General features: G+C 37.6%; 4 protein-coding genes across 14 annotated transcripts in view; 2 read left to right on the top strand and 2 right to left on the bottom strand.

Annotated features, from left to right (window-relative positions):
• asap2a (ArfGAP with SH3 domain, ankyrin repeat and PH domain 2a) overlaps window positions 1-21810 on the bottom strand; it is a 50757-nt gene extending 28947 nt beyond the window's left edge. The window contains exons 1-2 of one of the 4 annotated variants that reach the window (XM_043262911.1): window positions 21155-21810; window positions 4750-4822 (exon numbers count right to left, since the gene is read on the bottom strand). In XM_043262911.1, the coding sequence (XP_043118846.1) occupies window positions 4750-4822; window positions 21155-21280 (199 nt within the window). In that variant the 5' untranslated portion in view covers window positions 21281-21810. The remainder of the gene's footprint in view (window positions 1-4749; window positions 4823-21154) is intronic. The other 3 variants (XM_043262912.1, XM_043262913.1, XM_043262914.1) reach the window with 3 other exon arrangements.
• Window positions 21811-29880: 8070 nt separating this feature from the next.
• Window positions 29881-73469, top strand: mboat2a (membrane bound O-acyltransferase domain containing 2a). 3 transcript variants are annotated; one of them, XM_043262939.1, is made up of 14 exons: window positions 29882-30178; window positions 32737-32844; window positions 47826-47971; window positions 51119-51196; window positions 56413-56508; window positions 57500-57555; window positions 61335-61389; window positions 62509-62692; window positions 65841-66033; window positions 66459-66562; window positions 66636-66700; window positions 66860-66992; window positions 68133-68284; window positions 69974-73469. In XM_043262939.1, the coding sequence occupies exons 4-14, from the start codon at window positions 51165-51167 to the stop codon at window positions 70140-70142; spliced, it is 1239 nt and encodes a 412-aa protein (XP_043118874.1). In that variant the 5' UTR covers window positions 29882-30178; window positions 32737-32844; window positions 47826-47971; window positions 51119-51164; the 3' UTR covers window positions 70143-73469. The 3 variants fall into 3 exon arrangements, with proteins under 3 accessions (XP_043118873.1, XP_043118874.1, XP_043118875.1); XM_043262938.1 differs by lacking the exon at window positions 32737-32844 and having other exon boundaries at window positions 29881-30178; XM_043262940.1 differs by lacking the exons at window positions 32737-32844; window positions 47826-47971.
• A 141-nt stretch (window positions 73470-73610) lies between these two features.
• kidins220a (kinase D-interacting substrate 220a) lies at window positions 73611-128108 on the top strand. Of its 6 annotated transcripts, none has more exons than XM_043262906.1 (31): window positions 73611-73937; window positions 78012-78162; window positions 79573-79671; window positions 80379-80477; window positions 81492-81590; window positions 81734-81832; window positions 83513-83611; window positions 83760-83957; window positions 84054-84152; window positions 84357-84455; window positions 84531-84629; window positions 84837-85014; window positions 85087-85251; window positions 85332-85511; window positions 86659-86824; window positions 87103-87254; window positions 88232-88518; window positions 90845-90985; window positions 92436-92673; window positions 93552-93640; window positions 96329-96473; window positions 96584-96746; window positions 111243-111421; window positions 112295-112527; window positions 114333-114443; window positions 115140-115196; window positions 117082-117111; window positions 118965-119102; window positions 120448-120546; window positions 122035-122253; window positions 124358-128108. In XM_043262906.1, the coding sequence occupies exons 2-31, from the start codon at window positions 78031-78033 to the stop codon at window positions 125423-125425; spliced, it is 5160 nt and encodes a 1719-aa protein (XP_043118841.1). In that variant the 5' UTR covers window positions 73611-73937; window positions 78012-78030; the 3' UTR covers window positions 125426-128108. The 6 variants fall into 6 exon arrangements, with proteins under 6 accessions (XP_043118841.1, XP_043118838.1, XP_043118839.1 ...); XM_043262903.1 differs by having other exon boundaries at window positions 77914-78162; XM_043262908.1 differs by lacking the exon at window positions 73611-73937 and adding an exon at window positions 75499-75859.
• id2a (inhibitor of DNA binding 2a) lies at window positions 127576-129896 on the bottom strand. The gene is made up of 3 exons (XM_043262973.1): window positions 128831-129896; window positions 128603-128663; window positions 127576-128255 (listed from the first exon to the last, which is right to left on the bottom strand). The coding sequence occupies exons 1-2, from the start codon at window positions 129179-129181 to the stop codon at window positions 128607-128609; spliced, it is 408 nt and encodes a 135-aa protein (XP_043118908.1). The 5' UTR covers window positions 129182-129896; the 3' UTR covers window positions 127576-128255; window positions 128603-128606.
• Between the last annotated feature and the right edge of the window lie 14283 nt (window positions 129897-144179).

Here is a 144179-nt window from a genome sequence, read left to right as displayed (position 1 = left end):
CATCCATAACCTGAATGTACTGAGCATGTCATCCATAATCACTGAATACCAAACTCCACCTGAGTCTTTTTCGCAAAAAAAAATAAATAATACATGCAAGGTTTCAAATGTTTTAGCAGAGCTTGTGATCTTCACGCGGTCTGACATTCACGGTAGGGCTCTTCACATGCAGGCTGGTTTCCAGCTGATGCCGCCGCTGATGTTTTGACAGTAAATCTCCAGGCCGGCCGGTGTGTGTGTGTGTGTGTGTGTGTGTGTACAGCCTCAACACAGCCTGTGTTTGGCCTTCAAACACGCCGTCTTGTTTTCTGCTGCAGCGTTCCACTGTGCATTTCAGTCTGCCTATTGTTTTTAAAGCGGCACATGAGCTCTGCACATCTTCCGCTCAACTGCGGCGAAAAAAATCTGGTTCCTAGCTGCGTCCTTCCTCGCGGTAACTCAACCCTCGCTGGCTTTCTGTGCTGTGGCCGTCTGAACGACAGTCCGTTGGGGAACGGTCACCTTCAAAATCATTCGCACAAAAAAAAACCCGCACCAGTCAGGGTAAAGACCTAAGTTTCAAGCATGTTGCTTTTCATGATTTTAGCTTTTTTGGGGGGGGTTTCTTTGGCTACCTACTTGCTGAGCTTAATAAGTGGTTTCAGACGATTTGGTCCATGTGAGTAATGCTTGAGTCATTTAAACACCTGTGTACGTTGCATCTGGTTTATAGGGTTAGAAAAATCCCCCCTCGTATGTCACAGTCTACCTCTGGAATTTATACAGAACCAGGTCGACATGTTTTAGTGCTAAATGAATAGAATACAATACAAACACAACAATAAAGATAGCTTCAATACTCATATTTGACTAGACGTTTGCCATATTTATTTATTTTACACAGGGATTTTTTGCCGTCTCGCTCAGCTTATCTGTGTTTGTGTGCTCCAGACAGACTGGTAGGAGATTTGCTGATCATACTGCTGTGATAAGTAGACTTTCTTTATGAATCAGTGATCTGAATCACTCTAGCGATTCGTTCGAAAACTCTGATTCATTCTGGACTATTCTCTACTATGTAGTCGAGATAAAACAATGTGTGACATTACAGTGCCTTTCGCACCACGGGAACCTTTTCGTAGCACCCAAGCTAACTGTGGAACTAGCCACTTTTTGGTGTGTTCACACCGCAGGAGCTCGGAGCGCTTTTATTTCCAGGTACTCCGTTTGGAGAAACTAAATTCAGATTAGGATCTAAACCATCGGTGACGGAAGTGTATAATTACTGGCCGAACACGAAAAACGAAAACACCAGCTACCACCAAGCCATGTAAACATATTTAGTCCACGAACACAGAAAACAGCGATAACAGTCTTTACCTGTTGTCTGAAATTAAAAGTTAACAGACAACCTTAAAAAAAACAAAAAAAGCACCATAAGCACGCAGAATAACATAAGTGGACTTTGAATGATGAACAATTATATAATTGTTACGGCCAACAGGGTTGCGCTATTAATCGATTTTCTAATCCCAATTACGATTTATTCATTTTGATTTATTTAGAACAGTGTAAATACACTCAGAATGATTCAGAAACCTGGTTTTTATTTCATTCAGCACACCTGATGCCAGCTCAAGATTTCATTATTGGCAAAAGCCTCCAACAGCCTCAGGCTCCAAACAAGACGCAGGAAAGATGCTCCGGTTCTGTCAGCATTTCGTCCTCCTTCACCTCTAGACAGCTGGCAGATCGATGCCTGATCATCATGCATTAATAACCCAGGAGTGAGAGCTGATCTTCTTCGCCTTACTGAAGATACACTGGCAGCTTATTTCAAAAATTAGATGGCACGTGAATTTTTTTTTTCTTGCCACAACCGGCACATTAACGCTTCTGTCATCCTGCGCACATCGCAGCGTCTGCATGAGATAACGAGGATAGATGTTAAATTCAAGAAGGTTCAAAGTCCCAGCAGTGATTTTAACACACCGTCTCTGTTCTCTCCAGGTGTGAATTACAGCTCCGCATGTGACCCAGCAGTTCAGGAGATTTGTCTCTCGCACGTCAACTCAGAGATTTACGCACATCCTGGGCTGTCCAGTCTTTCTAAAGCCAGCTAAGAGCAGATGTCCTGTTCCTCACTGATAACACAATGCGTTAAGAGCAGAGAAATTAATCAATCTCTCTCTCTCTCTCTCTCTCAGAGTCACCAGCCTGTAAGCAGAGCCTCTCTGATTTATTACTGCAGAGCAGCATGACATTCTTATAAAGTAAACTTATGTTACATGGCTTCCCTAATGTGAATAATCACTTTTGACCAACCAGCTTTATTAGACATTTTTTAATTCATCATTATCTAATGGTGTTGGTGTTGATTTTATAATGCATGTACATTTCCCCTATGTTTTTACAGATTTCATTATCTAAGGTTCACTTCAAATTAACAATTTTAAACACTTAATATTTAAAGACACTCTGGAAAAAATGTTAGCACAAATTTTTTCATAGATGTTTTGAAGCCTAACCTAATTGCTCTTGTAGCAATAAAAACACTGTTTTATTCATTTTTTTTATTACACAAATTTTTGCATTTTGTTTATTCTTAAATTAAAATAATTTTTAAGTATGAATTTAAACCAAGTTTTTTTTTATTATTATTAAGACAAAACAGCATACATTTCCAAAATAGTATAACATACTATTTATTACATTGATTAAATTAAATTTAAATTTAATTTAATTAAAATTTAGAATATGCATAAATACTCTGTAGCATTTATTTAGAAGTTGCATTGTTATACCTGAATACATTTGTTGCATTTAAATGTAACAACAATTTTTTGTTTTCAGAGGTTGAATTTTGTTTATTTAGTCAAAGTAGTGCAAAATATTAATATCTGCCATTTTATTTATAATAGAATGCTTTGATGCTTAGCAACTGCCATATTTATTGTAACAACTAATTTTAGTTTTCAGGTTTTATTTTATATATTTATTTATTGATCCAAAGTAGTACAAAATTTGTATTTTTTTATATTAGAATGTTGTGAGCAACTGCAGCATTTAAAACAACATTTTTTAGTTTTTAGTGTATTATTTAGACAAAACAATCTTTTTATTGATGCCTTACAGCATTTAAAATAAACCACAGCCTTCATTTAGTCTGATATGCAAATACAGTACAGATATATAATACAAGTCAGGCGTGTCTTTAAAATGCAAATAAGGATTAGGTTTGCAAATCAACAATACTTAATGAAATCTGAATTGGGGTAAATCAAATGAGTGTAACGGATCCTGCCGGAGTGAAACGACACAAAAGCAGCGCTTCCCGCAAACAGGAAACAGTACCGGAGCCGCGGCTCTGGGAATCCCATCAGCAAGTACGGGTGACGGATAGACATGAAGGGTGCGTCCTGGCACAGCTGTCCCCTGGGGTGTGGGAGACAGCTGTCCCGCCTGAACAGAGCCAGCAGTGTTCCTGGAAAAGTGTCGATCAGCAGAGCTCGCTCGTCTGGGCCTCCTCGTGCAGTCGAAACAAGCTCGGCGTGTGAATGAGCCGTGTTGTCACAGGCAGAGACAGGCGGGACAAAGGAGAGCTGCTCAACCTCAGTACCAGAGCCGGTACAAAAACAGCCCTTCAGTACGCGCTGATAACTGGAGCCATTCAATCCAGCGTCCCTCCAAAACACTCTAAAACACTGATTGCATTCCCGGGAAAAGAAGCAGCTTTCTCCGGTAGGTCAGTTTGAAGATAACAGCCCGCCAGCGAACGTGACGTTAACGCCCCGTCATAAACGGACGCTACTCAGCAAAGCGGCAAATCAGCCATTTTTGGTTCTGAGTTTAATCTAAGCAGTTAGGTTTCGTTTCGCACGATGTAGTGAAATCTCATTGGTCTTGAATCCAAAAGTCAATAGCTTGTGATTTTGTAAATGCACTTTTTTCTATAAAGTGTTTTTATAGGAGAGGTAGAGTGTGTGGTGTGGGCGGAGCTACTGTTGCATCTTCTCCTTTAAAGCGCTACAGCCTTGAAAACACTGCCTAACAAATAAAAAAATAAAATAAAATAAAAAATAAAAAATTTAAATTACACGGCCTTCTTTTATAAGTAAAAAAAATGGCAAATGTCAAGTATTTCTAATAATATTTATGTTTAAAAATAGATGTGTAATATTAATTAATGTTTTTTTTTTTGTTTAACAGCAAAGCAGTCACTATAGAAATGTGTTTGTGCAAAGAAATTTAATGCCATCAAAAATAAACATTCAAAATTCAAATGTCAAATAATTTGTTTTTTTATTTCAATGTGTAGTATTTATAATATTTAAATGTGAAACACTAAGAGCAAATAGTTTAAATATCTTTAATATCTATTTTTTGTATGATTTTATTTTTAGTAGCAAAGCACTGTTGCTACAGTCATGGAAGGAGTGCTTCTGCAAACAAATTCACTTCCTTAATATTGAATATTGAATATTTATTTAAACTACTATTATGTGTAAGATAACTAAATGCGTCTAAAAATGGCCATCTCCGTTCCATTCTAAAGGACGAACACTGTTTTTCGGCACGCTCGACAACATATCACGTATCAAAGTGTCACCTATAGATAAATCCGAGTACATTCCTCGTATCAGATGGATGCGCAGATGTGCTCCAGAGATTTCCTGACTGTAATCCAATCAGACTGCGGCCACATCACGAGACGGGATGAGATGATAAATGACAGAGAGCCGAGGCAGCGAAGAGGCTGAGATCACTTACCCAGACCGGAGGCGTAAATGGCCTTAACTGACTTCTTCATCTTGTAAAGGACACTGCGGTCCACATCGAGGGCCTAAACACAGACACAGAAAGAAACAGAGACACGATGAGTGCGTCCCAAAGCCTTTAGGACAGTAACACGTGCGCTACTGTACCGCACACGTTTATCAGAGACCCTTAATTACCTTTAGGTCACGCTCGAATATGACAATCTCAGGTGTGTGTGTGTGTGTGTGTGTGTGTGCGTGCGTGTTCATGGGGGGCAGACCCTGCTGTCTTCAGTCTGCAGGTGATTCATTATTCAAAAGCAAGCTCCTAAAAATACTCTGAAACAATCCCCGCACTGCAGGACCAGCGGAAGTCAGCAGACAGGACTGCACAGCTGAATCTGTACATATTCACGAAACCAACCTGCCCAGGAGCACCTGCAGGACGCAGCGCACGCACACACACACACACGCACGCGCGCGCATGCGCGCACGCGCGCACGCACGCACGCACACACACACACACGCGCACACGCACACACGCACACGCACACACACACACACACACACACACACACACACACACACACACACGCACACACACGCACACACACACACACACACACACACACACACACACACACACACACACACACACACACACACAGCAATATGGCATTCAGGAAGAGTGCTGAGCATAAGCAATAAAAAAAACACACTGTAAAGTCCAATAGTTGTTATTGTACACAGTTTCATGGGCCTATTTCAGATATTATGTAATTGTTGATTACATATGAAAGAGATTCTTGCTTCACTAACACTTAACTCTTTATTAGACTTTTTCAAGATACAACATTTTTCTCTATTTTTAATAAACCAGCTCTCAATGCTCAATGCTCTCAAATGGCTTGAAAGGGTGAAAGAGATCAAAACTTACTTCAAAAATGCTTTTTTTTAAATTATACATTATTATATTATGTTATGTTATATTATATTATATTAAGTAAATGACTTGCCGGCATGTTACCTAAAAAAAATAAATAAATAAATAAAATATAAACTTCTTTTTTTTTCAACTGAAACCGATTCATGGAAATTAATTGCATTTATTAACTTTTAAAGCTACCATTAATTTTGGCTGCCTTTTTTTAAATAGTCATATAAAATCCCCAAAAAGTAGGACAAACTGCAGCCCTACAGCAAACCTGGTGGTTTATTAAAACACGCATACTTTTGCTATATAAAAATGCAAAAACAAATAATAATGTAATTTGTTCCCCCCTCAAGTCCTGCAGCTCTAACGGCATACCATTCAGTGCCACTGCTGGGTGAAACAAATATATGATGCAGAATCAGAAATTTGCATCAGGAATTGAAAAGGGAAATAACATCTCAACCACAGTTTCTTTACTGAAGCAGCCCAACTCAGATGCGGTGGAGCGATCGGACATCCTCTCAGTGCCTCGACGCTGCTCATAAAGCCTCAAACCTCCAGATATATCTACTGAAACGCCGGCCTCAGCATCCTCTGCCGTTCACAGGAGCCTCCGCTGCTCCCAAAAATGGAAGAATGTAAATCCAGCTTTTATTAAAATCGCTGTGTAATATTTATTTTCCCAAACATGTCGTAGGGAAGCTTTCTGGATGCTCGTCTGGCGGCTGGCCGTGTTTTATTCAGCCGAGCGTTCGGTTTCAGAGCGGTAGGTAGACTCGCAAAGCTTTTACGCGTGATAGGAAGTAAGGGACCCTGAACCACCAAAACCAAGATCTGACAAAGAAAAATTAGAGCTTACTTAGAAAACAAGTTATTATTAAACGGTTATTAACAAGCCAGAAAGAAGTTCACATTAACTAACCATAGTTTTGTTATCTTTAAGAGGTATTACAGCCCAGCACACAAAAATAATGACATCTTTTTAATTAAATACCGCTTACAGAGTTATTGAGGGAGTGAGTGATATGCGACCTGAACTTGACTTGAGTCAAATAGGGAAGCAGTTTCACATCAGACTATGAAAAAAAAAACCTTCATTCAAGTTTGACTTCACAGTATGTCTTTGTTTTCGCACACAGAGATCTACTATACAACTGTCCTTCACTGAAGCCACATGAGAACTGTAGGAGAAACTGGACTTTATTAGGGCACTCATAAGTGCATCACTTATACTGGGTACTAATCCCAGTGACCACCTGTCTTTACTTGAATGCGCTGCTCCGAAACTCGCAAATCACATGCAATACTGTAGTTCAAGATGTAAGTAAGACACTATAATGCCCAATAATTGCTCTTTTTTAAATGTTCTATTCAAAAAAAAAATCTACGTTTCCAGAAATATATTAAAGTGCACAACTTTGTAAATGATTAAAACAGTTAATAATATCGCGCAATGTTACAGTTTTACTGTATTTTTGATCAAATAAATGCAGCCTTGGTCAACATAAGAACGATCTATATTTTCAAATGAACCAATATCGTCTTTTGCTCTTAAAAAAAGGAACTTTGGTGGTAAAATAATGGCAATAACGAGGTAATATAGTAGTTATGCTATTAAATAAAGGCCTGCTTCAAATGAAATGCTGAATTCCTTATAATCTTTTCTAATAAATCCTCCATTATTATGGCACAATTCGATATAAAACTGTCAATTTCCCATCCATAACAGAACAGGGCTCTTCAAAACCATGCGTTTCCCTTTTATCTGCAGAAAGAGCAGCATTAGAGTGATGTGCAGTAAAATCTGACAGACCGATCAAGTAGCTCTCTGTCATCCGACACCGCCATCGGCCTCCATTTATCTTCATCTCTACAGGCCATGTAGTCCTTCAATTACTCTCATTTTACTGGCCTTTATCTTTATCTAGAAGTGAGGCACTCAGCCCTGGACAATCTGAGGCCGCGTTTTAATGAACGCACACCTCGGAAGGAGATTTAACCCTACATTTCCTAATCTGCACCTTCTAGAGAATCCTAAAAAGAAAACAGAAGGCATGAATCTCATGAAGAGCATCCAACGGGTTAAAGGGCGTCTACTCCCACCGAAGTGCTGTTATGACAACACGGCGGCATTTTTTCATCGTCCTCTTTCGACATTAATCTTCACAGGCTTTCATTTAAATCGGTGAGGCACTAAACGGGGTCCTTGAAAGAATGCAGAGGGCAGAACTGAATAGGCTAAGTGCCCATCAAACTTCATTAGTCGACGTTAGAGAAACGAGGAGGGACAGCCCCAAAAGAGACGCGTATACCCCAGTCAGCATTCGTGCGATATTTTCATTACGTTGAAACGCATTCTGACAGTCTCCTCTGTGAGAGCGTTTGAGTGTTAAATAAGCATGCAGGGAGCGACAAGATGTTGTGTCCGTAATTCTGACAGTGTGAAATGAATTACACACCTGCAACACGCTCACTCGGATCCGTGGAAATACCTCACTTCATCGGAAACTAAAAAGCGTCCTCTGAAATGCCTGGCACACTGGTTTTGAACCGCCTCAGACGAAAGATTTCAACATTTTCTACGTTGTTTTGATCGGAGTGAAGATGAGCGGAGGTCTTACCAGGGTGGGGGGTGATTAATGACATATTTTTTGATAAACTATCCCATTAACTAGCGAAATAAAAATGTGTTTATACAGCAGCTTGCTAGCTAGCAGTAAATGAGATGTTAAAAGTAAGCTAGCTAACATCATTTCTTTGCCAGTTTAAGACGGCTGCCATTTCTTCAGCTAGCAAGTTTTCTGTTATCGCACAAGAAAGTAGGTTATTTTGACATTAATTCCCACAAATTCCAACTTTGAATATTTCCGAAATATATTATTTCTGAAATTTACAGGAAATTTTCTGACCCTTTGCAACCCTATGACAGAAATTAAATGTATCCCCTTGTAATGCATGTGGCCTTTGTTTCATTGCGTTCTTTGTTCTTATGTCTCAAAAGCGCAACAGTGTCACGACGTCATCTTTGTTTGCGCTCAGGTGATAACGGCCGACACAGCATCTGCCAGAGAAACGAGAGATTCCTTGTACTAGTGGCGTCCTGGCATCATTATCTCACACCGGAGCACAAAGAATCGGGAGGCTCTCGCCCAGCTTTCATTCGCTTTATTTCCGTTAACTAATGTATAACAGACACCCTGAGCACTGCCAAAGCATTACAAAACCGAAGGTTTGATGACTATCCCAGCGCAGTAAAATAGGGACCTTCAAGTCAATATGACGTCAGGCACCATCTGTCCCGCTCCAGTCTGGAGAGCAGCATCTCTGAAGGTGCCAGGCCATCGCTGGGGTGACTGTGTCACTCTATATTCCCCACGCTGGCGGGAGAGCGCCGGGTTTCAGAGCTCGTCGCCCTCTCGGGCAGCAGTGACCCTGATTTATGGGACACCAGGGAAGAGTCACACCAAGGGCCAAATGGGAGGCACTTTCTCCTGACAGATGCTGCCATGTGTCAAAACGACAGGACCAAACCACGAGCCCAGTGGAGTATTGCTTCAAATAAGAAAAATAATGAGCGTAATTGAAGCCAACATCCAATATTCAATAGATACTCATCATTGAAGATGCATCTTTAAGTCATCGTATGTTTTTTTGGTGTTTTTTCCTGTAGTAAAAATTGGTTATAGCCTTTATACCATAATAAAGAAAAAAAATATTTCTTAATATAAATCAATATACTTTTTTTTTTTTTTTTTTTTTTCAAATCTGAGAAGTAAATGCAAAATATACCTCTTTATTTTAAAAAAAATAGCTTTTTCAGTGCTTCTTAATATTTTAAAAACCTTTGTCTAGCAAATTGATATCATAGGTGTAACCAACATGAATAAACCTAAAGAACACACACAAAACAGGAAATGACGGCCCCCATAGACCCTTGTGACTGTTTCAAGGTCAATAAGTCTTTTAAAAAGTCACGAGGAGCACCTCCCAAATACGTACTGACATACATGCGCAAGTTAATAAATAAAATACATACTTCAAAAGTTTCGTTGTTCAGTGAAGTTTAATCTACAACAAAGGAATGAAAATGTATAAAAACTGATTTTATTTTATTCTTAGAAATCATAACGCCTTCCTGCTCGTATGGAAACCATTCTTTAACAACCTCAGTCATATTTACCAAAATCACATACGTAAGCCCTGCTTATACCACGACTCGAGAAACAGCCCAACCACAGCCGGCCATCAGCCCAAAACGGCTGACCGAAGCAAGGCCCTAATCGGCCGTCTGGCCCTGCTTAAGCCACATTTGGCCTTAGGCAAAGGTTTAACACCCTTACACTTTAATCACACAAGATTTTTGAAACCCTAATGCCTTTGCTGATTTTAAATAGCATTTAAAACAACAATACTTTGAAAAGTCTTATCTTTTCTATATGGATAAACTCAATGTCTTCAGTCTTCAGGGTCGGGGTATTATTATTATTATTATTATTATTATTATTATTATTATTATTATTATTATTATTATCAGTGCCGAAAACAGTTGTGCCGCTTAATATTTTTGTGGAAACCCTATCGTTTTTTAAGATGGAGGGATGTCACCCTCGGTTCAATCACACACTTTACTGAACATAATGATTCGGGATGGCTGCACACGGTGGGATTAACCGTGACCCGGTCTGCATTGTTCTCAGATTTGCAACTATTTGATGACGGCATGTCTAGCGTAGGTCCAAGCTCACCCCCTCCATTCCCACCGTCCCCAAACTGACAAAAACAAAAACAATTGTGGCAGCCAGCATATTTCTGATGCATCACAATCTATTTTTCGCTTCCTCTCGCCACATGCCTTCTAGTCTCAACCCGGATGCCAGTGCCGCCCACTTTGAAGAACAAAGCGGGAATCATGGGAGCGTCATCTGCGGGACACGTGCTTGGCTCCTGTCTGGTGTCACTTTATTACATGTCGCACTTTCATCCCCCCGAACCAGACAAAAAACAGCCTAAACACAGTTGAACTTGGGCCAAAAGAGGCCGTCTGGATCGCAATTATCCAATTCAGCGAGGAAAGGGAGCCGATTAACATCCAGGTTTCACCGGAGCGCCAGATGTTTTCCCTCGGCAAACAAATATTGGGAAGGGCGGTGCAGCCGCGGGTCGCGTTTTCTTCACGTGTGATACCTGACACCGCTGTAGCGTTTGTGAATGGGAGCCATGAGAGTGGCGTGTTATTATGGAGCAGACAGACAGGCAGTAAACTCCACCCTGTGTGGTCCACTCGTGTGACGGAAGCAAGGGCGTGCTCCAACTCTCAAGTGTCTAATTTGCCTCGGTTCAAACGTAAAAGAGAGTTCAGTTTATCTTCGTGCAAACAATGTGGTATATAGGTCAACTTTGGTGATCTGCTTATTAAAATTTTACAGGCAAAAAGTATTTGATTTATCATCGCAATATAAATTTCTAATTAAAAATATCATTTTGAAAAAGTCAACGATAGTCCTGATATCATAATGAAGAGAAACACAAACACCTTGGTTACTTAAAAAAAAAAAAAAAAAAAGTTATACGACTGTTATTAAATCTCTTTTAAAATTAAAATGTAATTTTTTCCCTTCAGGATGTAAAATGTGTTGTGACCCAAAAACGTGATTTTTTTATTTAAATATGTCTGTAAAACAAAAATAGCCTTATAAAAACAAAAACACGAAATACATTTTTGAAAAAAATTATTGAATGCAAAAATAGAATAAAAGATATGGTTTGAAATACTAAAGTTTTGTTGAAAATACAAGTACACGAAATGTTTAAAAAAAAATTAAAGAAAGTACATTTTATAAAAAGAGTTTAACAACTTTTGAACATGTTTTGGTTTCTGGATGTGCAGACTAAGTAGATGTATAAAGGTTTTTTTGGTTTTTTTAAGAAAACTAACATTAATCACCTGAAATCAAGCACCGAACTTTTGTTGTAGTATATCTACGTTGTCAGCCTCACCAAAACCCGATTTTGTCACAGAGGTTTTCATTTCACAAGCTAATCTGTTTCTGATTTCCTCAAGCCTCTCAAATTTTGACTCAAACAGATGTTTTTGAGCAGCGGAAAGGGATCGGATCTGGAGGGTTGCCCAGTATTTTAATGCACTCTCTGACTCAAGGTCAAACAAAGACGTCGTCTTAGTCTGTCAAGCATGTAAACAGTAAACCAGCTTGCTTTGTCAATAATGGTATGAACAGAAGAAAAATTCTATTGGTTTCTCTGTTTCTGTTTCTGAAACGGTCATCTGATTTCTTCGCTAGATGTGCGCAGAGCTATTCCAGGGCACTATAATTGAGTTGTCACTGCCATTCAGAAACAAGAATAGCCTTTTCCCAGTCATGGGCTGTTGCAGAAAGAGGAATTTAAAGGAATTCAAAACACAGCTCAACCGTCATTTACTCTACCACTAAACTCAGGAAACTAGTATCTCACTTGGTACCTGGCTTGACCCCAATGTTTGTGTGGACTGAACAACGTCTGTAATGGAAAATGACATCCATCAGCTCTCCTGAAATGTTAAATGTGGTCTGCAGACAGTTATGCAGCATCAAAACAATGTAGCGTGCATTTCAAAGAACTGCACACAAATAAATGAAGGACTTTTATTATTGTAAGTGTGTGCGCGTGTGGATTGTAGACAGACTTCATTATTGTGAGTGTTATGGTGTATCCTCTCAATATTGCTCCCAGAACACCTTCTCCGCTGCACCAGCCCGACTGGGATCACGGCGAGGGTTTATTAGCTCAGCCCCGCGACGCAAAAGCAGTCACCGCCACCGTTCTTGAAACAACAGTAGTGTTTTTAATATCTCAGTGTACACCGCAGTGGTCTGAACTCGTCCTTATCCGCCATCTCACACGTTCTCCATCAGAAAAATTGCTACTAAACTGCACTTTAATACTGGAGCGCGCAAAATGCAGTCGATTTAGCGTAAATTGGCTAAAAACGATGCATGGCGCAAGCTGCTGTGGCAACGTGGCACATCTAGACAGCCCACTCAGCAAACCACCTTCAGACATGAGAGGAGAGAAAACAGAAAGAAAAGCTGCAACTCATTTAGAAACACATGACTGGAGTATAGCGTACATTCTTCCTTCTGGAGCCATGCAGCCGAAGAGCGTTAGGGTTAGACCGGGTTTTACTAGATTACAGAACAATATTGGTTTTACTAGACTGTACTGGGTCTGGGTCAGGGTTGTCTCGTGTGGGTTAGCATCAGCAACCGAAACCAGCATTTGGTTTTCTTTACAGCAGATTAGCAAAAACCGTTGATGCTTATTCTTCATCAACGTTGTAATAAAAATTAAGGCGGTCAATAAGTTATCGGTATTTAGTGTTAAATTGTTGGTCTATAAAATAAATCGACTTTTCACATTGACTGATTTTTAGACTGGTAACTTCCCTGCAGAAGCGGCACGTGCGATCTTCATAGCAATGTATGACTGCTGTATCCGAATATATGTACTCGCGGTTTTGAATATTTTTATTATTTAACACGTCAGTTTTTTAATATGTTTCAAAGTATATTATTTTGGTTATTGGTGCCTCCAGACACTCTCACACATACAGTTTAATATCACCAAATAGTTATGATGATAATATCTTGTAACGGCGGTCTCACAGGCTGGCAATGTGACAATATGACGATATGAAAAATTACCATAATCGCCTCAACCCTAGACTGGGTTTTATAACACTTCACATTGTTACTGACTAAAGATTAGATTGCTCTTTTCGAGACTCCAGACTGGTTTAAGCTTTACTAGACTACACAACCGAATGGGCTTTGGTAGTTTACAGAAAAATATTGGTTTTACTAGACTACATAGCATGAGATTGGATTTTGCATAGCTGCAGATTGTTACAGACATGTTACAGACTTTTCTTAAATAATAATTATACAGGTTTTTTCTAGAACTACCAGTCTAAAGAATAGACTGGGCTTTACTAGTTACAACAATGCAGATAGTTACTGACTTTTACTGAGGTCAGGTTTTACAGTACTGCATTTTTTTTTCTTATTACATTTGACTAGAAATTAGGTTGTCTTTTGCTTAACTACAAATAAGACTGAGCTTCATTAAACTAGTAAATATGCCGGGGTTTTCTATATCACAGTTTTACCAGACTAAATACCGAACTGGGTTTTATCACAGCAAAGTAAAATAAATAATCAAATAATCAAACAAGATGGGACTTGTTATACTTGACTGCGGATTAGGCCGGGCTTGGCTAAACTACAGATTAGGGCTGGGTGATAAAATGATAAATGATCATTATCGCAATATATTTCAGCAAACAACAGAAATGACTCTCTGATTTTAACACCAGATAAAAGAGCTGACAAAAAGCAGAAACGCTGTGTGAAACAATACAGCAAGAAGACTTTTCAAGATACATATCACCATGAATTACAGTGGAATTACTGTATTAAAACTAAACGAACCATGGTATTTTGGCGGAAATGTGAGATATTCAGTCAAATTTTATTACATTAAGAAATGTACATGTAGAAATGTATTAGAAAGAGTTATTGAAAATAATTACAGTATTTTTGTGAAAATAGCTGGACGCCGATGAGACCGGAAGCTACACCCACAGAATTTACAAATGGTGGCGCCCATTTCTACTTCAGGAAAACTTCAGTTCTACTTCAGTTTTTTTCAACAAATACCTAAAATCCATACGGTTATATCTTTACCATGAGGTGATGCGTGTGGTTTTAAGTGTGATTATCATAATTTAAATGTATGCTGCTATGGAAGACCGATGATTTCAATGCCGATTTCGCCATATAAAAAAAACTAGTTACTGCACAACACTTTTGTCACAATCAGAGCTGGACTTTTCAGACATGACTACAGATTATGCTGACTTTTATCATTCTACAGAATATTCCTGTCTTGTCTAGGTTAGTCTGGGATTTACCAGACTTTACAGGCACACGTTTACTGGATTACAAGTTCGGGTACAAAGGTTTAATTGTCTATAAAACTCAGATCGGCTTCTTTATACCACAGACTACACCTCTCTGGATTACAGTAGGCCGCCCTCACTAGAGGAGGGTTGGCTTCAGTCAAGTATGGAGTAGGCTTGGCTTAGCTGGACGAGGCAGGGACTCTACAGAAGCAAAATAAATAAATCTCACCGCAAAATGACCTTATCGCACGTTTTAGAGAAATAAATGTTTTTTTTCAGAATTTGAAACAAACCGAAACCGTCAGCCTTTAAGAAAATGACGCATGCTGACAGCAAAAAAACAGCAAAAAAAGTCTTTCATTGTTCCATAAATAGAAACTGTTACTATAAAAGCACAATGTCCTTTGCTTGATTGATTTGAGCGAAGCCTGAATAATGCGCTCCATTAACTCAAACAGGTTTTACTGAGACTTGTCTCTTGTAGTGTTGTAGTGTCACGGGACTGCCCTAAGCAACCAGTGTCAAACAAACACGATCTCCCTCAGGACTGCTGTTAAGTGCTCCATAAAAACGAAGGTAACTCTAGAGCACTAGGGTTAAATGCTCACCTACTAACACTTGTGCATACACCATCTCTACCTTAATACACATTACTAACGGACTAATTTGCCAGGCAAAAACAGCACATACTAAAGCTGCGTGGACCACTCTTGATTGCCGTTTAACTCAACAAAACCTCCATTGTTTAAGCTGAGTGAGTGAGTATGTGTGTGTGTGTGTGTGTCTCTAAGTGAAAGAGAGAGAGAGAGAGAGAGAGAGAGAGACAAAAGAAGGGAAAGTGCAACACGCTGCTGTGGTCACAGACAACTACCTACTTGACTAGGTCAAAGTCCTATAGAGAAACTCTACAAAACAGAACTAGGCTTATATATAGCACACCAACTGCAATTTTAGAAAACATTTAAGCAAATTAAACATGTTTGTAATGAGTAGTGAAGGTTCATTCTTTGTCTTTTGTCATTGGTTTATAGGTTCTTTTGCCTTTAGTGGAAGTACTTCAAAGGAACACCCTGTTTTACGTCCTACTGGCCACATAGCACATCAAGTGTTACGAGACGTATTGGACTGACCACATCTCATCCACAAAACTAGCACCTGAGTTCAGCTGTTCAACATGAACTCAGCCCATTGGATTAATGGTTAACCCAAGATCTAAGGCGCCATCTTAAAGGGATGGTGCACCTAAAATAAATCACACTATTCCAATCCTGACTTTTTCTTTATAAACGTTGATATAAATATATAATACAATGAATGGATCCCTTTCTTTTCACACATAACAAATGTCTAAATATTTATTTAGCCAACTGAAGAGGGAGGACAACTGTCAAATAGGTAAAGCCAAAAAACGAACTCCTCCTGAACGCTCACAATTTCTACAAGGCCCTATTCCAACACTAAAAGGAGAAAAAAAAAGGTGTCTAGTGATTAGTTTGACTCAGAAAACCTAAAATACAAAAAAGCGACATGGATTGACAGACACTGGCTCCTGTTTTAATGACTGCTTTATAATTTAAAGCGACTGCAAGGGAGTGTGTAAACTCCAGGAGACCGATGAAGGCGCAATCTGACAAAATGAAGACCAAATGTGTGCCGGAGAAGCATTCAATGCGTAAGAAACAGTTCCCACACTCCCACATTGAAGAGCCACTCTATACAAACCATATGGCAGAAAAAGTAATACTGCTGCTTTTATGGTGGCTTTGACTTTAGGATTTTTACAGATGCGGTCACTATGAACAACTTGTGTGGAAAGTAGGTGTACCAACATTCTTTGAAAATTGAACCGGGTCTGGAAAAATGTGAGAATGTGTAAATAAAAATATCATTTTGAATGAGCTATTCCTTTAAGAAATGCGAAAATTAACGTCCTTGCTTTTGAGAAACGTGGCAGGCCTTTCAAATTCTGCAGGATTTGTATTTGTTTTCTGAGATGAACACTACTCCTAAGTCTATAAGATTTCAGCAGCAGCAGCAACATTAAAAATTCAGCAGCTGTAAAAATAGCAGCGCTCAAGAGAGCCTGTCGAAATGTGGACATGCAGGTGGTGTTCACACACTTTAGAAAAAATCCCCAGATGAACACCAGATGAAAACTCTGGGATCATGACTTGGACTTATTCAAGGAAATCACTTCTAGCAACAAAGTATACAAGCATAATCATAACAATACTTCTATAAATTATGACCAAAACAAATGCGGTTGCCAATATATATTATGCATCCATGAGCAAATTACACAATTAAAAAAAAAAAAAAAAAAAGAAAAGTCAAAAAGCCCCCACATTTGTCACTGGGCTTGCTAAAAGTGAAAGCGACAGGCACCTCTGGGAAATGGATGGCTGTCTTGAAAGGACACGGCAACAAATCAATGGCGGGAACTTCATTAATGAAGAAGTAGAGCTTGACAGTTCACAATGGCCCTGAAAAGGGAGTTGTCCCTAGTAATCTGTGACAAACCCCCTGGACGGGACCGAGGGCCTCCCTGCCCCCATTAACACTCACTAAACAAAGGCCAGTGCACTTGTGAACCCTAGCGGATCAATGCACCCTGCTCCACCCAATTAATGGGATTTCCTCAACCGCAGTTTTCCAAGATGTCATCAGGGACTCAGGGTCTTTCAGGATCTATCATGTGAGAAACAGGATTCCAGAATCTGTTGAGAAAGGGCCATGACTTTGGCCAAAATCAAAGGGGAAATCCTGACATCGGCTGATGTCACCAAGCTTGATGTCATGTCGCTTATTTCCCAATCACATCCTGTTGGAGAAAATCCATGTTCCCAGTTGAATATCTTGGAACATGCATCCTGTACGTAAACGGGATGCAAATGCCATTTCATATTCACAGGGAGTGAAATATGCTCTAAAATGACAGCAAAAAAAGAGAGAGAACAGGTGCTGGTGTTGTTTTAGCTTTTGTTCATTGTAACCTCAAATAATGGTTGCTTTAAACCCCCGAACCTCACCTGTTCCGCGGAGCAGCTGTTGGTTCCAACAGCATTGTTGACACTAGTGATCAAGAACCAATCCAAGTAAACCTGGTCCTAACTAGATTGGTTTAGCTCGTGAGCCTCCCAAGTGACCACAGCTGGTTATCAGCATAAGGCCTGTTTTGAACACTATACTGCAACAACAACCAGCTTTTTCCACATTAGTGTAAACCCAACATTAATATCTGACACGAAAACTGGATGTTCACATGCAAAACATCCGTTTAGACAAATGCAGAAAAGAATATTCTTCAGGCATGTGCATTTCATTTTGTTTTGATACTTTTCTTTGCCGTCTGATGGAAGAGAGATTAGAACACCTTTGTTTAAAAAAAAAAAATAAAAATCTGTTGCATTGATGGCATGCAAATATTTGTGACAGTTGAACAGACACGTTAACAGCCGTTCATTCAAATTAAAATTTTTTTTTTTACACAGAGTGGGTTCCAAAAAACATACATCTAATGAAAACCAGTTAAAGGAATAGTTCACCCAAAAATTTCAATCCTGACATCATTTGGTCGTCCTTGAGTAGTTCCAAATCTGTATGGATTTCTTTGTTTTGTCAAACACAAAGGAACATATTTTGAAGAAAGTTTGAAACCAGGCTGTTTTGGGTCACCATTGACTTCCACAGTAGGAAAAAAAAAATACTATGGAAGTCAATGGTGACCGAAAACAGCCTGGAACTACTACAGAAGTGTCTCTTGTGGGTAAACCATTTCTTTAACCCTATTTTTTTTTTTTGTTCTGAATAATCAATCACGTTAACACCTTTAAAACAGGGTCTAATTTGTTAGCTATGTACATGTTTGTCAATGTACAGAGCATTACATAAACGTTAAAAAAGCCATTTCTAAATCACCAGAATATTACATTGCTATCCCTGAGGAAAAACTTTAATATGAGGAGAAAGCGTTTTCCAAACTGAAAAAAATATATAGTCCAAAGAGTGTTTAGCCGATTATTCTGAATAAAAACGCACCACTGGCTTCAAAATCCATAGGCTTTTAGCAGACAACAAGATCGATGCCAACATTTCTCAGGAATGCCAGGAATACCATAGTGATTTCCCAACTTTCCCTCTGTAATCCCCAAGCGGAGTCATTCAGCGGGATCACACACTTCACTGACACACTGTGAACTCTGTGTGGAAGGCACAAAGATGCACTCAAACCACACAAGGGTGGGCAGCACTGGCCTCAAATGTGTTTGAAACGCTTTCTAAAGATAAAGTGCATAAAATTCCTGCCAACATCCGAACTAGAGTCAGCTTATGCTCAGTTTGAACTAGGCTACGCAGCTCTCTTTGGCCTACAAAAGCAGGCCAAATTTATAAAAGTGGGTTAAACTTACTTAAAAGAAAGTCTGGCAGTATATATCCACGTTCTAAGGCATCCAGGAAGTCAGCATTGAGGTAAATGCTAGAGATGATACAGGTATCATATGAAGCGCTGATGCTTATTGATTCTGAACCCGTTGCCCTCAGCTAACCTCGCAATAAGACAAGGACACATCCGTCCATAAATCAACCCCACTCTCCCATGGCATGAAAGACAAACAAGGCTATTAAACCAAAAACACTAATATGTTTCAAAGTCCATCATCTGATTTGTGGTCTAAAAAGCTCATTTTACTCATAAGGTGATTCGAGAGTAACAAGACGCAATCAATAAATGTTGAAAGAGCCTTTGCATAGATGAAATACTTCATATGTTTGTCAGCCTAGAAACGTGGCCAAAGATTAAGTGAACATTTGGTTAAAAACCTCCTATAAACTGAAGATTTCACAGTTTCAATAATTTACTTTCACACACTTCTTAAGCAGATATTGTCATCTCACTCTGTGTATAGCAATGCTTTACGGCCTTTATTTCCCCTGCGGCCGAAGCTTTTACAACTGCAGGCCTCAAATTAACTTGTTTTCCTGTTTAATTGCTTTAAAAAGAAATGATAATTCCTTCTACTTGTCCTGTTTATTATCTGGCAAAAGCTGCAAGTTAAATGAGGCCCTTACGTTTAAGTGGCTGAAGCAATGAGACCCAAGAGGGAAGCCGCTTCAGAGCGATGAGACAATACGGAGAAGAATCGTGAACATTTCCTGAGAACGCAGCCACGGGCCAATCACGACGGAGAAAAGGGAAAAACTCTGGCAAATACAGATTCGGACTATGTTTGTCGGTCAGTGTTAAGCGAATCACAAAAACCTACTTACGGCCATTCCATAAAACTGCAAATATGTGGACAGCGCTATTTATGTACTTAAAGCAAATTACCACAAAGCCAAAGAGCGAACGAACAGCATTGCGAGCGGAGGAAGACCGAAAACAATGATTTAGCTCCAGACTTCCTGAGTTCCTCATAAGAACACACAGCCACAGGACAGAACGCAGTTACCCATTTGTAGAAATACCTTGAAAGCACAGGAATAGTTTAACCCAATGGCATCACCAAATGTGGTTTCGTGCTATAACTAGTCAAACATCCTGCCAAACAACAAACCTTGCTATTAATATCAGCGAAAGCTTCACAGCAACTGTTTCGACCTTATCTAAGACAGCATAACATATCAACACATTACATTACTGCTATCTCTGTACCTAATATCAAGTTCATACAGCATCCATCACGGTTATAATCTGGAGCTGTGATGATGCAGATCCCACAGGAAGCTGTCTCCATTCAACAACACAAAAGCAGCAGAGCCCATCAGAGCCGAGAAAGTCTATTTATATCTAGCCAGGGCGAGGCTTCAGTCACTTATGAGATGTTTTATATAATCTGGACGCTGTGAACTTTACACGCACCTAAAAGCTGCGTTTATGAACCCTGGTCTGACATGGTCTTCTTTAACCCATGGCTTTAGAGGCTTTCTGGACACTTTTCGGGCTCGCCGAACAAACTGTGCTAGACGAGCACCTGCTTGGCCAGTTTAGGAGCATCTTAGCCAAGCTGCGGGAGAATACGGTTAACCATAGTCTGCTTTTGTGATCTTTTTTGCAGCTGCTCATTGTGATGGACCGCCTTTAGGATGTCAGGATGGTTTGGGAATCTCTGTAAGTTGGCCGACGAACTAGTCACCAGCTAAAAGGATACACTTCTGAAGGTAAGTAATACAAGATGTGTTAATTGTAACAGGTGTTGATATATATATATATATATATATATATATATATATATATATATATATATATATATATATATATATATATATAGTAACCTATTCAATGTATATGTGCAATTACTAATAATACACCACAAGCAGTTTGATATCTCAGCAGGATGAGACAATGCAATACAGCAGTTGTCTAATGGGTGAGGCATCAACAAAGAGGGCGCGAGGATTTGCCTCCTCAGTAACTCACTTAGTAACTCAAAGGGGGGCAATAGCTGACTCCAGTGGTCTTGCAAGTAAGCAAAACAGTCAGCAAGGTTCGAACAATCGCAGAATGGATAAAGTTAGGGGTCTCACCTCCTCCAGTGCGGCTACGGTATTCCTGCAGTGAGTCATTCTAGTGGTGAAGTTTGAGGCGGTGGGCGATTTATAATCTTCATTCGTCTCCGCCACAAACTCCGCGACTGTGATCTGGTCCGGCATTGTACCTCCTTTCGTTAAAACCACAAATATCGGTTTTTAATCCTCGCAGTGAGCGGTTGCGGCGCGCCTGGTGTCGAAATTCACAGATAAAACGACGAAATTAAACTCTCATGAGCGTCCTGAAGTCTTAACATCGCTGGGTTTTGCCCTCGGTGGATTAAGACAAGTTGGGAATTGATAAAAAAATCATTAGCCAACTACAGAGAAGTGACGCTTCTGCGACGGGAAACCTCTCTCCCGCGGCGCCGGTTCTCACTTCTTCCAGCGTAAGCGCGTATTCGGTCCAAACGTTTGGTAATAAGCCGGCCCGCTGATGTAGTCCTCATCCGTTAAGGGACGGGAGCGTACGTTGTCGTGCCGGGATTGCTGCGGGCTTTAGGTCGATGCCGCTTTTGCAGCGCAATTCAATGAAAGCGCAGAAATTGACAAAGTAAAGGTGGAGGAGATTCAATGGGAAAGGGGTGACCAATGAGGAACCGGAGCCGCCGGCTTTGAGCCAATCGGAACGGACGCGGGGCGTGGCCTGCTCGTAGATCGCCTTCAGGATCGTGAGCGCCTCTCTTAAGGTGGAGAAGGAAATTTATCGTGCGTGAAAATACAGAAACCGACGTTTAATTTCTGCGGAATTAAGTACACGCTATCACGATTTAATACAGATATTTTATTCTTTAAAAAGACACCTGATGGTTTCTATTAGCAGCAGTAATAGGAATTATTATTTTATTTTATTTTTGCAAATATTAATAAATAAATAAATAGTCTGGGAAGCGTGCTGCTTTCTCATAAAATGAAAGTGGAGGGTGAAATAATGTCACAACAAAGACAAAATAATTCAGAAATGTCATCATGAGACCATTTTTAAACTTATTAAGTCATTGTGTAACAGACTGAAGTCTTTATTTAGCCTACTGACAATCTTCTCTTTTGCTCTTGCCAACAAATCTTTTTTGTTTGTTTGTTTTGTTTTGGGTTTTTTTTACGCATCCTCACGTGAGAGGCATTCCGTTTTTTCCTAAATATTCATTATTTATATCTCATTCATTAATTATATGTCCTTATGCTGATGATATATGTAAATAAATAAATAATGAAATAAAATAAATATTTTTTTTAAAAGGCTCAAAAAAAGAAATCCTTCCTGGATAAAAATAAATAAATAAACGTTTTCTGTTGAATAAGAGTGCTTCATTTTTAATGCCACGTGTTTTCCAATATAAGCTCCACAACAAAAGGCCGATTAAGATGATAATTAATTGCTGAGGCCTGTAATCGCTGGTGCAAAGGGAGCCAGCCTTTATTATGTGCAACTAAATCAGCTTTGATAATCAAAAAAGCGCAAAATGTAAAAGTGTGCATTAAATCACTGGAGGAAAAAAAGAGATATTTCGATTTTCACTCCAGAGTAGGCAGCGTCCATTTGTGATATAATATTAACAGAGGTTGAGACAGTGAGCTGAGGACAACAATTAATATTATTAAGTTCTTTCAACACAAATAATTCACTGGATTCACTTTTAATAGGCTCCAATGGAGAACCTGAGGAGATTTTTAACTGACCACAGCATTAAATATTAAACCCATCGGCAGAACAGTGCTTTGTATTGGGTTTCTGCCAGAAAATGTTCTATATTAATGCATTTTTGTCTGAAATGAATTATTCAAGCCTACTTTTACAGTATACTGATTATGAGCTCTTTAAAAATCTATGCGAGCGTAATCTAATACAACCTTTCTTTTTGACAGACAGACCTTTTTCCATAAAGTACTATAATATATGATTCATAAAAAAAGCAATGTTTTGCTTGTAAAAGCAGCAGTTCTTGTTTGTAACAGAGTGTATTTACATCCTCACAAAAGATCACAGTAAAAAAGAGGAAACTTCATTCAAAGCTAACATAATTCAGGCCACACGCTGCATTGTTCTGTTTATGTAGAAATACGGGCTACTGTGAAAACGCGATGTTAAAGACAATGGCAGGTTTTGGTTTATCGGGGCATGTTTGCACACCTTGACCGTTATTGGGTCAAACGATGACCCCAGTGACCTTAAAGCCAGTCGAAGTATCTGCTGCCACTATACAAATACTGGAAAATAATGAATAAGTCTAGCAAGGTTTTAACTCTTTTTTTAACTCTAAGTTTTGCACGGTTTAACTGTCTTCTGAATGTAAATATTACACTCTAAAGTGAAAGCATATCCATGACCTCTGCTGGTGTCTCTTTGAATAACCTTGATCCTTATTGAGACGTTTTACTTGGAGAAATTATATCATCTGCTGAGGCTGCAATTTGTCACAGTTTAATAGGCTTACTGATAGATAGATAGATAGATAGATAGATAGATAGATAGATAGATAGATAGATAGATAGATAGATAGATAGATAGATAGATAGATAGATAGATAGATAGATAGATAGATAGATAGATAGATAATTACTGAAATTGACATCAAAATGAGAGAAAAAGTCATAATTATGACATCAAGTAAATTTTTTGGGGCCATAATTATGTATTTTTATTACATAATTGTAACATTTTATAACTTATTTAGTAATTTTTTTGTATTTACTGTCATAAGTACTTTTTAAAATTTCATAATTTTGACTTTTAATGTCATAGAAGTGTTTTCATGTATTCTTATAATGCTGAAAATATAAACCTTTATGACTTTTTTTTTGTCATATTTATGACCTTTGGTCTAATAATGTAACTTTTAATTAACTTTAATAATTTAACCTCAATTGTAACCACTTCTCAAACTGTACATGTTAATATATTCATTAACTCATAACCACAGTTTGTAAAGGTCATATATCCGGTCTTTGTTTGTTTTGTAGACTTAAATCTAAATCTATAACTCTTTATCAATTACAAATGTTATACTAATCATTAGTACCTTAATAAGCATTTTGATAGCAAAACAAAAATCATTTATTAATCATTTATTAATCATTTATTGTTCATGTTTTTGCAGTAGGAAAAACAGGAGGTGGGAAAAACAAACTGTCAGGAAAATACTTAATTTATCAAAACAATGCAGGAGATCAATTTTATTTACTGCACACTTGTTGATCTGACCAACCCTTCACCACGAAACCTGTAAACATTAACAAACACATTTTTTATGTGTAGATATGTGAATATATATAAGCTGACGATCCGTTAAGCATTACATAAGGTTTACTAATGAATTATTCATCAAAATTATTATAAAGTATTGCTAATCATTCAAAAGTACGTTAACAAACAAGCTTGTAAATATTGAACAATTTCACATTTGAAGGTGCATTTTTTAAACGCATGATCAATTGAAAGTTTGATGATATTTTTAAGTATTTCAATTTACATTAAATAACAATATAATAATCATTTGGTAATGTTTAATAAGTTCTATAAAATTAACAAACACCTATTTCTGTATATGTTAATATCCTATATATTAAGTAATGATAAACATTATATAATGTGTGTTAATGATTTCTTAATGAAAGTTATTACAATGTAATAATAATATTATTATTATAACGTATGCCAATTGCTATTACAACGTTTATATGGTAATTTATTATTGTTCGCCTGCTTGTTTGATTGGTTTGATATTTCATAGCCACTGTGGAGATTTGTAGTTTTTTGCTTATTGTATAGCTTACGGGTTGGACTTGCTGCCGGACTCTTCAGGTCAGAAACCCATGTAATAAATGGGTTTGCGGATCAGCGTTTCAGAGATGTTTGAGCACGCTGGAGAGCGATCATTTAAGCTCTTTCGCATTGTCTTTGGAGAATGGATCCTAAAAAGGAAAAGATTGAGGAGGAGAATGGTGTTTTGGAAGAGCCTGGTAAGGTAAATGAAAGGGAATCGTGCAACGACGATCAATCAGTGTCGAAGGAGGAAGACCTTTTAAACACGTTCTGTATCTGTGTCTGCTCCATGCATTTTGTTTAGGTTATGTGTTATTGTAAATATATATATTTTTGCAACTCTTATTGCATTCGTCTTTGCAGATCTCGTACGAGCATACGGGAATTGCTTTTGTGTAACTGTATTAGGCATACTGTGAATTACATGTGCGCACAATCTTTTAAAATACTATCTATACGACACCAGGCAATAGGGGCCATTAACCGATATCAGCAAGGTCATTCCATATCAGTTTCAGAAACATCACTGGCTAATTTTGTTTTCTGAAGAAAGATATACACGTATAATGAAGAAAGCCAAAAAATAAAAATGTCATGGGTGAATATTTACTGAGTAGTCCGCTACGTTGTGGGACTTTCACCTGATATTTAGAGTCTAAGTGCAATAGAGAAAAATAACTTAGGAGAAAACTAATCCAGCGTTCTTCAAAATGTCTTCTTTTATGAAAATTTCTTCTCTTAACAAAAAACCTCGTACAGGTTTGGAGCAACATGAGGGTGAGTAAATGATTTAATGGGGCTTTTAATCATTGTGAACCATCGATCAAAATCGTATGAAGATTTCTTTTTTAAACGCACGATCAATTAGAAGTTTAATGACATTTGTAAGCGTTTCAATTTACATGAAATAATGATCTGATAATTTGGTAATGTTTAATAAATTATATATAACATTAAAAAGCGCATCTCATATTTCTAGATATGCTAATATATATAAAGTAATGATAGACATAATGTTGTTAACTGAAGTTATTACAATGTAATACTAATTAATAAGCTTATGCCAAAGTGCTATTACAAAATGTATATGTTTATTTATTTACTTATGGCTTGTTTGCTTGTTTGTTTGCACATGGGGTCTCTGGAATTGGGTCTATTCTAGTACCCCCAGACCCTCTGTTGTTGGTCTCTTGAGGTCCACACCCAGAGTTACAAACAGTTACGCAAAAACGAGGAGTCAAGAAATTCTGGTGGGTGCCATTGAAGGTGAAGGAACTGTATTCATGTATCGCGGTGGTTGTTTACACGGGTCTCCAAGGCACAAAAACCATCAAGAACTTGACAAATCGCAGTTCCCAAACACAGTGATGTCCAGGAGCAGATTCCACGCCGTCTCTTTGAACCCCTCTCACCCGGTAGGGCTTTCGAGAGGAGCCATCCACGTCGTGTGACCGGGTCAGACGCCACGAGTGGGACGAGAGTCTGTGTAACGGGCACAATTTCAGGTAAGAAAGCAAAAACACCTGTTTACGGTATAAAATGCAAGTCGCTTCGTGCATTCGAGGAACTGCTTGAAAGAACGGCGCGCTGTGAAACCTTCTGAAAGCGACGAGGAACAAGTGCGTCGTTTCGGAGATCTGACTAAAAGCTGTGCGCTTACACCACTGAAGTTTCAACGGTTTTATAGTAACTTCTCACGTTGTAGATGAGTAGCTTGTTGAATATAAATCCCATTTTTATGTACGTTTCTGTTTAGTACTTTCTTTCTTTGTTTGGACCAACTATTTGTTTTAGGATTTTGTCCAATAAAAAGCAAGAACTTGGCTGCTTGTTCTCGTTCTGCTTGTTTGTCACACAGCCATGATTTTTGATTTTTTTGCATAGACTTTTGCCTCAGTTTGCTTCAGTCAAATTAATACTATTGACTTAAAACCAGTTTATTATTACCACAGAGCGCATTTTCTGTTGCTTGATTTGTATACTTTTCCTACCGTTAACCCAAACACGTCAGAAGACAGTGAAAGTGTATTGAAAGAGTGTTTGTTGTGAATATTTAATTTTAAATGCTCACAGGAAGCATTTAAAACTGAGTGGCCGCCTGTAGTAGGGAAATAAAGTTGATTTACTTCACGTGTTTACACACGCCGCAAAATTAGCTTATTAGCATTAGCTTATTAGGTTTTGTTTTTTTGGTCAGTCTGTCTCTCAGTGTTTGTATCGGGGCATGGCGTCTGTTTAAGGGTGTTAATCAAGACATAAAAACATAGACTGTAATTTAGTGGCTTGCGGTTTAGAGAATAAATATTTTTGTAATCTCGAAAAAAAAAGCACATATAGTTGGAAAGGTCTGACAGTCAAGGTTCGTATTATGAAAGGCCCAGAATTGATATTGTGACACGGAAGAAATGCTTGTTTGTGAGAACCGCATCCAAAAAGGTTTGGGTGTAACCCAGTGGTTATTTCTGGTACAGTGCCCAAAGAAAAATCTCTCAGGAACCACAATTATTTGTGATAATTTGGAAAATAACATATGGATTTAATTTCGGAGCAGTTTAAAGGTTCGATAAGATATTTATTTTATTTAATGTGTACACCACGACATTATCGGCACCGTAAACTTTTTTTTACACTTTATTTTTTTGCATTGACTTCAGCACATAATCTTTGTTCTTTCATTGATAAACAGTGTTCTGGTTTCTGAATTATGTTCTGTATCGTGTCCAAATAAATGAATATTGTGGTGTATCTTTATGGGTTTGCTGTTCGTGTGTGTGGTCAGAGTATCACGTGCTTCCTTCCAGACGTGCCGTGGACTGACCGGAAGACCCGCTCCTGTCGTGACTCTCCACGTGCTCACGTGCCCAGCAGAGACCCCTAGCAACGAAGTCTTGCACCGACCCGCTGACCTACCGATGCTAGGCGCTTAACCGTGTTTCTTAGCGAGACGTCCACTGGGCTAAAGCTAAAAACCGAGAGGTTTAGAGCTGATCTGTGGACGTCCTGCTGAAAGCACGTGCACGCGCGCCGTAAGACGTTGATATTTGCGTATCGTTTTACTGGTTGACGTTACAGCCTGTCGTTGCCATTTGCGCACGGCTCAGCTGCGTGAAATCAAACCGTCTAAACGGCGGTATATGTAAACGCTGCTTTGACAGCGACCCGCTTTTGTTTCGTTGTGCGTATCGCTTTCATTGCGCATAACCGCTGTGCCTCGGAAACTACTACAACGGAAAATAACTGTTAACTGTTATTACTGACACATTTTGCAACGATTAGATTGATTATTGTAGTAATCAACTTATGAGTTAACCCATTAAGTTAATGGTTTTATAAAGTTAATCACAGTAGAAACTCATAAAATAGACCCAGGGATTTTATTTATATTCTATTATGACCAGAAGGTGGCGCTCTCTGACTGCTTCACTATTGATTAGTTCCCTTCTACAATATGAAAGCTAATACATGAAAAGTACTTAAATATATATATATATATATATATATATATATATATATATATATATATATATATATATATATATATATATATATATATATATATATATATATATACCTCAAAAAAAAAAAATATAATAATATATATATATATATATATATATATATATATATATATATATATATATATATATATATGTAAAAAAGATAATATAATCAAATAACCTCTAAAAAAAGAATAATATAATGAATAAAATAAAACACACAATACATATCTAAACAACTTTAAAATAATTTAGAAACTAACTAAAATTTAATATCTGTAAGTTAAGGTACCATAACTGTAATTAAATAGATTACACTGAAAATGAAATAATATACTTTACAATATAGCCCACTCTACCTAAAGTGAGTTCTGTGACATTATGTCATCTTTGCCATTTCTTATTCATTCACTGATTTGTAATCAGCGAGGCCATATATATATCTGTTCACATTCAGGGTAATAATCTGCTAATTTTATGTGTTTGGCAGATATGCCTGCATGCCAGAGTGATCTTTTAAGCAATGCAGGCCAGGCCGTTGCGCGCCTCTATGCCAGAAATAGTGTAATTACAGGCCTGTAGAGACTACAGTTTATGTGTGATTTATTTGGGGGAATTATTAATAATTATGAATGCACATAAGGCTCAGTCTTGTTGATCATATGACCTTATTGCGTCCTTTTGCATATTAATAATTAGATTTCATGTGGGTCAGATCTCAGGTCTGGGTCTAATTAAGGTCACAAAGGTCAGGCATGTGTAGAAGATATAATAACCCTGGGTGTCTTTTTCTATTTCTTTTCTAATGCACTTGGAATTTATTATGTAATGCAATTTAATTATATGGTCCACGTCCACGGGGTCTGTAAAGGTGCTTCGGGGGTCAGTGTCCACATATATAAACCCATAACCCACAGCTTAAATTAATATTTAACTTACTATTCATTTAAGTAATCAATAGCTTGGTCATAATGCTTGATAATGAAGCATCTGTATGTAGTTTAGTTTATTTTGTCTTTCATTTAAAGCCTGTACAGTAAAGTGAGGAGAATCCACTGTAATAAATAGACTTATATAAATAACATATCCATGCACGTGCTTTTATTGCCTGCTGTCAGTGTTTTACTAAATGCACATATTCCCAATATTGTTAATAATACCTCTGGATATTAGGGAGCGTGGAGTGTATAAGGCTTATTAAAAGACAGTGTTACAAAGTTTAAATTGAAACGATGTGCATGCACATAGTCTTATATTTAAATATTGTATTTATTAAATGCAATAAAAAAAATCCTTTATTAAATCATGCAAAAATATTTATGTGTATCCATGTAGAAATGCAACATACGCTTGCATTGCTGTAGTAAATGAGGGGAGTGAATGAGAGGGAGTGGCATTAAAGTTTTTTCTGCGTTGAGTGCGTGCGTGTGTGTGTGTGTGTGTGTGTGTGTGTGTGTGTGTGTAATTGAGCAGCAGTAGTTTGATGTAATGGAGGGGCTGGGCGAGTCAGTCCGCCTACACGGGCTTTGTGTTGATGTTCAGGCGGCGCAACAGCGCTGACAGTCCGCGACCAGAGCAACACCAGAGAACAGCGTTCCCAACACCCATCCACCATCGAGGGAGGAAGAGAGGGAGAGAAAGAGGACAGGATCCGAGCGCGAGGGAGCGGAGCCGGACTGAATCATGGCCACTTCAACGTCTTGCACGGGCTCCACACTGCTGCAGCCAATTAGTAAGATGATCGATCTGCCGCTGGACCAGGTAAACTGTCACTTTAACAGGGATTTATCTTTGCCTTTTCGCCTGGCGGAGATCGCTAGCCGTAAACCCCGCGCGTTTGACGCGCACCGACAGCCGCACGATATAGGAGCGTTCCGTGTGATATTCTCGTGCGTGACATAACACGCCCGAAATTCATCTTCGCGCAATTTCGTAACGCCCGTTTCCTGCCTGTATTTTTTTTTTCTCAAAACGTCGGCCGACGAGCGAGCGAGACGCAGGCTTTGCTGCTAAACCAGGTATGTCATCTGTTTAGACAGCATTTTGGGCGCGTGCAGAGAAGTCCAAACATCTCGCGAGCGAGCGCCCGTGATGTTGTCTATGTAGGCGGCTAAATAGGGTTTGACACGCCGCCACAGTCACGATCTCGCCTCGGCCCGGAGAGGCAAAAAGGGAGATTTATATTTAGAGATGTCATGAATGCAACGCGTTGTACCAGGAATTATTAAAGCAAAAAGAGCACTTCGGTTAAGGCAGCGAGACGAGAGTTGTTTCGGTTCCCCATTTTTTTCACGTTGTTATTCTGTTGAGATGTCGTCGGATGTTCGTCTTCTCGGGAGGCTTTAGTTCGCTTAAAAACCGTTGTGTTTTTTTTACGCGATTTACTTTAAGATTCGTACAGATTTATTAGAAGAGCATAGGTTTTTCTTCTTCGTATACTCTGGTAAATAGTGGTGGGGACTTTGATTCATCCAAAGCAAGTGACTCGATTCTTATGAATCAGTTCACTAAAAGGATTCATTCTCAAGTTTTTTTTTTCTCGTACACGTATGTGTGTGTGTGTATGAATAGTTTCTTTGCTGAAATAGATACCTTATTGTGCATACTAATTATTCTCAAACTGCAGTTGGATTTTATCAAGTAAAAAAACCCCAAAACAAACCCACAATAATAAACCATGATTTAAAAAAAGCCATAAGGCAATTATGTGTGTGTGTGTGTGTGTGTGTGTGTGTGTGTGTGTGTGTATAATAATATATATATATATATATATATATATATATATATATATATATATATATATATATATATATATATATATATATATATATACACACACACACACTCGCATCACATTTACAAGCACCTTTTAGAAAAAAATGTAGTTGTATAAAACTGTAGTTGCTGGAATAATTTGCCTTTTGTGTGTGTGTGTGTTTTTTTTTTTTTAATTAATTATTAATAATGCCTGTGGATAAGTCCTACGCCTCAGGTTAAATCATATCTTTCTTTCATAACCCTTCCACAAAACAAGAGTCATACGGCATTGTTCCCAATGTTACTGTATTAAACTAGTGTGGATGTGTGATGAAATATTGAAACGTAGCAGCTAAAATCCTGGCTACCATGCATGAACGTAATAAAAATTTCACTTTTGCACAGTGAGATGTTCTGCCATGCATCTATTTGATTTTAAGAGGGAGGTTAAACTTGAACCATTGTTCACACTTGCTGATCATGCAAGAGATTTTCCTGATGGACCCAGCTTATCATTTAGTGTCTATGCTGACACATGGAGATAGTAGTAATGTAGGCCTTTATCAAGCTCAACTTCGCTAGTCACTTGTGTGTTCAGACATGAGGCTACGTCGTTAGTCTTGGTCTATCCAGACTCCAGAGCATTTGGCGATGCACAGATATCGTATTGTTCAGCTTCTTTAGCTGGTGCTGCCCATCTCGTAATGCAAGTCTGGGCAGGAATGAGTCAAGAAATGCAGTCGTTCTGCAGTGTAGACATTCTTGCTTTTCTTTTGAAACACCTACCTGTTCATCCTTTTTATTTTTTGCATAAGTTAAAATTTATCTTTTATTGGTCTGGGAATATTTAGCATTAAATCACTCGCTCACCAATGGATCCTCTGCAGTGAATGGGTGCCGTCAGAATGAGTGCATAAAATCACGACTCCAGTCCACCAATGAATGTCTTGTGAAGCGAAAAGCTTGATATTTGTAAGAAACAAATCCATTGTTGTTGGTTTAACTTTAAACTAGTGCTGTCAAATGATTAATCGTGACTAATCTGATTCAAAATGTTTTTTTGCATAATATATGTGAGTTAACTGTATAAACTAAATATTTATACATCAATATATTAATACAAATTTACGTTATGAATAAATATATGTAATATATAAGCTAATGTATTATTTAATATATACATGCATGTGTGTGTACTTTTAAAACAATTGCTTCTGTCCAAATGATTAGACCATTTGCCATAAAGCTTTCTTTAGTGAAAAAGTCCATCCCCTTGTTTTCGTTTACATCGAAATCCACTGATATATAATGGTTTCTAACTGTTTTGGCATGTGAAAAAGGCTTGATCTGTGCATATTTCTCTCCTGATTCAGACGAGACGACATTTTTTACTGGAGAAAGCAATATATTGATGGATTAAAAGGATATAATCTTAGTGATGGATTTTTTTATTATTATTTTGTTGTGTTTTTTTTTTAAACAAACACTCAGCGTTTCACTTTACAAGACATCAATTGATGGAGTCATGTGGATTACTTGTGGAATATTGATGTTTTTATCAGCGTTTTGGACGTCATTCTGACGGCACCCATTCACTGCAGAGGACCTATTAGTGAGCAAGTGACGTAAAGCCAGATTTCTCCAAAACTTCTCTGAGTTTCTGCCTGAGGGTGAGTACGTTTACAGCATTTTTATTACAATTTTTTTGAGGAACAATTTAACCTGCAGCCATCAAGATAAATCAAGGATGGAAATCCAAGCAAACCGGGTGGTTTTTGACCTGTGAGTCCATTTGGTTATGTCCGCCGCTGGCATGCTTCTTCACCAGCTTTTTTGAATGAGATTTTGGCAGGCGTCAAGCCTACAAACCCTCTGCCGATGCGAGTCCACTCTAGAAGTCCTGTTAATGTGACAGGAATCGATAACTCAACCCGAGCGCATCATGAAACGAGCTGTCAGGATTACTACGTCCTGAGCTTCAGCCAAAACAGGAGTGAAACCGTATAGATCTGTTTCTGATTATGCAAGATATCGCTTGCTAGGCCGGGCTCGAAAGTTTGCCGTAACATGACGGCGTATAATTTGAAACCGTTGCTGTTAAAATAGCCTCGTCAGTGAGGGCACTTCACAGCCAGCTGCGAGAATTTCAGCTCTTGGGTCCTAAAGCCCTTGGTTCCCTGGTTTGCTTTTTACGACGGTATATTCACCCAAAAATGAAAACGCTGTTAGTACTCACACTCTCGTGTTGTTTAAAACCGGTGTTATTTTCTATCCTCTGGGGATCACGAAATAAGATGCTTTGAATTAAATAACATTGGAGTGTAATTTGTGGGCGAGCTGTTCCTTTAAGGCGGGAAGTGCGTTATATTTTACAATACAAATCCCAGAGTAATATAGAGGGCTACCTATCTGGAAAAGTAACTGTTTTTTTAAACTCTGCTCCCTGTTTGTTTAAGCTGCTCAACCAGCCTGGCAACAGCAATATATTATTAACCAATGGCGTGTGTTTAGGGCGTGGCTGCCCGTTTTGGCTAACCAGTGGCAGATGGAGGAAAACCTTACTGAAAACGTTTGATGATGGTGCAGAAATGCAACTTTTTGATTTTTAGAAACACTTTATGATGTTATCGGAGGTAGGAACCGGCCACGGACCACTTCTAAGGTTTTGATAGCCGCAGCTGATGACTAACGCCGTGTTCGGTTCCTCTCGAGAGGCGGCGCGTGGATATTCTGGTTGATCTTCAAAGGTTGACGACCGCCAGTTGGAGGACTCGCATAGTGTGTGTGTGTGTGGCCGAAGATTTCAAACGGGCTATGTTCCATTCATTTGTTAGTATTTCACTAGTCCGCACTTTAAAAGGACGCTTCTTAGAGCAACCCTCATATCTCATATAAAAGCCGTTCAAAAGTTGAACAGCGAGGAGTTTTGTGAATAAGATGACTACCTAATTCTAATTTACATAGAAAGATGTGTATTTGCATTAGAAGAAATAGCGGCGCTACTTCAAAGCATTGAGCTCCCGGTTAAAGACTCTAGAGTCTTAAGTCTCACTGGTTTTTCCCCTCGCTACCTGCTGAAAGGCAGGTGCATATGTTTTTGTAGCGGTTTATAATAAGGAAGCTCGCAGGTCTCTTGTCGCTCACCCCAGTGATCTCAGCGGGAGCTTGAGGCAGCCCTGATTTCTCAGAGGAGGTAAATGCCCACCCTCCATCTCTCTAAATGGGCACTCTCTTGAGACCAGTTGCCTCTGCTTGAGTTCTGCTTATGGGGGTATTGTACTAAAGTGTTTTTTTTTTTTCTCATTTTTGTTTTACCTGTGCTAAAGTTCAGCTTGGTCATAATGCAGTTAGATTTTTTTAATTAACTAAAAGTAAAATAAAAATAACCTTAACAGAAATATAAGAAAGCTCATAACGACGGTAAGATATAAAAATAAGAACACCAATAATGGAAATAATATAATAGCACATCATTGATACTAAAATAACAGTGAATTTGTGGATTCTGACTTTGAAAATCTTCGTGTGCGTTTAGTTCTTAATAACTTTTAGCGATCGGTTCTTAATAACTTTAGCAATTAGCAAACAAATTCATCTCATTACGTGACAGGAATCTACATGCATCTGATGTAATTAAATTTCTCAGATGTGGTGAAGAGGTAGAACTTAGCTTTATATACATGTCTTCCAGGACTGTTACCAAAACCATCCATTTAAAAAAAAAAACTTTACTGTCAGTCCTGATTTCATCAACCAGATATAATGGGTTAGAGGAACGTATTTATGGATCTTGCACTTTACCATAGCATGCCAGCTCTGGATTTTTCGTTTGTTTGTTTATTGTTCAGCACTTTTTTTTTTTTTTTTTTTTTTTTAACCCAAAATCCCGTACTCTTCCCCGTGTTACTCCAAACTTGTACGACTGACTTTTTTCTGTGCAATGCGTAATAACATAATTATAATTTTTGATTGGACACAAGCATGCATGTGACGTTCTAGAGTATGTTAAAGTAACACTTGAGCTGTGCTTACAGAAATGGCTGTCCTAAATAACTTCACAGTGGCCTTCAGGGACATCATCCAGAGCGGCCAAAGACAGTGATCCTGCTGATCAACACGAACGGGAATGATTTAATGATGCTGAGTTCTCAAGTTCCTAGCTGTATGAGTAGTGACGGCATCTTTTTCCTCACAGACCCTCAGCACAGGCCAAAACAAAGCTTTGAAGACAGTTACTTTTACGCAGTTTGCATTAAGTGGTAATGTAGTACAATGCAGATATTAAATCTTATTGATGACTTATATTTCGTACAGGCAAGCAGATGAATCCAAAATACAAACATAATGTTAATAAAGTTTCACATTAAATAATTGCCTGTGGAAAAAACACTGAACATTAATTGGATTGCTTTCATATTTTGGATATTGTAAAGCATGCGTCATTAATATAGAGAATATTGCCGTATCAAATATGTGTTTTCACAATATTTGCCACTTTTTAATGATTGAAATATTGCTGCAGGTGCTTAATATGGATTTTAATATGCATTTCATTCCCATACCTTTTGTTTTCTTTCTTTTGAGAGGTGATCTAAATGATGAAAAATGGACACTTGAGCTCTTGAGCTGCATTTCTGTGGATGTTTTGCCCCTCAGGTGTTTGAGCCTTAATTTCTTTCCGACTAATGAAAGAAATGCATAAGCATCTTGGATGACATGGGGTTGAGCAAATTATTGGGAAATTTTAATTTGAAAGTGAACTAATCTTTTAAACTTGAAGGCCAAAGATTACACGCTCGGACGATATTATATTTCCTTATAACATAGCACTGCATTTTTTAAAGTTTTTTTAAAATCTTAAAACTGCCTGCCCGAGGAGCTAAAGTAAAAAGCCCACCGTGGGAGTCAATGGCTACTGTTATCTGTTTGGTACCAACATTCTTCAAAATATCTTCTTTTGTTTTCAGCATCATTTTTGGGTGAACTGTCCCTTTAAGAACACACGTTGCAGCCAAATTGATTACATATTTAGTTACAAACTAGCTAGTAGTTACTAAGCCTCTAGGGTGGACTTTGTGTTCCAATTTAAGGATGAATTTATGAACAGCTGGTGCAACCCCGGTCTAAACCCCCAGTCAAAAGCAATGCTAACAGATCATCTTGCAGCAATTTTCTGTCTCTTTAAGACCACACAGCATCCCTTGGCTTCTTCCAGATGGCATCTGTTGCTAACAATGCTCAGGTGTGATGTTATTTTGGACTGGCGCGTGTCATGACTCACGGCTGATATGAAAAGGAAATTTGTCTCATTTCAGCCGCTTTTCTTTCTCTGTGACTTGCTGTCGGTCTCATTTTCAGACTCTGTGGCAGCGACGTATCCTAGCAACCAGAACTTTTTAGAAACTGATTGTAAGTCATTACAGCTTGTAAGGTGGGATTGTCAGCGTGCCCCTTTTTGAACACATGCTCTGATTTAGCGGTATAACATTTTATGTTTAGCCCTTTTCCTTTTGCAGGGTCATTATAAGGTGGTAAAGCTTGGTTGAAGTCCAGCTGCTGAATGTACACGCTCGGACGATTGTGTCTGAATCAGCGCCTTACTCTTCTCCAGCAGATGCTCTTCGTCCCAGGTGGATCATAGAATTGCAGACAGCGTTGAAGAAAACTGGTAAATGGAGGCATTAACGGTCATTTAAATTGGTGGAGCTGAGATCCAAGCTGAGTAAGTCAGGAAAAATAAAATCGAGACAATGGAGTGCGGAAGGCCAAAGGGATGCGTCCTAAAAGCTGGAAATGAGCAAGCATTTTTGAAACTCTGGTTCTGTCGTTCCAAAGTCAATGGTCAAAAGATTTAGGATTTCTTGGTGACATATTAAGACTAATATTATACGAAGCTAGCAGCTTTACTAGTTAGGGCCCCTCCTCTGCTTATACTTACACAGAAGAACTGAACAAATGTGGTCTTGTTCTTCTTGGTCCCTTTTATTTGCTCAGAAAACACAACAGTAAGTTGGCATGATGTTTAAAACCTTTACTCATTTTGATAAGCTTCGCTTTTTGATTGGTTTCCAAAATTAGGTACTTAAATTTACAGGAAATGTCACTGGCATTTGTTGAAGGGGGGCGCTGAGGGTCCAAATTGCAGTTTCAATGCAACTTCAAAGTGCTCTATATGATCTCAGCCTAGGAATAACGGTCTTATCTAGCCAAAAGATTTTGCAAAAAAAAAAATTATTATTTACTTACGCGTGACATAGCTGGTAATACTGACCCAGTGTTTACAAAGCAAACGTGCAAAGACTAAATCAATTGCTTTTTTTTCCGGAAATGATTATTCATTAATCCTCCGCTAGGATCTTGTTGGAGCTCTTTGAAGTTGCACTGAAACCTTCAATTTGGACATCCAACCGGTTTAACCTTATTAAAGTCCACTATGTGGAGAAACATCCTGGAGTTGGCCTCAAACACCTTAATTTCTTTTAGACTAAAGTAAGAAGGACATGAACATATTGGATAGACTTTACATGATCATTACATTCTGGCAGGGAACTCATCCTTTTAATAGATCGCTTTTTATTCTAGCGGCCTCCACAAGTGAGGGTGAAATTTTTGCAGTGGTTTTGTATTGGCTAGCTGTTTGATTAGTTACGTATTCTGTTTGAGGTGGGATGAATGGCAGTCATTTGTCATGCAGGCCAGGCTTGAATGGTGGTTTATTTATAGCTGACCAAGGAAGCTGTGATCGTTGGATGAACATAAAGGGATGTAGCCGAAGCCTGCTGCTGGTGACAGCAGTCTTTTGTTTGCGGTGAAGTGTTTGAAAGCAGGAGATGTTGCTTTGTGCTCCATTTTGCAGCTACAGGTTTGTACACAGGAGGACAAAAGGCAGTAAAGCGTGTGCATTCGGGATGCTTTTTGTTTAACCGAAATACAGTAAAAACTGTAACATTATATTACTTTAATATTTTCAAAAATAAAATGTAATCCTGTGATGGCAAAATCACATTTTCAACAACTATTACCCCAGTCTTCAGCGTCACATGATCCTTCCATGCGCATCCCTTAAGCTATTTCATGTTTTCTCTTGTTATCGCAAGTTGGGTTTGATTGGGCTGCTTTTTGGAGATTTGAAATTAGTTTGTTTGATAAAGTTTGTGATTAAAAGATCCTCACGTGATGATAGACTTGCTGCAAGTATGTTGGCTAGCCGTGTAAGATTCACATATCCTGAGGGAAAATTTGGTTGTTGTCAAAACGTGGCGTAACCGTTTTTAAGAAATTTCCATTGCACGTCACTTTTATTTGTTTAGCTTTTTGAACCTGCTCCTCAGCTCCCATGGCCTTATATGAAATCAAAGTGTCCACCGGTTAATGATTCAGTATGCTATCCGGGTATTGTTTAGACTCTCTCTTTCTCTTCTCAGCGGATGTTCAGGCGAAGTATGGCTGGAAAAGTCGCGTTTGATGTTCAACTAGAGCAGACAGGCCGTTCCCGCCTCTGCTGCTCTCTCTGAGACAGTCTCTCTCTCTCTCTCTCTCTCTCTCTGTATGTTCCTTCGCTTGGTTGGTTGAATTTTAAAAGGCAACCTGCTTCTGTCTTCTTTATTTGTGACCTGAACCACTGAACAAAGTAACATTATTTTGGATGATTGTAATTTGGAGTTGATTAACATTTGCTTCAACGGTGGTGCAAATTGAAAAAATGGTTGAACTGCTCTAAGTTTGGTAGGGTGAGATGAAAACATCTCTTTATAAATTGAAATGTGGATAAGTGTTCCCAAGCAGTTTCAGACTTGCTTAGTAAATGTAAATTCTGTTGAAACAATCCCTTAGTAGCTACCTGAGCCATATGATTAAAAAATATGTTGGGGTATGTTATATTGACAACAAATATATCAATTTTCTCGATAATATCTCAATATTTAGACAATATTTTGTTAGTTTGTTATTATTGACAACTGCCGTGGACAGCTGACTTCTATAGTTTTTGGATATTCATCCTATTCTGTGTTCAAACTGATAAAACTTATTTGAAAAGATGTACATTTTATTGGCATTTTACCTTTTTATAAAGCCATTTCTTTTAAAGCGTCCCTTGTCTTTTGAATACTGATATTTTAAATTATTTAAATAATGTACTCTGAATATAAAATTAAAAATGCCAGTAGGAGGCAGTAAATTATGGTAAATATGCGAGTCATTCCAGTTTAACCAAATCATTTAAACGAATGATTCATTCAGGAACGAAACTGTAATGTTGCTCAGAGCCGCAAAATAATGCTGTGATTCTGCTTCTAATAATTTTTTGCTGTCAAAATAGCACAAAAACAGGAAATATGATATCTAAACCCCAAGTCTCTAAATTTACCTTTTGCTTCATCAAACTGTTCTCACCAGGCATATTGGACATCAATTTAACATTAACATTAGCTTTGAATTTACGTCAAATTTAGTTCACCTGATGTCACAACCAATAAATATCAATGTTTTGTGACATTGTGTGCCTGCTGGGTTGTATTTGTAGACAAAACAGCACTCTTTGTGTGAAATTAAGTTATAAGAAGGGTATACAAATTAGCATTTTCTGCCCCATGTCTTTAGTTTGCGATTAATTTAAAGGCAATTATTAGACTGAATCATGGAGTGAAAAAGTTTGTTTTGAATGTTATTTGGACGATAGATAAATCGCACAACCCTAGTAGCAAGTTGCTATTTCTTTATGGCTGGTAAACCACTATCTAGCACAAAAACATACCGAAAACCACCCTAAAAAGAACAAAAACTTTTAGCATTGTTTTTTTTGCAGCGGTCTATTGATGTGATAATTTCCCCCCCTTGTCCTCATTGTACAGAACAGCCTAGAGAAAGGAAAAAAAACACACGAATGTGGATTTTCATGTTCAATTCATGAGCCATATGTCATTAAATTAGCATGAGCTCCTTGTTTTGTTTTAGCAAAGCAAACACGAGCGAATCGTAAAATTAAGGACTAAATAGAAACGAACAAGGAAACTACCATGAATGATACTGAACTTGTCTCTTGGAGGTTATGTTGAGCAAAGCTCTGGAGGAAATGTGACTTATCTTGGGAACACTTCTGGCACACTGGCCTCTTATCTTTGCCTGCAAGTGTAGTTGGATTTGCTGCCTTGCTGGGACCTGTTTTAGAGGTGGATTGCCAAGTGAATCGGTAAATACAGAAGAAATGCATTCAGCCCAGGAGGAGGCATCTGCTGGAAGGCTGTTATATGTGCACTGAAGGTGTTGGAGAGTCACACAGGTAGATTCCCATGGGAAACGACAGGTGCCACACACAGGTTTGGCAGGCCTGTCTTGACAGGCTTGTTCCTTGAATCAGATTTCTGCACAATTCTTACCTTTGACTTCTAATTCTAAGTTCTTTAACTAGTGGCGCGCAGTATATTGGCGATGTGCTGTCGGCTGATAATAACTAGAAGTTTCCATCATTACTTTTTATGGCTTTGTGTGAGCTTTTTCAATAGAAACTAACAGTATTTAATTTTCCGTATTCTTTGTTTCACAAAAAATAAAACGCATTGATATATGAAAGGCTGTTGATGTGGCGATTCTCACATTCCAGCTGCTCATTTTAATTGTTTACGTGGGAGATTATTGGGTCATTTATTGCTGTTGTTTCTTCTGTGCGTCAAGTGTTGTGTGGAAAGAAATCTAACTAACAATTAGTTATATATATATACATATATATATATATATATATATATATATATATATATATATATAAAACTGTGTTTTATTTAAAGTTATTGGTATTAACAAGCTGTTTGGTAATCCATTATCATAAGTTCTATTTTGATAAAGCCATATCTTTTATCCTGTAATAATGGGTGTATGATTATGCTTTACTGAATGTCTGTGCTTGCTGATACAGATTATCATTGATGCACTTTGGATAAACTCTGACTCCAAATGTGTCTGGAACAGTACTGTTCCTCATTACCTATCTTCCTATTTATGATGTCTACTAAAACATGGCGCAACTGTGCTGGAACCTGCATGTTAGTCTATATGAGACAGAGATAAAGTGCCCATATTCTAGTGGGCATCATCACAGACATGAGGTTTGGGAATCCAAGGGCTCACTATGATTAGACTGTTTGGATTCAAATTAGTCCATTTTTTTTTTTGTGTAGTAGTTCATGCAACCAGCCGCAGGACTGGTTACTTGCTCCATAACTAGGCTCTGAGGTTCCTGTGTGAGAGTGATGGGAGATTGAGATCTGTGTAAAGTCCTGCCTGTGCAGAAATATGTGACAGACCTGTTACTGGCAGTCCTAAAAGAACAGCATTCCACAGTGCCATAGGAGCTGTCAGAGGAGTTTAATGTCCCTCCTCAAAGCCGATCTGCCTCCCTTTGGCAAAGTTGCGCTCTGTTGAGCAGTCGGTTGCTTGGATACCAAATTGTGAGGCCCAAGCGGAGCAGTGACATGTAGTCAAATGGAGCTTGTTTACCCCCCTGCTTTGTTCGGGAGCAGCTGCTCTATCATAAAACATAAGCGCATTTGAGACAGTTTTGCTGTAAGGTGTAGCATTTAATCAGTGTAGCTCAGTAAATAAAAGACGTTTGTTCTAAAGTGTGGACGTGCTGGGCTACTTGTCCTAGGGACTTTCTTTCTGTTTTTGAGTGTATATCGCGAAAGGCCTCAAAAGAAAAAGAGACCAAGACTCAATTGAATTTGTTTGGTCATGCTGCACTTTTGAATTTAGAATGGAAAAATATATATATTATAATATTATAATATTTATAATATTATATATATTATAAAATATATATATATATATATATATATATATATATATATATATATATATATGGTCATGTTTGTTAATTCTGTTTAAAAGTAGCAAGTGTGTTTGTTAAAAAAAGTGTTTAATTTTTTCCAGCGCTACCTAAAATTGTCTGAATAGGGCATTCTTCCTATTCCATGTATTTTGTTGTGATTCTGTGCAGTCTTCTGTTTGAAGTACAGAGGAAGGATCAGTGTCTTGCATTTCTGTCGTCTTTGCCAGGAATCTCTGCCAAGGCTTTTTGTCATCGTTAAACCTGACTGGCAGTGCCACGGATAGCTTAATTGCACTTGGTTTAGTATCGCTTATTGCTATGATATTGATTACCATTTTAGTGCTTTGAAGTGATTGTGTGCGTCTTCCTTTTTAACTGAAGAGCTCAAACGAGTGCCTAACCTCTGGTTTTATGCTACCAGTAATACATTACTTTCCCATGAATTATGGAAGCGAATATTCATTTAATTTGGGGAAACCCAACATACCAGGTCCTGTACCTAAGCTTGAATTTACTGGTCGAATCGCAAACATGTTCTATTGGTTGTGACGCTTTTTCTGAACCGATGCCCATGCAACAAACTCGCATATATAGATTATTTACACACATTCCATGTAGTCTATATTTCAAATGAACCTGTTATATGGCTTGTTAACTAACTTCTCACATTTGACGCTCTGAGGGATCCTGTTTTAATTCCATCGGAATTAGCTATTTTAAGCCTTCAGTTTTAGGGCCATAAACATAAATGGTGAATAGACTTTAGTCAGCCTACGCCTTATTTAATACCTCACAAACCAAAATGAAGTCTGAAGCAGCTACGACTGGATAATGCAACAACCATTAAAACTTCCATAAATGTCTGTTTGAAAGTTTGACAAGCTTCTTTAGCCTACCACTGAAGGCTAATAAAATTGAACGCTATCCAAAATATCGGTGCTAATGTTCATGTTAAATCTGCATGTCTCCTTTTCAAACATTAGTTGGTGTTTAGATTTGTCAGAATGAAAATGGAAAATCCAATATAACTAACTACTGCTGGTTTAAAGCGGTTAATCAGTTGTTAGGAACAAAGTCAATGCATCTTGTACCTAGAGCTGGTAGACCACCATGCCTATTTTGGGTATCTGGTTGAGTTGGTTAGCCCTGTTTCAATTCAAAACATATTTTGACCTAGTTGACTGCCTGGACCACTCAAAACTGGCATGACTTCTTTTTTCCACTGAATTGTTTTCCTTTTTGAAGGTGTTTTTTTTTTTCTTTTCTTTTCTCAGTGATACCACAGTACCTACACGCACCGGATGCTATTTTTAGCTTCAGAGTCTATGCTACGTGATTATTCATAACCACCTCGGCTTAGCCAAGGATACTGACTGTAAACATGGCTTGCTGGTCAATTTTCCGTCTCATTGACCAGAGACGCTTTAGAAAACCTCTACTCCTGTCACGCCTCCTCGTCACTCTATTGTCATCTTTCTGTTTTGTAAATGATTGTTGGTGTTAGCTACAAGGCTACTGGGAGGATTACAGTGAAACTAATGCTGTTCAAAGAATGTAGATATGCTTTTAAAAAATACAGATAGAGAAAATGAATGCTATATAAAGTTGCTTAAATACGTTTATTCACTTAACATGACTGTTTCAGGAGATTTTAGTATGTGGTCTGTGGTATTTTGATAAGAATGAAGATTCATACTAAATTGGTTAATTTTGTACTTATTTGTACTATGGTAGTTTTTTCATTTGGGTATATGACTTCAGTTAACCATGTAAATGCCATGTAACCAACCTATCAGAATCAGAATGAGCTTTATTGCCAGGTATGTTTACATACAAGGAATTTATTTTAGCAACAGAAGCTCTATAGTGCACCGGAATGAAAGCCACAAGACAACACAAGAACTGATAATAAAAAAATATATATATACAAATATACAAAACAGACAATGTACAAAATAGCAAAAGCACAATATATAATATAGGCTTTCAAGACTAGGAGGATGTTGCCAGTGGTTCTCTAGCTTTTTGGGAAGAAAAAGCTTTTTTTCCAAGAAAATGTTCAATAAAAGGTGATATTATGTACATACCTGTTGGGGGAAAAAAACAGAATATGGTGGTTAGCTATGTTCGATGCTGGTTCGAGCTCAAACCAACACCCCAGCTTCAAAACATACCTAACCAGCATATGCAGTTTTTTTTTTTAACAGGGTTGTAATAAAAATAATAAACTCAAAAATAGTGTTTTTTTTAATCATAATTTACCTCATCCTCCTGATTGAGGAGCATTGGTTTTTGACTGTAATGTGAGGGTTTTGTACATCAACATGGAGGTATATTTTGCATGCGTGTTGACATTTCCTGTTTGAATACCCAGATTCTTATGTTGTCACTTTTAGAAACCCATGTTTGAACTTTAGTTCAGCGTGATCTTACTCCTCGTCCTTCATGTTAGTACACATTTCTTCTCAAATATAAAAGCTGGTTTACATTTTACTGAGATATTTACACGGCACACAGTGCTCTATAATATTGACCCTTAATACGTCATTCCCTGTTCCTCTTTCTTTCCAAAAGTCCCTTTCCTCATATATTTTTCTCTCAGCTGAATGGCTGGAGGTGTCTGTAAAAACTAAGCCAGATGGCTGGCTGCAAAGAGAGATGGTTTAGAGCCACAGGGGGACAAAATCTGTCATCGCTGTCTCTGTGTCCTTACCGCTGAGACCCGTACTGCTATTCAGACTGAAGTGCGCTCCAAACAAGAGTATTTGTGTAGTCTAAATGTTTCTAGTAACATTTTAGTAAAGGGACCAATTCCCACTATTAACCAGTTGCTTGTTAGCGTGCCTATTATTAACATGTTGGCTGTTTATTAGTGCTTATTAAGCATATATTCTGCATGGCTGTGTGTATATTTGGTCACTACCTGGTTGGTAAAACTTTTTAAAAAAAGATTGTCTTCTAAGCGTTGCTCTGTTTTCTGTGTGAAGCAAGGATTGGTTATGTTTAATTAGGGTTTAATGTCCCAGATTAATTGAGTGTAATTCTGTGGTTCTTTTTAATGGCTCTGAAGCGAGCAGAAGTGCCGGTCGATGTCAGGTCACTCGTGAAAGAGCTCTTAGAGATATAACAATAGAGAAACGGCACAGGGACATCATCTCCATAAATCTGCCTGACCACAATCACTTACAGTTGTGCGTGTGTGCGCGACAGATTTATCCTGCCAATAACAATGCTTCCTGTGATACAGAAAGCGTGGGGGGTACAAAGAACAGGCCAATGAGCTATTGTTTATGGCCCACTGACGACCTGCTTATGCGGAATGGGAAACAATGGCTGCCTCTGTACAGTATAGCCGCCTGTAACATTAAGGAGACGCTCAGGGTTTCTTGTCTTGGTGTTTCCAGAAGCTAAAACATCTCAGTCCTGAAGATCCAAAACGAAAGTGACAAGCACCTGAAGGGGACAGAGGAGATGAGAGGTGTCTCCAGGGAGTGACGGAAATAGACGGGCGAAAACAAAACAAAAGCCTTCTGATTTGAAATTTCAATAAAGCTGGGTTCTTTGCAAAGCGGGGAGCTATTGTCATCTCTCCAGCATATTTTCTGACATTTTGTAGTAGAGATGGGCATTTTCTCTGTATTAGGAATATAGGACGCGACACGATGGAATGACTTTAGTTGCTGTCCATGTCCCCTATCTTCAATGCCTGAAAAATCATCATGTCTTGTCTAACTGATGAAAAGAGCTTTTCTTTACTGCTGTCCTAGGCTGGACCTCTAAACTGCAGCTAGTTCACTTAAAAAAACCCCACAAAGAATATAGCTTTCTTGTTAACAGACGTTGAGATTGTGTTTAATTGATTGTATTTTTTTCGTACATAAAGAAAAATTTGTTTTAACCGTTTTTAGCTTCCGTCATAGATGCCATTTCGAAGGTTAAGCTAGGCTAAGCTAGGCTAAGCTGTTACCTCGTTAACTGTAAAATATTTCCCTTATGCATTTTCAGTTATTAGCTTAGGTGGTATGTAATGTCATTTTAAATGTTTAAATAGTTTGAAAGGGGAACATACATTAGTGGTGTCAAACTGTGTATTTATTTATATATGAAATGTAGTTATAATATAAAAAATAAGAATATAAACATATACACATGTATTAAGCTGCAGTCATGCTAAACTGCGCTGAGTTTCAGAGCTGCACTGATCCGAATATGACGTCACACTGCAGTGTCTTCTTTTATTAAAAATTTAACATAGAATGAGGTAATTACTGAAGTATAGCTTTCTTCAGGAAGTATAGACGTACCTGAATCTTACTGCAAGGTATTTCCAGCAAAGCAAGCAGCATAATCAAATGATGTAAAGGAAATTCAATTAAATGACATTATTTTTCAAGATGCTTGTCTGTTCTATCCGTATTACAGATAGAGTTGAGACAAGATGGGCTACGCTTAATGTAATGGACATGCTTTGCCCCTGTCGTGTGAAATCTAATGAGTGAACAAAACTAGAGTGGAATGAATGGAGAGAGATAAATAAAGCAGCACAGAGTCAGGAAGGCGGAGTTATTTTAAGCTGATGACTGATTATTTCTTTGTTGAGCTGGAGCTCATTTGCATGGCAGCAGGGACATGAAGATGACCTCACTCTCTCTCTCTCTCTCTCTCTCTCTGTCTCTCTCTCTCTCTCTCTCTCTCTCTCTCTTTCTCTCTCTCTCTCTCTCTCTCTCTCTCTCTCTTTCTCTCTCTCTCTCTCTCTCTCTCTCTCTCTCTGTCTCTCTCTCTCTCTCTCTCTCTCTCTCTCTCTCTCTCTCTCTCTCTCTCTCTCTCTCTCTCTCTCTCTCTCTCTCTCTCTCACGAGAGTCGGACAGAAGGCCACTGAGCAGCAGGGATAAATGTAATGTGTCTATGTTTTTCCCCTGCTGAGGGTAGATTTCCAAATAACATAATACCACGCTACTCACATGACGATGAATGAAATAAAATACGCTGTGTTTTTCACCGACTGGCAACCTTGGGTGCCGAAACACAATTGGTGTTTATTTATTTATTTTAGAGCATTCCATTTATTCTTTTCTTGAGAATTTTCTTGTCTTGCATTTTTTTTTCAGAAAGTGTTAATATGCCATTAGTTTTATCACCATATCTTTTTTTTACACTTTAAGCATTTTAAATGGGCATCCTGTATACAGTATAACAACAGTTGTTTCGCTCTTACGGTGGCATGTAAAATAAAGAAGCCAGCTGGGCATCCTTTATCAGGTTAGCCTAAAAAAGCGAAGTAGTCTGAAACGTTCAGGTCCAGGCATGACTCTGCGCAGTAAACATTGATGTCAGGTAAAATAAAACCCTTTTCATGGATCCTTCAGCACAAGCCTCTGCTTTTGAATCGGTTTCGCAAGATGGTTGCACAACCTGCTTAGTTCATGAGTTTCGTGTCCAACCCAAGTACAGTTTCTGTAGCATCAGAGAATTCTTCGAAACAACATTGATTTCACTGAAAACCTTCCCTCGCAAAGGCTGAATTGAAATACGCAAGGGACTGCAGAAGGGCTTTTATGTTATATAGTGTATAAAATGAATTTAATCACACAGCAACTTTTGAATGGCAGTCAGTTTTCTCTATCCTCAGTTATCTTGGGTGAATGTCAGCAGTTTACTTTCAGCGTTACAGCCTTTAATCCTGATGTGGAAGACTTACATTTGAAGATTACGTGGAGATTAGTTTGATTTTGAACCTTTCTAATTCATGTGCTTCTTAAGTTGAGTTTAACTAATTGTTGACCTTTCCTCTTGATCGGTGTAAAATTAACCTCCTGTCTCTCTTATTAGGTGAACTTTGTGGTGTGCCAGCTCTTCGCCCTGGTCACGGCTTTCTGGTTCAGACTCTACTTGCACCCTAGCAAGACAAGTCCCTTCATCCGGCATGTAGTCGCCACTCTGCTGGGCTTTTATTTGGCCCTCTTCTGCTTTGGCTGGTGAGTGCTTGTCTGCTTCGTCCCCTCACATATCTCAGGTCTTCCATATTGATCCGTAGCAGGGTCATTGATAGCCAGTTTGAGAGCCATTCAATTTATAATGAGGTTGTGGAGTGTTGGCAGAAGACCAGAGTCTCCTCAGCAGCTGTGGAAACTGATAGACGCAGTTTGTAAGCGATTTATCGATACTTACCTGCTGCTTGATAGTTGATCTCGAATTGGAGCATATTATTACAAAAAAAGCTGCACTGCGATGCTTGGAAGTCATAAGTTAATGGATAAACTCTTACTAGATTTATACTCTTTGGAGGTTTGATGTGATCTTTAATAGTTGAACGTTTTCCAAAACCTTTCAAATGGTTGATTCTGCCTGCAATATAAAGAACACAAAGTTGGTTTAAAGCATTTAAAGTAGTTTTTTTTTTCCTGATTTGTTGACAGTATTTTCTGAGTAATTGAAAACTGTAAATACATTTAACTGTCTGTGTCAGTAAAGATTTGTTTTACTCGGTGTTTAGATGTTTGCTCTGGAAATGTATGCAAATTAGAACACATTTGTTAGATAATGTATTATTTGCATATTTAGACATGATGTTTTAGAAAACTGTAATGCAAAACGGTTGTGTGTTTGTAATGTGATTAATCAGATGGAGAAGTATGATGATGTCTGTTAGTTAAAAATGTTCACCTGTGGTGTCTTTCTTAAAGGAAAGAAATACCGCATGATTTGCTCACCCTCAGACCATTCTGTGCGCGCTTTCTTCTTTTCAGGTGAATTCAATTGGTGTTATTAGATTAGTTATAAGATTTTCTGGCTCTTCCAACATTTTTATGGGAGTAAAGAATGGTCATGTTTTTGAAGCCCTAAAATGCATCCATCCAGCATCAAAATGTTCCGCATGGCTTGGGGAAGTGAATAAATAAGCTTTTTGAAGTGAATTTAAGAATTTGTATAAGACAAATACCTGTATTTAAAAATGACATATCTAGCTCCTGCTGCCTGTCATGTAAATGTTTACAAGAGAGTAGTGTTCCAGCAGATGTAAGACGTAGACCTAAAAAGAGAAACCAAATACATTTTGAGAATCGTTTTCCAATTGCTTTATAATAAAATTTTATATATATATATATATATATATATATATATATATATATATATATATATATATATATATATATATATATATATATAAAATATATAAAATAAAAAAAACGTAAGTAAAAGCCATTTCACTGGTAGTGTCAGATTTTTGACTTCTTGAAATGTTTCATTTTTTTTTTTAAGCTAAAATAAAGTTGCAAATTGCATAACTACCGCATCACACTTTGTTTTGTTTTTTTGTCACAAGATTGTCAAAATGTGATAAATTGCATCAGTGGGAGTCATGTTTCAGCGAAACCTCTTACCATATGGAGCGGTTTATTACAGCTCTCTGAACAGGGGTCAGTCACAGGAAGTCATTATGCAATACACATGACGGCAAGAAGAAAGACCTCTAAACAGTGTCATTGCCCAAGAAGGCATAGCGGACGCTGATGTGTTGTTCATGCCTTCTTGAATGCATTTACTGTAACCCTACCAGATTGCGACTGAAGTATCATCTATTACCATCGAATGAATTTAAGGATGTTGGTGCATCTCAGAAATGTGTGCTGTGTTTGCGTGGCAGCCTGTGAGGGGGGCTTCCCCTCAGCTGTTCTAATGTGATGTCCAGCAGAGACTCACAGAGACGTTTGTTTGCTCTCGGTCAACATCAAATCCAAACATTGCAAATTTAATTTCCAAATGTGTGATCCTGGTTTTACTGATTGGGATTCATCGGCGCATGTTTTTAAGCTTCATAATCTCTCGTTGCTCCACCCCGCAAACAACTTTGCTTTTTGGCGTCACATAGGCAGCGCGGACAAATGGTTAAGATAGCTCTTTAAAGTTCAAACTATTCCAGATGGATGAAATCCAGTCCCCCACATCTTTCTCCTATTGGATGGGGTGGATTGCAGTCTTTTGTGTATAAGGTCTACTCCTCTCGTGTCAATTATCTATTTGCAGCATGTTTTTTTTTTTTACAGTGGTTCAATAAGTTATTTTTTGTTGTTGTTGTTGTTGTTGTTGTTGTTGTATTATTTAGCTATCGTAGACACACAAAAAATTGCAAATAAACAATTTAGTTGCTATCTTTTTGGGGTATTTATTAAGCAGCGACTTGAATGTGTAGTCTGCATGAAGATACAGCATATGTATTGTCCGTCTATCCATTTGGCAAATGGCTTGTCCATCACAGCATGTGTATTTATGTTTTTAAAGTAAATTAAGTTTAATTAAGGAAATGTGATTGTATATTTGAATGTAGAGGGAATATTTTTCAAATTACTATATTTTTTAACAAGATTAGAATTTATAAAAAGTGACCCTAATTAAGGAATCATCCTTAAATCCTTTAAAAGTCAGACATTTTTGTTTTATTATAAACCAATGAAAGGTTACATTTGTCACTTTATAATATATTTGTATAATATAATATATCACTGAAAACATATATAATAATTACCAGTATAATATCTCAAGTTACTAGTTTTTATTAATATTTTGTACTAGTTTTTATTTATTTTTTTTTTAATTAAATTTTTGGTGAACTTTTTAGTAATTCTCATCCAGGTTTTTGTGCTGCCAGATTAATTATTATTATTACACAATTAATGGCATCCAAAATAAGTTTTTTTAAATCATACATGTATGTGCGCTTTATATATTTATGTATATATAAATACACGTGTGTGTGTGTGTGTGTGTGTGTATATAGTTCAAAATAGGTTATGTTTATATATTAAGTATATTCATTTATAGCAGAAATTTAATAAAATAAATATTTAAAAATATATACATATATACTGTATGTGTGAGTGTGTTTTTATATTTCCATATATATATATATATATATATATATATATATATATATATATATATATATATATATAATAAATATATAAATAAAAATAAATAAAACGGCATGATTGCAACATTAACTGAGGATTATAATTTTTTTATCATTTACAGTATTATATCTTATTTAGCAACATATTTCTCTCCTGTTGGAAAAGTCAGTTTAATAAAGTGGTTTTCTCTTCTCCCCCCTTGCTTCATTTCAGGTACGCCTTGCACTTTCTGGTACAGAGCGGTCTTGCTTACGGCGTCATGATCTTCACGAGCGTGGAACACATGCACAAGTGAGTACCGACCTCCCAATGCTTCCAGTAACAGAAACAACCTTATGTCAAATCAATAATGCGTTACGACACAGGAGCATGTTCCAGAATTCTCAACAAGCAACTGCCATCTAGTTCACCATATATTATTCATCGAGCCCTACAATTGGCTTGTTGAATATTAATCCATACCGCTCTCACCCATCCATTTCATTCTTATCAGTAAACAGCTTCAGGGAAAGAGGGAGCGTCCGTTTTCATCATTGCTTCTGTAAGTTTCATGCAGAGTGACGGCTCCCTCTGATCAGGGGTCAGATGAATGGGTACGCTGGACCATGTGGTGTTCGCTGCTGCTCGGGGCGGCACCAAAAATAACCAGTGCTCGATAGTGATCGCTGTTCAAACCAACAACCTACACCAGTGCATACTAACACAAAATGACCCTAGAAAATTCCAGAGATTTAGATAAGCGTAGGTCATCAGTACTGGGTCACCTGACCTTGGTACATCTATCAGACGACCTGCCAGCATGGTTTGTGAACTTCGACTAGTTGAAAAAGTCACGATGACAAGTTGACCGTCGGCCGTCTGCGCAGATGTTTGCATAACTTTATACAAGGTGTTTTAACTCCATGCGTGCTACACCCACAGAGCGGGTGTAGTATAGGGAGGAGTATTGTACGTTTGCCAACTACAGAAAAAAAAACCCCACACTGTCTAATGCTTATGTATCTAGAATTAATTTGTAAAAACACTAGTATTCTAATAACATGGTTAAATGTTAAACCATTTTTTTTTAAATCTCATACTGTTCATTATGATGTGGTGCTTAAAATCACTTTAAATTCAGTATGTTTTTGTTTAAAAAAATTTATTTAGACAAAATATATACAATTTCAATATCTGTCATGGTGTGACTTATTGGATTTTGGCTGTAAATAAGAATAATCACCGACTTATGAATGCATAAACATTGAAAATGATATTTACCATACTTGTCTTAACATATATAGTTGGAAACTGTATTAATATAACTGTAGAAATATGGCATTAGGATATTTTACTGTAAAATAATCATATTTATGGATTTTTTAGGTAAAACAGTAAATTACCTGTTATTAAATAAAATTAATTTATTGAGAAAAAAAAAAAAAAGTCCCTTGCGTTGCACATCACATATTGTTTTGATTTTGTACAACTAATTTAGTTTCTTCTGATTATTTTTGTTCTCATGTACTTTTAAGTTTTGCATTACATTTCTATTTTAGTTTGTTTATTGCATATTAGTTTGACGTGTGCTACCTTAATGGTGTTTTTTTCGGTTCTTTTAGAAAGATGGTTCAGACAGATGGACATATTACCATTATATAATTTAATGAAATATAAATTATAAGTTGTACAGGCAGCAATAAAGACACTCCTGAATGGTTTCTGATATGTTTTAGATGGATTGGACCCAGAATATTCCTTTAACCTACTTGACTGATTATTTAACTACTGATTACTAAACAAACTAGACTTTGAAACAGCACTTTTTGTATTATGAAAGCTTCATATTAAGTGTGATAGACAGATAATAAGACAGTGATCTAATGTACTGATTATTAAGAAACAAGTCTTCCTTTTTAATTAGTTCTTCTATAAGAAACTAAAGAGCAGCAGCTTGTGTAGTATTGAAGATGGACGACGAGAACCTGTGCAGGAGTGCTGTGGGTTGATGGAGATATAGACGACCCGGTTCCCTGCAATGAACACAGATAGCGCATTAGGGATGCAGTGCTACAAAACAGACCTTTTGAAACTCCAGCAGACGATCAGTCAGTAATAGAGTGATGCCATGCTCTGCTGCTCAGGGGAGATGGGAGGGCAATGCAAAGGATGAAGGGAAATTGAAAAACAGCGGCGGAAAACCGATAGAGAATGCAAGATATGTGTGTGCGTGTTTGCAGATCTCTTTTGAGAGGCTCACATTACTTAACTGGTTTATTACCTGGAGACCGTCAATAAAACTGGCGTAGATTAGCCGCTGAGCTAAAGCGATAATGCAATCACTTCATTATACAAAAAAAAAAATGAATACCTTGTCCCTTTTCTGGCCTTATAGCCAGCGTTTGGTTTCGTAATAACCTCTTGGCTATACTTCGGCATCAGTGACTTTTATTATCAGTTTATGGAAATTCATGTCAAATGAATTTTTTTGTGCTAAAAACTGTAAGTGTTTCTGGAATTTCTTTGGGCATCTTCTCAAAAGCTGATTCAAGAATGCTTGCATAGATGTGTGGTTTGTTACGACGGGGCAATATTTGGCCGGGATACAACCGTTTGAAAATCTGTAATCTGAGACAATACTAAGAAAGTCACCTTTAAAGTTGTCCAAATGAAGTTCTTAGCAATGCGTATTGCTAATCAAAAAGTAGGTTTTAATATATTTATGGTAGGAAATTTACAAAATATGTTCTTTACTTAATATACTAATAATTTTTAGCATACTATACTGGGAAGGAGTATATTTGATTGTATTCCAGTAGTACAATTAATATATATAATATCAACACATTCATTTAGTGTTATATTGGTATAATAAAAAAAACCTACCTACAACTGCAGCATAAAAACAACAATACCTAAATGATTATTTAGCACAAATCAATAACCTATATGACAATAATTACAGATAAAGAGGACAGACATTCTTTAATGAGATGATGGATTAAAACGAATCGGGTCTTTTAAGTTTTGAAATCATTGAAATTGTGTTTAGGTGACATGTTGTTGACGTTACAGCAAACTTCAGAGTTTGATGGATAGTTACACAGATATATAGCAGACAGTGACATTAACATGATCTGCCTCCTGATATAAACTCATACAGCTACTTGATTAAATAACTGTAGGTGCGAGCGTCCCTCTAGAGCTCTCACGGGTGCATATTTCTTGACGGATTGTTTCTGTGAGCATCACCGTGACGTTCAGAAAACCTCAAGTCTCTCCACAGATTAAACGGGGTATTTTAAGCGTTCACGCAGAGGTCTTGCTTTCAGAATTCAGCCCCATGTGAAATTCCTAAAATCATACACAACACAGCGTGCCGTTGACGTCTGCTCTGAGAGTTAAAGAGGTTTGCTGGAAGGTTGCTCTCTCAGGTCTTGTTCCGTCTCACAGTGGCGCGATTGTCCCCCTTTTCATTAGAAATGACAGTTTTGTGATGTGATTTACTGCTTTAATATGTTTCAGCTCAGGCATGTGAGAGAAGGGCTATGTGGTGTAGACGAGACCCCATCTAACAGCTGCTGATAACGCCTCACCTCTGTTTCTCACCTTTACAAATGATCGTTTTGAGACTGCGTGCGGTGGTTATTGCCAATGAAAGTAGAACTAGGATGTATGTGTGTGTGTGTGTGTGTGTGTGTGTGTGTGTGAGAGAGAGAGAGAGAGCGAGCTGCCCTCATCACAGGTCACCGGAGCTCTTGTCTGCCTTATTAGAGATGAATAGTGTAAATGTATATTTATAGAAGGGCTACTGTAGTGTGCGAGTCCTTGAAAAGCACAATATCAGGTTATGCACTCTAGCGAAGGCAGTGTAGGAAAAGAAAAGGATTTCTTGTAGATTTTCGTACTGTGCTTTGATTTTTAACAAAAATATGGCATCCTTATTATTTTGGCTAACACGGCATGCAGTGTGTTCAGTGGATATTTTCCAAAATTGCACGTAATAGTTTCCATTTATCTTGAAATTCATTCATTCCGGAACAAGTTGAAAGAGAACACAATGACGCAGATCGATGCACGGTTTGAAAATCCACTTTTTTTAATCATTATTAGATTTGGGATGCATAAGTTCCCTTTAAGTGAACTCACTGACCCGTTTTTCATCACAGTCCATCTCCTAACTGTACAGTGTTCCTTGCTCAACCAGAAAACAGCCTCCACACGATCATCCTACATAGGGCTGGAACAGAAGAAGGTCTTCATAGTTTACACAGTGCCGCTCACAGGCCCGATGAAGGGATTAGTGTTGGGATGGAGCAAGCGCCGCCTCTGAATCCTACGAGTGGGACTGTAGACATGTTAAACCAGCTTTGTCAGGGGCAGACACAGAAACGGATGCCAAGAATTTGCCCACTGTTGCCTAGTGGGTAATCGGGGGACTTGGCTATTTGAGTCAGAAAACGTTGACGTACCGAAACGTTGGGAGAAGATTTAAAGGCTTTTGCCTCGATCCGAGGCCCTGCTGAATTTCAGTGGGTCTTTGATAGCTTTTAGTGGCTGTTATCTTCCTTTTGATGGTTAATATGCTGAATCAAAGAGAGATTCTTAACGGATTGTGGAAGAAAGTTAATGAGGAGAGTTGAAAGTATGGCTTGCGTCTGATAGTGTTGTTCTAACATGCCGCTTCAGGCAGTGATGGTAAAGAGCAACCTTGTTCGTTCTCTCTCTCCACTCACAAATTTGTTGTAGCATGCAAATAGCTTGCATGAATTATCATGTATAATATCAGATATCGAATGTGAGGGATTTCCTGCAAAGTGGGGGGATTTTATGATAGGTGGTGCCTCTTGATAAATATTTGTGGGGATGCTTAACTTGCATTTAAATGAACCCTCCCCCCAAAAAAGATGATAAACTAATAAATGTTTTCATTTAAATATTTGTTTTATAAATATATAAATAATTGAATGAGAAGAAATGTTTATTTTGATATGTGTTGAATTGCTGCATATTGTGTGCATGCATGTACATACTGTACACTTGTTATATTCTTTATTTACTTATTAATGCTATTTAAAAAAAATAATAGAAATAATACGTTCACATTTATGAATAACAATTATTGTTTTCACACGACCCTATTATTAATTCATCTCATGAGTAACATAAACACTCATTTAGCTTATATTTAATCTATAACATTGACTTATTTGTTAGGAGTGCAAGAGTTAAGAGAGTTAAGAAAGTTAAGAAAGAGTTAAAATGACTTTGGGTTTATTTGTCATGCTGGAGATGGAAAGTCAGGTTCTGTGCAGTGCATTGTGGGATACAGTATCTCACACAGTGTGGTTTGTTGTATGTATACTTTATATTTTGCATACATAGCATTTGCATAGTGACCACAGTGTACATACTGCTGAAATGGAGTAATATGTGGTATTTTGTACCAAACGAAAAAGGTCTTTTTTTTTTGTTGTTTTCCATTCAGTGTTTTTAAGCTTTTTCCTCTTTTGCATTCTTCTCCATAGGTACTGCTTTGTGGTTACACTGGGATATCTCAGTTTCTGCCAGGTCACAAGAGTCTATGTGTTTGACTACGGAATGTACTCGGCAGACTTCACTGGGTAAGTTATTTTACACTGGAATAAAAATCCTCTCCAAGGAATGAAAAGGATTTTGCCATTTCAGAAAAAAAAACTGACTGTGAAAAGCGGGCATCTAAAAATAATAATAATAATAATAATAATAATAATAATAATAATAAACTTTTTGGTTTAATATATCAAAATTTTTTTACCCATTTCAAAATGTGTAACTTTCTTTTATATTTTTGAAGTCAAATATCCAAAAATTAAATAAAAACAAAATATATATGAAAGTTTCACTTTTTGAAATAAAATTACAAAAATGTATATTTAAAAAAGAAAGGTTCATGATTAAATTTTTTTATGTACCTGTATACATGAAAACTGTCACTATATAGCAATAACACTAGGCTGAGAAATTAAAATATTTAATGTTGCTAGCTTAGTTTAGTTTACACTCTTGTTCAAACTTTTTTTTAAAATGACAGTAAATACTTTTATATTTTTATTTCAATGAAATTAATGCACCCTGACAAAAACAAGAACTAACTAATATATATATATATATATATATATATATATATGTATGTATGTCCATATGAAACAATCAGTGTTTAGTGTTTATATTCTGCTTTGCAGTAATGTCAGAACTAAAATATGAATTGTGCATGCATTCAGCTTTATTCTGCACTGCCTTGAGATTCCAGGTCTTCTTCAATGAAATATACATGTTAACCACATCCAAGGGCAAGTATATGAGAGCTAGTTTTACCACAGGATCAAAGCGGATCAGTATCATAGCTCAACCTTCAAGCTGGTTTGACATAAGAGCTACACCAAGGTGAACTTGACCCCTTAGAAACTGTGGAGATTTGGTCAGGTCAACTGCATAAATAATAAATGATGAAGATCTTGGTTTGATAGAAGTAGAAGCTCTTACGCACATGTGGATCCAACAGACTCGATATCAGGTTTAAACAGGATTCCTCTCACATACCCACACTTTGTTTTTTTTCTTTTCTCCCTCCAGGCCCATGATGGTCATCACACAGAAGATCACAAGTTTGGCCTTTGAGATTCATGACGGTATGCAACAGTGTTATTAATCCAATTCTCATCTTCTTCTCTGTGTTAAGCTTTCACGGTGAAACGGCTTCAGTAATGAATGATATTATAAAACTGGCATGGTTTCTACCTGAGATCTTTCTAGAGCTCCATTGTTTCTGTCTGTGCCCATGTTAGAGGCTCTAGGAATTACATAAGGGCTGTTAAACCCTGCTGCTACACCACATCCTTGTATGCCATTGATTTATACCACTGCTGGCGCTGCACTCCAGTGAGTGGGCCAGAGTAGTTTGGGCTGCCAGCTGGATGTTGCACTTCACAGACCACGCTAACCTCATCCAACACACTATACTGCTTATTATGCAACTTGGCGAAATCTGTTTAATAAGACGCTAATTGTGCTATATCCCTACATTAATTTCTGGATGATCTGGATCATTGATAAAGGATTTCGTGATTAATGGACCTCCCTTCAAGTGAGTGTGTTAAAGGGACATTTTGGTCATACTTTATATTATGTACTTGCATCCAAAAAATAAGCACAGTGCACTTCTTATGTTCGTATTGTATTGCAAAACGCTGCTGCTAGATGGGATATGGGTAAGGTTAGGTATGGGTGGGTTAAAGTGTAAGGGATAAGTCGGCAGTGTAAATGAATGTAATTACAGAAATTAATAAACAACGTAATTACATATATTTGTAAAAATATAAGTGCACTGTATTGGTTACATGCACATGCATTGTATTAGCTGTATTTCTTAGCTATGTATTTTTTAATCAGAATAACCCAGCAGTTTGATTGAGATTAATTGGTGTGCACAATGGAAAAAAACACGATTGTTGAGTTATCCGTTTTTGCAAATGACATATGATGTATATGTAGAATATGGGACACTGAAGACTAGAGTAATGATGCTGAAAATTCAGCTTTGCATCATAGGAATAAATAACATTTTAAAACGTATAATTATAATAGTTCACAATATTACAGTTTTTACTGTATTTTCATTTTAATTATTATTATGGTTTTTTTTCGTCTTCACAAAGATACTTAGTCCTTTTGACCTTGACAGCCCCAGACAATTTTGAAGAAGAAAGACATTCAAAGTGACAGATTATGTTGGCAGATTTTTCATTTTTGAGGGTAACTATCCCTTTAAGCGCGAAGGAATGAGCATCAGAGGAAATGCGATGGCAGGAACCCAATAGAAACCACTCTAGTTTTATCAGCGACTGGCGGGTCTCCCATGTAAACAAGGCAACTGATAAGCAAACTAGATTGCACAGCATAATTTTTTTTAGATACTCGGTCAACCGAAGAACTAATGATATGCGATATGCGACAAGTCACTATTAGAGTCAAACAGAAGTGGCATCATGGTCACCGCATTTCCTTTTAACAGGGTTTATGGGAAGATTAAGAGAGCACATCCCGTTTCTCTGAAGCAGTAGCTCACCGAACAGCTGGCCCAAACTGCAGCCCGGCACTTTTGAGCTGCCTCCGCATGACTTGCCGTTAGCTCTGCATGCCCCGCTCTGTTGCAGACGCACACATGACATATTAATCCATGTGTTTTAATGAAGTTATGTAACGGTCTCCTCCCTCCACCACTTTATGGAGATCTAAACTAAACTCCGATACTTAAGCCTAAAGCTTACTTTGGTTTTTAGGCGTACGCAGTGGTCCGCGCGTGATGGAAATTTCAGTACTGTATGTACTGTATTAAGCAAAACTAGAAAGATGATAGAACAATAGCAACAACAAAAAATACTGAAGAGAGACTTGGAGAGATAAGAGGTAAATGCAGCTTGTTTGATCAAATCTTTGAACTCTTTTAGTCATAACTTCTGGAGAAAAAAATACGCAATCACTGGACATAGATGCATGCATATGCTGGTATATGTGTACAAAAAGAAGGTATATTTTGGGGTTATTCTTCATTAAATTTAATGTGTAACTAATTATTTACCAATTCTAGTATTATCATCATCACTATTATTATTATTATTATTATTTTTAGTGTTATTATTTAGTGCTGTCAAATGATTAATCGTGATTAATCACATTCAAAACATACAAAAATTATATATATTAACACATGTGTGTATATATATTAAGGAAAATGTCATGTTGACTATATGTCTATATGAAGTATGCTTATATAATTTTAAAATATAAGAATATAAATGTAAATATTTTGAAAATGCACGCATACATGTGTTTGTATTTGAATATACATAATATCCCGAATGTAAAAGCTATTACTGATGTATATTTTGTCACAGAATGAAAATGATCTGCAGTTGTTTTACCACAGACCTTATTTCAGGCCAAATAAAACTAACAAACAAAAAAAAAACCAACACTGATTTCTGCTCGTTGTAGGTGGAAGTGTTAAATGCGAACGCATTTCCTTATCGTGGCCTACAAAAATAGGCTCTGTGCAAATGGGGTTATGACCCAGGTTTCATTCAAATCCGAGTGTCCCATATTAGCACCACGCCGCTATGGTTCTTTTGGTTACTAATGCTGTGTTTCAGTGGGTTTACGTAGGACCCCGAGAGCGCTGCCCAGTGAACAAACATCATAAGTGTTGTTGTTCATGTTGTCCCATTCGCTGAAGACCGTGTCTGTGTGTACACGCTGCTGTGGGTTACGCAGTTCCCAGCAGTCATTAAGGCCTGCGGAAGCCGATAGGGTGACTAATCTAGTTGTCAGTGGACTGACAGAGATGAATGAAGAACGGCTTGATCCGTTTTCTTCACTAACCCCAAAGCAGCACGACAGCACTGTCCACACAGACTCTTAATGGATGTCTACAGTCAACACGTCTGTCTGTCTGTCTCTATCTGTCTCTTTATATTTATACTTTATACTTATACTTTATATTGTCTGTTTATCTGTCTGTCAGTTATTGGTAGATTATTATTATTATTGAATTCATTTTCAAAAAATCTCATGCTACCTTGGCTGCATTTATTTGATAATTAAAATGTAAATTGTAAAATATTATTGAAATTTAAAAGAACTGTTTTTCATTTGAATATATTTTAAAATAGAATTAATTCCCGTGAAGCATAGCTGAATTTTCAGCATCATTACTCCAGTCTTCAGTGTCACGTGGTCCTTCAGAAATCACTTCGGTAGACCGATTTCAAGAAACATTTGTTAATATTATCAATGTTAAAAAACGTTTATGTGTTTATTTTAAAAAAGGAATCTTTTTGTCACTTTTCATCAAATCAGTTTAAAGTGTCCTTGCTAAACATCATCATTTTTTTTTTATCTAAATAAATATAACACCAAACCTTGAAATATTAGTTGGTAGAGAGTATCGTTTACTACATATATTTAGTTATTAATTTCTCATTACGTGCATTTATCACGGGCGCTAATAATTGAAATGCGCGTTTTATTATGCAGATTTTTCACTAAGCCAGCACAGTTAAACCATCGTGTTTGACCTTTAACTCTGAAAATGTTAAATGCTTGGGCGCAGACGTGTGATACCGTTTCTGTTTGCGCTCGGTGAGTGTGTGTGATTCTGCATCGTCACATGGGCTCCATTCACACGCATTTGCCGTATCGCAGTGCAGCTGCTGTTTCCACGGGTTGGTGTGAATCGCAGGAGACCCGCTGGCCTCAAACTTCTCTACTGCGGCTGCTTCACAATCAAACAGAACTGCATGCGTTTTCTTTCTCGACTTCTGGTAGCGTTCCTACATAACGATGCTTTGCGGGAGTCTTATCTGATGAGTCCGGGCCTGTGTTTGTGTGTGTTTTTGTTTCTTTCCCACAGGCTTGGTGAAGAGGGAGGAGCACCTAAAGCCCAGTCAGAAGTATCTTGCAGTCAGGTATGTGTGAAAGGTATGTCTGTGGTTGGGATGAGATCGCTCGTTCACTTTCTGTGTCTTTTGAAAGAAAATCAACTTCTAAGCCGACGCAAGATGCAAAGCTCCCCCTCGCTGATCGAATGGCGAGCGCACAGCTGCGTTCTTTAGTAGCAGTCGTTTTCAGCATAATATTGCTCCGCAGTGCTCAAAAAGCGGCGTACCCCTCGCAGACTCCAATCATTCACAATCAGGCCCCGAAGGCTGTTGCCAAGCAACTGAACATTCCCGCCGTATCACGTGAACCGGCGTCCGCAGGAAGTCGTCAGGATTCCGAGGTTTCGGAAGTCACACCCTGCAGTTAGTCAGAGCAGTTTTGAATAACGATAGTACCGCGGCCCTGTGGTCGCAGAGCGTTGAGCAATAGGTAAACATTTACATAATGGATGAGTTGTGTTCTTGTTCAGACATGACGCAGTGAAAGGTTTGATCAAAATTAAAGTGCTGGTTACATATGCTGCGAAGTCTTTCACTGTCGAAATAAACGCAGTCGGATCAAATTCAGTGTAAGTCTTGCACTGTATATAGGATTATATAGAACCAGTGTACTAACTGCTGTAATGGCGATCAGTGGTTAATAAGAAAAAAAAGTGAGACAGAAAGTCTTGAGAAGTGAGACTGATTCATTTCAACAAAGTTTGTTCAGACGGTTTGATTCCATTGAACTGGTTCAAAACAAGTTCTCATAGTGACATTTACACAGCTGTTTTACGGTGTCAAAATATTCTGAAATATTGCGATGACTGGTTTTCAGCTCAGATTATATAAACTTGGGAATTTTTCTATTTCAAGTAGTTACATTTTTTTTATAAATGCTGATCTTTGATTCATTTTGCGTCAGATAAACTAATTTATCTATCTGTCTGTATATGAATTATTTTTTATTACTGCTTTCTTACTGAAAAACATTGCAACATTAATAATATTATGTGTTAATGTGTAAATTTTTCATCATTATTTCTTTTACAGAACAAAATATGTTTTGGTACTTGAAATTAGGTGTGCCTTGTTAGTTAAATTCTTTTACATTTAATGATTTATTTGGTGACTGATTTTTCTTCTGCCCTTGTGTTTGCTGTATAGGAAGATGCCCAGTCTCTTGGAGTATTTAAGTTATAACTGTAACTTCATGGGGATCTTGGCCGGCCCAACCTGCTCCTATAATGATTACATAGCCTTTATAGAAGGACGATGCTATGAGCCCAAACACCTGGAGTCAAATGGCAAAGAGAACGGGAAATTCAAGCAGAGTGATCCTTCACCTAAGGTAGTGTGACTAGACTGCTCTCTTGCTCTCTCTGGTGGCCGTATCACAGAGATCAGACACATTACAGAGTCAGACAAGAAGATACACACACACACACACACACACACACACAAAGCATGAAATGAGTAAGAAAAAAACCTTTTAGATGTTACAGGTTCCTGTTTCAACATCAAAGCATGAAATAAATAATAATGTAAGAAAGGGAAAACTTATTTACTATTAACTATAGATGTTAATAAGGCTTACTGTAATATTCTAAATATTCATGTCCTCTTAAACTTTGTATTCATCAAAAAATAGCAATTCATAATAATAGTAATTGAGCACAAATCAGTATATTAGAATGATTGCTGAAGAACTATATTATGTATATATATATATATATATATATATATATATATATATATATATGTATATATATATATATATATATATATATATATATATATATATATATAATATATATATATATATATATATATGTATATATATAAGGCTATAATATTGTATATATATAAATGGCTATATATATTATACTAATATTCATATATAATATCCAACTATGTAAGACACCCTAAAATATATATATATGTATATATATATATGTTACCCAACAGTAATAAAATATAGCATATATCATATATTAAATATATGAATAATATTTGATAGTAATTGAGCACCAAATCAGTATATTAGATATGTATTGCTGAAGATATTATAAGATGTATATTATATATATATATATATATATATATATATATATATATATATATATATATATATATATATATATATATATATATATGTATATATATATATATATATATATATATATATATATATATATATATATATATATATATATATATATATATATATATATATATATATATATATATATATATATGTATATATATATATATATATATATATATATATATATATATATATATATATATATATATATATATATATATATATATATATATATATATATATATATATATATATATATATGTATATATATATATTTTTTTAATATAAGTAGTATTGCCTTTATTTATTTATAACATCATAAAAAAAAAAAAAAAATGTACATTTTAAAAAATTAATTCAATGAATAGTGAAATTAAACAAAGAACATGTGAATGTGAATAAACAGGAATGTAATGACCACCTTAGGACCGGTTTGGCCAAGTACAAAAACTGATGCCAGAACCAGTTTTGCAGTCCTTAAAAAGGAAATGTTTTTCGAGTGAGCTAAACAGCGCTACTTTCGATGGAAGACAACGAGAAGCACTCAGGAGACCTTAGGTTTAAACTCGTCTGAACTTCGTTGTATGCTACAAACTTCCTTATTGCGTTATCAGTTTTTTGTCATCTGAATGACTGAAAACCTCTGTGACTTGCTGAGTGGAGAGTTTGTTTGGAGTGTAGCTCTGGTAATGAACATGCTTTTATATGCATTTCCTCCCCAGGAGTTTCACAGCGGTCTCTCTTTAATGGAATCCAGCAACATTTTTAACCCAAGCAAACCAGCAAAAGCTGCAGAGCTCATTAAATATTGTCAGCGATGTATGCATTTCATCCTCAATAGGCAAACATAAACACAAGCGTTTGTTGAATCGGCTCGCTCGCATGTTTCACGAGAGCCTGAGGAGGCTGCCTTCACAAATTAATTTTCTGTCAGACAGAATCAGTGCTGTATTTACCATCCAGCTCTTTCTGCTGCTCGGTGATCTGATGAAGGCAAAGTATAATGAGCTTTTAGATGCGTAATGAAACTTCACGGACTTCATGTTCATAGACATTAAAAAAAAAAAAAAAGATACACTACTGTTCATTCAATATATGCACTGCCGTTAAAAAGTTTAGGATCGGGAAGGTTTTCAGTGTTTTTTGAGGCTGTATTTGATTAAAAAATACAGAAAAAAAGCTGTAATATTGAATTTTCAGCAGCCATTCCCGAAGTCTTTAGTGATCCTACAGAAATTATGATAATGTGCTGATTTATTATTAGTGTTGCTTCTTGAAATAAAAGTTTTTAAAAGAATATTTATGCAAAATATAAATGTTTTAGGTGCTGTCAAACGATTAATCGTGATTATTCACATCCAAATTAGACGTTTTTGTTTATATAATATATATGTCTGTATTTATGTGTATATGAATAAATGCACACACCTACAGTATATAATTAAATTATTAACTTATTTTATCATTTCATTAATATTTTATTATTTTTATAAGTTTGTGCATATTTATATTCCTATAATTTTGTATATAAAATATACATTAATATATAAAATGTATATAATATTGAGATGTATAGATGGGTGCATATACATTAAAAAATCCAAATACACACATACGTTTATATAAACAAAAACTTTCATTTTAAATGTAATTAATTGTCATTAATCGGCTGAAAGCGCTAGTCTTTACTATCATTGAATAAAAGTCTACATTTCTTATATTTCCTATATTTACTGAACCCAAACTTAGTGTATATTGTAACACAAAATGTATGTTTTCATTAGCGCCGTCAAATGATTAATCGTGATTAATCGCATACAAAATAAAAGTTTTTGTGTATTGTGTTTATTGTGTACACTATTACATGTATATACTTAAGAAAAAAGTGTATGTTAAATATTTAGATTAATATAAATATAATGTATATGCGTGTGTGTATATATACAAACAGATATATTATTATAACTTTTATTTTTGATGTGATTAATTGTTTGACAGCACTAATTGTTTCCAACAATGATTATAAATCAGCATATTAGCATGATTGGAAGGATCATGTGACACAGAAGACTGATAAGTAATGATACTATACATTAAGTTTTGCTTCACAGAAAAACATTTGAGCATATTTAAAAAATATATATTTATGTTTAATATATAATTGAAATAATATTTCACAAAGTTACAGCTTTTCTGTATTTTTTTTTATCAAATAAATTAAGCCTTGATGAGCATAAGAAACTTCTTTTTAAAAAGCTTTTTAATTTTTTATTTTTGTTTACTTTTGAACGGCACTATATATTAAGCTTTTTTTTTTTTTTTTTTGTAGCACATTTTTTTTCATGAGCCGCATTGCCCTAACTCTCTGAAATGGTCTGTGTTGTTCTTCTAGAGGGATGTGATCCAGAAACTGTGCACGTGCGCTCTGTCACTAATGGTTTATTTGGTGATCTACACCGCCTGCCCTACAGAGCGTGTCATCGACGAAACCTTCATGGCCTCTAACCCTTTCTACATCCAGGTCTTGTACCTCTACATCTCCATGTTGGCTTTACGTCCCAAATACTACTTCGTATGGACGTTAGGTGAGTCAAACAGATGGGTGGTGTGCTCCTTTCATATTAATTTACACATATATAGATATTAAAAAAAAAAAGCACACCGAAGGAAATGTTTGTTGAACTAATGGAAAATAATTTTATTCCCGACACATTACATAATCAAACTACCATGACGTATTTACATAAAATTGAATAAAGATGCATAATAACCATTTTATTACCACTTAGCCTGCTTAAATGAGGTCTTGTTAAAACAATACTTTCAATGCATATATTTTTTGCACGTAATAGTAAGCATAGACCGTTTTGAAAACATAACGCTGCCCTCTTGTGTTCATAAAAGGCATTTTCTCTTGCCTAGTTACCTGTTTTTAGTCGGTTATCATGTTTTTCAGATCACATCAGTCCCTTTATCACAGTGTTCTCACTAGTTTCTTTTACTTTCACAGCCGATGCCATCAACAACGCAGCTGGTTTCGGGTTTAATGGCTACAGCACAGATGGCACCCCAAAATGGGACAGAATATCAAACTTAAGAATACTCAATATTGAGGTGAGACACGGACAGAAACGCAGTTCGTCTTCCCGCTCGACCCGAACCCTAACGTATCACCTCTTCTCCACAGTTTGCCACCAGCTTCAAGATGTTCTTGGACAACTGGAACATTCAGACAGCACTTTGGTTGAAGAGGTGAATAATTCTCGACCGAGCGTGTGTGTGTGTGTGTGTGTGTGTGTGTGTGTGTGTGTGTGTGTGTGTGTGTGTGTGTGTGTGCGTGTGTGCGTGTGTGCGTGTGTGTACTTCCTGAAATCTCAGAAACAATGCAAGCTTTGTTGCTGTTCTCTGCAGAGTGTGTTACGAGCGCTGCCCGTACAATCCGACCGCGGCCACATTCCTCCTCTCGGCCATCTGGCACGGAGTTTACCCGGGGTATTACCTGACCTTCGTCACGGGCATCGTCGTAACAATGGCGGCGCGGGCAGTGAGTATTCTTTACACAAGACGGGCTGTCGAAAGTAGATTTCGTATCACAAAGCACCTGAAAAAACGTTATCTCCTATAGCGAGTCTATTGGGAGCAGTTCTGATGGAAAAATACTGTCGCTTTATAATGAATCGGACTTATTTTGATGCATCTGAGGCACGCAGGGATCGAAAAAAAGACTACACGCGCTCAGTCAAGGTTATTATTCATTTAGTCTTCTGCTGCATAATACCACCATTCCTCCGTCGCATGGTAATGATCAAGGCCCCTTCAACTAAAGAGAAAAGTAGGTCACTTAGTCGCAGTGGTCCATCTTAAAATGCTACTCCGAATATAAACTATTCAGCCCACGGCATTGTCTGCACGACACACTGTTGCTTCTAGAGCGGTTTCACCTTTTAGAAACCCACAAATTTCTAAATCGGAGTAATCTGAATTTGTCAGGTGAACACTCTAGTCTATTGTCATAACCTGACGTAACTTGTATTTAAAAAAACCTGAAGTTTGGAGTTGGTAAGAATTTAATGGTTTTTAAAAAATTTTGAAAGTCTATTTATTTGAGCAAAATAAAAACAACAAAGTCGTGAAAAAATATTATTTTTATTATTACACTTTCACATATTATTGCAATTTAAAATAAATCTTTTCCATTTTAAAATATTTAAAAATGTAATACCGTATATATCCTGTGATGAGAGCTGAATTTTTAGCAGCCATCGCTCCAGTCTTGAGTGTAATGTGGCTTTTTCTTAATAAAAGTATGGAAATACTTAATAAAATAAAACGATTTATTATTATTATTATTAAGAATATCAACCTTTTATTTACATCTGCACATGTAGAAATGAAAGGGATTTTTAATAATTTTTTAAATTATTTAAAAGTACATATCAAATAATAAAAGCGAACAAATGTATTTCACTTATTATTTGATGGAGAAAAATTTTTTTTTTTTATTAATATTATTATTAGTATTTCATCTTCTCAATAGAGTCTCAATGTCTTGTCATTGTCTCAATATTAAACCTTATTAATCAGAAAATTCATGCAATTAATTAAAAATATAATCATTTATATTTGAAAAGTTTTACTGTCAAAGTAAAAAATATAAATTATATAAAACATTTTTTTTTTCCAGGTAAGACACAACGTGCGGCAACACTTCCTGGGCTCAGCCACACTCAAGCTCATCTACGACGTGATCACCTGGTTCAGCACGCAGATGGCCATTTGTTACACTGTCGTGCCGTTTGTACTGCTGGCGGTGGGGCCTTCGCTAAAGTTTTATAGGTCAGTAATCCATTTGCAGCAATATGTGAGAATTTCAGGGCAGGTCCTAATGTCTCTGACTCCAGCCCTTAAAGATTCACCTCCGCTGACTGACGATCAATATGCAACAGGCTCCTCCAGATTGTTTATGAGCGAGCTCTGGCGATAAAACATTGACAAAGAAGTGAAACGCTTCAAAGATCGTGTCGGAAAGCCGCGGTAAACCCACCGGCACCGCTGAGTTATTAGTGGAAGACGTGAAGCTGATGGGTACAAAAAAAAAAATGAGAGGCTGATTTTATCTCCGCTCGCCACAGTCTCGCTTCATTCATTAGACGGCTTTACAGGCCGGAGTCTGGTGACAGTTTATGAGCTGGCGGAGGACCGTTTATTTTACGGCTTCTGCTGAGATAAAAGAAATCTATGATGGTCATTTGTTGGAGCAGCGCTGTTAAATGAGTCTGCCTGAAGAACACATAAAGCATTTTCATTAAAGAGAGGGAGGAAGCACGGTCCAGGAAAGAGTAAATTACGTTCAGGCCAAGAGGAGCTCGGTGACAACTACACTGTGTTGAAAAGATGTAGAGCGATGGCTGACTGGAAAAAGAACCCCAAAACATAGATTTCATTTCAAGGTTTTCACATTTATAAAAAACATCTTTTGAATGCATTACATGACATTACGTGATACGATATGATATGGAAGATATATATGATATGGTATATAAGATATATGATTGATGAGATATATGTGATATAAAAAAATGATATATATATGATATCATGTATGATATGAACACAAAACCAGTCATAAGTATCACAGGTAGATTTGTAGCAACAGTACAAAAATACATTATATGGAGTAAATGACTATATTTAAAATAACATTTTTGAAATAGTGATATTCCTTGCTAATTGCTTTAACTTGGATAGCTTTAAAGGTGATTTTTCTCAAATATTTTTTTTTTTGCACCCTTAGGTTGCAGATTTTCAAATAGTTAAGGGCCACATATTATCTTTAAGAAACGATACATCAATAGGAAGCTCATTTATTCAGTGTTCAGAAAAAAATTGACCTTTATGGCCTTTTATGGTTTTGTGGTCCTTTATTATTGGTAACACTTTATTTTAGAAACCAATTCTCACTTTTAACCAGTTGCTTATTTCTGGCATATTAGCTGTTTAACTAGTTTTAACTAGTTTATTGAACTGATCCATAATGTTTATTATATATGTATAGTATATTATTTTACAAAATTATACATCCTCATTGTTTGGAAGATTCCTTTTCCCCTTAAATATTTGCTTCCAAAAAAATCCCTGTAAAAAAAAAAAAAAAAAAATAGTATACATTTAGCGGCACTGTAAACTTAATGTAGACATAATGCGGTAAAATGTCTATGAATGTTTAATTTTTTGTAAACATGTGTAGTAAATAAAGGTGGCGTATCAATAACTTACTCTGCTAGAAAAAGTTGTTTTATTTTATGAGTCATTTTCATTGCTCAAATAACTAAATATCCTACAATCAGACAAACTAATTTGAGAAGCAATTTTGAGAAAATGCATCTTAAATGTAATAATATATTCTGAGCGAAATTTTCCACCGCTAATGGGTCTATATGTAATCATTCACATAAGAGTTCAGACAAATGTCACAATGCCATGACCGAAGTTTCTGATAGGCTGCGTGTCATTCTCCCTCTTCAGCTCGTGGTACTGCTGCATTCACCTGCTCTGCGTTTTGCTGGTGCTGGTTTTACCCGTGAAGTCCAGACGCACGAAACAACAGGAACAGCCGGGCACGGTTCAGGCCAGTGAACAGAACTGTCTCTCCTCTCCTGACAACAACTGCAACCAGAAGCAGAAGGCCACATGAGGGCAGGAAGGGCTGCTCGAGCCGCACACAGCGCTGTGAGGAACTCTAATATCAATACTGAGAGACACAGAGCGGCCATTTTCTCCCTCAGATCCAACGACGCTTGACGGTGACATAAACTCCAGCAACGATACAGCGAAAAAGAGACCGTTGACCCCATAGCCGCCCTGTTGGAGATGGGTTTTAAACAGGAAATATTCCTAGGATCATATGAAATTGGGGTGATTAATTATTAAAATGATGAGTAATTGACTTCAATGTCAGTTAATCTGAAGTTGCCTTAAACCCTCCATATATTTAGGGCCTGAAGCCTCGTATGGGGATCGTGTTACATAGGAGCGGACCAGTCATTGTTGGCTTATAGCTTCACTACATTAGTGCGGGAAGTCTAGCACTGGAATCAACTTCCACGATACCTAGAAGGTTTCTGCCATTGTCAATTAACAAAGTAACCTCTCTTTTAGTTCTTCTCAAAGGAAGTGTGTGCGGTAAATGGAAAAAAAAAAACAAGTCCAGTCGTGCGTTGCCAAATTTCTAGGCCTTAGGTTCCTGTCTCTTGCCATCGTTTCATCTTTATTATTAATTTCTGGGGTTTCTTGTAGGTTCATATCTGCTGCTTTCTTTCTCAAGCCTTTTTCAGCGTCTTTGGAACAAGAGTCAGCCATAAGAGTGCGTTTTTAAATCTTTTGCTAAAACTTTTCGGTTATTTTTTTTGTTTGTTTATTTTTTTTCTTCATTTTGGTGGGATTAAGAGATATTAATAATGCTCTTCTTTTTTTTTTTAATGGGTTGTAGGTTTCCTCAGGGCAGACGCAGGTCACGTTTAGACCATTTTAGATTTTTCCCATCTGGAGAAAAAGGAAGGCGTTTCAATAATATTCATTATCACGGTTTGTTTGTTCGTTTTTATGTTATAGACTGATGTGGTAAGTGCAATAACTGTATTGTTTCCATAGGTGCATGTCAATGGAAAAATGAAAAGCTTTGCAAGCAGTGCTAACGCTCTCATCACATCAACAACAATCAGAATTTTGCAGTGCTTCAGTATTGAAGTACACTACCAGCTAAAAGTTGGGTCAAAGCGGATTTGTTTCTCTTGATATTAAATATCTGTTAAAGGCATATACTTGAAGTTAATAAACATGAACATAAAATGTGCCAACAAAGTAATTCCTTAAAACAATTTTTTATATATGTATATTTATCTTTGTTGTCCATCTTATCTACTGGTTATTTTTTTTTTATTCATCTTTTTTGCTTGGTTATGTTTGTTTTTTGCTATTCTTTGTTTTGCCTTTCATATAGATTTGGAAAAGCAGCCTGCAGCAGTTAATAATAATTCCCATATTTCCACTTGTTATTTTTATATTTTTGACGATTGTATTCTAAAATGTGGAAACTAATGATAAAGTCTCAACTTTTTGCTGGCAGTGTACTGTACATGCAGTAATCGGATACATGCAGTTTCAAAAAATATATATTTTCCCGCTACAGATGCATCAGTACCTTAAAGAAACCTGCAAGGTGTTTGATTTTAATATAAAAACAATTCTTTGATCTCCTAAAAGGCCTCAAAGAGCATTGCTCATTTGATTCAACTGTCTGGAAAATCAGACCTCATCATATTTTCCCCCGAATCTACTTTTTGTAATTACGTTGATGCTTTTATTGACTACCAAACAGACGACTCTACATGCTATAGCGTTTAGTTTTGTTTTCGGAGGGCTAAAGGGACTAAAGCATTTACCAAAGCGAGTCTCACTGGATTTTTGTTAACCGAGCAAGTTCAGTAACAAGAAAAACATCCTTGGGCGTGAAGTTGACCAGCCTCCATTTGGAGAAAACGCTCTGAACCAGCCCCTCGTGGTTTCGTAAGCACACTTCTCTAAAGTCTTATCGTTTTTGGCTCCAGAAATGTAAAACCACGACGAATTACAACCCTGCACCGACGGTTTTAGGAACCGCAAAACCAATATGAAGATTAACGATCAGGAACATCCAGATTTCTACTATGTCAGTTCTCTTTTAGCGCTTTTTGTCTATTTTTAATAAAGGTTTTGCTTGATGAATTAATCGTTTTTAACTGCCCCAAGGCAGATGTCCCTCAGTAACCAGTGTACTAACTAGCACCTCGATGCGAAACCTCTTTCAAATGTCCAAAGTGCCAAATCACGTGAGGTGCACTAAAAAGATCACGCTGTTTGTACAGGTTTACAATTTATTTGGTCTTAAACTGACGTTATTTTTACCTACTGAGATTTTTGGGAGGGATTTATTTTTTCCACTCCCTCCCTCTTTGCACTTTGGGTAGATGAGAGTCGGAGTAGAGCTAACTTAGGAAAAACTGCCGAAGCAATGCAAGAAACCTCAGTGCTACTCGACAGCTGGAGTATGTGCTTAACGGATGAATTAGCCCCAAAAAGTGAAACCCATTGTAGCAGTGAAGGAGAACCAGGACGGCGTTCCAGTGTTAAAGGCGTATTTTGCAAACAGCCTCCAGCCGTAGAAAGACGTTAAATGTGTGTTCGTTGCTGTTTGTGTGTAAACATTGTCCCTTTGTTGAGCTAAATGCAGCCTAACATCTTTTTTATTTTTTGTTAATGCCCAAGTAATAGTAAAAGCATTTATCCGTTTATTGGTTCAGTCATCATTTATTTCAATACCGATTCTACAAAGAATGACCCAAAGCTGTGTGAAACTGTGTTGACTGCTGTAAATGTATTTTTTATTATTTTTTTTTTTATATATATAATGCATTTGCTGTCCGCCAGCCACCTCGGTTCTGTTGTTCGTTGTCATTGTCCTGTTGGTATTTAAAGGTCATTCGAAACAAGTGATTGTGGCCCTTAGCGAACAGGAAACCCCCATTAACTGGTCGCTGAAGCTTTCCAGATATTGCACAGAATCGTTGTAATACATACTGACTGGTTGTGATGTTGCATAACCTGGCAGTGTACAGCAAAACTAATGAAATGTAATACGTTTGTGGGGGGATACCGAAAAAAAAAAAGTAATGCCTAATATGTTAGCTACTTCAATACGAATCAGTTCACCAATACAAGTTATAAAACGTAAGGTTGTCTGTGCAGATGTACTTGGGTTGAGAACTGTCCAGAGGAGAACAAACACAGTCTCTGTTTATTTTCTGTAATGATCGTAAGAGATGTGATGCTTACCCAGCGTTGGAGTTGTTTGACGGACTGAGTGCTCTGAAGCTGTACCAAGCCAAACAATTTTTCATTCGAATAAAGCATTTGACATTAAAAATTAATTCCACTACCACGATGATAGTCTCAAAACAAATAAACCATATTTTCCTTCCCGGTATTCATCTTGAGTGTTTTTGGTTGTCGAGATATGACACTTGAGTGATTTAAAGATCTATACAAGTATATAGTATTTGTTAGATTGATAGACAGAGAGACAGACAGATAAATAATTTGTTAATACTTATAAGTCCAAATGATAAACAGACAGATGAAGCAGGTATTGGAACTACAATCTGTCAAGTCATGGGCGTGGCCTTGCCTCGAGCGGGGCGTGGTTTGCTCGCAGTGGGTGGGGTCATGTGCAGTCAATTTTAATTTCATCCACTCCCCCGTGCACACAAAATGGCTGTGGTGTAACGCAAGACTGCCTCCAGACAAAAAGGTTATGAAAAGCAACAGAGTTACGTGAATTATATCGGTTTGCTCCGGACTCTGAAGGGAGACGTAAACTACAATCTGGAGTTATGCAAACAAACTGACACGTGCTTTATTGAGACGGGAGTTCATGTCAGTCTGTCATTTCCATGTAAGTCAAAGTTTTTATTTATATGCATTTTAACTGTCACACGGTAGCTTTGAGACGCCGTTAGTGAGTTTAAAGAGAGAACGGTGGACGGACAGAGTCGAGCCCCAGCTGTCAGGACACGTGATCTTCCTTCACTCCTGTAGCGTAGACTTCTATAGAATAAGGTCTGTTTGTAAACACGTGCGCAGAAGCGGGACGTTTACTATTATTATTATTATTTTGCCATTTGTTTTATTTTACAATGCGTTTACAGCTGCAATTAGCTATATTGTGACACTCTTTAGACCTTTAATTCGGTTGGCAGATACGTTTGAGGCGCTTTTTCACGGCGCGGGTATGAACTTGTTTACCGCTGCGCCTCGGAGCCGCTCTGTGGAAACCGATCCCAGAACAGTGCCTCCCAGGCCAGATGTAACTCAACCGCAGGGAACCCAGGGGCTGCTGGAAAAGGAGAATTTTGCTGCGTGAATATTTAAATCCAGGTTTACTTCATTTGATTTATATTTTTTAAGAAAGCAAAATAATAATGTAAATGTATTTTTAAGTGACTTTTATTTATTTATGCTATTGCTATATGAAATCCAGTATATTGCAATTTAGACAATATGCTGATAATTTCATTGTTGATGATATTACTCTACACAACCTTTTTAGACTAAGTCTGCAGTCCCTGTGCTAGGCTACAGGTAAAAGTGATGGAGCTGACACACTACTGTTATTATTATTATTATTATTATTATTATTATTACAGTTTTTGTAGTTAATATATTTAAAACTATTCAAACATATTTAAATTAGTTATGACATCGGTTATGGAACATTTACCTATTTCCCCTCCAGGGATTAATAAAGTATTTCTGTTTCTGAAACAAATATAACCATATTCATATCATATATATTCATAATCATATTTATACTGCAAACAAAACAATATAATGTATAGGAAATATATAATATTTAATAACGATAGATAAATCGTCTTTAAATAAATTAATAAAATGGAAATAAATTTAATAAAAAAAAGCAAAATACATCAATTATCTGTGTGACCATTTTTTATGTTATTATTATTATTATTATTATTAATAATAATAATATTATATTAATATTATATAGTGCAGTCTAATATGTGCTTATTATTGTCAACAAATAAAACATTTTTTGAAAATCAATTCTGAATGTCATTTTATTTACTTTTTAAAATAAAAAAACATAATGCCATATTCACATGGCAAAGTAAACATTTTAAAGTTACCATATTTGCATTATTAAAAGCCAGCCAGTTTTGATTATGAAAAAAAACCAGTACTTAATTTCAGGCAGTCACTCCATGCACACACTCTGTCTCTCTCTAAGGAGCTGTTGCCTTTAAAGATCATCTCTATTATAAGAACAGCATTTATATATTACTATATTTAGGAATTGGTGTAGTGCTGTTTGCCTCACTCTAATGTGAAATCCATATGCGCTTCCAGCCCGGTGATCTTTCGCAAACATTAAAGAGCTTTTATTTTGAGTTTTTTAATTTAATTTAATTGCATTTAATTCTGATATTTAGTTAGTTGCGAGTACAATGCTTACCAAAGCCGTTGCGCGCCCTTCATCAAAGGCGTGTCTCATTAATATTAATGGCTTGTGGGCTGGACAACCTGTGGCCTTCAGGAAGCTTCAGATGTTGTTTATATTCATGAGTGAAGCTCTGCCTTGGTGGGATTTACAGCACATGTGTGCGTTGGGCATCCCTCCAAAGAGAGGCGCGGTCTCGCACTTCCTCCTGCATTATTCATGAGCTCCCGGAGTGACAGGCAGAGCCCCGGCCAGCTTGTTAGTACACAGTCTGAGTGACAGCGTGAGTGGAGTATCAACAGCGCAAGGACAGACAGGCTTTTGAAACCCAGCTCACGGGGAAACTCTGGCTTAAGGTGAGTCAGCAGACTAATAGGTGTAAAGGCCGGCGTTATTGTAAGTGGATTGTGTGTGTGGATTATCTGTTATGAATGGGTTATCTTCACTGGTCTTTGTGCGTTGTGTGTTGGGGCTGGGAGAGGGGGTGAACCTTGCCCGGTCAATATTTGGCTGGGGGTCCCTCTGTGATTGGCTGCCTCCATTGTGTGATGTCTCTGGAGGGCTGCTGGGATGCTTTCAAGGGTGTGTCAGCAGTTCAGGGATGAACAAAGGCTGATTGAAGCGGACGTCTTGCATTAGTGGATCTGTCACCTTTATTTCTGCTCTAAGACGTTTACGTTTGTGGACTTGCATGTGTTGTAACTGAGTGGATTTTGGGCACCGAGAGCCGGCTGGTTGTTTTAAAACTATTATGATACTTGGCACGTTGTCAGCTGGAAGCAGCTTTCGGTGACTGGCTTTCGTATTTGAAGGGTTGTCCTGGGCTGCTGAGTTGGCAAAATGGCCAGGGGGAAAAAAAGGACTTGGATTTGGCCTTATTTACTTCGTTTAAAAGCTTCATTATAGTGTTTTATGTGCGTATTATAGCACAGCTTTACGGTTAAATTGGACTAAATGACCGGCCCTGAAGAGTGTTTGGACACAAATGCTTAAAATATATGAATGCCTTTACTTTATGTAGCAACATATCAACCGTATTATCGTTGTTGTAGCATGCTTTTTAAAGCAAAACACTAACTTTTTTTTTTCGGATTTCAGTTATAGGTCATTACATCAGTTGTTTAAAATGAATACAAAAGTGTGTCTTTGTCAAACATCAGTGGATCATATTCTTGGTTTGTAGTACTTCACTACACCTGACACCTGTGTGAACTGACTTCTTACGTCTACTAAAATATGAATAATTGTTAAATGGCTCAGAAAGGTCAAATGAATTGTGTGTAAATGGCATCATTGTGCGGCTGTGTAACAGTTTATGCATAATGTGATTTAATTCACATTTGATAAATGGTCTGGCAAATGTCTTTTTATTTTTTGCAGACGTCACACGGTTTTATATTTGGTTTTTAATGCAGGGACCTTCACACAATTTTACATTTTAAGTGTAAGACCCCCATCCCACACATTCTCTCTTTCCATAAATGTCACTAAAACTCAAATTTCTGTTGAATAATTGTGCTTGATATTTGATGAGAATATCAGTATTTGTATTTGTAAGTTATTAAATTATTAGATTTTCTGACATTAGATAGTAATAATTTATAAATGGAGTTTTGTGTTGCCTGGAAAAAAAGGTTGAATTTGTGCACACAGTCAATAATTGTTACTGTAGAATTTTTTTTAAATTTTTTATTATTTAATTTAATAGCCATTACAAATTATGGCTCGTTTAATAATTCAATAAATGAGATGCAAATGATTATTCTTTTGCATTATTTAGAATGAGCGTAATTAAGATGCATCTCTTTTTCGGTCATTATTCAAGTAAATTGTCAAAATGCACGAATATTAGAATATAAAAAAATGCGTAGAATATACGATTCAGTATTTTAAACGAATAGCGTCCTACTTCATGGATCTATTCTTTAAACACAATTGCAAATGTGACTTTTTTTATTCCCTTCTTCCACAAAAAGTTAAGTTCAGTTAAGTTAAGTTCAGTTCTTCCATATAATTGTGCTTGTTGTGTTTAATGAATGGACTTGGGCTACGTTGTGCATTTCTGAGGCCAAGCTTAATCCTTGTTAGTTTCCTCAAACTGCTTTCCCTTTTAAGGACCATTAAAAAGATTAAACTACTTCTTCTGAATAACAACTTACCTTGCGTGTATGTGTGGGCAGCACTACATCAATAATCACCCCAAAGGATATCGGTATAGTTCCTGTTTATTGCTCAGACAGCATTAGAGGCTTTTAACTTCACATCATGAGCCTTTATCCTAATCGATGTTGATAAGGCAGTCGACTACTGTTCGTTCAGTTAGCGTACGGTTCATCATTAACTCAAACGGTTTGTGCAATCCTGCAAGATCGGGCTTGTTACCGTCTGTCCTGTTGTTCCACATCTGCAGCTCTGCTTCAGGAGGAGAAGCCAGGCTTTTGTAATGGCCGAACAAAGGAGAGTTTCGTTTAATGATGTATCTCTCCTGCTCTCTTCCACGTTCTCCAGTGGAGTTCACAACGCAGCCATGGACGTGAGCAGCTCTCTGAAGATGAGCTCTCTGACCACCCAGAGTCTCTTCAGCTACGTGGAGGAGGAAAACCTTTCGGCCGTCAAAGCCCATCTGGACAAATACAGAGAGGTGGACACCAGAAGTGAAGTGAGTTGTGCAGGGACCCCGAAAGAGTTCTTCTGTGTTGTTTTCTTCTTGTAGTTCGTTCACGTTGCGTATGATTGTTTTTCAAGTGTTGAAAATGGACTCGTTTGCTGTAGCTTTGTAGATTTATTTCAAGAAACAAACCGTTTACTTTTACTTTTGCCTCAATAAACGTATCACATGCTGCTTATTAATAGTAAGGCAGCTGTGAAGTTTAGGTAATAGGTAGCATTAGGGATGTAGAAAGTGGTCAGGCAGAATATATGTTTGGAAGTAAAAAGTAAAAAGGCAATATTTTAGAATAGGCATGCTAATAAGCAACTAGTTAACAGTGAGAATCGGTCCCTTTACTAAAGTGTTAGCGCACTTGATATACCTAAAATTGGAGGCATCCTAGTACTCTTTAGGCATTCGCGCATACTGTATCAAAAAACACTGGCTTATTTGTTCATTGATCATATGCAGGAAATGAAGAGAATGTAACTTGACTGAATTCTAACACAAGTAGACACTGAATCGTGCTTTATCTTGAATTAATAATGGAAAATTGTAATTGTGACAACTGCTATTTAAACTGTGTTCATAACAAGTACATTTTTATGTAAGCCCTTTCCAAATTAGTTTTTATCGATGTATTTTTTTCACCGTGTGGTTCATGGCTTCTGCAGTGACGCTACAAAGTTTGGTCAGAAATAATGTCTGTCAGTATGAAATAATAATAATAATAATAATAATAATAATAATAATAATAATAATAATAATAATAATAATAATGTATTATGATTAATAAAATATGAATAACATGATAATGCAAGCTTTTATTAAAACAGTAATTATACTAAACAAAAAATGCACAACTGCTTGAATAATAAAGATTAAGTTATCTTTTGTGAGAACTGTGTTTTTCTATGTGGAAGAGTTCCTGGTTATGTGATGTGGACCCCTTTGAAAGAGTAATAATAATAATAATAATAATAATAATATGAATATGAATGATTTAGTGAAAGCTAGCAGATTTATCTTTTAACTGGGATGTTTGAACACGGCACACAGAGAGTTTGCTTTTTAAAAGCGGTCCTGTCACACCACCGCACTCAAGTATTATGGTTAAACTGTGGAAACTGTATATTTACTGTAAATATGTTTCTCGTTCATTTATAGTTACAACTGTTGACTTTGGTAACTGACAACATGTCACACATGCGGTACAGAAGCGTCAAGTTGAAACTTACTTTGAATATATATATATATATATATATATATATATATATATATATATATATATATATATATATATATATATATATATATATATATATATATATTATATATATTTTTATTTTTTTTTATTTTTTTATTTTTGTAATTTTCTGTATATATTCTATTTTCAAAAGTCATTGTCTTCTCCTGTAGAACGGCCAGACGGCGCTCATGCTGGCCTCGGAGCAGGGCAGTCTAGAGATCGTGCAGGAGCTCATCCGCAGAGGAGCAAACGTCAACTTGGACGATATTGTGAGTAGCTCTTCAAAACACGGGCAGCGGAGCGACACAACATGAGATATCCTAGACTGAAACGTTATCATGTGCCAAAACATAAGCTAGCAATAGTTTTTGTAACAGGATGATCCATTTACGCCGAGCAGCGGTTCTGCTTCGCTCTTTTGCAAAAGGGTCAATGTCAAACGAGGATCAGGGATGTAGAATAAGGCATTAATATGTGTTTAATTAGCACTAATTCGTGGCTAATATTCTAGTAATATACATGCTAATAAGCAACTAATAGGTGTAACCATAAAAGAAAGTATTGTATTAATTGTTTTGAATCTATGTTTGTGTTGCTACGTTTTATGCCTTTATTATATATCTGCTTTGGTAGACTGCCGTTCTTCAGCCAGATGTATGATTTCATAGGTGTGGGTGGGGCGTAGAATCAAAATAATTGGTACCCTGTACTGTCATTTTGTAAATGACTAGATGACGAGGTTTACAGGCGCAAACACTTGGAGCTTCTCACTCCAGAAGATACATAGTATAGTATATAACCTGTATGTTCTGGTGACAGTCGAAGAACCTTCGCTATGACCACCTGGTATGACCAGCTGGTATGATCTGAAACTCCACAAACAACATCCAAGTACAAGATCTTTCCTGGGATGATAATGATGATGATGATGATGTGTGCGTGATTAAACAAGGGTGTTTTTCCTCACTTGTCTCAGGATTGCTGGACTGCACTGATTTCAGCTGCTAAAGAGGGACACACTGAAGTGGTGAAGGAACTCCTGGAGAACAATGCCAACGTGGAGCATCGCGACATGGTAAGAGACAGATTAAAGACGCGTACTTAAATCAACAGACGTTCATGAATTTGGAAAGTTCTGCTTGAACACCTTCAAAATAGTTTTAGGTTTTTTTTTATTTTCAGTTTTGCACAATCAATTAATAAAAAAAAAAGTGTGAACCATAAAACCATAAAACTAATTTGTGTTTTATTTGTTACTATTTAAGAAGTGAATTATTTGGCAGATTAATTAGATGGTTTATAAAAATGTATAATATAAAATAAAATGAAAATTAAATCAATAAATATATAAATAAAATAATACATATATAAAAATATATATTTAATTAGTGTTTGTCTAGTGTTTACATCTATATATAGAATTTGCTTGGTATTATACATGTATAATTTACTAGTATGAAGGGTTGCAAAGCAAATAAATATGGTGTATTCCAATAAAACCATTAAAACTAACTTGAGTTATTTTGAGTAGGTTCAAAAATAACAAAAGAAAACAGAATATAATAGACAATAAAATCATGACAACATAATAAAAATGCATGTTCATTTATTTATTTAGTATATATTTCTATTATAACATTGATTTTTAAAGAATTATTCCCTCTACATGGTAAATTCAGAGCCCTAGTCTTGAAACTATGTATCCTCAACCTTCCTTTTTGGGTTCATTTAATTCTTACCTCACTGGAAAATGTGATACGTGATACTCTGTTTTTAAGATCAGCAGTTCTGTGCGGTTCCTGGATATGTGGTGTCAAGCTGTGTATACTCCGTGACAGCTGTGAGCTTGATGTTTGGGCACATTTAACCATTGGAAATGGAATGTCTGAACGTGTTTGTGTTGCCCATAAATGCCGTCTGGGTAGCAGCTAAAGCTTATAATAACAAATAAGGAAGATGAGAGATAGCCGATAGCTTGAGTCACTCCCTGACTCAGGGAAAATGTGTTTATCCACAGTCCTGTGAGCGTGAGATTACTCTTAAGGACCGTCACATGGGAATATAACGACCTTGGTATGTTTGTGTGCAGGGGGGCTGGAGCGCGCTCATGTGGGCCGCTTATAAGGGTCGTGCGGAGGTGGCACGTCTACTGCTGGAGAAAGGAGCAAACCCCAACATCACCGGACAGGTCCGCAGGGCCTTTTCATGTTCTGTGTATAAGTGTTTATTGTACATTAGAAACTCTGCTTGAGGTGTGGCCCTGTATGAGATTTCATCTCAAGGTCTGAGTGTTTTCTGCGGCGTGTAATTGATTTGTGTCTGTCCCAGTAGTACAGTGTATACCCAGTCATATGGGCTGCAGGAAGAGGCCATGCAGAGATCGTTCAGCTGCTGCTTCAGCATGGAGCCAAAGTCAACTGCTCTGACAAGGTGCCTTATCACTCCCATCTCAAGGAACGCTGAGCTTTCACTAGATTCATAAACACTTACGGTGAACTGAAAAGCCTGAGTCAGCAGTTTTCACATGACACAAGTAAACTATATTCACCACCGTTCAAAAGTTTGAGGTCAGTACGAGTTTTTTTTTTTTTTTAGCAAGGACACATAAAAATGATCAAAAGTGCCTCTCAAGATTTCTTCAATTGAATCCTGTGCTTTTGGACAGTCCATTAATCAAAGAATCCTGTAAAGAAAGAGTTTCCACAAAAATACTAAGCAGTAGTACACTGAACTGTTTTCAGCATTGATAATAACAATAAATGTCTCTTATGCACCATACGCAGCATATTAGAATCATTTCTGAAGGATCATGTAACACTGAAGACTGGGGTAATAATACTGAAAATTGAGCTGTAATCAAATTATTATTATTACATTTTATATTAAAAAAGATAATTTATTATGTCAGACTGTTTTAAATTTATTATTAATCAAATAAATGCAGCTTTGGTGAATATTTATTTACAAATATATATATATATATATAAAAAAAAAAACTTACCACAAACTTTTGAACAGCAGTGTAAACAACTGGAAAAAGGAGGTAGCAATGAATTGCAAATCTTACTGAAATCACTGTCGTACGTTATCTATAAAGGTGCATTATTTTATTTATTATTATTATTGTTTCAATGGCATAAACCAGCAGACTTTTTATGGGTTATTGTAATTTTCCAAACCTGTAAAATGAAAATTCTATCATTAATTACTCGGCCTCGTGTCGTTCCAAACCCATAAGACCTTCGGTCATCTTGGGAACACAAATTAAGATATTTCTGAGGAAATTGGAGTTATCTGGCCCTCGACAGACAGCAACACAACTGAAATGATCCCAGATCCAGAAACATTGTAAATAAATACGTAAATCAGTTCATGTGACTCAACTTCAGTTTTGCGACGCTGCAAGAATACTTTTTTTATGTGCAAAGATGACCAATTTTAGAGACCATCACAATGAATGTGCAATCTTTCCCTAAGTATAAACAACACCTATTACTTTCACGCGTGCATATTTCCTCAAATGATTACATGAGATATGTTCTTAAGTACTACACAAAATGGCAGAAGGCGTAACTCAGGGGAGAAGAATGGTTGAATAATTAAGTTATTTTTATTTTCTTTGCACAAAAAAAGGATTCTTGTAGCATCGTGAAGTTGATGCCATGTGAAGTGTTTTACCGATGTTTTTACTACGTTTCTGGACTTGGGATCATTTCAGTTGTATTGCTGTCTGTGAAGTGTCTGCTAGCACTCTGATTTCATCAAAAATAATCATTTGTGCTCCGATGATGAGCGAAGGTCTTGCAGGTTTGGAACGACATGAGCGTGAGTAATTACTCATTTTGGGGTGAGCTATCCCTTTAAGGACGTCACGCTCATGCCCAAGTCGTCAAACTGACATCATCAGAGAAGGCCCTTCATTTAAGAGGGGACGAGCAGTCTTAGATTCGGTGTGAAGATTACGAAAGCAGTTTTGTTTTGTGGATTGACTTGCATGGATGAATTGTTGACCACAAAAATAGCAATGTGCACTAACAAAATAGTCAATTTTGATTTCTCGTGGACTTTAATTCATTTAATAGAGATTTGTTTTTTGCCTGTCGTTGTCAGTATGGCACCACACCCCTGATCTGGGCGGCCAGGAAGGGCCATTATGTCTGTGTGATGCATCTGCTGGAGAACGGCGCCAATGTGGACCAGGAGGGAGCGGTACACACTTTTTTTGTGGTTGTTTTTTAAGTATTGTGCTAACTAGAATTTCTTTTGAAATGCTTTGTCCAAATTGCCATTTCGTCAAAGTCTTTAAAAGTAACAGTAAAAAGACTGTATGTTACTGAATAGCGTCTCTGTCCCGTAGAACTCCATGACTGCGCTGATAGTGGCCGTGCGAGGTGGTTTCACCGAGGTGGTGAAGGAGCTGCTTAAAAGAAACCCCAACATGAATATGACCGATAAAGACGGCAACACTGCTCTGATGATCGCCGCTATAGAGGGCTGCACCGAGATTGTCCAAGACCTGCTGGACGCGGGGACGTACGTCAACATCCCCGACCGGGTAAGTGTTCTCACGCATAGCTTATTTAACCTTGATTGTTAGCGTTAAAGAAATCTTGAAATTGCCATTAATCTTGTTCGTGTTTCTGCGTCTCAGAGTGGTGATACTGTGCTTATCGGAGCCGTCAGAGGAGGTCATGTGGAGATCGTTCGAGCTCTGCTTAATAAATATGCTGATATTGATGTCAAAGGCCAGGTAACTGCATCTCCACCACACCGCCAGCGCTTCATTTCAGTCTCGTGAATCCATCAGCACACCATCCAGAATGCTAATCTGTACAGAACGGGCTCTTTGTTTTGATGCCCTTTTCACCTCGTATTAGAAACTTGTTGTTAATCCCCATGTGATTAAGGAAGTAGATGTCACTGTGACCCTGTGTTATTTACTTCTTTATTACAGGATGGTAAGACTGCCTTGTACTGGGCTGTGGAGAAAAGCAATGCGACCATGGTTCGAGACATTCTGCAGTGCAACCCTGACACAGAGGCCTACACCAAGGTAAATAGACGATTTTCAGTGGATTGTAATCCTGTATGAAAGCGTACGTTAATATGCTTTGCGTTAATGTGTCAGGATGGAGAGACTCCCCTTATAAAAGCTACCAAGATGAGAAACATGGAAATTGTGGAGCTTCTTTTGGACAAAGGCGCCAAAGTGTCAGCAGTGGACAAGGTAAAACCAATATTTTCTGATAATATTCTGGTTAACATATTTTAATACAGACACTGTTAAAGGCGGAAAAACCTAGTTATACAATATATATATAAAACATGTTCATATGTGGATAATATACATTGAATGCGTATATATTTACAAAATGCTATCCAATTCACTAATTTTCTGCATTTGAATGCTCTCTAAAAATCTGTTATTTCTCAGAAAGGTGACACAGCTCTGCATATCGCCATTCGCGGGAGAAGCCGCAAACTCGCTGAGCTGCTCTTGAGGAACCCTAAAGATGGTCGTCTGCTCTACCGGCCCAACAAAGAAGGAGAGACGCCCTACAACATTGACTGCACTCATCAGAAGAGCATCCTCACCCAGATATTTGGTGCCAGTGAGTATCAATTCAAACAGACCTTGTTTGTCCAGTAACATGTCATGACACTTCCCATGTGTTCCTCCCCAGAGCACCTGTCTCCCTCTGAGTGTGACGGGGACATGCTGGGTTACGACCTGTACAGCAGCGCTCTGGCAGACATCCTGAGTGAGCCCACCATGCAGCCACCCATCTGCGTGGGGCTGTATGCCCAGTGGGGCAGCGGCAAGTCCTTCCTGCTTAAGAAACTGGAGGGTAGGAGCCAGAAATGACTGTTGAAAGTCTGGAGGGCCTTATTGGATTTGAAGGAGATCTGATTGTTGTCACTGTTTCAGATGAGATGAAAACGTTCGCCGGGCAGCAGGTGGAGCCCTTGTTCCAGTTCTCGTGGTTGGTGGTGGTTTTGACTCTGCTGCTCTGTGGAGCCGTGTCTCTGGTCCTCGGTTTTGCTGTCGACACTAAACTGGCCATCGCTGTGGCCCTCAGCCTGCTCGCCCTAATGTACATCTTCTTTGGTGAGAACCTTTCAATTCAAGTGTAAAAAGGAAGTATAGTTCACTTGCCAACGTCAACCTAAACTTTATAGTAAACCTTGAATTAAAGACATTAATCCACATCGGGACCATCGCTTGATCCCATTCCTCTCTCTCTCTCTCTCTCTCTCTCTCATTTTGCTTCCTGTCCTTTGTAAATAAAGGCATAAAAAAATCTTCAAAACAGTTAGACATGATTCAAACAATAAATAGATGTGTAAACTGCAAGTGCAAATCAGTTAATAAATAATTATAAAGTCATCCTAGATGAGAACAGCATTAATATTACTATTATAATATGTGTTATATCTATAATAATGCACTCAGTAATAATAGAATAATATTGAATTAATAATTACATTATTAATAAATAATGCCCATTTTAACAAATTATAGTTACATTATAATTGTCATAACAACAACGACAATAACAAAAATTAAAACGAGAAATTTGTTTTAATATTATTACTAGTATACTAGTAAAAATATTATTATTTAGTGCTGTCAAATGAATAATTATGATTAATTGCATTCAAAATAGCTATTTTGTTCACCTAATTTGTGTGTTTACTATTTATAATGCGTGTATAAATGTAAGAAAAAATATATAATATAAATATATTTATATTTAATATAAAATGAATTAATAATAAATATAAATCAGATGTGATTAATCGTGTGACAGCACTATTATATATATTTTTTTCATTAATAATATTAATGCATTTATCAATAATAATAATGATAATAATAATCAGTGTACAGAGATTTTGTAAAAAAAAATCCTTATAATTCAATTCTTCTTATTATAGTTGTACAATATCTATTATAATTATATTTACATGTAAAATGGACACTAAAATGTTTGAGATTTATACTAATATTGAACCTTTTATTTTTGATTCTTACTATGTTTTTCCCAATATTTATTTACTCTTGTTTACCAAGAGGCACCGAATTGTAAATATAAACGTGTCCACCAGAGCGCAGCATTGCTCTTCAGAATCTCACGCACCGCCTGTTCTACGTTTCTCTTGTTGTTACATTTTCACAAACTCCTGGTTTAGTTCTCATCAGAAAGTGACCTTGCGTCATGTCAGTGTCCTGTGTTTTTGTATGGTGCATGCAGTGTTGGTGTACTTCGGCGGGAGAAAAGGTGGAGAGAGTTGGAGATGGGCCTGGGTCCTCAGCACCAGACTGGCCCGCCACCTCGGCTACCTGGAGCTTCTTCTCAAACTCATGTTCGTCAATCCCCCCGAGCTTCCAGAGCAGACCACCAAAGCCCTGCCTGTCAGGTAGAGTCCTCAGAATGCAGCACCCCTCGCCAAACACGTCCACCCACTTCAGACCCATGGTTAATGGGGGTTTATCCTTATGCAAAATCAAAATAAAACAAGGTAAAATGTAAACTATATAAAGCTGTAATGTACTTTGCCTAATACTTTGGAGATGGGATAAATTTATGCTGTGAACATTCTCTTCACGACGTTAGATTACCTGCACATTCTGTTGAAACACGCACATGTGTGATGCTCATTTTCCGTCGGTCTTTTTTTGTTCTCCATCTGTCCAGGTTTCTGTTCACGGACTATAACCGTCTGTCGAGTGTGGGAGGGGAGACGTCCATGGCTGAAATGATAGCCACGCTGTCCGATGCCTGTGAGAGAGAGTTCGGCTTCTTGGCCACCAGACTTTTTAGGGTCTTCAAGAATGATGAAACTCAAGGTGTGTTTGTACAATATGCAGCAATATGAGAAAGAAAAGAAAAAAAAAACAAACATGTTTAGTGCTTAGAATTGTTCTTATTATTATGTGTTTGATTAGTTCTTGCATTTTTCAGTTTTTGTACCACATTTTACCATCGTAAAAGGCACAATGTAAAGTTAATATATATATATATATATATATATATATATATATATATATATATATATATATATATATATATATATATATATATATTTTTTTTTTTTTTTTTTTTTAGCTAGTTTTAGTTCATTTTAGTATGTTCTATATAAATTAAATTTATTTATTTTTAGTTCAGCTTTGTCAGTTAAAAGCAAGTATTTGAATAGTATTTTAGAAAAACAGCACTCTCTCTCTTTAAAAACTTTAAAAACAATGTTTTCATTAACTTTCCTTTCTTTCTTTCTTTCTTTTCTTTCTTTCTTTCTTTCTTTCTTAGACATGCTTATAGTAAAATCCCATTCTTTAAAAAATTGTGCTCTACATAGCTCTATATTTAACATCAAAAATGGTCAATGATTAATTTATTAACGATGATAGTGCTGTCAAAATATTATTGTAAATTAATCACACACAAAATAAATACGTAATATGTGTAAGTACTGTATATATTTATTCCGAATTTATACACACACATTATTTAAAAATATTTACATGTATCTACATGTATATACTTATATTTAAAAAAAATCTAAAATTATATATGAATTTATAAACATAACATAATTTTATGTATCTGTGTGTGTTTATATGTGCATAACAAATATACATAGTATACTCGTATATTATGTAAATAAACCAAAAGAAATATTTTGGATGCCTTAATAATAATAATTAGCATTTAATAAAATTGGAACAGTGTTGTCATTTCACAGGCCATCACAATTGTCTATATCAGGTGTTTAATCAAATCTGTATTAAACTTCAACCTGTGTTTTTGGACATCTCTTTTCCAGGAAAGAAGTGGAAGAAGACATGTTGCGTGCCCTCCTTCGTGCTCTTTGTGTTGACTTCGGGCTGTCTGATCACAGGCATGACCCTGCTGGCCATCTTCAAGGTGGACGCAGAGAACCTGACGGTGAACGCGGTCCTGATCTCCATGGCCAGTGTGGTGGGTCTGGCCGTGCTGCTGAACTGTCGGACCTGGTGGCAGGTGGCCGACTCTGTGCTGCACTCTCAGAGGAGGAGGCTCCTGAACGCTGCCAACAGCATGCACAAGCTCAAGAGCGAGGGATTCATGAAGGTGAGCCGGCGATGCTCATATAATATGTGATGCGCTTAGCGGTAGTCATCACTATTTCATTCATTTTCACTTAGCGGGCTTTTTTTCATGCAAAGTGACTCTAATTGGCATGTGTGCCAGCTTCCTTCAGTTATCTGAATCGTTTGACTTTTTAAGTACTTGCAAATGAGACAAATGGATTAGAAGTCAGTCATTGGAGTCACTTCCTAATATAAGACAGACTTCTTGATATCAGACATACCTCTGCAAAGGGCTGACCATCTTCTATATATTTCTTATTAAAAAGTGTTATTATATCTTCCAGCATACCAAAGATTTTCAACAAAGCAAAAATGGGAATGTGATCTGATAATAGTGATTGGCGTACTCTTCTAGAAAGGTCACATACTATACTGGTATGCATTCAACACAGACAAATTCGATTTAACATCTTACATAGGACACATTACACCAGCTATAGACCAAACGAACGTAAAGGTGGAATCTCTGCCATGTGTCAGATGTAAAATATCTACTGGGACTCTTCTTCATATGCTCTGGAGTTGTCCAGTCTTGGAGAGCATGTATTGCAATAATTTTAGAAATATTAAAGAATCCTGTTGATCCTGATCCTAAAATCTGGACACTAGGTGATATTAGTTCACTTCTCATAACCTGTCATGAAGGCTATTTAATTTTGCTTTCAAGCACTGCAGCTAAAAATTGAATACTTAAAAACTGGAATTCTGGTTTAATGAGCTTGTATCTTTTAGTACCCCTGAGAAAATACTGAAGACCCACAGTCTTTGACTGTATTTGGGCCCCTTTTCTCGATGCACTACTTTTTTTTTTTACTTTAATGATTGACCAGTTTGTATATATATATATATATTAACTATGTTTATTTTTCCTATTTTTTACTTTCTTGTGTTCTTGTTTTTATTTATTACTACTTATTGTACCTTTTTATTTAACACTACGTTTAACGTTTGAGTTATACCATTTGTGTGGGTAGGGTCTTTATTGCATATTTTTATTCTTTACCTTTTTTTGCTAAATCTAAAAAAAAGGAATATTCTGATATTCTTAATACTTTTGCACACTACATAATTGCATGTGTATTTCCAATAAACATATCTTTAAAAAAAAAAAAGTGACTAGTCTGTGGCCTAACTAGGCGTCTTACTATTTTTCCCAGAGTAACCACAAGATAAAGTTTTTTTTTTTTTTTTTTTAATTATAGACTACATTGACAAGAGTGATGTAGACATTTTCACAATGAAGCCTACACTGGTGATTTACTGGAGAGGAAACAGATTTCAAATTTAAATTATCTTATTTTCAGCCGTAAGAAAGTGTTTTAAAGCTTGTTATTTTGTAGGAGATCACGGTTACATATGATATGAGAACAGTAGGGCCTGTTCATAGGAAGTATGTGTTATTTAATAAAAATACAAGTGCGTTTTTAGAATGCAATCATCAGATGTATTCTACCTGGTTGGTTGAATCTACATATTTGGACTTTATATTTAAAAATGACCTCAAGTTAGTAACGTTTCCCCCTACTCTACCCTAATGTTCACTAGAGCTGCACAATTAACCGTTAAAAGATTGAGATCTTACTTCTAAATGACAAAGATTCCTCTGTGTCTGTTAAACCTTTGATAAAGTTTTACCAGAACGTTGTGCTCCCGCTGACACAGAGAGAGAGCAGTTATCATGTTTTGGTATCAAACAGCTTTCAACCACACAGTATTATTTCTGTCTTATTATCAGACATATAATACCCGTACTGAGATATAAGTTTATAGTTCAGATATAAACACTGATGATGATGATGATGGCAGCGAACAAAACTGAGTAGATTATCAAATTAATTTCCGCTTCAAATAACGTTGGACTTTCACAACGTTGATTACATTGTTTCAAGTGACTGTTAAAAAAATGCATTTGGCATCGACTCATTCATTTAAGAGATTCGTTCAGAGCTGCTGATTCATTCAGTAATGAAACAAGTGAGCGAGTCATTGAATTATATATCATTTTTGTTAAATAATTCACTCAAACTAATTAAGCATTTTTGAATAGGGGGCAATTCTTTTTTTCTATTTTTTTTGGTCATTTTTTGTTTATTTTATTTTAAATGGAACGGCATGGAATTTATCAGAATTAAACACAATTTGCAGTCAGTGTTTGGGTTGCCAAACAGCCCAGATCTTAAAACAGCTCTTTGCTGAGATGACAACCTTTTATATTTTTGCTTTATTGTGTGAAAATTGAAAACATCTAAAGCTTTTTGTTACAGCATGTTGCTTCGTATAGCTCATCTATTTCCTTTTTCCCTCAGGTTTTGAAGTGTGAAGTGGAGCTCATGGCTAAAATGGCTAAAACCATTGACGGCTTCACTCAGAATCAGACCCGACTGGCTGTCATCATCGATGGCCTGGATTCCTGTGAACAAGACAAAGTGCTACAGATGCTTGATACGGTGCGTGTGCGCTTACTCCGCCATGCACAGCCCTGCGTCAAACATCTCCCATACAACCAAATAATAGTATACAAATCTTTTTTTACTGCCAGAATCGCATTTTCCGGTGTATTCAACCAAGGCCAAGAAGCTTTTGATGGCACAAGCCATCCATCTCCGCTGTAAACATAAAAGACTCATTCTGTTTGAGCACACTCGCTTCCTGCTCTTGACTAAATGGCCAAACAAGGTGCCTCATGTCCACTCTGTGGGAAGAACAAGCCCATTCACCTCTCGAACATCTCATGGACGCGAAGCAGTGCTCAGAGTTCAGGCTTGTTTAGCTCCAGAAGTTCAGATTCCTCTCTCCCAGCTGGACTAATGGAATTTCCTTCAGCTAAATGTCATTATTTGGGTATAATCCTCTTGTGTTGGCAGCCTGTTCACCGCTAATGAAATCTGCCATTTACCAGAGAGCCTGCAAAAACCCTCAAAGATTCCTTTGTGGCACAATTAGCCACATCTCTTATAAATTCTGGTCTTTTTGTCTTGGATTTTGATAGGAATTACCAAATTGGATTTTTCCTTCAAGTTTAATATTGTTCCAGTGGCTAAAGCTGATGTTCTATAAGAAAAATGACAGCTATTAATGCAGATGGCATTTTTTTGTGTCACAGCTTAGTTGGCGTGGAGAAACGCAACGTCAGCAGATATTTCACAGTGATTGCTAAATGATGCGGGCCATTCAGACTTTTAAAACGGTACACAAATCAGTATCCTGTGACACTTGTGCATATTCCGGTGTTCTTCGTTAGTCTGGAAAGTCCCGTCACGTTTAGATGAGGACATGTCTGGGTGTGTGTATACGTGCACATGATACATATGGCTACACGCATATAGTCTAATAGAATTATAATTAAATATCTTAATTCTGTAGTGATGTAAGAGTGAAAGAGGAGAAAAATAACCCACTTGTTTAGGATAGCACATTGATTAAGCATATCTTAACCAAAAAGCCTATCAAAACAGATCTACCATAGATACTGTACTGTTTTATGCATGAACTAATATTAACTGATGTGGTCAAACCACTTGGCTCTAACTTATGGTTAAGCAGAATAAATAAATTGCACAGCCTTCGAATGACTTTAGGGTGTGAAAACGTCATATTTTTGTGTGCTATCCTCGAAATTATTTTTTGTATTGTAGGATGTTTTTGGTCTGTTGATTTATTTTATTGTATTTTATATTCAATATTTAATTTTATTATATTCATATTTAATTTTATTATTTTATTCTAATAAAATTTTTATGGAATATAATTTTTGTTAGTAGTTATTATTTTATATTATTTTGTTTTTATTTTTGTTTTAATTTTGTTTAATATTTGAATAAATTTTAACTTAGACAAGATTTTCTTGTTTTTTTCAAGATTTTTAAAGAGAAATATTTTTATCTCCTCTGTTTGCAGGTTCGGGTGCTCTTCTCTAAAGGCCCCTTCATCTCAATCTTTGCCAGTGACCCACATATCATCATCAAAGCCATAAACCAGAACCTCAACAGTGTGCTACGTGACTCCAACATCAATGGCCACGACTACATGCGAAACATCATCCACCTGCCCGTGTTCCTCAACAGCCGTGGCCTAAGCACTGCCAAGAGACTCTGTATTTCCACAGCAGCCAACGCCGATCAGCTCAACTCTGATGGTCGGTATAGGAAGAATTCAGAATTACACTATGAATATTTTAATGTAAAACTTTTTTTTTTTTTAGGCTTAGAGCTAAACTCTGCAGGAGAGTGTCCCTCTAGGATAAACGTTTCAACCTGCTCTTTTTTTTAATTTTAGTTTTGTTGGATGTTTACGGTGTGTTGATTTTATTTTATTGTATTTTTTATTTTATTTGTATTTAGTATTTTATTTTATTTATAAAATGTATTTATTGAAATAAAATTTTTATGTATTATTTTTATTATACATTTAATTAATTATTTTTAAATTTATTTGTTTACATTTTTATTTAGTGTAAATAAATGTTTTACTAATGTAATGTTTTTAATTTAAAATTTTTAATTGAATTGTAATTTCATTTAATTTGGTTCCATTTAGTTTTTTATGTTTTATTCTAGATTTTCGTTTTATTTTTAATTATTTTAGCTAAATTTAGTTGAATTTAGCTTAATTTAATACATTTCATTATTTTCTGTCACACCTCCACAGAACAAAATGTACACCTTTTTTTGTCAATTACTTTCCTCTTTTGCACACATCTATGCAAAAACGCATTTAAATGCTCTCAAAAACCTTAAAACTAAAAATTAAGTAACATTTATTCACCTTCATGTCGTTCCAAGTCTGCGCCACTTGTCCATGTCATTCTTTTGTGAAACAAAAACGAAGACATTTTAAAACATCTGAACAACTTACCGTTCTTTAATACATTTTATGCATAACAAGATGTCTGCGTTCTGTTAATGCCGGTTTGTCTTCTGCATCATCAGTGGTGTAGAGCATTTAATATAGTCTAACAGCACAGCTTTTACTCTCCGATAACTCCTCTGAATGTCTGACTCTCTCCATCTGTAGCGTGGCAAGAGGACATGGACAGGAAGTTGTCTCAGAACAGTCTCGGCGAGCAGGGCAGGCAGGGCAGCAAAACAGCACTGAACCGCCGGGTAAGACTTATCTTCCAACACTCCCACCACTTCCCATCAACACCATTCGAGATGGCCAGCTCAACGAAGGCCATATGGCTGCTATTACCTCATTAGTAACTCATTAATAACTCATTTATAACCGCTTCAACCATGCTTATTCTCTCTAACAAGCTCTTTTACGTCTATATGATTCATTCGTTGACAGTTAGAAAGGACCGTTAGAACCACGTCTTGTGTGTGTGTGTGTTTTGGAGGGGGGTTATTGTCAGAGACCCTGGATGTTGCAGAGGAGCGTCTGTAATTGATTTAATGTCTGTTTACTCTTCCCGCTGAGATGCCATTGCCTAATGACGGGGTGCAACAGCAGTGGGTCTCGGTGACAAAGCACTGGCACGGCGGCACGGAGGCAGGAGGCTAAGTGGCTCCTCTGCTCGCCCTGCGAGGGCTGTTTGTTTGCTTGGCTGATTTATCTGCCTCCTTTATTTGGCCCCTCTTTATTTCAGGGGCACGCTCCTCTTGTTTTGCCTCTGCTGTTTCTTGGCTCAGCATCCGGCTCGCCGTAGCCCTGATCTGCACATTTTGTTGTGCAAAGTTGTTAAGCGGGTTTTGTGAGCTTCAGTCATTTAACTCTTTCCCCACCGTTGACGAGGTAGCTCGTCCATTAGGTTACAGCGCTTCCTCGCCAAGGACGAGTTTTACGGGAATCCCTGTTCTAGGTGTAGTACTGTAAGGAAAGCCCTAGCGCATGCCCGGTCTACTGGGCTCGAAAAAATGACGAGCGCCATAAACGGAAGGATCAGAGACAGTGTATATCATATTATAGATCATGCACGTAGATCAGGTTTCGACCATTTTGAAAAAGTAGGCTAGTCAGTGATGGAGATGTGCCTTTACAGACACAGAAACATCTCTAGTTATGTCGTGGATAGATCGATAACCCGGCGATATGAAAATATGTGTGTTTGTGTGTGTGCTCTATATATAGTATGTGTGTATATATAGGTAAATATGCATGCATGTATGTAACCTAAATGTGTGTATCTAATCATATGTATATAAGTGTGTGTGTGTGTGTGTGTTTGCCTGTGCATAAACGTGTGTGTGTGTGTGTGTGAAAGCTATCTTCATTCAAGTGATAATAATACACAAAAACATAAAGATAGAATTAAATGGGATTAGATGAAAATCATGAGAAATGCCGGCTCTTAAAGAAGAGTAACAGTAGGGTGGCTCTGAAATTGTTGTCTCCTATTCTTGATTAATGTGATTAAGCTGCAAGGTCAAACTGGGGTACTGCTGGGGTCTTTCTTGATGCACAAAGAGGATCTTCGGTACAGTGGAGCCTAGACTCGGTGCATTTGAGACTAATTTCATCATGCATATTTTTACAAGTCTCCCCTCCATCATCCTGGAGCAAAAAGTGGCCACCTTATTGATGGCCATGTGTTCTAAGTAGCAGTCAAGTCACAAGTTCAGCATTAAAAACTTCAAAGTGGGCTTAAAGCTCTGATCCTGCAGTGCTCGTGATCGACTCCATTGTGCTCGTATTAAATCGGCTGACGCTTTAAGAGAAGAGCAGACATATCATTCAGCTAGACCTCTTAGGACAAGTCAACAGATTGCCCAGACACAAGGTTTAGCTGTACCAAAGTACAGTATGTGGGCACAGAGAAGACAAAATGTAGTCTAAACAGGTTTGTGCCAGTAAATATAAAAAGTAATGCAATCATTTATATGTCTAACTACTTCTTTTATCTCAGCTGTACATCAATTTGCGAGATGAAGGAATAAAAGTGTAACCTCAAGTTTGATCGAAGTTAATGTGTGCATATGTATAGGGCCCCAATCCAATATTTGCCTGAGGCCCCCAATTCACTAAATCCTCCCCTGGTAGTGGTTGTAGTAATATTATATAATGTTCGGTCAGTGTTATTACATTTGAATGTTTTTATTAGTGCTGTCAAATAATTAATTGAGATAAATTGCAATCAAAATATATTTTTGTTTACATCATATATGCGTGTACTTACAGAACATGTTTTGAAAATATCTTGATTTTTTTATAAATATATTAAAATATAAACATAACATTTTTCCTAAATATATAGATGCATTTTTATATGCATAATAAACATACACAGCATAGTTAATGCATATCTATTGCATTATTGCATATTTATAGTCAAATGATCACTACTCAATAGTTTTATATTATTATATTTTATGTCTATTAAACTAAAATATTCTGCTCTATTTTTATATTTATTATATTATAATTTAATACATTTGCATTGTATTTGCATTCCATATCATTTTTCTTGCACTTTAGCTGTATTATTATATTTTAGTTTATTTTTGTATAATGCATTTTATATTCATGGATTTAATTATACATACATTTTTATTTTCGTTGGTTAAAGTATTGTATGCTTTATATGTGCATTAAAAAATTATGTTGGGTCCAGTAGGTTAAAAATTTCAGGAAATGTTTATTTGTTTGTAAATTCCATTTTGTCAGATGCTGAAAAAATATGTAAAACATCCATAAATCACATACTTTTCTGTATAAGATGCAGCCTATATATACACATATACTGTATATTGTAGCATAAGAGGAAAGAAACGCACTAGTAGTTGACTGCATGCAGTTATCACACAGACTCTACAGGCCTCCTGACATTGACTTGTCTGTATACTGGCGTGTAGGACACGTACCGCAGGAGACAGATGCAGCGCTCCGTCACGCGCCAGATGTCCTTTGACCTGACCAAGCTGCTGGTCACCGAAGACTGGTTCAGTGACATCAGCCCTCAGACGATGAGGAGGCTGCTCAACATAGTGTCAGTCACAGGTCAGCCTGACCCAATTATACTTCCATACATTCATTACTGATGGTGGTGTGTGAAAGACGTGAGCTGTGCGTTCACTAATATATAACAGTAATCAAGTGTCTTTTGATAGGTCGCCTACTTCGAGCCAATCAGATCATTTTTAACTGGGACCGTCTAGCGTCCTGGATCAACCTGACGGAGGAGTGGCCGTACCGTACGTCCTGGATCATTCTCTTCCTGGAGGAAACCGATGGAGTTTCAGACCAGGTCACTCTGAGGACCATCTATGAGAGGTCAGCTTACACGTCTTCTGTACCTCACATCAAACATATCAAATATCATAACTGAGAATTTGAATTCATATGTATTTATTTACTTTACTTTTTAAAATTTACTTTATATTTATTATTTACTTAATTCTGTTATTTAGTTATGTGTCTAATTTCTTTTTGTTTTTTGTTATTCATGATTTTCATGATACATTTCTGTTATTTCAGTTAGTTAATGCTTTTTTAATTAATTTATTTCTGTTTAACTTTTTAGTTATTTATTGATTTTTATTATTTCTTTAAGGTTATTTATGTCTATCATTTATATTTATCTTATTAATATATGGTAATGAATCTTACTACTTTTAGTTTTTTGTATTATTTATTTATGTTTTGTTTATTTTATATCTATAATTTATTATTTTACTGTTATTGCTTTTATTAATATTTTGTTATTTCTTTTCATTCTTAATTTAGTTTTTGGTTGTTTATCTGTTTTTTGGTTCCTTTCCTTTTTAGTGTGTTTATTTGTTTCTATTACTTAAGTTAGTTAATTTATTTTTATTTAGCTATTGTTTTATTTATTGTTTTTATATATTATTAATGTCATTCATTATTGTTTTAGTGATTATTTATTTATTCTACTTAATCCCATGCTTTATTTTGCTTCGTAAAGTCTTAAATATTATTTTTATTAATATTTTTGTCCTGATTCTTTTTTTTTTTTTTTTTTTTGATGCATATAGCACAAAAATTGATTTAGTTCTAGTTTGTTGCGCTTCCAATGTAATAATGCCTGCAACCTGCGGGTGGCAGTAGGAAATCTGTACTTCCCACTTCATTTTTAGTCCTCCGCACAATTCCTATAAATCAGGATGTCTCATTGGGTATGATGTACCATGAAGTATTTCAAGCTTTGATCTTTCCTTTCATCCGCTTACAGCAGGATTTTCATATACGAACAGCAAAACAAAAAAGAATGCTGCTCAGTCGCTGCCTGACTAACAGACTGTCACTCTTTAATAATTGTCTTATTTACTTGTTGTCGTCAAACATGCAACACACCATCACAGTTACATCTGCTGCATCCTCTCTAGAGGGTTTGACGAGTCTGTGTGTGTGTGTGTGTGTGTGTGTGTGTGTGTAGCTGCTGTAAGGGGAGATGTTGAGGCCGTTAGGTTTGCTGATGCTCAGTGTTTGGCCTTTAAAGGTTGCTCTGTCACACTGCACTAACATGCTGTGACTCCTGGGGCTGTAGAAGTGTCAGAGCATCTCAGTGTCAGCATCTGCTCTCTCTCCCCATCGCTCTTTCTTTCCCAGCCCCCATGATGCCCTTTAGCGCTTCGTCTCACCCGTTTTTCTCCTCTTTCATACCCCAAAATACCCTTCGTATCCTTGTGTCCACACCAGCGCTGCGTTTCGGTGCAGGTGGGCGGCTGTGGATGTTAAAATAGAGGCCTGTCGTGTTGTTCTGTTATCTGTCACAGATGTTGCTCAGATAAGAAACTGACAAATCTGCTGGTGCTTTTTTCTTCCTTCTGTTGCACTCTCGAGGTCACGTGGCCATGCATTTGCTTGCTTTTTATAGAAACGAGGGTGAGTCAGAGCGGCCGGCAAAGACGTTTGTCCACTTGAGTCCATTTTAGCAGCCGTTTCTCAATGATTAGTCACAAAGCTATATGTTGGTTCATTGTTGAAGGGGTTTTAGTTTCTTGACTAGAGCGATCTGGACGGGTCAGTATGTGGTCCACACGGATGTGAGAGCCAATCGGGAAGCTCCGTAGTGGCAGACGAGTTTCATAGGTCAGCTGTCGTTTTTAATCGACTCACAAGACCTAGGCTTGCGTTCTCGCTCTTGTGATAGTGTGTGAAGACCAATAGACTGATATAATTAGCTCGGGAAATGGACATACTGCATGTGTATGAGAGTGTGTGTGTGTGTGGGTGTGTTGCCCGCGTTAGCTTGGTTTTCTACATCCTTCTGCCTTTCTATCACAACACACACATTCCTAGAAGAGAGAAGTGGCGAAATCCCCTCTTTGTAACGTTGCTCCATTCTAGGTCATTCTGAGGCTGAGCTTTCACTGTGTGTGTGTGTGTGTGTGTGTGTGTGTTTGTGTTTGTTTGTGACACATTTAGTTTATACAGTTTGCACAACGTAGCCCTTAAAACCCACACCGCAATGCAAAATCCACCAAAAGCTCTGCGTGTCAATGAACTGGTCAGGATAGAGGACTAGTAAGATAGCTGATTATAGAGTATGACTAGTTATATTTTCTTTGAGAATCTTTACATGTTCGTTAGCATCACAGGAAAATGCTTTCCGAGAGGCTGCATCTGTTAAAAATATTAAAGAGGTCATGAACGGTGTGTTTCTTTCAATTTTGAATTGTTTACTCAGGTCTACTTATTGTGTTAATATTTTTATTATTACATTGCTTTGCCATGTCTCACTCTTTATGCATTAAAAAAAGTATAAAAATTAATACAATTCCTAAAGTCCAGAGTCTTGTGTAAATGCCCGCCAAGAAACTGCCTGGTGGACATAAGCGTAAACCTAAAAAAATACGCAGGTCTTCCTTGTTATTTCCATGACTATTTTTCATTTTCTTTTTTATGTTTATTTGTTAAAATCTAAATTTTATTTGTATGTTTGTATTTAAAAAAGCGTAAATGAACAATTTAGTAGTAGTTTTGTGCGATTTATACTTGTATTGCACCTTGTGTAGATTTAAAGTAACTCAAAGTGCTTTATATATCGTACACAAATGCAAATATAAATACAAAAACAAAGCTGTCAATTCGTGTGACATTTATATATGCATTTGCATTTTTCAGGTGAGAGAAAGTGAAAGCAGGATTCTGCTCCTTCCAGTGAAACAGAATTTGGGGGAATTTTTGTGGTACTCTTAGTCATGGTAATAAATCTGCAGTAATTTTAGTAATCTTTTCTTAGTAATGCGATTTGACATTAAAGTTCTCACAATACTAACTTTTTAGTAGTCGATGCCAATATTGTTCAAATTTCATGATACAAATGTGCTTTTGAACCACAGTATGTAACAACTCTGTAGCATGGAAACAACTCTGCAGGTCCTCTGTGATCCGGCCCTTTAATCTGCACCAGAATGTGAATAATCTGTTAATAACATCAGCTTGTTGTATGATTAACATTAAGACAGGCTACAGTAATCCGACTGAGCAGGCGAAACACAAAGATTTCCGTGTTCCTGTATCTTAAATAAACTACAAATTACATAAAGTCCACTCACCAAAAAGCCCAACATACCAAATAAATTAAAAAAAAAAATGTCCCTTTCTGTCCAAATTCGACTCAAGTCATTCTCTGTTTCACTGTAAAACCTTTTTTGGTCATTCAGTCTCTCTTTCAGAAGTCCATGAGTCATGGTTGTTACTGGTCTTCACAGGCATTATTTCAGACCGAGAATGTCTTAGTTATAGCGAGAGGCGTATGGGCCGTTTTACCATAAAAAGCAAGCAGGCGGAAGTTCGAATGGAAAGCGAGTGAACGAAAGAGATGTTGTGGTGGCTGATGGCCATGATCTGTAGTGGACTTTTTGAGCAGAGTCAGGTCCACCGAGAGTTTATTTATGGCACTTTGCTCCGGTTTTGTGCTTGTTACGAGGTGTGGCCCGCCGAGCCGGTTCTGCTCTGACATCTGGTGTCCGGCTTGTGCCAGGATGGTATGATAGAACCTGAGTGGGCCGGGTACCATGCCCAGCCCGCCCCCCTCTTATCAGCCGGCTCTGGCCCACTAACATATGTCCCCTCCTCCCCTACTCTGAGAGCGGCCCTTGTTAATTAACCCACCAGGAGAGTTGGCGTGGCACGCTCTAAAACGACCAATCGCTGGAGGGCTTCAATGTGAGGAAGGAGGACACACCCCTTCACCTTTCGTCCACACCTCCCGCACCTCTTGGCGTCTTCTTGGCAGGCCAACTCTGTGTGACATTCACCGGTGAAAGAAAAAGCACACGGAAGCCCTTCCGCTTTCCGAAAGGCTCGTCCCGCTCACAATGCTTCCTGTCACAATGCTCGGCTTATTCATTGAGGGAACAATCGGCTCTCAGTGCTGGGCTTCAAATCCAGGATTTAAAGCGATTTTTAGCGAAACTTTCTAACTAATGACACTCGAAATGAATGCATGCGAGGCTATTGGAGCTAATTAGACAGACTCTTCTCCCAAGTACTGAAACATTAAGATGACATACTGTTCATTCAGGATTACTTTAATTGGTACAATTATTGTAATTTCAGTCGCAATTACGTCGGGAGATAAAAGCGCCTTCTGAAGCACATTTATGTGATTTCCTTTATGTGAAAAGCCTAATAAGCCTTTAAATAATTCTTCTGAAAAGCACACGGCTTCCTTTATTCTGCTCTTTTGAACCTCTTTGCCTTTGAGTTGGGACTTCTCACTTTTTTTTTTTTTTTTTGTGGATTTGTATTTTTGTCACGTACCGGTCTTGTCTCTAGCATCTCGATGTGTTTTCTCCTCTGCCTTTGGAGGGAAGCTATTGTCCGTGAACCTGATCCTTCAAGAACTCTTTGGTGGAAGAGGTAAACTTAGTAATTTAAAAAGTGCAGCCATTATTTGCCCGGAGGCCCTATAAATGATTAGGCTGTTGAAAGCCCCATCTATTCCCCAAAGGAGAGAAGCCCAATCTAAGATAGGGAGTGCATTTATTGGGTGCACAAAGTGACCTCCAGATGGATGAGATGAGTTTGAAACTGGGGAAGAGGTTGTGGGCTGCATTGAGGGATTTAAAGTCGTTCTTGGGATCGTTTCTGCGATGCATTGTGGGTTGGTGCCATGAGGTCCGCTTTCACGGCCTTTACTCTGAATAAAAGAAAGGCCATCATGCTGGCTCATATGTGTCAAGGCTAATTATTTATCCATTAATCATTCAGTTTCCAGGGAGATGAAATTGTCACCCGGTACCCTAAGGTGTTGTGTCAGCAAATCTGAAATGAAAATTCAAAAGGATGTACTCAATAACCTGCCAGTGTCGAGGCTAAGACTAAAATTCATGTGTGATGCAACTCTTAACCGAGGTAGAGGGACTTTAAAGGGTTTAGAAAAAGCTAACGGCCTACTTACAAAGACCGAAGACTGCAGGGTCTTAATCAGTTCAGACTGATTTTTACATTAAGCAAGAGTAGTATGCTCAAAATGGTGCTTTTTGCACTTTAGCAGCCAAAACTCAGATGACCCAGGTTTGTTAGTGCAGTTAAATTTGTCTTGGTTGAGCAAAACCTTACTCTTTTCAACTTTAGACCTCATGGCACATACCTGCTATGCAAAGGCAAAACACTGTAACCTCATTTTGAAAATGAGTTATTGATATTTTTGGGACATTCAAGACTGTATTATGCGGTTAACTATTTTGAATCTTATTCTATAATTTTATAAAGAAAAATAATGGATTGTTTTAGCATTCACTCTTACACTTTGTTTTCGAAACCCTCAAATGCTTCCTTTGTTTAACCGTGCGTCAACATATAGCTACTGTAACAGCCTGGAGTTATACGGTATCCTGCTTTTTTAACTGTCCATTAAAGTCTGATGTATTAAAATCACGGTGCAACTTATGTACACTATGTCACTGAATCATTAGACAAACAAATGAGAAAGATTGTGATGTCCCAAACTTCTCCATATAACAAAGCACTGTAAACAACCAAAGACTAGATAACTTAGCAGCTCTAGTTCCTTTCACACAGAAATACCGGTAAATTGCTGTAAAATTACCAGAACGACTTTATCAGTAAATGAAATACTGCGCTGTTCACACAGAGAACGACGTTCCGTCTTTTTTCCAGTAAAGCACCATTCACACCAGTATGTAGTTACTGGTACACACAAATTACTGGTAAATTGTGACATCATTAAATGGAAATAACCTCTAAATGGCTGCGCCTCTCGTTGTCATGTAAACACGAAGGGGTAAATTCGATCAGTGTTTTTGTTGTCAAACGTTTACATTCATGCTGCTGCTTTTAGCCCAGAGACATTGCATTACATAACTTCTAATACGGTGTGAAGTAAATGTGTTATCGGTGTCAGTGTTTTGATTGGCCCAGTGTTGTTAAGGCTTGTATCTGTGCGTTCTGAACTTGTACGTTCATTCTGCGTTCACAAACGGCAATTTCCAGCAATTAATTGGTAATCTGTATTTTAACGTTTAACATTTTAAAGGACCTGTTCACACATAATCTCTTTACAGCAATTTACCGATCTATATGTGTGAAATATGTAATTGTAAATATTTTTTAATAATGCAGGTTATTCAGGGCCAGTCTGCCAGTCTTGCATTTTTTTTTATGTTAGTGTACATTGCAAAACGATGTCCATGCACATGTTAAACTTTCTGGCTCTCTGTTACAATCAGCTAAACACTTAATACATTCACATTACTTTTAGAACAGTAGATTTTATACAGATGTTGCTATCATGTTTTTTTGGTTTTTTTAATGGTGATCAGCAACCAAATATTAATAATGTGGAAGTTGCTGCCTTGCCATGGCTTCATTTTCAGACGGTACAAAGTGCAATATAGAGTACTTCAAAATAGGATTAAAAAGGATTTTTTGTGTAGATAATAATAATTTCTAACTATTAATTTGACTGGACAAATAAAACATTTCACACTCTAAGTTAAGGGTTTTTGTCTTTTGTAGGGCAGATACATCGTTATTTTTGGCAGTTGATTTCACTGTTATATTACTTTTTTTTTTTTTTTTTTTTTTTACATTATTACATGGTGTTTTGGAATAGTCGATTCATGATTGGTCAATCGCCACATTCCAGGGTTCGTAATAAGACAGGCTCATCCTGGTAGTCGGGAGTCGGCGATGTTTACTCGCTGGTTTTGAAATTTTTTTCTTCATGGAAACTGCTTTTGGTTGCTTAATAAAATATTTTAACTCAATTCAGTATTATGAATACAATTATTTAATTATGTCATCCTGGTGTCGTGGTCTCCCTCTCTTGTTTCATACAAACGCAGCTGCCACGACGATTGTTTTGTAGACTGTAAAGGATGAACAAACTGGTAATATTTTGAAACCTTTTTGTCTTAAATCAACATCTTTTATGGGTATAATCATTTTCTGTGGTGAAATTACGTGTAATACGTGCTATGACTGCACCGTCTCTCTTAAATGTCCATCTAGTTTGAACTTTCTGCTTCCTAGCAACGGCTTCTTCACTGAAGCTTTCCTTTCAAATATTTCAACTTAAATCAAGGCTTTATGTCTAATTATTTACTTTTGTGGCAAGAAGCCGTGTAACAAGCAGGATATTATACATCCAGCAGGTTGTTATGGCAGAATAAAGCTCAACAGGCTTATCGGCGGCTTTTATATAAGACCGGCTGGCTTTTCCCTTACTTGTCGTCTTGTGGAAGAGGTTAAAGTGTGTGGACCTTCTGCAATCGTTTCCATGGACCAAAAAGTATATATTTAAAAAGATTGGAAAGTTGTTTTCCCTCTTTGAGGAGATCAATCATAAGGATCTATTGTAGATTGTCTCTTGGGTTTCTATTTTTAAGCATACCGTCACTTTGGTGAGGTTACTGTGTCTAGTCAGTCTATTTTGGGCAAAGCTTTACCTGCCAGTAACCAACATCATTAGACTTAGATCTATAAATATCTATTGTTTTCCAGTGTAATTGTTTTCCGCTGCTTCTCTGGGACAGCGCTCAGCTTTCATCAAAGGGGAAAAAAATCCTATGACAGTTCATTAGATTTTTTTTTTTTTTTTAGATAACAAGATACTTTTGTTTATATATGGGTTTACTCGTTTCTCAGAGTCTGGCTGCAGGTTTGGAGGTTTCTTTGGGTTCTTATCCTGGGCTTCATGTATTTGTCGTTGTGACAAAGATGTTGAACTACTTGGGACCTGATTGAAACCGGTTGGAGCGAACATCTACCAAAGTCAATCCTGCCAGTTCTAGCACCTCACAGCCGCCAGCATTGGCTTGTAATACAAAACTTTATGATTTCACGATGTTGTACATTTCATGGTTGGCGCATTGAGCTCCGAAATTAAACGGCAGGGTGGCATCGGGGTGTTTGAGCCTCCATTGGGCGTCCTTAAACTGTCCACACAAGGGTGACTGAAAGAAAGTCAAGTGGCACATTCAGGGGGAAATAGTGGGAGAATTATACTCTTTCCCGTCAGCTGCTGTGTGTGGGAGTCTTTGAAAAAGAAGAAGAGGAGGAAGAAAAAAAGAGCTAAGCCAGCTTTGGGATCGATTAGCATTTGGATAAACCCAATGAGAGACCTCTCAAGTGGCCAACATTTAAGGCGTCCATGCCGCTAGCCCAAACAGCTCAACACAGGCAGATCAATAGCTATATTGTCTGAGCTGCCTTCGGTGCTTTTATCTTAAACTGCTGGTATCTTAAACGACGGAGCTTAATTTCCCTCACTCCCAGCGCTTCCATGACAGATGAATGATAGCACTTTTTTTCCTTTGCAATTTTCTCTCGTTGCAAAGGCAAGAATGTCAAAAGTAATTGCTAAACAAATCACTTGATGTCGAAGCCAACAACTTCTCCCACCAGCTTCAAAAGCCCTCTTTTACTGGTGGAAGAATTACATCAGCTTCAATTGATTATAAATAGTATTCTTAGCATGCTGTAACAGAAGATGTGTACAGCTGAGGAAAGATTAGCCTTCTCTTGGCCACGGCGTGATGTTTGCGTCTATATATGAATAGTTGAATACAAATACTAGCTATAGAGGGGAGTTGGCTTGTCTGCTGCCTGCTGTGTCTCATAAAATGTAGCTGCATCCGCTCATGCCATATCTATCGTGATTTAAAAGATGCAAGAAAAAAAACAATGTGCTTGAAATTACTATTTCGTTCCCTCCATTTTCAATATAGTAAAATAGTAAATCATGCAAACGATTTAGCCTACTGTTTTTGTTCCCTGCATGTCATGTGTGGCGCTCCATTTTATTTTATTTTACTTTAAAGTTAGTTTTTTGTTTTTGTTTTTATTGTATTTTTATGAAATAAAAAAAATAACTTTATGTGCAATATTTTATTTTGATATTAATAAAATGATAAAATTTTCAGCAGCCATTACTCTTTTCAGTCTTATTCCAAGTAAAATTTCTAGAACAGCATTTAATTGAAATATAAATCTTTTGTAGCATTATAAACATCTTTACTGTCACTTTTGGACAATTGTATTAAATTATAAAAAAAATTGGTTGATTATTGTATTTTGAAATGAAATTGCCCTAGCAGTTAGCACACACACACACAAACACACACACTCTGACAAAAGTTATCAAAACTTTGTTTAAAATGAAAGCTAATAATATATAAAGCTGTGCTGCTCATACATGGGTGATGAAAGTTTGAGTCCAGCTTGTGTCATTTCCTGATCTCATCCTCCTCTGTTCTTCCCATCGTTTTAATAAAACGGCAACATGACCAGGAAAAAAAAAACCCGTCTGACTAAGACAAAAGGCTGAGATGAAGACTCACGTTGATTTGAGTTGTGTATAGATAGGGCCTGGTCTGGCTAAGAGAGAAAATTCCCCTGAAGGCCTGCAGATGTGTCTGTTCCTCCTCGTCTGGTTAGTCTTGTTTTAGCCAGTCACTGGAATGACATCGTCACTCTGGTGTGTTTATGGACGCCTCGAATGTTTTAGTCTGGGTGTTGTGTTTGGACGAGGCCTGTGTCGGGGTGTTTGCGCTGTCGCTCTACTCTCCAGATTAAATACAGCAGTTTTCTCATCAACTGCTCCCTGCACACTATTGAATGTATGTTTGTGTTTGTTTTTGTATTCCATAAACAAGTCAATGACAAACATCTCTATTTAGATTAACATGATTACAAACCCTTCATTATGGACGTCCAATATAAAGTTGCTACTATGAACTGAAACTGTGGTGCAATTTGTGCTGTTGTTACGGCTTTGACGTTTCATAAAGACCGAAGCTTATCTCATTATATGCTACATTCCATGTACTGCAATTTTTTAAGGTTTGTAATTGTATAATAATAATATAATCAATAAATAATGTTATTTAAATTTTACAATAACATAAAAATGTAAAAATAAATAAATGAATTATTAACAACAACAACAACAATAATAATAATAATAATAATAATAATAGTAATAAATAGTAATAATAAATAATTCTTCAGCTGAAGTCTGTAAAAAAACCTCTGTTCCAAATAAATTTCTAAACTAAATTTCACTGTGATTTTATGATTTTTTTTTTTTTTGTGTGTGATCTGGGAAACATGGACCAGACGCAAACGCAAGTCAAAGGTCTGGCAGTGTGAGAATATCCTTGTCTTAGCAAACACCATTAATACAAAGATCATTCATTTGAATATGTCTCAGAGTCACATACTTGGCTACGAAGAATCGTTTAGTATTTTTGGATCCTTCTTAAATGTTCTTCCTTCTTTAAGCAGGTTCCTTTAAAGCAGAGGCCGTGGAAAGTGTGTGTGTGTGTGTGTGTGTGTCTTGTGACAGAGGAAGTAGGTTCTCTAGAGAGGCTCTTGTCACTGGCTCCTGTTTGTCTGTGAGCTTGCTCGCACACACATACAAATAAACAAGCCCAGCTGGATTTCGGAAGAGACACAATCTGCCCAGTTCTGCTTAATCCAGTGCGTGGGAAATGAACCAAACCTCTCTCACCAACACACGTCTCTCTTGTTCAGCCCTTCTTAAAGTGATACTTCTGTATGCGTGTGTGTGTGTGTGTGTGTGTGTGTGTGTGTGTGTGTGTGTGTGTGGGGAGCAGACAAGCAAGCATGTGTTTGCCATCTTGATGTTGGTCACGTCCTTGAGCTCCACCCTAAGTGTGAGACCTCTACCTAATGTCCATCATGAGGAAGGTCAGCTGACTGTTCACAGCATCCGACTCTGACCCGCTGACACACGGGCCTGCTGTAGCACAGTGTGGGCCTTTGTCCAATGACTTCAACATCTGCTCTCACACCCAGCCACTCGCTCGCCCTCCAACGCACACACTTCACGTCTGAAATTGTGAGTCATTCGGTGACCATCGCTATTCATAAAGCCATGCGAGGATGATGGGACCAAAGCAATTAACTTAAACGCTCTGCAAACTTAAACCTTTTGGAAGATGATATTTTAACATGCCGTCCGGGTCATAATGACCGTAACACTGTGTCCTGACCAGAAACAAACAGACGGCTAAAATGCTGTGTAATACAGTAAAATCTTATTGCGCAGTCTTGATGATATTGAAAAAATGATTTTGAAATATTGTTTGACAAGAAAATACCATTTCAGTCTTTCTACTTAAAGCTGCAGTCCGTAACTTTTTTTTTTTTTTTTTTTTGGTTAAAAATAATCAAAAATTATTTTCGGGAAAGTGCATAAAAAATTATGAAATTTGAATGATGTGACAATTAGAGATTAGACTGTACATAAATTAAAATCTACACACTAGTCATAGTCATGCAATGCTGATGTTGTTAACGTAATAATAATTTAAGATTAAAGTATAAGAGTAATAATAATTTGCAGGGTAATTGATTGTTTGATTTAATCACCACTGCGATTTGTTGTCATGGTTCAAAACATTTGATTCGTTTGCGCCAGAGTACTAATGAATCTAGAGGTTTTGGGCAAAACATGATAAAAGCGCTATGCTAATGCTTGTTTCATTTATTCCTTCAAAGATTTGTTTTTAAATAAATTAATTATTATTTGAAAAAAAAATAAATAAAATAATATATTTATATAATTTTTTTATTTATTTATTTTTTGTTTTTTTCAAATAATAATATATAAATAAAAGCTAATTTAAAAGACTAATACTGTATAAATAATCCTTAGCTAGTACTGGATGTTAACAATGATATGGAATCTCTCCTGGATCATCTGTTTTTAAGGTTTATTATACATGAGGGTTGAGCTTTGGTTTGAGTTTTCAGTTTTGGGCTTAATCAACAAAATATAGAGTCGTGGTTGTATCTGGTAACTGGATGGAGTGTAAATAGCTGTGCCGTTTCCGGTCAGAAGTCATTTGATGAACGGAGCGTTTCAGACGCTCCCTCCAGGTGTGTGTCGTCTCCCGTTAGATGTCAGTGTTTGTTTACACTGCCACAGTTTAGCAACAGGTCATCTGAGTGTCATTGTGTCAGCTCTCTCCTGCCCAGTTTAAACAGCTCAAATCGGATTACTTAAACCGGTGATATGGGACCGGGCCAAGCACTGAGCTCACTTTTTTCATGATGCAATCCGACTCGATCAGTATGGGAAAAAAAGACTTATTGTGTCCTTATACCGACCAATAAGAAGCTTCAGCAGGCTTTATAGCAGAGAGACAGAGGACTGGGGGCAGATAAGAAGATAGAGGAAGAAATATGGTTTCTGCAAATGCCTGCGTTCAGCAGAAACAAATCTTCAGATTTATTTGATATGAATTCCCACGCTCAATAAGATAAAGTGCAATGGGAAGGAATTTATCTGAATGCTGCAGAAATAACTGTGGTAACCGCATACGCTCACAAAGTTGAGCGAAGAGTATGAGCTTGTGACTAGTAAGCTAGTCTCATCAGTCTATCAATCAATTAGTCAGCATCAATGTTAGAGATGCCCTTTTTTTTTATTAACTGGCACTGATAGTCAGGTGCGTTTTGCTTACATATTATTTATTTGTTTATTTAGTATTTATTTCACCCTCTGGTGGCTGTTTACCCCCTCAAACCCCCCCTCCGCGCCATGAAACTAAGGAATGGTAATGTAGTTCAATAAAGTTTAAATTTGTAGTATATACTATGTATTCGCTCACCCATCCAAATAATCAGAACCAGGTATTCCAATCACATCCATGGCCACAAAATCAAGCGTCTAGACATTCAGACAACATATGTGAAAGACAGGGTCGCTCTCAGGAGCTCAACGAATCCCAGCGTGGAACTGTAATAGAAGGCCACCTGTGCGACTAATCCAGTCGTGAAATTTCCTCACTCCTAAATATTCCACAGTCAACTGTCAGCTGTGTTATAAGAACATGGAAGCGTTTGGGAACGACAGCAATTCGGCCGCGAAGCAGTAGGTCACCTAAACTGACGGAGTGGGGTCAGCGCATAGTGCGAAGAGGTCGCCAACTTTCTGCACAAGTCAAGCGCTACAGACCTCCAAACTTCAGATTAGCTCAAGAACAGTGAGCAGAGAGCTTCATGGAATGGGTTCCCATGGCCGAGCAGCTGCATCCAAGCTTTACATCACCAAGTTCAATGCAAAGCGTCGAATGCAGTGGTGTAAATCACGCCACCACTGGACTCTAGAGCAGTGGTGGCGCGTTTTCTGCAGAGACGAATCGTGCTTCTCCATCTGGCAATCTGAAGGGCTTTGGGGGAACAATTTGGAGCTGGCCCCTTCCTATTCCAACATGACTGTGCACCAGTGCACAAAGCAAGGTCCATAAAGACATGGATGACAGTCTGGTGTGGATGAACTTGACTGGCCTGCACAGAGTCCTGACCTCAACCCGATAGAACACCATTGGGATGAATTAGAGCGGAGACTTAGAGTCAGGCCTTCACGTCCAACATCAGTGTGTGACCTCACAAATGCGCTTCTGGAAGAATGGTCAAAAATTCCCATAAACACACTCCTCAACTTGTAATATGTGTATATACTATTAATCAACCAATCATCAATAATCACATCTATACACGCACATATAGTATTTTTTAAACATGTTTTTGTGAACGTACATTTGTATATATTCATATTCTTATATTTTATTATTTTATATAAAATATAAATATACTTTCTTATATATGCATAGCTGTGTTTGTTTTTATATATACAAAATAAATATACACATATTACATAAAAAAAAAAAACTTTTATTTTGGGGATTACCTCGATTAATCATTTGACAGCATTAAATATGTGTGTATGTTTTCACACACTTCATAAAAAGGATTATTGCTGATAAATGTTAAAAAATAGAAGTAAGTTTATTATTGTGAAAAATACAAATGTTTTTTATGAAATATGCATTTGCTAAAACATGTTTTACTCTGAAACTGTATGAAAATAAAAGCCATACATCTAAAGAAGCTGTGTTGCATTTTTAAAGTTGATATCTGAAAAAATGAGCTTTCAGTATGATTTGATTTAGCGCAATACCAAACCTTACCATTAGGTGAAATTCACTTCCTATTAACTTATAAACAGGTAATTGTTCAACCTCGAACAATACAAGTCTGATTGTCTTATTTATTCATTTATTTATCTTTTTGATGTTCGTTATTTTTCTGTGATAACATAGCAAGTGTGATTTACCAAGTTTTTTACCATTCAAATTAACTAAAATAAATTAATTAATTGAAATAAAAAATGTCTGAACAGCAGCACAAGGTTAATGGTACATTTATTTGCTTTTTATTGCCTCACACTTTAAATATTCTAAATAGACTCCAAACTTGTTGATTTTCTGAAACTGGTATGCATTTGCTTTCTCTGTGCAGGATTTCTAAAAACATCCCCACCACTAAAGATGTGGAGCCTCTGTTGGAGATCGATGGTGATATTCGTAGTTTCGAGGTGTTTCTGTCATCGCACACCCCTGTTCTCACCGCTCGTGAAGTGGAGATGTTCCTGCCTTGTACCGTCAACCTGGATCCCAAACTAAGGGAGATCATCGCAGGTGCAGACCAACACAAACATGTTTATCTACCTATAAATGAAAGTCATTGTTTTAATATAAAGCTTGACTTTCTACAAACTTAAATCCTAAATTAATGTTTTTATATATATATATATATATATATATATATATATATATATATATATTCATATATATTCATATATTTTTTATATTTTGAGGATGTCTCCTGGCTTTTCTTCGATTTAGCTATTTCTGTCTCTAATTATAGATAAGTAAATGCACACACGGTGCCAAATATATTGCTGTGGATTTCTCTAAATCGTTGCAAATATGAGAGATGATATTATCTCGTCACATGATAATGGTCAGCTGCGCCGTGCTTTGAGACAGCAGACGTTGCTTGGTGCAATGTGACAATGGACTGTGCAATAAAGGTTCCTTTGTGAACCCAGAGAGATGAGTAAGGTCTCCATTGTGTTCACCTCAGGAAATGAAACCTCACTGAAGCCCGATGAGCTGCTCGTTTTCTGAGTCACCCAGCCAGTCTTATTTGGTCTGCCTGGGTGACTCAGAAATATTATTTCCAACCAAACGAATTCTGACGTATGTTTCTGCCCTTGAGACTTTGACGCTAAAACAAAGTCGGATTTCATTGGGAGCCACGTTTATTTCTTCCAGGTGCGTTTGCGATTCACTGCTTCTGTTGGGAAAATCAGTGTTTTTCTAAGGGAATCAAACCACAGAGGCCTTTCTTTTCTCACATGTAACTTACTATAAATGCTTCATTTGGCTGAAGTCGACTGTGAGTGGGAGGATTTGAATGCCTTTAAAGTGCTGGCCAAGATTTGGATCTAACTTTCTCCTACTCTCTCTATTTCTCTATCTCTCTTTGTTTTTCCTTTCTCCCTTCAGATGTCCGAGACGCACGAGAGCAGATGCACCTTGGAGGAGTCAGCTATCCCACACTGCCTCTGCAAGATGCTTCGGTACGGCCGCAGTCCACATTTGGGCAGCACTCTTTGGCCTGCTCTCCCACAGGCTCTTTCCCTGGCTCTTTCCCTCCTGCTGGAGTGCTGCCGGCCGCTCAACCCCACAGCAGCTACTTTAGTGGGCTTACGGGACCCCAACATCCCTTCTACAACAGGGTGAGACATCAGGCACAGACATTACTTACTGTGTTCAAGCAAAGTGCACCTGTCTCTATGGAGTTACTGAAACTCATAAGTATGCAGGTGCATCTCAAATGTAAATGTAATGGAAAAGTTCATGTATTCACAACTAAAATTGTGAAACTTTGTATATTAAATACATTTAATTCACACAGACTGAAGTAGTTGAAGTCTTTAAGTAGTTAAAGGTCCTTTTAATTCTGATGATTTTGGCTCACATTTAACAAAAACCCACCAATTCACTATCTCAACAAATTAGAATATGGTGACACATCAGTCAACTAATCAACTCAAAACATCTGCAGAGGTTTTCTAAGCCTTCAAAATGGTCTCTCAGTTTGGTTCACTAGGCTAACAATCTTTAGGGAGACTGCCGAGCTGACAGTTGTCCAGAAGACAATCACTGACACCCTTCACAAGGAGGGTAAGCCACAAACATTCATTGCCTAAGAAGCTAGCTGTTCACAGAGTGCAGTATCCAAGCATGCTAACAGAAAGGTGAGTGAAAGGAAAAAGTGCAAAAAAAACGGGAGAACCAATCAAGCGGGAGAACCACAGAATTATAAGGATTGCCAAACAAAATCGATTTAAGAATTTGAAAGAGCTTCACAACGTCATCAAGATACCACATACAGACGTATTCCTCTTGTTAAGCCACTCCTGAACCACAAACAGCCTCAGAGGCGACTTACCTGGGCTAAGAATAGAACTGGACAGTTGAAGGGTGGAGAAGCTCATAACCCAAGCTGCTTGAAGTCCAGTCTGTGATGATTTGGGGTGCAATGTCATATGCTGGCGTTGGTCTATTGTGTTTTTTGAAAACCAACGTCCCTGCAACCATTTACCAAGACATTTTGGAGCACTTCATGCTTCATGCTTTATACACTCATTTTGCAGCAGGATTTGGCACCTGCCCACATCGCCAAAAGTTAGTTAAATGACCATGGTGTTGGTATGCTTGAACCCCATAGAGAATCTATGAGGTATTGTCAAGAGGAAAATGAGAAACAAGAGACAAAAAAAATGCAGATGAGCTGGAGGCCACATTAAAAAAAAAAAAAACAGGGCTTTCATACCACCTCAGCATATCCACAAACTGATCACCTCCATGCTATGCTAAAATGAGGCAGAAATTAAAGCAAAATCAGCCCCTACCAAGTACTGAGTACTTGTACAGTAAATGAACATACTTCCCAGAAGGTCAAACATTTTTTTTTCATAAAGTATTCTAATTTGTTGAGATGAATTGGTGGGTTAAATGTGAGTCAAAATCATTACAATTAAAGGAACCAAATCCGTAAACTACCTCAGTTTGTGTCCAATGAATTTATTTAATACACAAGTTTCATAATTTGAGCTGAATTATTGAAATGAATGAACTTTTCCACAACATTCTAATTCACTGAGATGCACCTAAAGGTTCAAGAATGAAACTGTCCCACTGGAACATTAAAAAATATATCAACAGCAAAAATACAATTCTCAAATATATCATGGTGCTGAGTAATTTTGTATTGTTGTTGTTGGTGTTTTTGTCATTGTCTACTTACTACTAATAACTAGAGGATTATTATCATTATTATTATTACACTGAATATCATATAATAATTGTACCACTGCCATTAGTAATAGTTAATATTCAGTGTAATATATATGTAGATCTGTTTTTAGGCTGTAATATGTGTTTGACCTCTCATTGAATGCCTGATGTGGCGCTGCCCCTCACTTGACCCTCATTCATCAGATTTCTGAGTATTTGTCTGTTCTCTCCACCTCTGTAGCCTTACTTCCCTCATCATGTTTATCACCTGCCCCGACATTACCCTGGCAGCCCCCATCACACCCCCTCACGCCCTGCTACTAAACTCCATAAGGACCCCAGTCTGGGACTAGTAAGTACATAACTAATCTGAAGTCACTTGCAGCCAGACATGTGTTTTAGTGCCTAGTCTATATGGCCACAATACTGTCTTTATGTGTCATACGGCTAGATGTATCTATCTTTTTCCATGCTTTGTTATAAGCTCCTCGTGACAAACAGCCTGTGGCTAGTGCGCTATATACGTTGCACGGTAAACTCACAGAGCAGTTTTGTAGCGTTTTCATTTTCTTAAAATGAAAATGTTTGCAAATGCTTTTAGTTTTCAAACTTTTTTCATTTTCTCCTCTCTTAGTTTTAGCCTTAATGCTACGGTAGGTGTTTAATAATGTGTATGAACATGTAAACCTTTGTGATTGGCTAAGATTTTTGAATGGCAAATGAGTAATAATCTCTCTGCCACTATAAAGTCTCATATTTCAATATTTTTTTGTTTTGGTATTATAACCTTTTTGATTTCTGCCTGGTTATAATCCGTCTGCTTTGTAGATTGAACTTTGTACTTCTAAAAGAGCCTGGAAACTCTTGTTTTCAATAACATTTCTGATTAAATACCTGATGGAGTTTTTAGAATTCATAGAAGTTACAGGAAAACCCCCGTAATTCATGCCGATCTCTGTGTCAGTCCTCTTCCCGGCCTGTCCATACTAAAGGTGTGTGTTCTGTAACTGGTTCTTCCTCTTTCATCCATACTGTCTCCCTCCATCAGGATGTAATCAGAGAGGACTCCAGTGAGGGTCTTCCCTCTCCTACATCCCCCTCTATGGTAACTTTAGCAGTGTGTATGTCTGTGTTTATATCTGTGCATAAAAGAGGCAGTAGAGCCTTTTATTGCCTGCAAACACACATACACTTATAACGTTAGTGGCATGTTATATGTATATAGCTATCTAGTCTAGCTGCCTGTGCTACTTAAACCCAAAGCTTAATGTGCTTCTAGTGAACAAATATCAAAGTTCAAAGAACTTATTGTTTGACCTTATAATTTTCATTTTCCCTCCTGAGTTCTTAATGCATATTAGACTTCTTCAAAACAGAATTAAAGGGATAGTTCACCCAAAAATGAAAAATCTGTCATTGATTATTCACCTTCATGTTGTTTCAAACTCCTAAGACCTTTGTTCAGAGTTCTGACCCTCCATAAACAGCAACACAACTGACACTTTCAAGGCCCAAAAAGGTAGTAAGGACATTGTTAAAATAGTCTAATGTGACGTGGATCATAATTTTTATGAAGGAATGAGAATACTTTTTATGTGCGAAGAAAAAAAAAAATAACAATTTCCTTACTGCCTTTCTGGTCCTTGAATGTGTCTTTGTCTGAAAGATTTCTTCAAAAATATTTTAATTTGTGTTCAGAAGATGAACGAAGGTCTTAAAGGCTTAGAACAACATGAGGGTGAGTAATTTATGACAGATTAAACATTTTTGGGTGAACTATCCCTTTAAGTGCATTGAATGCATTAACAAAATCATTTAGTAAAAAGTCAGATGGTGCGGTGAATGAAGCCGCATCTCTTTTTCTTTTTTCTACATTTAAATGGAATTTTAAATTTCACATCTTTTCATGTATTTATTTAAAGGTACATACAGTAGTCATCAATGAATCAGAAAAGTTATTCAACGTTGTCCTTTTGATCCACTTCTAATGTTGAATAGTGCATTCTTTTGGAATTTTAGTTTAAAGAATCCTGAAGAAAAAAAATATTACAAACAACTACTTTTTCAACAGCGTTTTCAACACTGACAATGATAAGAAACGTTTCTTGATCGTTAAATCAACATAACATTATATCAAGTTAACTTACAAAGCAAACTTTTTTATTTAATTCGGAAAAAGTGCGATATCGGCTGTTGCCAAATTGGCCACAGCTATCTTCTAATGCCACTAATCTCTAACATGCTCAAATGTCTGACTCTGAAATCATAATTATCTCAGATTAGACCGTTGCTGATGTTTACTGACTTAACCTCGCTAAAACCATCTATTTACACATCTCCCAGCTCCTCCAGCAGGATTCTCCATTCCTGCACCTCTGTCTTTCCCCTCTATTGTCGTAGCTCGAGGCAAGCCCTGCCGCTGGTTTCTCTCCTCATATTCTGCCCTCCTTCTTTCAGCCCCGTTGTTCTGCTCTTTCATGCCTCAGTCATTTGATCCGCTCTCTGGTCTGTCCCCCCATCGCTGCTTTGTTCTGCGTGGTGTGAAAGTCTGCTGCTATCTGAGGCTGGCTGGATTAGCATCAGCAGTGCTGGGACGGCACGCTGGATGAAGTCGCTCTTATCAGCCCAGCGAGCTGCTTCCTCCAGCGAACACGTCTGTTTCCTCCTCCCCGGCCCCTCACGCTAATTACACTCTTATCGCCCGGCTCAAACACTCGCCCATCAGGGTGGGGCCGGTTTGTAATTCAACAACTTCTCCTCGTGAAAAGTCCTCTCCTATTCTCCGTTATGTGTCTTTGCTAGTCCGCCATTCCTGCAAAACGTTGTTCTTTTTGATTCACCCCGTCCTCCGTTCGAATGGCCTGTTCAAATCATTACTGTGAAATCTGTCGTGAATAATGTTATTGTGTGTACGTTTGATTGATTGTTGATTGAAGCATGTGACCTAATCCTTCCTTTCCTCTCGTCCTCTCTCCTTTTCTCGATCCCAGATCAAATCTGAGCCCTTCAGAATGAAGCAGGTACAAACATTTAAAGCCTTCAGTTTTCCCGCATTCACTGTGTTATTTTCAGGGCTTCTGCTCATTTTGGCTTGTTTCATTTAAAACCAGAACAAAATGAACAGCCAGTTCTGTCGTTGTGAAATTTCTGTTCAGATACACTGTGGCCAAAAGTGTGCGAACAATCGAACATCACAAGCTGTCCAGCTCCAGAAAGGACAATAACAACTTCCCTGCAACCTGTGCGCTATATTTTAAGTCCCCTGAAGCCTTATGATCATTTATGTGAGGAACAGATTGAAATTTAAGCTGTTGTTAAACTAAAATTTGTCAGTTTTATTCTCCGTTGTATATATTTTGTGTTTCAAGTTTCATTTTAACGTCCACTTGTTTGAATCTGAATGCAATTGAGTTTTTAGAGAAGAAGGGAATATTAGCCGTAATAATAGTTATATTTATTCAAAGGCTTCTCCTGTTGGAAGATTCTTTTACAGTTTTGTGCAGTTTCATTTAATTAATTTCTTGTTTTTTTTTCTTATTGAACATGCCTATTGCTGATAAATAGGACCTAAACATTTTAGGTGAAAACAACCCTGATTGTTTTTAAGCAAAGATTAATGGACATATTTAATTTTTTTTTGACTGCTCATCACTTGTTTCTTAAGCAGACTGACCCAGATATAGATAAAAGTCCCAGTCGTCGTCATCATGAAAACACCAGTCACACATAAGTTCAATGTTCAATATTCAATATTAACAATTAACTGCATAGTTAAGTATGGGGTAGGATAAAGGATCTTAAATATCGTCATGCAGAAATGGCCAATATGCTAGTAATATGCATGATGGTAAGCAATTAATTAAGCAATTAGTTTGTAAAATAAAGTGTTACCAACATGCTTGTATATTGTTAATGTTGAGTCATGTATTAAATGAACTATTATTAAAGTGAGCAACTTTCTCTGGAAGTAGGCTAATAAAACGTAACTACATTTTAATTAGGGTTGCTTCATTAAGTGTTGCTGAGACAAAAATAAATGTCCCAAAGGTGGTTTTTGCAGTGACGCCATGGAACCATTTCGTGTTCCACAAAGAACCTTTCATTGAACTGTTCTTAATTAACATTAGGATGAAGAACATAACTAAAGATTACTAATAAACTAGTAAATGCAGTAGGAGTAATGTTCATTCTTAGTTTGTTTACTAATGTTGTTAACTAATGAACCTCACTGTTAAGTGTTACCAATAACTTCTTGTGGAACACCATTAAAAATAAAGGTTCTTTAATGGCATGAATGGTTCCATAAAGAATCTTTACCATCCATGAAACATTTTCATTTCCCTAAAGGTTCATTACATTTGAAGAATGTTCTTCACACAAATTAAAAAAGGATTCTTCAAGAACTGTTCCCTGAACGTTTTTTTGGAGAACCAAAATGGCTCTATTGTGGAATTACCGCAAACCCCCAATTTTGGAAGCTTTTATTTTTAAAGAAGGGTCTAATGAGATCAGTGCACATGACAAAGATCAAACATTACAGCAAAACTGGGTCACTAACAATCCAGACCAATTGAAAGATTTTGTGGCTGTCTACACTTGACACCTACACATTACCGTTTTACATTAAACATGCATTTTACTCGCCTCAATTTTTGTAATGATAGCTCCCATGCATGATTTCAACAGACAGAAATTTCCATCATGTGTCACACATTGTTCCTTCACCCATAACTGCTCAGAGTTCCTTATAATGACATTCAATTACGGCCTTGCTTTTACTTGAGTTGCACTGCTTTTGCATCACAGTGCCTCATGCCTTACTATACCAGACTGCATTATCAACTAACTAGTTACTGTATGTGTGTGTGTGTAGGGCTCTGGTTCTGTGGTTTCTAGTGCATCTCAGGTCCTCCTCAGTTCTCTGAGCATCGATGGCGTATGTGAGAAGCTCAGACAGGTCCAGGGCCTGGACTCCAGCATGCTGGAGCAGTATATCGGCACAATCAAAAAGGTATGTCCTGGAGAAGTGTCCTGAAGGTCCATTGAAAAGCATGCAGTCCATTTAAAGGTTTGGCATGCGATTTTTACAGTACACTTCGTTGTCTTATTGCTTCTTTAAAGCATTAAGGTTTTTATGACAACTGTAAAATATATTAGAAAAAGGTTTTACTTGTTATTGTACTATTAAGTACAACTTTTCACTCAATAAATAAATGATTTGCTGCTTATTAATAGTTAGTAAGGTAGTTAAGTTTAGGTATTGGGTACGATTAGAGATGTAGAATAAGGCATTAATATATGCTTAATTACTAATATATGGCGAATATTGTAGTAAAATGCATGCTAATAAACAACTAATAGGTGTAATTATAAATTAAAGTGTTAAGTGTAAAGGAATATCTTAGATTGGTAGAAAAGTAAATAATCAAATAGCATTTTCTTATTATTTCTCATTGAAATATTTATTAAGCTTAGCCTTCAGTGCCGTTACCTAAATAAGTGTACGTTTTAAAAGAAATGTATTTAAAAGAAAAATGTATGTCTTCATTTATTTAATCAAAAATATATTTTATATATATATAAGGTTGTGCTGCTTAAATCTTTTGTAGAGAAAGCATAATATATATATATATATATATATATATATATATATATATATATATATATATATATATATATATATATATGTGTGTGTGTGTGTATATATGTGTGTATATATATATATATATATATATATATATATATATATATATATATATATATATATATATATCAAAATTTGGGGCAAACTATCAGTCATTTTTAATTTTTATTTTATTGTTTTATTTTTATGCTTTTTAGTAGTTTATTGTTAGAAACAGTAGGTTTTGAACTTAGTTTGAACATATTTTGGTAGCTGAGCTGCCAAATTTGTATAAAATGAATAGAACACAAAGCAGCTCATGTAATCTTTAGTCTCTTAGTCTTGTACCTGTTTTTCATGGAAATACACCAATTTCTACACAAAAAGTGTAAGACGTGGGGTGTGGTAAACGAGTCCATCCCTGTAAATACATGTCCATCTATTGGAAAAGAGCAGTTTTATCAGCTCCATGTGGTGCACACAGAAGTTTCACAATGAGGCCTTTCTTTCCATTGGACAACATCTGAAGGAAGCAATGACATTTCTGATGTCTTCATTAGACATGCATTAGTCAACCTGCCAGCTGTGCCACATCTGCCTGCATACTTTACAATCTCAATAGTGAACTTCGTTTCAACCTTTGACATGCGGCCGACATAAAAATTAATTTAAAATTTGTTAGCTGTTGAATGCCATAATGTTCTAATGTCAAATTCTGTCGTCCTAAATGTAGGCCAACGTGAACGGCCGGGTTCTGTCTCAGTGCAACCTTGATGAGCTCAAGAAGGAAATGAACATGAACTTCGGAGACTGGCATCTCTTCAGGTCCATGGTAAGACATCAGCTGGTGTGTGGTGATCTGTTCTTTCCTGCCCATTCAGGTCAGATAATGGTCATCTTTCTGTTTGTTGGTTTGTAATTTTCAGCACACAGCTAATCTCTCTATAGTGAAGAAGGCTGGATGGGGTTGAAATAAGGAACACATGTAGCTGTGTTGATCAGATTTCCATTTGCGCTTATACAAACGAATGTTGTGTTGCCAGCAAGCAGGCAGCCATCTGGTCCAAGATGGCTGCTTTCTGGATGAAGGAGGGTTATTGTCAGTGGGAGCTCAGTGTCCACTTGAAGATCTGAATAGCTTGACGTTTATAAGAAAGTAGCATTCTTTGGGCTGGAAACAAGTCCAAATGGAACGACTCGGGGCTAGTTGTGATACTGGCGTGCCTTAGAAGTTTCACTTAGTTCTATGCCCATTCAGCTATTTCACTCGAATGCCACAGTGAAGCATGTGATGCATTGATTTAGTTGTTTTGTTTATTTATTTATTTATTTTTCTTTTATAAAAATTGCTGAAAATTTAAGTCTTATTGAAATGGGTCAGGTAAGATTTGTGCTTCTCAAACTTTTTGTTTGTTTTGTTTTAATTCCACCCAAACATGTCTTGTGGGAACTTTGGTAAAAACACTGTTTTCCGCTAATACTGGGGTCTTCAGAAAAAATGTAATCGTTACTGGATATGAATGTCTGTGATTTTTATATTGCGTTGTTTTGTATTTATTTGTTTATTGATATTTTATTTTAACTAAAATAAAGAAATAAAAACCTCATTAAGCTATCTGGTACATCTCATCTTGTATATATATATATATATATATATATATATATATATATATATATATATATATATATAGATAGATAGATAGATATAGATATATATAGATATAGATATAGATGAACAGAGAACAGGAAGGAGAACAAGAACAGGAAATATGGGCATACACATAGGAAGCAAAACACAAGTCTGACAGTAAAGATTATTCTAATGTTGTAAAGATTTATAATTAAAACAGTGCTGTTTTATTGAGCTTTTTAGCAATCAAAGAATTCAAAATTCATTGCTAACAATAAGAAATGTTTCTTGAGCACCAAATCAGCATATTAGAATAATTTCTGAGGGATCATATGGCACTGAAAACGAAAGTAATGGCTGCTTTTCCGTCACGTGAATAAAATGCATTTTAAAAAATTATTTCACAATATTTTTTACTGCATTTTTGGATTAATTGAATACAGCAAGGGAGCGCTTTTTCAAAACATTTAAAATTCCTATTTTTTACTGCATTTTTGGATTAATTGAATACAGCAAGCCCCAAACCGTTTTCTATATAGTTTTAATACTAGTTGTGTTTTAGAAGTTAAGAACACAGGAATGCCGTTTCAGTCTGTTTTCATTCAGTGTGCTCAACTCATTGCCTCTACAATGAATGAAATTCACTGTTGCTGTTGAATGCATTTAAACATTGCTGTGTTTGTGCTGTAGGTACTAGAGCAGCGTCATGTGGAGAACCAGCTGCTGCGTGATGAATCGGGAGCGTGCAGCGAACAGGGCAGCGGCGTGTTGACTCAACTCGAACCCCAAAGACCCTCCGAAGCGCCACAAGACCCAGAAAACTTCACGTACAGCCTCAACCTAAGCTTTGAAGAGCTCAGCGGTGTGGGTCTGGAGGAGCCCGCCAAACAACACAATGCCCACTGGCTGGTGCGTGCAAACACATTCAGCACTGAACCACAGCCTATAGATAAACACAGGTGCACGCCGTGACAAAACGCTATAATTACATACATAGAAGCTAACACAAACATATGCGTGCGGGGAGACAAAGAAAAGGGGCACTTTTTGTTGTTATTGTGCCTTTTTTTTAACCAAGCGTTTTCTTGACCGTTTTATTTTGTTGCTATAGAGGCAGGTTCTGCTTTTTAGTTGTCTCTCATCAGCATGAAAATAGCATGTGGTTTACTGGGTGACAAACGAAGTGTTTTCTGACCTGGATGGGCAGAGGAAGTGAAGAGCTGACCACACACACGCTAGCTTTCTATCACACAGAGATAGCTATTTCTGCACTCATCTGTTAACACTTGGCAAGGTGTTGCAACACAAGCAAGAGCTCATAATGGTTTAGATTAGCATCATGAAAGTTGGTGGTGAACAGACTTTGGGTGCTCACTTCACATACCTCTGCACTATATTTACGCCGTTTTGTAGTGTGTTCACAATGTAAAATGCAATGAGTATCTTATGAGTAGTCGAATGATGTACTACTTCAGAAAAAAAAGACGGATGTGAAAAAGTGGGGATGTGAAGGAAGGGGAGGGGCTAAACGTGCGAAAGCTGTCTACAGTAAATGGAACACTGGCATGTGAACGATTCGAGAGGCTTCCATTTGAGGTATTAGCCTTCTAAAAATGATATAGACGAATTTGGAAAATGGCTAAAGGGATGGTTCACGGTCATGTTTCTGAAATTCTGCTTAACACAACTTCTGAAGCCAATATGATAGTCTGCATTCTTGAAAAAGTTTGAACATCTGGAAGCAAAAATTAAGTTTTAATTTGATTGCTTCTTTAAATCCCTAGACCACTTTCTTAGAGAATTGAGTTGTGTTGAAGTAAGACTGTGTACCTGAAATCTTTTTGTTTAGTTGATCTCATTGTTTGCATGCAAAAACATAAAATGTTATCTATGTAGTCTGATTCATTAAAAAAAAATATAGAATGAGCTGCTGCTTTTAATGAATAGTTAAAAAAATGGAATTCATCCGAATCAGCCTGAAACAAAACTGAAATAAACTATAATGAATCAAAATTAGATACAATTCAACCCAGAACTTGTGAAACTAAATCAAATGGCTGATTTTCAAATTCCTGATAATATTAGCTTGAGATATTCAGATATTTTGAACCAATAAATAATGCTGTCAGTAAACAAATTTTTTTCATTTTGAACAATGATTCAGACTCGTAGGGAGGAGTGAATTAACAGTCCCACTTTATATTATGTGGCCTTAACTACTATGTACTTACATGTTTAAAAAAAAAAAAAAAAGCACAATGTACTTATTTTGTTCATGTTGCTTTGCAAAACACTTTTCGTTGTGATTGAGGTGGGATACGGACATATTTGGTGGTATGGTTAGATTTAAGAATTGGTGTAAGGTATTGGTCAACAGTGTAATTATAAATGTACAATATTTATTACAGATGTAATTACATGCAGGTGGATTAAAAATAGAAGTACTGTGTAAAAGCATGTGTGTATACACAATAAGTGCATTGTATCAAATGATTAATTTAAATGTAAGTACGTAGTAGTTTAGGCCACCTAATATAAAGTGGGACCAAAATAACTTCCTGTTGAATAGCGCTTCTGCAGACTGTGGTGTCTAAGGCACACAAAAAACAATCGCCTTACATGATTTGGTGTAGCAGTGGTGCAGCAATTTATTATGCACAGGTCACACTAAAATCACTTTCAAACAAACCGCTTTCTGTTGGTCAGTGCAACCCTCAGGCAGAATCCTATTTGAATCTTCAAAAATCAATTAGTATGCAATTAGTATTAGTTTTAATTAGTATGCAGTTGTATACAACTGTGTATGACCCTCTCTATGCAAAAGCAATTCAAAATTTATCCCCCAAAAAAGTAAACTATTTTCACCTACTATATTGGAGTGTCAACCAGTTACTGCTGCTGGAGGGTTTGGATTAACTCTTTCTTGAAATACTAGTGTGTATGCTACCATATGCCCTACCATGTTCTCTTTCTTGCAACCCTCTCAATTAATTGAGCTGATCTTCTCCTTCAGGCCAACACTCACCGGACTCCAAGCATATCCAGTCTGAACTCTCAGGAATCATCCAACGACATCTGCAAGCTGACCGACAAGCAGCAAGCTGAGTACCGCAGTGCTTACCAGGAATACATCTCGCACATGTCCCATCTGGAGATATCTGCTGCTGGACGAGAGAGTCCCGCTCAAGCCCTGTCCGGCCAGTTCCTCACAGCCAGCTCTGAAGAGAAGACTAAGGAAAGTGAGCAAGACGGGCGCAAACCCTTCGCCAAAAAGAGCTCCAAACCTGCAGACACTATTGTGGACTTTTCCTCCATCCCAGACGGTGCTCTTCTAGATCCCATTACAGAAGAGGATGAGAAGTCAGAGCATGGGTCCTCCACTAAAATCCCTACCAAACGCAAGACCAAAGGACAGGGGCCATCTTACCACAGCATACCGAGCGATGAAGAAGATTCAGATGAGGAAGAGACCGATGCCACCCCGCTGCTGAGAGAGGAACCCTGGGCCGCCGAACCAGATCTAAGCCTCTTATGTAAAGGCAAGAGCTTCATCTCAGACATCACGCTGGACAAGAAATCGTCCGATTCTGGAGTGAGGTCCAGCAGGAGCTCATCCGACCACTCGCTGCAAGACGAGGAGAGCGAAGCAGCTCAGGAGAAGGAGGAGAAGTCCGGTGAGAAGAGAGAAGAAGAGGCTCATCTGATCGAGCTGGTTCTTGAGAGCCCGGTTAAGAAGCGAGTCTTACCAAACAGGCTGAGTAATCTCCAGGATGAGGCCGTGGCCCGGATGTCCATCTGCTCCGACGCTCCATCTGACAGCAGCAGCCCTGAAGAGAGCTGGCCGACTTCAGCCGTGAGCAACCTCAACTGCTCACCCGACAATACTGCCCTCAACAACAACATCAACAACAGCGCCCAGCAGGAGACGCCCGACTCCACCGACTGCCCCTCCATCATTATACGACCAGGATCCAGCACCGAAAACACCACGCTGCCCAATCAGAACCTGCTTGGAGGCCACCGGAAGAGGTCCACCGGTCCCTCCACCGACGCTGCAGAGGAACGAGAGAGTGTCCTGTGAGCCTTACAAGGTTTCTTACTAACTTTCTGTTCAAGAAAAAAAAAAAGAAAGTCCAATAACGGCAAAGATTCAGACAAACTCTTTATTCGGGCGTCGTTATAGGTAACACTAATTAAAAATGACCCTTCACTGCAGTTTCTTCATCAGTATTTTGGGCTAGTTTTGCGTGAAAATAATTTAAGCATAAAATTCATAAACATAACCTACTTAAAAGTGTACACTGAAGTACAATTCATGAACATCAGTAAATTCATTGGGTAACACAATGAAAAATACTTCTACAGCTTTAATCATTTAGGTTGATGTTCATTTTTGCATATTATAAATGAGCCTGAGTTCACAACATGAATTCCAGCAATTATTAACATAACAGTATATTTAGACATTTTATATATTAACCTACACTCTTAAAAATAAAGGTGCTTTAAAAGGTTCTCCACAACGATGCCATGTTATTTTTTTGATTCGTTTATTATATCTAATGTGCTGATTAATGCTAATAAATTAAAGCTTATTAGAGTGTTACCGAAAAATAAAGCAAGCACTAAAAACAAGCCTTATTATATTACACAATTTCGTCCTCAAATCCATCTTGACATTTAGATTAGGATTTTTTTGAAGTGGAGAGAACAAAATCAAAATACCGATTCAGAAGATGCAGTGTAAAAGTGAGTATTGTTATTGTTGCTGTTTTTGGAGTGGTGCTAAAAAAGCAATAAACGGAGGCTGTGAAGCTGTAGGTAGTTTCTGATTTGTTTAGTGCAAATCCTGTTATTTCATGCTCCGTTGCTAACATTAAAGATCTAGTGTAGGTCGGTCCACGATATTCAAATCCATCAAGTAGAGTGGGGATTTAACCACATAGAGTTGGTGCTGGTGTTTTTGCTGTGATCGGTGATGTGAAAGCTGTTATTTATTTGTGATTGAATGCCCGGTTCACATTCAGGTCACCCTTGTAGTCTGAATTCTGCCTTGTAGTCTTTTAGATGAGCGAGTCTGTCTGCGATCAGTGTTGAGAAAAACAAGAGAGCTTTGGCTTGTGTGTGTGTGAGTATCCTCTGCGTTTTCTCACGTTAATAAATTCCATTCTTTTCTCCGATCTTGCGAGAATTCATGATTTGATCATTGAAATGATGCGTTGTTGTATTTGACAAAATAAAAATGGACACATTTGAAGTGAACCGTGTGAAGCGCGCGTTGATGGATTGAATGCTGAGATCGTACAGTTTAAATACGTTTATTTTAAAAGCACATACATTTGTGTATTTGGAGAACGCTTACCGACTGTCAATCATTCTCCCCAGAAATCATGAAATAGTTTTTCTGAGGTGAAGTCTGGCCACCAGCAGGCGGCGCACTCTTCATATCAACAACATTAACAGAGGTTTAGGCTGCGTTTGAGATTCAACCTTTAATTTTTAAATGCACACCTTGCGAAAATGTATGAAATAAATAGGGGCACGTACCACTTATCGCTCTCTTTTTTTAGTTAATTAGTTTTCCAGAATTACAACACACAAAATGACTTCCTTCAAACGTGTTTATCCCTTACTACACTATAAAATAACATTTTTAATACCGTATAACCTAATGTTGATAATTAGTTTTATTTAGAGAATGTTAGTGCAGAGGACTCGGTGTACAGTTGCAAAAAAAAAAATCCTATATATTTTGTGCTCATTAAGGGGCAGACTAGCCCCACAGTCAATTATTTTACAAACTGCATTTCACAGATCAAAAGCTCGAGCATCGATTTAACCGCCGTTCCATCCACACGCGGATTATACGAATGGGAGAACCCGTGGATGCGATCACGATTGATGTTTGAACTTCTAAACACCTTCAAGAAACGAGTTTCACCACACAGGAAGAGGAAAAAGAGGTCAGTTGCAGGAAAAACGGATAGGCTGTGTGATTTGTGGACGGTTATATGTTAAGAAAAAGCACCTTTCCCCTCCACTACGGACCAAAATGAATGCATTTCTTCACAGCCATACGGCAGTTTAAGAGATTGATCAAGGCTCCAATCAGTGAGGGTGAATGTACACGTGTGAAGGGTCAGAGGCATGCTTTTCAATCCCGGATATGAAAGGCAAGGTCAATATACAGCACAACACTGGCAACTTCTACACAAGCATAACAGACCAGCGTCAAATAAAGCATTTGATTTATTTTGTATAAAATAAAAAAAAAAAAAAAAGGTACGATTTACAATATTACTTTTATAAAAAGTCTCAGCATACAGCATAACACTTTGCAGATACTGACAGTCCAATTTCTGCAACTATACAAGATAAAACTCTGAGAGAGTTCACAAGGTTTCATCATGTCATTTTCAACGTCCAGTCCTTCGTGTGCCAAAAGAATTGACAAAAACAGACTTAAACTTTGTACAGTAACTAACCACGTCTTCTCCTATTCACACGGTCTTCACGAGAGAAAAAAAAAAAAAAAAAAAAAAGGTAAGACTTCTTCTCAATGGCGAGAAAAGGTTCCTTGTGATCATTTACAGGTTTCCCTCCTATTTTCAGGGAATATAGTGCTTCTTCCTCTTGAAGAAAGGACCAAATAAGTCTTTTTAGAAGATAAATAATCAATGTCCGAACTTATAACACATCACATGGATTGTCCTTTTAGAAGCAAAAAAAAATAATAATAAAAAAAAAAAAAAAAAAAAAAAAAAGTCTCTTGATTCAATTACAGGAAAGAAAAGAAAAGAAGAAAAAAAAAAAAAAAAAAAAAAAAAAAAAAAAAACTCCAGACTGAGAACAGAAATTGGAGGAAAAGCCAGTTCCCAGGTCCTGTGTGTTCTTGTGTCTTAACCAAACACCTGCAAAAGATTGAGAAAGAGACGCATTTAGAGAATGCAAACAGGGCAGAGATCCGGACAGCCTGGCGCCAGAGAGGAAGCCGCAGTTTGAACATTTAACCAAACACTCAGAGACTGAGCAAAACCCTGGGCTCCAGATGTACACGAGCACAACTTCTGCCTCGCATTTCAGCCTCCGCTGATGCATATTACACACTTTATACAACTTCACAGGCTGTGCGGCACGGTGCTGCTCGACGCGTTTGATTAGACGCTCTTACAGCTGCACAAATGTTTATTTGATAAAAGCATAATTTACAGCATACGACACAAGGCTCATTAAAAGCGGTGTGTTCAAGAGCATTTACCTGATTAACGGTAAAGTGTCCTGCTGTCCTCTGTGATCAAGTCTGATTGAAACTCGGGTGTCTAAAGAGACAAAAAAAAAAAAAAAAAAAAACGTTATTATTACGTACATTTTTAGGTCCGGTTATTTGCACAGACACACACGCAACATCAATGCAGCTTTATGTAACGCATATGCAACCACAATAGACAGATGCACAACGAATGCTGCTCTTTCTAGGGACATTCACCTGTAATGAGAGGATGCTGATGTCTGTGTTGAGTGTTGTGAGGGGTGTTCTGGATGTCCCCTGCCCTGCTCGCGGGTGATGCAGGCTGGTGATTGCGGAATTCGAGTCGAGTGCGATCTGAAGATCCAGGATATAGTCGATGACATGCTGCAGGATTTCCATTTTGCTCACGTTTTTGTTCTGCGGGATACTCGGCACCAGCTCCTTCAGTTTGGAGTAGCAGTCGTTCATGTTGTACAGCAGGCTCAGGGGATCGTCCACGGGGGTCTTGCTCCGTGAGATTCCCAAACTGTGCTCCGTCACATTCGCGCTGCTTTTCCGGAAAGACCTGACGGGGCTTATCGCCTTCATGCTGGACACCTCTGTACGAAACGGTTTCGTTGGAAGGAGTCGCTTTTGTGCTCGAGATTTCCTCTTTGCGCCGGGCTGTCGAAGCAAACGCAGTGGATTAGCGAGCTGTCATCGCTGAATATATACCCAGCTGGGTGGGTTGTTCACGCGCTGCTTTGGATCGCGCCGATTGGCTGGAACGCAAGCGTCAGTCATGGCCTCCGCGCGACGCCATTGGCCGCTGCGCCGAGCCATCTGGTCCCGCCCATTTCTTCCGCGTTCTTAACCAGTGAAAGCGCGTGTTTAGGGTGGCGCTGACTGCCTTCAGCCTCCACGGATAATTTCTCAAATCAGTGTACCTGTTTCCGATCAAGAGAATTAGGGACTTGCAAGTGTAAGGTTGTTTTCACGCATTTTCCGCTTTTGTTTCTGGTCTAGCGGTCCAAGCGTATCAAAACATGACTGATTTATGTTATGTTGGGCATCGCTTCCCTGTGCAATACATCCTTAAGATGTAAACAGATTTTATTACGGCGCATCTATACGTTTAAAATGCAATGCATCTCATGCAATGGACAGTACTTGCTGCATATAACCATTAAAAGACAGCAATGTATGAACATATCTTCAAAAGTCATTGTGTTGTTATCTTCCAACACATGTGATATTTTCTTCTAACTATTGCTTTTATTTTCTTTTTTCGTACGCAAACACAGCGTATCAACATTCACCTCGAGGTCAGTGGCATGCCGCCACAGATTTAGATAAAAATGGCTAGCTGGTGCCAGCTTTTTTTTTTTTTTTTTTTTTTTTTTTACACCAAGTCACCTGACCTTATTTTTATTTAGAAATATATTTTCTTAGAAATCGTGCCCGCCGCACTTCCTCTTAGGCCACATTTTAGAAAATATTCTTCAAATCCACTCAAGTTCAAAACCAAAGCGTTTGCTCGTGGACCTACGGGCCACCAGCATTTCTAAGTTTTTACTTTCCGCAGCTGGTGCTGTGCCCTTAATGTTTATGATTGTTTATTCACATCATGACTTGGGGGGGATTATGCGAGCAGTCTTTAGGCCTGTGATGAGGGTCGTTTAAGATGCAATAGTGATGACAGAAGATCCCCCTGCTCCCCGATGCAGGAATGCGCGCAGCATTATGATAGTCAGAAACGACCGGGAAAATGCACTCTCGAAGCAACACAACTGCAAATGAGGCGAAAACGCGTTCCTTTAGAACCGGGAGGAATATTTTTATCCTCACGCGGATTGTATTTCCATTTATTTTAGAAGCCTCTTTGGCAGTCTAGAGCGAGAGTGGTGGCAAAAAATAGAAAAAAAAAACTCTTTGTTTACACATGCCAAGTAACAATGGAGACGGAGGTTTCCTGGTTGCGCGTGCATATCCGACTAAACAGATGTTCGCGGAGATGCGTCGGAACGCGATCGTGTCGATGTGTCGGAATGCAGCTCATACTTTCTCATTATCGCCCCTTCGAGCCCGGGCCGACGCGTTCGGACGTTTAAACGGCTACCGCTCGCGACAGAAACCGCGTTCCGAGCGCGCGAGACTCACGCGAGAGCGTCGCGCGCTCGTCCGCATCCGCCGCGACCGGCTCTCTCCGTTTTCTCCCCCCGTCCCTTTTTTTTTTTCGTTCTCGCGGCTGCGTACATTTCGCGCGACGCCCTGACCGATCCCTGACAGGTGATGAATTGGCACCGGGGCAAGGCAGCGCTACGGAGCAGCGCCGCGAGCTCTCGCTCTCGCAGACTCTCTGGCGCCAGCCCCGTGACGTCACCCATTCACGGCGGCCCTCCAGCCGGTCCTCGCGGCGCCGTCCAGGCGGCTGCTATGGAGACGGGGGCAGTTAGTTAGCGCCGGTTCTCAGCTGATCAATGGGGCCCCGGCGCGGAGAGAGCGGAGTTCAGCTCGTCGCCTCCGAGGCCCGCACACCTGCATCGATTTGCATTTCTTTGCTTACGTTTAGCTCGGAGAACTCCTCGCCCTTTCGAAACGAACTAGACTTTGAAACCGGCGAGATGTTGAAAGAGTAACCCGAAGTTACCTCGACTTTATCTCGGCGCGCCCGAGGTAGAGCCGTGCGTTATTATGGATTAAAAAAAAAATACTTTATTTAAACGGGCGAATTATTGCGTGCTTTTAAAATAAAAAAGTGGGGTTTTACAAGTATGAATGTTACACGCAAGTATAACGCGTTTCAATCGCGCCTTAAACGTTTCTGTGACTGCAGACGTTTACATATAAACAGCCTCGCAATGGCATCAATAGTCGGTTCAGTGCTTTCATGTAAATATAAAAAATAGGTTATTCATATGCTATCACAAAAACATTCCAACGTTTCCTAAAAGCTCACTATTGGAACTAAAAAAAGTTCTAGCTACTTTTTAATTTGGAACCGACGGGTCCCAAGCGCACGCTACCAGCCGTAGAAGACGTTTTAGAGTCACGTTCACGTCTCTGACCCCCGTCAGAAAGCTAACAAAGATAATGGCAAGAAAACAATCTAAAGTTGGCAGAAAGTTGACGGGTTCTCCGCGGGATGGAGTCAGGATGTCTGCACCGCCTCCTCTGCTGTTCCAGCTCACTGCAGCTGCACAATTCCTCCCGTCCCCAGCTCATCAGACACCATCAGATCCCGAAGAGTCGCATCTTGCCCACCTATTTAGCCCGCCGCCGTCGATAACTATGTTCAAACCAACGAATCTTAACGTGAACCGACGTACAGGCTGCAGCGCACGCGGCTGAAAAGATCGGGCAAAGTCATCCCGTAGAATCCCAAAGTCACGAGCATTCTGACAAAATATTCGATGCGAACGACTTTAAATTTTAAACAGCGCGACGGCGCGCGACGCTTTCATTAAATCCCCTTTAAAAAACGCGAGGTTTAAAACTCTCAAGTCAAACTTTCTGACAACCTGTGGGATAAAATAAACAGCCTCTAACGAAAACATCGCTGTCCCGATAACCCGTTTCGCCTCGAGTCATCGCGACGGCAGATCAAAACGCGCTTTGGACGTCCGAGCGCAGCGCGTCGTTTCGTCTTTGGTTTGGCTGCGGTTTCGGCTCTCGGCGGCGGCTTCGCGGCTCCCACGCGCCTGTCGCGTGCGGCAGTACACGCGTGAAAGTGTGGCTCGCGACTCTTGTAGCAACATCGACCCCATGGGCGTGGCGTTGATGTTTGGCTAAGCTATTGTTCGCCTCCCAAAGAGGGTCCTGAGAAATTTTGCAATTCAGAAGTCGAGTAGGCTATTTTTCTCGGTTGCGTAATGCGCCGCCGCTGCTTGTATTCTCATAACAGACTGAAACAGTCCTCCTTTAGCTGTCAAGTGAACCACTATTCTTTCAAATCAAAGTTTGCGATACAAAGCATGCAGACCGGGGCTGGGGTTCTGTTTCAGCCATGTTTTGAGGGAAAACTTATGTAAAACCGGAATGAACAAGCATCCAGACAAGTTTCAGCTAGTAAAACTTGTTTATGCTTCATGTGATTAAACATGGGTGTACAAACTCTAATATTCTAAAATATTTTCACAGCCATTCAGTGTCAAAATCCATTAGAAATCACCCTAATATGCTGTGCTCAATTATTAATTTAATAATTGCCATTAATAAGTGTTTTTATCATTGTCTAATTTTTTTAAATGGGAATCGTAAGAGTTTTTTTTTTAGAAAAACGGAAGGAAAACACATCGATTTAATGTATCTTTGTTGCACAAATCCTTATTTTATGAATTTCTCTTTAAAACACATCGCAAACGTTTACATATAAAGTGCTTTTCGTGGTTTTTAACGCTTTTGACTTTACAGAAATGCCTCTGTGCATTTCTTATACGGAAGTAAGAATCAAAATAATGTAGAAGTCAAGTGATTTAGTGCCGTGAGTTACAGTGACGTTGCTGTAAACTGTACGTTAAAGATGGATTTGATCAGTGCGACTTACAAACGTCTGTAATAGCAGTAGTTAAAAAAACGAAACGGTAGAAGAGCGGCGTGTCGGTCCTCATCTACAGTAGAAGTAGAAGAGAAACCATAGTGTGCATTATTGAGGAAGGGAAATCCTGAAAGGCTCCTTTCTCAGTCCAAACACCTTAGTCTTGAGTGTCACAAGGGAATTGAGAGTATTTGGGAGATCTGAAACTGCCTGAGACTATCTGATACTGTATGGACATGCAACTCTTTGGTTTTTGTGGTAGCTTGTGCCACTCCAACTGCTTTGGTTTTATTCTCTTTCTCCTCTTGAGCCTCTGCGCTGGATTGCTGGTTTTTCTCGTGAGCCACTTCCCTACTGGCTTCTGCTCTCAGTCACTGGACTCTTACTCAATCTCATCTCTTTATATAGCTCACAAGGAAGAGAGAGTCTACGGGGAATTAGTTTCTCTCACTATTATTAAATAGTTGGAGAGCATTTTAGACAACTGAGGAGTCTGGGGTTTTGTGTAAAGTTTTGCTCTCACGCTCATCCATCAGAATGTTATTTCTGGACTTCATACGAAAAAGCATGTTCGTGTGAGAGTTCGGGGATTATTTGGAGATTTAACTTTGCGTTGAACCTAGAACATTCCCTTGATGTTTTACACCAAAATGTAGACACGTTTCAGCTAGCTTTCTAAATCCAAGTCATTTATCTGTACTAAATATTTAATAACATGTCAGATGCCCCTTGAAACTGATGATTAAGATGGAGACTTAACACCCTGATGTTGTTTAGGCAACAAGAACCCGCCGTTTAGTTCGATTGTAGATTACTGTGACTGATTGGAGTAATAAGATAATGGAAATAAAGTACAGGGTTTCAACCAGAAATGTCAGGGACATAAAAGCACCGTGCTTTGTGCGGAGAACAAACAGAGCATTAATCAATGAGATTTAACAATCATTGGGCTTTTAGTGATACGCTATAATGTTACAGCGCTGTTATGTTTTTCGTCTGAGGTTTTGAGTGTTTCTAGAGTTATAAAAACACTTGAGGAAGACAGGAAGTACTTCAAATGCTTGACGGTCATCTTGCCGTACAGTATGTGCAGTGCTATGAACTGGAAGGTTTCATATCACACGACTTCGATTGTAGGAGTATTGTTGTATGAATGTGAGATGCGTTCTTATTGGCGGGTGAGGGTTTTTCATTGAGGGCTCATGCAGTTCGGTTCTCCCTGCAGTGTTGTGGTAGCAGCACGGCTCTGCATGCACCAGTGCCGAAGAAAGATATCATGGCTGAGTGCCAATATTTCATGTGGGTCGGGGATTGCATTCAACAGGTATAGCTGAAATCCAGCAAAACAAACACTTCTCTGATTTCTCAACTTCTTTGAAAGTATACATTGTTTGTGCTCATATTCAAATTCAGAACTGGCCCTCATGCACAGTAAAAAAAAAATTCATGCTACAATAAAGATTTAATTGGTTGTAAATATAGTAATACGGTTTAATATTGGATTATCATAAATTTAAAATGTCAAATCTATAAATTACAGTATAATTATCAGAAATTTTCTTGTCAATCTAAACCTGTAAGACTTTATCTATTATGTGCAGAAATTATGAAGAAAATCATAGCAGCTCTTAAAGGTATAGCTCACCCAAAATTGACATTTCTGAAATGAATTGCTCACCCTGATGTCGTTCTACAGCCCTTTGGGGGGTTTTTTCAGATATTTTTGATGAAATCCTAGAGATTGCTGACCCTCTATGGACATCAACACAACTGACCTGTTCAAGGCCCAGAAATGTAGTAAGAACATTTTTTAAATTAGTCCATGGTTCAACCGTAATTTTTTCGAAGCTTCAAGAATACTTTTTGTATGCAAAGAAAACAAATATAATTATTTTATTCAAAAATGTATTCCATAGTAGTTGCTAGGGATGTCCTTTTCCAGTTCATGAAACAAGTACTAATGTGTCTTTCAATGGATCGACTGGTTCAGTTAACAAAAATGGCCTGAGCTTCGGACTGATCCAGTAAAAAACTAAAAAACAACATCAAATTTGTTCAGATTGATTCAGTTAAAAAAAAACAACTAGCATCAAAAATCTGTATTCCAGCTTTTGGTTATCACATGATTTTAGAACACTTGGAATATATTGCATATAAAAAGTAATTTACGTCGTTCTTTCTAATCCTTGAATCTAACAGAACTCCAACCGTTTCACCAATTGTGTCACCCTTCTTGTGGTATTTCTCACATTGACTGTCATGGCGGACCCCCATATCTACTACAATACTGCTCAGAATGTATATGCCTCATATAAGCCACTTTTATCGTGTTCAGATATCTTCGTTATTCTAAATGTGTGTGTGTTTGTTCCTGAGGGAAAAGAAAGACCTGCAGTTTTGGAATGGCACAAGGGTGAGTAAATTTTCCTTTTAATTACTGCAATTCCGTCACTAAATGAGATGGCAACGACATCTTTCTTACATCTCACAACAAAGCAGCAAGGACAGCTCAGCTAGTACGTGATTAAATCTAGACCTTAATTCATATTGATTTATTAGACGCATAATTTTCCACCCACCCTTGCCATATTTGCGACAAATAACATATGGGGTCAGGAGCGCTTCAGTGCAGGCTAATGTCATGCTGTATTGATTCCTCCGCAGTGTGCTTTATCGAGGGGCCGACTCTCGGGAATAGGCTGGGCTGTGCGGGCACTGATAGAGGTGCTGTTCTTCATCATTGGTTCTACACCTTCCCCACCCCCACGTCCCTATGAATTATTCATGATATGCTAATGAGCCTCTCAGGAATTTCAAGGGCCTCTTTAATAGCTGTTCGATGTCCAGCGCTAGCAGTGGGGCAGGATCAGGCGACAAAGACGAGCTGACAGTGATGGTCTTGGCAGAATCTGTGCCCTGCACGGGGGCCCCTAATGCAGCGGCTGTCCTGAGGGCCCCGTGTCTGATGAGGTGATCCATGCTGCTCTGCCACGCTGACCTGTGAGTATGTGAAAGGGGATCTGAGAAAGGGAAGGGGATGTAAGCTGTGACACATGTGCTGTTCCCTGCCACTCCATGTCAGTAAGACTCTCAGATCCCTGTGCAGTTTCACCAGCGAGTCTGTTCAGGGACTCTGGAGTTTCACTTTGAATGACCATGGTGCATTGTATGCAGGACATCTGGTTAAATTAATCATTAGTGCAACTTAAATGTTAATAATAAAACAAAAACAACAAAATAACCTGTGGAGAGTTCATGGCTGTCAAATGTTAGCGGATCAAGTTCATTGTTAATGTGATGAACCTGCAGTTATTCTGATAGACACCTGTGTGAATGTGACAGGAACTGATTTCATAAAACCATCTTGACACCAATTGGTTAAAAGCAATTAAAAATCTATTTAACATCAACTTTTGCATATGCCATCTGGTTTGATACTTGACATTTAAACGTGATACATTTACACTACTGTTCAAATTTCTGTTTGGAAAAAGTCTCTTATGAACACTGAGTATAAGTTTATTTTATCAACAATACCATATAAACATATATAAAATAACACACACACAGAAATATACATACATACATACATACATACATACATATATATATATATATATATATATATATATATATATATATATATATATATATATATATATATATATATATATATATATATATATATATATATATATATAAATATATTGTGTCACATGATCCTTCTGAAAATGTCCTATTATTATCAATGTTAAAATTAGCTGTGTTAATAATTTTGAGGAATAGAAAGTTAATGCATAAAGTTGAATGCATCTTTGCTGGATAAAATAATGATTTTGTTAAGAAAAAAAAAAAGAAAAAAACTGACTGAAACAGGATAAGTTAATGATGAAAGAACGAACACATTCAGGTGAACTATCCCTTTAAATATCTTGTATATCTCCAGATATCTAGCCTGCTCTGTTCAGATCTCATATATCAGAGAGAATAATTCAGCATCTTTCTATATGGCGCATAATAGATTCAGTGGGCCTGCGAGATTTTTTTTTTTTCAGGGATGCTCCAGACGCCTGGCTGCACTGTGCAGCATACAGCTTGGATGGACAGACACGGTTAGTGGGGCTATAATAAAGCAGGCCAAACATAAAAGCCTGTCATTAGCCTTTCACAGATGCCCATAGCTCTCCCAGATCGGTCGGGTGGCCGGAAGGGGTGAAAGGCCTGACCTGGGAGCTGTGGAGGAAGACGCCGGGTGTAGGGGGCCGCTGCTCTCCTCTGATCTCAGAACAGCTCCTTCCTCTGCAGCTCCATTACCATGTCAATCCCAGGGAAAAAACAGAGCCTGCCTGGGCCCAGCAGTGGGCCGGATCCATATGGAGCTGCCGGGTCCTGGAATGAATAGTGAATGGAGCGGCTGCTGCTGGAATCTGCCTCCCAGCCTTTGTGAACAGGATGACCAAAGACAAGAGGGAGCTTTTGCAGATGGCCGGGGCTATAAATAGGTAGCTAGTCTATCTCCTCGCTGTCAGTCTGTCTATCTGTCTCTCTCTCTCGGGCCGGGCTGTAGCAGGCTCGATAAATAAACGCTTCTTGGTGACATATCACATGTTAGGACGTGGCTGTGGGGCTAAAGGCATGACATATCTTCTCGTTTGAATGTTCATTATTTATGCGAGCCCACTGATAAACAAGTCTGTGCTCTATTTTATGTTTGAACAAGGAAGCATTATGATCGGAAGTCAAACGTCTCGCAGATGGACTTTAAAATGATAGCTAAATCCACCAATGTTGTCCAGATTGAGGGTTCTTTGTCATTAAACTAAGCCTTAGTATTGAAGCCCATCTGCCCATGCGTATGTGCGTGTGTTTGTGTGTATGCGCATATGCAAGCATGTGTCTTTAACTGTGTGTGTGTGTGTGAGTGTGTGCGGGCTGAAATTATATGGATTGGAGATCAAACCACCTCTATAGCAATAAGAAAAGTTATGCTTTCTAACATACTAGTTTTAGTTTTTCGTATATATATATATATATATATATATATATATATATATATATATATATATATATTATATATATATATATATATATATATATATATATATATATATATATATATATATATATATATATATAAATGTGTGTATATTGGAACATACCCTTGTTGACCTTTAATTTCCAGTACGATGAATGAAGAGAAGCTGTAAACTTTGACTCATTAATAATTTTTATTTTGGCTCATTATTGGAGCAAACTACACCATGGCATTTTTACAAAAATGTTGATTAAAAATGCAAATTAGAGACTTATTCATTTTTATGAGTAATTATTGGATCAAGTTGAAAAGTTAAGATATGGCAAAATTGTAATTTTCATAACTACACAGCACTCACATGCACCGCACACATTAGTTATACATAAGGCCTTTTTTAGTAGTTTAATCACGTGACACTGATTTTTTTTATTTTTTTGTGTAAACTGTATTAATTTATTTAAAAATATGTTTTAATAATATAAGTTAAGTTCAGGTTGAAGCATTGTGAGACTGTATGATGTTCATGTTAAATATTCATAATATATAAAAATATATTTAACAACATTTTGTTTGTAATTTTTACTTAAAGGTTACACACTGCATGAGTGTGTATTATGTATTATTCTATAATTATTAATATTGTATGTTGTGAAGTCTTCAGGTTCTGTAGAACTGTACTTATCTGGTTAGAATTGAGGTCCCACTTTCTGCAACACACATGACATCTCATACACACATGAAATGTGTTGTAGCTCTATAATAGTACCTAGGATAATAATTAAAAGCGATGTTGTCCTCTCTGTAAACAACTATACCTCAGGACATCGGGATGGTTTGAATCTGGACCTCACAGGATAAAATCATTGCAGTGCCGCACCATGGTTAGATAAGATGGCACCTGGTCTGGCATGGACAGGTCACATGCTTCTTCTTAGAATCGCTAGAGATGAAAAATGCGAGTGAGAGAGAGTGAGTTCATTGTCCAAAAAAGAGAGCATGAATTGTACGCCCACAGCCCACAACAATGAAATCCCTAAACAAAGCAGCCAGGTGGTCAGTGCAGGTGGCCCAAACCTATAACTCAATAGGCTCAGTTTGATTACATCACATTGTAAAACTTGTTTGGTAAAGCTATGAAACATGATAATTCAGCAATAGAAATTCACTTTCATGTTTCATAATCACCTCATTCTCAAGTTATTTCAACATTTAGTTACGCAGACATACTGAAGCCATTTGTGATCTTCACAAATCAGTTTTGAACTACAAGCTTGTGGCCAACTGCATGCATTTAAATTAAGGACAGCGCAGAAAGACACAATAGAAAACACACCAGACTTTTGGGCCATGGCCTATTCAGTGAAAACAGTAAAAGTCTCTGATCTTACCTTTTGTTGGATCTCATTTTTAATGATAGGTATTACTGTGGTACTAATTTCAGTAACAAAGTCTTACCATTGTAATAACAGTAAATTATGCATAGTTACATGCATTCAAAGCATTAACCAAACTTTAATGCGAACCCTAAATATTGCTCACTACTTATATGTATAAGTACACTGTAACAAGTATAATGTAAATAACTGCATCACTTATAAATTAACTATTAATTATAATTTATCCTTATTGTGGTTACATTTTATTTTAAGGTGTCCTTGTTACAATTTAATTATACATTTAAGTAATGATTAACTACATATACTTACTATACAATCAGGGTTAGGATTAGGTTTATTTCCATGTAATTATGCATAATTTATCATTATTATAATGCTAATATAATGTGTAAAAATAACACTGTAAAATAAAGTTTTATACTGTAAAAAAAAAAAAAAATTTACAGTAAATTGTGATTGCCAGAATTTTACTGTAAAGAATACAGTAGCAAAATTTTAGGTTTTACAGACTTAAATTTGAATACCATAATTTCATTAACTGCTATGATGCTAATATACCAACTTATGGAAGTACAGAAATCATCACATGAAACATTACATTTTTAATGTAATAGTCATTAATTCTAAGAATGTCACTTTACTGTTATTCACTGTAAATTATATCAGACTCCAGCCAAGCCTCAGCCAAAGTATCCTAAGAAACCATACGTCAGAGGAAAGCTGTCATGTATAAATTGCTGTTTTTTTGGGTTCAATGTCGCAAATGTTTAAAATGGACTTACATGAAGTTTAATCTTTTCACACTGTAGGACCCTGCTTATCACAGTCACCTGTTAGTCCGGTCAGTGTCACGTGGAGCTGGGCGTTTTGACAGTGGGCCGCTCAGGCTGTGTGTAATGGCTGAGCTCCTGAGATTCACACAGCGTCTGTGAGGGTAGCAGACCTCCTGCCATCCAGTTCAGTCCAGCCTGAGCGGCAGACTGCAAGGAGAGGGCAGATGGGCCGAGGATCAAGCCCTACACTCCTGTCAACTGCCTGTCTCTTTCTTTCACATATCTGTTTGTCCTGTTCTTATGTCAAACCTGTCCAAAAACGTAAGGGCTCTAAATGTAAAAACTGAGTTTTGTTTCTTTTGAAAACTTTACATTGAAATTCCAATTGAATATATAGGGATCCAGTTGGTGGGAAACACGCATCTCATGCTTTCCTGAGAGAACTGAATATTGTCCCATTATAGATAGCACAGAATTGTTTTTGTCTTTGATTTTGTTGCCCCCCTCCCTCATCTTAGCAGAAACGTGGTCAGTGGTGTCATTACTGTAAATCAAAAGCCTCTTTGGCATTATCTAGTTCCCCTTCTGGCTCTGTAGGTCAGAACAGATGTTGGAAAAGAGGACAAAATGGATCTCCCCCCACAGAGAGAGGCTTTTCTTGCCATCGCTAATAGAGACTCCTTGAAATGCTAATGTCTTCAGTGAATGTGGCCCGGGCTCGCATAGAGACGGTGGGAATACACTCTGATCCCTGCAAACCCCCTTTTGTCATAAGACCACTGAAATATGCTCTGTAAAGAACATCTGAGACCCCAGTGAGAGGAGAACATTTGAGCAAAGAATCACAAAAGAGCAAGGAAACATTACCTCAGATCTGCACCACACATGGAGTATGGCTATGTGCAGGAATCCCATCAACTCAAACCTACGTAGTACACTACTAAACATTAATACTGCAGACACACATCACTCTGTATTGAAAGTAGCTTATATACTACTAATAATAATGTATAGCTATAATCGTGTTTTCTTAGAAGAAGAGTTCACCCAAAAAACATGCCAAAAAATATACATTTTTGTTGTTGTTCTGCAGAAGGAATGCTCTGATGTTCTACAATCCACCCAAAACTCTCTAGTAATAACATATCACCCCCTGGACCTCCTGGCAACCACCCAGAATACCTTAGCAACAGCCTAGCAACCTTCAAGAACTCTCTAATAATGCTCCACTAACCACCTAGTAATGCCATAACTTCCAAGAACGCTCTAACAATATCTGTAGCAGCTAGCAAAGCCCTTGTAATCCCTAGCAACCACCCAGGATATCCTAGCAACAACCTAGAACACCTTAGCAACACCTTTAACATCTGGAAAAGCCCTGGTAATCCCTAGCATCTGCTCAGAACATCTAGCAAACATCTATTAAACATTTGACAACTACCTAGAACAACACTAAAAAAAACCTCTAGCATCTAGCAAAGCCCATCCTAAATATCCCTAGCAACCACCCAAAACACCCTAGCAACCTCTTAGAATTAAACACCTACCATCTAGCAGAGCTTTAGTTACATTCTAAATGTTCATAGCAACAGCCTATAACTCCCTAGCAACCGCCTAGCAACATACATAGCGTTACACTAACAACTGCTCAGAACATCCTAGCCAGCACCAATATCCCAACAACTACCTAGAACACCATAATGCCTCTTATAACTGGCAAAGCCCTAGCAATGTTCTAAATATCTCTAGCAACCACTCAGAACATCTTAGCAACAACCTAGCAGTGCCTTAGCTTAAACACAGAACAGAGAGAATTTAAATATTGGTAGGGTTTTGCTAGATATTGAAGGCATTGTTAGGATCTTGCTAGGATGTTTTTGGTTGGTGCTAAGTAGATTTTGAATGTTATTCTGGTGTTTTTACTTTTGTTCTTAAGTGTGTAACTTACACAAAGTCATCGGCTCTCACCTGAAAGCCTCTATTATGTTCCAGAAAGTAAAGTTAGACACGTCTGCTTATTTTTGCTTTCTTAACGTTGAATTTTTTTTCAAAGCATTTAATTTTTTCCTCATTTTTTCACACTTGTTTTTCTCCGCTCTGACACCCTTTCTCTTTAGCACAGATTTGTTTCTCTCTCTCACACACACACAGACGCGCTGGTGTCCCCAGCAGCAGCTGGTGGAGGGAGTTGAGCAGAGCCCTTCTAAAGCCCTGCTGCAGAGGCCATGTGGACACTTTAAAGCTCTTCTCTGCAGCCTGTGAAGTTGTTAAGGAGCTCTGCAACACTGGCGACTGGCGCTGTGAATTTCATGCCAGCTGTAGTGCACAGCCCCCCTCCTTCTGTTTCTGTCTCTTTCTGTCTCTTTTCTTTCATTCTATCTATCACTGCGCTCTCTCTGTGGCAGTAGACATCCCCTCGCACTTCTGTCGGGGCCAGCCGGACTCAGGATTTGCACGGCTCTGTGTTTTAGCGTAATAGTGAGGCCCATCTGGCTACAGGAGGGATTTTTTACCTGCGCTCAGTACTGATGGCTGTTCTTGCGGATCAGACTCAGCATGGCCCTTTTACACCTGGAATTAACATGCGGTTTGCTAGAACGGATAGAACGGAAGCCTGAAATAAATAAATAATTTTTTAGTTTGTGGACAGATTCTCACTATTAATTAACTATAAACTACGACTTTTGCCTCATTAAACTCCTAATTTGCTGCTTATTTATAATTAGTAAGATAGTTTTATGTTTAGGTATGGGTTAGAATGAAAGGATGTAGAATATGGTCGTGCAGAATATGTGCTTCATATGCATGCTAATAAGCAATGGTCAATACTGAGAACTGATCCCTAAACTAAAGTGTTCACTTTATCTTCCCTTTGTCTTTAATAGTCCACAGCAGGGTAATACACACACAGAAGATCGAGACCACACATATACATAGTGTCGACGAGACCAGATGATGAAACACTGAACAGGATACAACTTAGAAAGGGAAGGTAATTGATGATAATTAACAACACACACCTGAAGCAAATAACACAATTAACAGGAGACAGAAACTAGGTCACACGGAGAGCACATGGGGAATGAAAACAACAACAGAAATGTCCAGAACCGTTACGCTCGTTAGTCTTGAAATGTTTTTCTTAGAAATTTACGATCGCAATTGACCCTTTGTAAAGACCTGCCCAACTTAGTTACCGTACGATAAGCCACGCTGCTGTCACTCGACACAATACGTTCTCACACGGTGAAAAATACATTGCGAAGGAAAGAGGAAACTGACACACGAGATAGAGCAGGTTACTTTTGCTATGAAATTAAGTCTGAGCTATCCAATTTAGTAATTTTTTTTGCTCATTAATGTGTCATTAAAGATTGGTGTAGCACTTTCCTCTTTACTAGTAGTGCAAAATTAACATGAGAGAATCAGAAAACATTTTATTTCAAACGCTGAAAGCCAAATCCACCGACGTTTGGTTTAATCGTTGGACAAAACGGCAGATTCTGGGTTATGATTGGTCAAGTCACCTGTAAGTCATACTGTCTGCGAAGGGTCGATTGCGTTCTTGCAAGTGTGAGGAAAAAAAGTAAGAATTGCTTATTTTGCAATTCAGTTTGTATCCTGCTAAAAGTCACAATGAACTTTTTTTTTTGTATTAAAACCACAGTTTCTCTTTGTCACCATCTATTTTTGCAAACATGACATTGCGGTTCCTTGAGGAATTATCTTCCATGCGTGGGGTTGTACTCTGGCGCGGTTTTGAGGTGAATGTGTGGCTGTCTGTCACCGCACTCGTGTGAATCCTGTATTTAGTAATCACTGATTCTATTACACGATCTTATCATCCAAATAAGACTTTTCCCCA

The sequence above is a fragment of the Puntigrus tetrazona genome, chromosome 17, assembly GCF_018831695.1.
Source record: "Puntigrus tetrazona isolate hp1 chromosome 17, ASM1883169v1, whole genome shotgun sequence".
In the NCBI taxonomy this organism is placed as follows: Eukaryota; Metazoa; Chordata; class Actinopteri; order Cypriniformes; family Cyprinidae; genus Puntigrus; species Puntigrus tetrazona.
The sequence above is the reverse complement of the archived record's forward strand: the minus strand, read 5'-3'. Positions and strand labels throughout refer to the sequence as shown.

Excerpts from the sequence above, each read along its gene's own strand:
- id2a (XM_043262973.1), bottom strand. The coding sequence starts at position 129,181 with ATGAAGGCGATAAGCCCCGTCAGGTCTTTCCGGAAAAGCAGCGCGAAT. Across the intron at positions 128,664-128,830 it reads TCAGCATCCTCTCATTACAG|ACACCCGAGTTTCAATCAGA; the intron begins GTGAATGTCCCT and ends TTGTCTCTTTAG.
- kidins220a (XM_043262903.1), top strand. The coding sequence starts at position 73,917 with ATGTCAGTCTGTCATTTCCAT. Across the intron at positions 84,630-84,836 it reads AAGTGTCAGCAGTGGACAAG|AAAGGTGACACAGCTCTGCA; the intron begins GTAAAACCAATA and ends GTTATTTCTCAG. Across the intron at positions 96,474-96,583 it reads CAACATAGTGTCAGTCACAG|GTCGCCTACTTCGAGCCAAT; the intron begins GTCAGCCTGACC and ends GTCTTTTGATAG.
- mboat2a (XM_043262938.1), top strand. The coding sequence starts at position 30,101 with ATGGCCACTTCAACGTCTTGCACGGGCTCCACACTGCTGCAGCCAATT. Across the intron at positions 66,701-66,859 it reads ACAGCACTTTGGTTGAAGAG|AGTGTGTTACGAGCGCTGCC; the intron begins GTGAATAATTCT and ends TGTTCTCTGCAG. Across the intron at positions 68,285-69,973 it reads CCTTCGCTAAAGTTTTATAG|CTCGTGGTACTGCTGCATTC; the intron begins GTCAGTAATCCA and ends CTCCCTCTTCAG.